Source organism: Mytilus californianus, unplaced genomic scaffold (assembly GCF_021869535.1).
Source record: "Mytilus californianus isolate M0D057914Y unplaced genomic scaffold, xbMytCali1.0.p SCAF_3, whole genome shotgun sequence".
NCBI lineage: Eukaryota > Metazoa > Mollusca > Bivalvia > Mytilida > Mytilidae > Mytilus > Mytilus californianus.
In genome coordinates, this window is record NW_026262679.1 from 57,559,696 (window position 1) to 57,703,874 (window position 144,179).

At 32.9% G+C, this 144,179-nt stretch overlaps 6 protein-coding genes and 1 long non-coding RNA gene across 8 annotated transcripts in view; 1 reads left to right on the top strand and 6 right to left on the bottom strand.

The window, feature by feature from the left end:
• Positions 1 to 714, bottom strand: part of LOC127733031 (uncharacterized) — a 3,257-nt gene extending 2,543 nt beyond the window's left edge. The window contains exon 1 of the mRNA XM_052242291.1: positions 152 to 714. Within this exon, the coding sequence (XP_052098251.1) occupies positions 152 to 350 (199 nt within the window). The 5' untranslated portion in view covers positions 351 to 714. The remainder of the gene's footprint in view (positions 1 to 151) is intronic.
• Positions 715 to 19,985: 19,271 nt separating this feature from the next.
• On the bottom strand, positions 19,986 to 46,411 carry LOC127733038 (fibrinogen C domain-containing protein 1-like). Of its 2 annotated transcripts, none has more exons than XM_052242310.1 (5): positions 46,323 to 46,411; positions 30,614 to 30,762; positions 29,393 to 29,489; positions 28,350 to 28,514; positions 19,986 to 20,264 (listed from the first exon to the last, which is right to left on the bottom strand). In XM_052242310.1, the coding sequence occupies exons 1-5, from the start codon at positions 46,354 to 46,356 to the stop codon at positions 20,017 to 20,019; spliced, it is 693 nt and encodes a 230-aa protein (XP_052098270.1). In that variant the 5' UTR covers positions 46,357 to 46,411; the 3' UTR covers positions 19,986 to 20,016. The 2 variants fall into 2 exon arrangements, with proteins under 2 accessions (XP_052098270.1, XP_052098269.1); XM_052242309.1 differs by lacking the exon at positions 46,323 to 46,411 and adding an exon at positions 33,096 to 33,252.
• A 21,098-nt stretch (positions 46,412 to 67,509) lies between these two features.
• LOC127733024 (multiple inositol polyphosphate phosphatase 1-like) lies at positions 67,510 to 72,893 on the bottom strand. Its single transcript, XM_052242277.1, has 4 exons — positions 72,007 to 72,893; positions 70,949 to 71,070; positions 69,353 to 69,468; positions 67,510 to 67,944 (listed from the first exon to the last, which is right to left on the bottom strand). The coding sequence occupies exons 1-4, from the start codon at positions 72,743 to 72,745 to the stop codon at positions 67,572 to 67,574; spliced, it is 1,350 nt and encodes a 449-aa protein (XP_052098237.1). The 5' UTR covers positions 72,746 to 72,893; the 3' UTR covers positions 67,510 to 67,571.
• Positions 72,894 to 92,801: 19,908 nt separating this feature from the next.
• LOC127733043 (uncharacterized) lies at positions 92,802 to 96,016 on the bottom strand. Its single transcript, XM_052242320.1, has 5 exons — positions 95,387 to 96,016; positions 94,809 to 95,036; positions 94,303 to 94,370; positions 93,668 to 93,749; positions 92,802 to 92,986 (listed from the first exon to the last, which is right to left on the bottom strand). Exons 1-5 carry the CDS (start codon positions 95,444 to 95,446, stop codon positions 92,912 to 92,914), a joined length of 513 nt encoding a protein of 170 aa, XP_052098280.1. The 5' UTR covers positions 95,447 to 96,016; the 3' UTR covers positions 92,802 to 92,911.
• A 3,252-nt stretch (positions 96,017 to 99,268) lies between these two features.
• On the bottom strand, positions 99,269 to 103,914 carry LOC127733059 (uncharacterized). Its single transcript, XR_007996690.1, has 3 exons — positions 103,705 to 103,914; positions 100,793 to 100,917; positions 99,269 to 99,834 (listed from the first exon to the last, which is right to left on the bottom strand). It is a non-coding gene; the product is annotated as an uncharacterized LOC127733059 (long non-coding RNA).
• A 17,328-nt stretch (positions 103,915 to 121,242) lies between these two features.
• Positions 121,243 to 124,534, top strand: LOC127733539 (uncharacterized). The gene is made up of 3 exons (XM_052242889.1): positions 121,243 to 121,294; positions 122,151 to 122,351; positions 124,330 to 124,534. Exons 1-3 carry the CDS (start codon positions 121,243 to 121,245, stop codon positions 124,512 to 124,514), a joined length of 438 nt encoding a protein of 145 aa, XP_052098849.1. The 3' UTR covers positions 124,515 to 124,534.
• An 8,558-nt stretch (positions 124,535 to 133,092) lies between these two features.
• Positions 133,093 to 140,692, bottom strand: LOC127733026 (uncharacterized). The gene is made up of 3 exons (XM_052242281.1): positions 140,341 to 140,692; positions 135,535 to 135,768; positions 133,093 to 134,492 (listed from the first exon to the last, which is right to left on the bottom strand). The coding sequence occupies exons 1-3, from the start codon at positions 140,651 to 140,653 to the stop codon at positions 133,789 to 133,791; spliced, it is 1,251 nt and encodes a 416-aa protein (XP_052098241.1). The 5' UTR covers positions 140,654 to 140,692; the 3' UTR covers positions 133,093 to 133,788.
• Positions 140,693 to 144,179: the final 3,487 nt, after the last annotated feature.

A 144,179-nucleotide genomic window follows, 5' to 3' on the forward strand; every position in this document is an offset into this window, starting at 1 on the left:
AAGGGTATTTGCCAAAAATACCAGTTATGAGGTAAACAAATGCCTAATGGCTCTGGAAATTTGTTTACTTCTCAACTGGTATTTTTTGGCAAACACCCCTTGTAAGCATGATATATTTGTTTATAAATCAATTATTAACTAAAAAAAATACCTTTTATCGCCTCTTCTGTCCAGCACTCATTTGTACTGCTGTTAGATAAAACATACTGAGAAACTACATCTCCAATTGTCTCAAAGAACCATTGTCGCTTTTCTTCAAAGTTATCAAAGGAAGGTGGTACATGTGCAGTAGGCTCAGATGAAACTGATTCCATTCCAAAATAATGCAGTATGCATTCAACAATATGCATATCAACTACAGAAATGAAAAAGTCTTTATCTGCATCATACTTGTTCTTCACATCCTCTCCCACATTAGATCTTGAAATCCTATCCTAGAAAGACTTCAAAGTTCCCAATTCTGCCCAACTTTCCTTTGAATATAGCATCTTAAATGTCATAGTTAAAAAGTTCATCAATAAGTGAAATAATTCAAAGGTTATTGGGGAAAGATGACTGAATTTATCTTTTGGGTCTACATGGTGAGCTCTTAAATTGTTTGCCCCAGAAAAGCGTTCTCTGGTCAGTAAATCTCCCCCAATGTGAATCTTACATCATCCATATTTTTTCCAACACTTGAACATACATTTTAATTCAACAACCTTTTCGTAGTAAATCAAGTATGCCAACTACATCTTGATAGCGCTGTTCATTTTTGTGCAATACAGTAAGCGGAATAACTCTGGATTTTTGTTTTAACTTATCTAATATTGGAGAACTAATTTCATTCGGAATAACATCTTTAAATTGTCTGAAGAAAGGAATGTGATTTTGTAGCACGCGAGCAATCAATATGGTGTAGTCATACTTGATATCATGAATATCATTGGGATTAGGTATATAATCCCTGAATTCATTAACCTGCATAGTGCAATGAAATGGTGACGGCATATGTAAATAAGAAAAATCAGTATCCTGTACAATTACTGCAGATGCAAAAGCATGTTCCATATGTGACTTATTATAGATTCTTTCGTCATGTACAGATGTTTTCCAATTTACATTATCTCAAATTATTCTAAATCTTTTTAATTGAAGATTGTCTATGAGGTGGTGGTTGAAACTACCACCAATAAGATCTACAACTGTCAGTGTTCTGCCATAGCATAAACATGCTCCCAAAGGCTGCAATCGATCATAAACCTAAAAATGAACCAAGTTGAACTGTGAGTTATTCATGACTCACAAAATATACGTATCCCACTATAAATATTTGGAAATCATCAAGTTGATGAACAATGAATGTGAAAACCAATCTAAAGATTAACATTCTCACATTTAGTTGATTCCAAATTTCCAAATTTCAGAAGGCTTAATAGTTTAATTCTGAGAAAAAATGAGACAAAAAATTTCATATATAAGGGTCTGGAATCCCTCTGGATGGAGTTTATATTATAGAATAGAGAATATTGGATCAAAAGATTAAAGAATCGAGAAAAATGGCTTTGAAAATTAAGGAACATAATAATAAACTACAGATATGGTTGAACTATATATTATAAAGGGGTATAAGTCAAGAACAACAAATCCATATTGCTGAACTAGTATTCATTGTTGTTAAAGTCATATGAAACGAGTGACTGGTGAATAATAATGTTTATCCAATTCTTGAACCAATGCATGTATATAACCAAGGCCGTAACTACATTGAGGCAAATGCCTCATGTTGGAAATTCCCAAAAAGAAAAATAATAAGTTGAAACAAAAGCTTGTCTTTATTTAAGAATTGAATACTTCTTTTTGTAATTTTATTGGGGTGTAAAAGTGTTGACCGAAGCACATTTTGTATGTGCGCACGATGAACACTTTTACAACCCTATAAAATTACTAAAAGAAGCATTCAATTCTTATAATTACATTTTTATGCTAGGGTCATGAAAAATCAATTTCTATCATTTATTTTTTTAATTAACCTGTGCACTTTATTGTGATGGCACGTGTCATCATGAATGTTACACTTCATTGGAATATGAAGGTTAATTTTAGTATGACGCGCAAGCGTTGTTATCCAATCAAAATAACGGATTCTTCTGAAACATACATGTAATATATTTATATCAAATTGTTTTCATGGGGATTGTCTTCCAAGAAGCAAGTTCGGTTCAACCTCTGACGTCACCCCTGTTTTTTCGGGATCCATATGTCTCTCATTTATTTTTAGTTTTCATTGTTGATTGTCTATTGTTTGTCGTTGTGTGTCTTATATCTGTTCCCAGGGTTGTCTTTTGTTCATTTCATTTGTAAATTAGTAATTTTGTTTCAAACTTGAGTTTTATTATATTTAATGACCTTTTGTCTAATTTTAAAAACTATAAATTGTAAAAATATTTGAAATAAGCTCTCGCCTTTTTGTTCCGAGGCGGCGTTACGCAAACACCAATCAATCAATCGATCTTTATGACTATGGCTTCAGTTGTCTAATATTCCTTGTTGTGAACGTTATTTCTCTGCTTTGCGTAGACTTAAGACTTGGGAAAGATCTACGATGACAAGTGAACGGTCATGTGTGGTTTGGCAATGTTACATGCCCACCGGTGTCCAGATATTGTTCGAGAAAATGTTTTGAGAAGATACGATGCTACCGGACATAGAAAAAATTGTCGTTTTTCATGGAAAATTAAAAAATACAAAACTGGCTCTCTTTTCTGTAAATAAAATTAAAAAGCTAACATGGGTTAAATTAAAGTGAGACAACCTAATCTCCCGGAATCAAATCTTTTAAAAAGAAAATAATGTATTGCCATATGACCTATTACATTGGAGGACTAAACTTGCATTGAGCCGTGTTCAGGCCCTAAAATAGAAAATAAAGGGATATGGAGTAAATGCGCATGGGAAAAATCGCACACAATACATAGAAAAAATAAAAATTATCAATGAACAGGGTTTTTATTCACGTTCTTCATCTTGAGAGTCGCTGGAGAGTCTTCAACAATGAACGAATCATTCATACTCTATACAACAAGGTCAAGACGACCCCTAGCGTCGACATAAGCGGTACTTAAAGTATTGTACTGTGAATAAATTTTAAAGTCCACAAAAATATTACACCAAAGTCTAAACACAATAGAACCAGAACAGACAGATCCTATATTAATCATCCGGTTAACATATCAAAACTGCACAAAAATGTAGCAATGAGGTCTAAGAACTGAGTCTACCCTGAGTGTACCTTTTTATCCCAGTTAGGAACTACATCAACTTGTAATTGAAATATGTTATAAAAACTGAATTCACATAGTTATATCAATGATAATCAGCCCCTCTTAACTTAATTTGAAAAGAACGTAATTGACAGGTATAATACGTTTTTCTGCAAGCCAAAACTCAATAACAAACAAAAAAAAACAGCAGCCACACACTTGACTATGTGAATTACGAATTTTGCTTTATCCTACATATCGGTCTTTTGATGTTGTCCCTAAAAACTAAAAAGTCTTACACTGAATCTATATATTTTGCTTTCAGGCCAGTATATTGTCGAAAAAATAATTAAACAAAACTTGCGTTTTAGTTTAAGAAAGAGTCCGGGAAACGCTCAGAATGCACGATTTTGCGTCATTTTTTCCAGAGCTTCCCAGACCCCTCGCTGAAACATTTTTCGCTTCGCTCCGCTCGGCGAATATATTTTGCCTCACTTTTAAAAGAGGCTAGTTACGGCCCTATAACATAAACTTAGTCTTCTGTGTACGATTTTATCTTTTTATACGCAAACATAGCGTATAATCGTCAATTTATTTTTCTCTCTGTCTGTTATGATGTGAAAATATGGCAGCTGATTAATTGTCGTGTTTTGAAGGCGTTGTTGACCGATTGTCACCTTTATAGTAACAATCAACGTATTAATTGCGATCACCGGATTTTTACTAGAAGGGTCACGCTAAGGTCACTTGCAGACGGAAAATTTGTCGGCGAATTTCTTCTTGGAAGCAAGCAATTAAAAAAAAGTAAACTTCTTGTAAATGTGGACAAATCAAAGAATTTTCTTCAGAAAAAAATATATGTACATAAGTTTTATATTGAAAACTATCCATTTAGTTATAAAAAACATATGCATCATTTTTTTTTTAATTTGAGGTTTCATATGACTCTGTGTCCAGGATTTTCTTGGTGCATTGAAGATCTTTTGGTGACATTGGACTGTTTACTGCTCTTTGGTCAGGGTTATTGTCTCTTTGATACATTCCCCGTCTCCATTCTCTATTAAATGTAATGCAAATATATTCATTTCTGAGTGCTATATTTTGACTGTGCAAATACAAGTTTCAGTCTATATACTTAGAGCTCATTTTTTGTATATATTTTGATTGTTCAAAAAAGGACAATTTCTGTTTATATACTTAAAACCAACTTTTTATGTATATTTTGACTGTGCAAAAAGAACAGTGGAAGTCTATATACTTTTTTATACCTTCTGATCACAAATGTTATTCATCAATAACATTGACACCATTCTCTGTACACGGCTCAATTCTATATTTCTGGATTGCATTAAAATGGCATAAACAAATGCAGCTTTCGGTATAACCCGTTCAATTTTGGTATAGCAGGATCGTTGTTGAGGCGGAAGCATGGTTGAGAAGAGCAATGTACAAAGTACTGGTAATTTTTCCATCATTTCTTTGATTATACTAGACCATTCTAGAGATTTTAAACTATTGACATCTTTTTTCATCAGTTCGCATACAAAAAGCAATATTTTCTGTTTCCCATAGTAGAAATTGATGAGTCTATTTCTAAACATAGTTCAGAAATAACTCCATTTCTAAAGTTATCTATCTTCAATAGTGCGCACCATATATATTCTTTTCATTGTCATTTTGAATCACATTGATAATAAGATGGATTTCTCTTCCTGGTTTAAATAGTTGTTATTTCTACTGGATGTAAAATTGAGAATGGAAATGGGGAATGTGTCAAAGAGACAACAACCCGACCATAGAACAGACAACAGCAGAAGGTCACCAACAGGTCTTCAATGCAGCGAGAAATTCCCGCACCCGGAGGCGTCCTTCAGCTGGCCCCTAAACAAATATATTATAGTATTCTTTAAGAATGTTGTAACGTCTGGTAGAACTGGACTATACAGTGTATTTCTGTTCATGAACACATAGTCATGGTCAGAAGCAATACATGCACTTACATTATTTTGGGGTTGTGCCAAAATTGGTGTAATGGTTTCTCCAGCATAACTATGGTCAGGAATTCCTGAAATGAATACAAATGCTTATATTTAACATTTTGATTATTACAGAGGAAAGAAATAAACCCTGAGAACAGAACCTTTTGACCACAAAAATAATATTGTTTGAGAAAGTATATACAATGTATAACAAACTATTTCATCATTTTATACTAAAAAGATATTTAAAAAAAGAAGCTCAAATACATGTATCATGTGTAACATCAAAATGCATAAATCAGGATTATCTCCCATGTAAATGTGCAATTAAAGTTTTATGTTGCTTATCTCCCTTTCTGTTATGTTTCATATTCTGTTTCTCATTTTGCAAAAGGAAATGGTTTGCTTTAAAATTACATTTATTGCCTGGATACATACAAATATGTTTTCAACTAAACATTTCTTTGCATTAATAATCTAAAAGGATAAACTTTATCTTTGCACATATTATTAACATGCACTTTATTTCATAATAAGATCTGTTAATAAGTTAACTTAATGCACATATCTGCAATAAAAGTTACTTTCAATGCCAAGAGTATCAGGACATTTATCTGGGTGTAATCGGTAAGTAAATACCTCTTACTTAAACCCAGTCCCCAATCATGTATAGCAAATAACTTGAATTGCCAAATGACAACATTAAATTATATGTTCAATGTTCTTTTCCTGTTGGTTTCCTGTTTTGTCAGATGAATTGCATTCTTTACATGTGTGCAGCAATGTGTCTTTTCTTTCTTCAGTTGATTGGATACCATAACATAAAATAACTGTATAACTGTAACATAAAATTGAACAACAAATTATAATAACAATTAACATACATTTCCATTATTATCAAGAAATTTTGCTAATTTGAATTAATACTACATTATAGTATTCAGAGAGACCTGTTGGATTAATGTGACAAGCAGGCCATCAATGAACAAGCAGTAAAAACTCCTTAACACTTTCTTGTAGTACATGTGTATTGAATAAATGTAATAAAGGATGTATGTAAAAGTAAGATAACTCATTTACTGATTGGCAGTATTAAAAAAAAATTGGGCTATTTATATAATTAGCTTATTGACATAACGTTTCCATTAAAACAAAGAATTTTTTTTATTGGTGATAGTTTGTCCAATCCGCGATTAAGACAAATACAGTAACAACAGCTAAATTGATTTTTATCTTCCCAAATAGAAAACCTATATATGGTTTTCAAACATGGTTCTGAGTTTCTCTTAACTTGTAAAAGTTAGCATGATATGACAGTATAAAATTGTTTTTTTTTACAGCAGTTTTTACATGTACATGTATGTTGTTTTTAATGAGGACAATCTTTTTTTGCTTGCAAGGAAGAGTTATTGTTGCAAGAGGCTACCATAGATATAGAATGTATGAGACCAAATAATTATGATGTGTAGTGACATAGATATGGATGTACCAAAACTACCATAGATAATAGATATTATCATGTACACTGTAAAAATGGTGTTTAGATCCTAAACACATTTCTAAGCACATCTTTTGTGCACTTTATTTTACATGTTTAGATCTAAACGTGTCTCATTACAATGTGTTTAGGATTGTGTTTAGAATAGTGTTTAGCTTAGAAAAAAGTGTTTAATTTCTAAACACTTTCATTTTTAAACACATTAAAAGTGTTTAAATTCAAGACATGTTTAGATATTATGTGCTTACTGAGAAATGTGTTTAGAAATTAAACACAATCCTAAACACGTTTAGATCTAAACATGTAATACAAGTGTTTAATTTCTAAGCACGACTTTTACAGTGTAGGGTGGCATATAAATATACCAAAGATTTATGGTGAATGGTTAAGTATAAATGTGCCATAGATACATTGAACATGTATATAGTGTGTATGTTGCAAAATAAATTTACCCAAGATATATGGTTTATATGTTTCCATACAAAAGTACATGTACCAAAGATCTATGGTGTATGGAGCCTTATAAATTTACCAAAGATTTATGGTGCTTAGCATGTCTGCCCAGTAAAAAATATGAAATCATACATGCACAGGTCAAATCACATAAATTTCAACAAATTAAATGAACAAATTGTCATGTTTTTGATACACACCTATATTGCTAGGCTCTACATTGGAAGATAAATCTTCAAACATATGCCCAGTACTTGCATGTTGACTTGGTTCCTCGGACGCATGGGTTAATGCATAGCTCATCCAGACAGAAAACCATGCGTCCAGGGTGACTATACGCGCCTTATCGAGAATATTGTTAGCATGGCAAACACAGGTTTAGTCTCCATATGACTAATCAACGGTGCAACAATAAAATCAGTTGTAACAGTGAAACGCCAAATCAAATATATAGTTGAATAGCATTGGAAACCAAAAGTTACAATAAGGGACAACCAATGACCAGATACTTTTATGTAAATACAATTAATTTATATAAACATTCAAGTTTTAAGTGTAGAACAACATTGTCATTTATTTATCTGATGTTGCAGGATCATTTTAATTGAGTGTGATCTCAGTCATTAAACCACTCCTGATCATATCCTTTACCTGGTCGTTCCTGTCAAGGTTTAAGGTGTATCTTAATCCAACTATTTTTTTTAAAAGTGAGTCTGGAGAACAGATGATAGGACAGGCAAATCTGTCTTACAGGATCCAATGTTCACAAAACTGTCTTACAGGATCCAATGTTCACAAGTACTGCACAAAAATCTAAAACCTTAGCCACACGTGCACCTACAATGTACCGCAAATAAACTGAAGGGTGATCGAATGTGCTAGAAAGGTAATAATTTATTGCATGGCCCACTAGTGACACCAGTTTATATAAATTTGAGAGAAAATACAAAACTGGCTGAACAGTTGAAACAAACCAGACTGAAATTAAACGAACAATTGCTTATCAAGGTATAAACCAAATAAAACAGCCATCACATATATAATGAAAGAAATATATTTAAATCATGGATGAACATCTCGGTTTGATATAACCTCATTATAACATGCCTAAATTCAATATCTTGATGATGAAAAAACCCAATACATTATAGAGCTTGGTGGTGAAAAACCCAATTTGATATTTGCTTGAAGGGTGAATTGGCGTTAATAATGCAATATTGAAAAAACTATTTCACTCAATTACATAAAAAATAATGGATAAAAACCCCAATTTGTGAATTCTTATGTGGAGCTCTGTACATGTAAGTCAATAATATTTGGTGTGTTGTTGTACATGTATCAGAATTACAACATCTCATCCATGGGGATTAGCTGGTCAATCCCCTTAGTCATGATTGTCATGGTCTATTGACATTAAATCTTGGGCATGTTACAGCTTAAAATTAAAAGCTCAAACCTCAGACAATTACAATAAGACCACCATCAACATCATCTTAAAAATTACATGTATATGTACATGCATATTAATATTTTGGTGTAAGAAGTTCATCCTCTCGATCTACTTTTGTCATATTTCTTTCATATTCATTTAAATAAATGCCACGAGGATTATTATTAATATACATGTACAACAATAAGAAAACAACCCACTGCCAAAGATAATTGAAAGACTTCTAGAGGTCAATACACAATCTCAAACAATAGACAAAATAAAAAACTAAAAGTACATGTACAAGCCAATTGCTGAAATGTATTATTACATGTATTTGCAAGATTTGAAATATTATATCTTTCACAACTTTTTTAGTATTAGGTTCAACCTAACATTTTATAAAACTTTGATTTCATTGTGGCTAGTCTGTAAAAATGACATCAATTAGAGAAGCCAATATTATTGGGACATTAATTTGAGAACAACAAAAAAGATGTCTATTTCAGGGATATATAATTGGTCATACATGTACTGTAGATTTGAAATCTTATTGTATTATGACGTCAAATTTGGATGTCGACTTCAGGAATGGGGGTTGGTTAGAAACTGGACATCAATCCAAGTCTAATATATGTATATATATATATTGATTCAATTGTGATGTAAAATAGACACTGATAGATAAGTCTGATAACATTTTATAGTTTTAATGTTTGTACACCTGTTTACAATGATTAGGTGGAAGTATGTTCTTATTTCAAAAAGAAGGACACTCAGCAAATATTATTAATTACATGTAGTGTATGAAATACTTGCTAGAAACTGAATGTTTTTACCAAAACTTTGTATGTTTTAACTGGAATACGTATACGTACATATAATATAAAAAAAATGATGTCTTTTTCAGGACTTCTGATCCATGTTTGGCATGTTTGTTAGATCATAGAGGTGGTAAATATGAAGGGTGGATGTTCATGACAGTCCTCTATTACAAAGTATATCACTGGATTGAGCTTTTTGTCCAAGTGTATTATCAAAGTGCTTTGCTTTGAGCTCAGTTCATTGTTATGCAAATGCATTATTTGTGAAATAAAGATTTGACAGACAACTCACATCTGCAATGATCTGCTGCAAGGTAAGATTATTAAAACTGTCAGCACAAGGAGTTGTACCATCCATTCAATGTAAGTATTTAAGGGGAGATCAAAGCATTTTATTTTCACTTGAACCAAACATTTTTTCTCCAGAAGCCAAATAAAAAAAGCACAAATTTGCTAAACAATGCTACTCGTGCTACAAACAATATCATTCTCTGTGGTTTTGTAACACTTTTTTTAAAACTCTGTGCTGCCTGCAGATGAGTCCTTAGTGTAAATGATCATTCACTTATATATACTGGTAATGTTAGTTAGTATAAATTATTTTTTTTAATTCTTTTGTCCGTCAATCCTGTTCATATCTAAAAGAATTTTAATCAGTTTGTAGGAGTTATGAGCATCTGTATTAGAATCTACCATATCTGGTATATTATCGTTACTTAAAACCATAATATATCTTCATAGAAACAATTTCCACATTTAAACAAAATCTTTTAGTAATGATACTAGGAAGATCCTGAACAAATTTTCATTTTTATGTGGACAAACCCAAGTAAGAAATGACCACCTCAAAGGAACATAAATAGAACCATACAAATATTACATGCATGCAGGTTCTCAGACACCATCTCGCATACTAAAATCACCTCATGCAAAAATGCACCTAATGTGGTCCTCTTCAAATTTTGAGTTTTTGCTGCTATCCAAAATCAAATTTTGGAACTTATTTTATCGGAATCATTTGGCAATCCTTCCAATCTTCCACTTCTTTACGTAAATCTCACCAGCGTTGGAGCACACTCAGCTAGCTGTGTTCCTTAACAGATCATTTTTTAAAAATGTTAATGTATTCACATAGAAGTTACTTCAAAGTTAAAATGTAGTTGTCTCATTGGCAATCATACCACATCTTTTTGTATTTAAAGAAACAACACTTACTCTTATTACATAATGCAAGTTTACCCTGAAAATTACGAGGCACCTTTTAAAAGAGGGACAGAAGATACCAGAGGGACAGTCAAACTCATAGATCGAAAACAAACTGACAACGCCATGGCCAAAAATAAAAAGACAAACAGACAAATAATAGTACAGATGACACAACATAGAAAACTAAAGACTAAGCAACACGAACCCCACCAAAAACTGGGAGTGATCTCAGGTGCTCCGGAAGGGTAAGCAGATCCTGCTCCACATGTGGCACCCGTCGAGTTGCTTATGTTATTACAAATCCGGTAAATAGTCTAATTCGGTAGTTCACATTCGTGAAAAGGGAAGGGTATTGTAGTTACGACATAAGGAACATATCCGATATCATCTGTGAAACAGTTATTCCATAACGGTCAACCAACTCGTGATGGCGTCCGTAAAATTTACGAAGGGATGATTTCAACTTCACCATTTGGAACTCTTGGTTTATTAGCTTCCTTGTGAGCAGCAATCCTCTATCAAGGAAATCATGATAGGAAATACAAGCCCAAAAATATCGTATCAATTGGGAGATATATACTACGTATGCAGGCGCTGCTGGAATGTTGCTACATAGAAATGGAAAGTTCACAATTGGGAAGCTGAAATCATCTCTTTTGTCGTAAAGTTTTGTTTTCAACCGACCCTCATTGTCAATTTCTAGATGTAAGTCAAGATATGAGACAGACTTAAGTGTATCTGTAGTATCCTTTATCTCTAGTTCGATGGGATAGATTTGTTCACCATAGTCACCAAATTTTGTATTATTTAGTGAGAGAACAGCATCTATATAGCGGAACGTAAAGTTAAAGGATATTGCTAACTTTTTATCTTTCTTCCTAAGAAAATCCTGTATGAAGTCAGCCTCATAATAATAAAGAAACAAGTCGGCAAGAAGAGGGACACAATTGGTTCCCATTGATATTCCGACAGTCTGTTGAAAAACGCTTCCTCCAAACGTAACAAATATGTTGTCAATCAAGAAATCAAGCATCTTGATAATGTCAGTTTCAGAGAATTTTTTGTTTGAATCAGAATGATTCTTTACAAAGCAGGATTTATCCCTCCCCAAGACAAGATACTTGTATCTACGTTCACCATTCTTTTTAATGAAACAAAGTAATACCAACTCTTTCAATTTGTCTTTTAGTTTGGAATGGGGAATACCTGTGTAAAATGTAGAAAAGTCAAATGTTTTAATACTATTGCAATTTTTAAGTGTGGCAAAGTCAGAAATTATATGTCATATCGAAACAGTTCATAAATGAATATGCGTTTGAGTCCTAAAACTATTTCTATAGATATGAATCGATTTACAGACACACTGAGTGGAGTTCTTTGTGGTACGTGACCCCCCCCCCCCCCCCCCAAAAAAAAAAAACAAAACAAAAACACACACACACACAAACACCAGACTAAAAGTTCAAATAGCAGGTGCACAACGCCATGTCCAGCCTAAAGAGGAATCTGTGCAACTTTCATCACATTTCGTCAATCTCCTCTCAAGGAGTTGAGGCAATCTGTATTCATAAGCAAATTTACAGGGTCTAGTTGACAGGCCTAGAGCTTTTTTTGTGACAAAATAGGACTTTTTCTCTACAAATAAGGCGATACAAAAAAGCAATCAAAGTACTGAAGTAATGAACATCGGATGACCGCAAGTTCTTGTGGATGGTCCGACAAGCACTTGTCTCAGAAAAAAAAATCGCATCTCTATACCTGAAAGTGAGGTTAATGTACAGATATAATTTTTTTCTGGGACAAGTTCGTGCGTGTATGATAAATTAATAAAGTATAAAGTTGAGGTTTCAAACTGTTTCTACCTTAAAAGCCTGATTGGAGTTTGTTGGTTAAAATAAATCGTTTTTTTACGGACCATGAGACCGAAAGGCTATTAACCATTACCAGGAACGCTTAAGGTAACATGTTAAAAATAAAAATACATTTGGTGCTCTGAGTGACCATGCGACCGAAGGACTATGAACCATCAAAGACGGTAAAGTTTATATTTAAAGATAGTCTCTCTTTCCCACTTCTCTTATGTTGCATAATACAACCTGATGTCATGCGACCGAAGGGCTATATTCCACCAAGTACGGTAATGTTTAGATGTAAAGATAGTCTCTCTTTCCCACTTCTCTCATGCTGCATAATACAACCTGATGTCATGCGACCGAAGGGCTATGGACCACCAAATACGGCAATGTTAAGAGGTAAAGATAGTCCCTCTTTCCCACTTCTCCCATGCTGTATAATAAAACCTGATATCATGCGACCGAAAGGATATTAACCATCAAGGGCAGTAATGTTTAGATGTAAAGATAGTCTCTCTCCCCCTCTTCCATGCTACATGATAAAACCTGATTGCATGCGACCGAAAGGCTATTAACCATCAAAGACGGTAATGTTTAGATGTAAATATAGTCTCTCTTTCCCCCTCGCCCATGCTGCATAAATAAAACCTGATGTCATGTATTGTTTTAGTTTGTTCATTCTTCTGTGCTCACATTAATAGGAAATTTTGTAATGTTTCCTGAAGGAATCGTGCCTATGGTACATTTTTTGTGATCTTTTGCGAATTTTGGTTTTTTTTTTACATCACAAAATATACTTTGCCACATATAAAGAAGTGAGAAGGTGGCAGGTCTTGCATTTGTAAGCTCTGCTCTGGTTAAATAAAGGAACATGTCGCAGAAGGAAAACCTGCGGAAATCTTTCGAATTTTATTGAATTAATATTGCTTATGTGGGTCATTATAAAAAAACATGCAAATTTCGATGAGGTAATATTTGGAAAAATGATGTCATTGTTTAAAACATTTAAATGTGTCCCTCTATTCTATAGTATGGTAGCAACTATATTCAGAAATATGCAATGGAAAAAATGAAGAGTTCCTTCAATTTTAACAATTTTAGGTCATCCTTTGATTGAATCGTGTCAATGGTGTTACCAATTTAAAACATGCATTTAGTTACTAAACATTGTTGTTAAATATCAAACAACTGTTCCAATTTGTTGTTAAGGTTAAAATTACTACTTATTGACAATATTCCTATAGCTATGCATTCTATTTAAACATAAATTTCAGAATAAATTGTTGTATAAAAGTTAGTTAGCTGTTCTAATTATTGCCGTTTTTTATATTAAAAAATACCCTTAAACTGAATATATATGTAAAATGTTGAAGACTGAATGATTAGATAATGCCTATCCTCCGTATACGACCTGAAAACACTTTCATTTCTTAATAAAAAATGAAAATTATTGCATTTTTATATAGTAACACCACTGACCCTTTAGTAACTCCAATGACACAAAAGTATCACCATTGACAACAAATTTCAAATTTTACTTTTATTAAGTACTGAACACAAAACAAAGAACACCGAGCAAAAGAAGAAGAAGAAAAAAAATTCTTAGGCTAAAAAATCTCAAATTATATAACATAACATCAATTACTAAAAATGTCAATAGTGTTACTAAATAGTGTCATTGGTGTTAACTAATTCATATGAAAAAAAAAAAAATTATTCGCTAAAAATTAAATTATGTAACATCATAAAGTTTAAACCGATACAGAGAGTAAACCAGAGACGGATGGTTTGTTTGATCTGGTTTTTCTTTCAGGTTTTGATCTGTTTTCTTTTGACGGCTTAGTGATATTTTTCTGTGTTGCTTGATTTTCTCTCTTCAGCTTGTTTTCAATTTTTTGTATCTTTTCTTTTAGTCTATTCTCTTTTCTAGCTATTACTTCTTGTCTTCTTTTTGCTGACTCCTTTGCCATTTTTATCGTGTTATCGTTTATGCATATAATTAGCATTTTTTTCTGTGCAATAAAATATCCAGTCAAAATACATAGATGAACTTGATAATCCGTGTAATTCTTCGCTACAAGTACGCGTGAAGATCTGGTATAGGATCGAAAAAAAAAATCTTATCGAGAAGACATAATTTAATGAATTATAATGATAAATATTGGAAAAATAAAACTGTCTGTCAAAATGGTTCAACATTATAATCAATATCCAAGAAAATCAAGATTTAAAATTACACCGCTTTTACAAAACTACAAAGCTGGCAATATTTTTGTTTATAGCTAATATGTTAGTACTGGTACTTTCAAATTTGTATCATATACATGATATAGTAATTAAATTTAACACAAAATAATTCTTACGTATGTCAATATTTAAATTTCTTATGATAAATAAATGGGGAATGTGACCATGGGACACAGATGTCCCCGCTTGCATATAATGTTATAAAAGGACATAACTCAATAACTGCAAAAGTGACGCTACCCAAATTTGTAGTTGATCTTAGTTTTGTGGTAATAAGCATTGTGTATAAGTTTCATACCATTTAGCTGAGGCAAACTTAAGTTGGACAACGGGAACGAATAAACTGCTTCGCTGAGCGCAGCTGGATACGCCCGCAGAGGTCCAACCCTGAATAGTTGGGGCAAAAATGGACACAATATTCAAGCTTGATACAGGTCTGAATTTGGATTGTAATTAAATATTTGATATATTATAGGTTTCTGAAAAAATGTAGTCAAAGAAATTAAAATTGGTTATATGAAAGATTTCTTGCTGTTGTACAATACACCGTGCTGTTGCGCAATACTTATTAAATCTGTTGTCAGACTATAAACAAATAAAATCTTATAACTCGGAAAAGTAAAATCGAAAATTTACAAAAATCAAAAGGGAGATTACAAAAATAGATATAAACAATTTACCAAAGTTTCATAAAAAATGCTAAAAGCATTTTTGAGTTATTGTCCGAAAACTGGAAAATCCCCCTTTTTGTAATGAATAAAACCACATAAGTCGGAAACGTATAGTGTGAAATTTATAAAAATCAAAAGGGAGCTCATGTCGATAGAAATAAACAATTCACCAAAGTTTCTTGCAAATTGGTGAAATTGTTTTTGAGTTATTGTCTGAAAACTGGAAAATCCCCCCTTTTTGAATGAATAAAACCCCAAAACTCGGAAACGGTAAATCCGAAACTTACTCACGTCAATAGATATAAACAATTCACCAAAGTTTCATGCATATTGGTTAAAGCGTTTATGAATTAATGTCCGACATGTTGACGACGGACGGACAGACGGTCAACGGTATACCATAATACGTCCCGTAAACGGGCGTATAAAAATTCAGCAATTTTTCCATTTGTAAAGGGGCATAACTCTAGAACGATAAAAGTGACGCCACCAAAATTCAAACTTGATCTGTGTTTTGTGGTGATAAGCATTGTGCATAAGTTTCATAACATTTGGTTGAGGCAAAAGTTAGAGAACGGAAAGGAAAAATCAGCATATTTTTCCATTTGTAAAGGGACATAACTCTAGAACGGTAAAAGTGACGCCACCAAAATTCAAACTTGATCTGTGTTTTGTGATAATAAGCATTGTGTATAAGTTTCATAACATTTGGTTGAGGCAAACTAAAGTTAGAGAACGGAAACCAATTTTGGGACGTACGTACGTACAGACGGACAAGGGTAAGATCATTTTCCTCATTTTGTGTGGTTATAGATGGTTGCATTGTAAAGCAAGTTCGTTATGCTTTGAAGTTTGTGACATTTGGGTATTTCCACTTTAATTGTGACGTCATGCACAAGTATCTATCATCAGCAACATGCTACTTCAAAAAAACTTAACCGGATATTATTCATTGCATTTTCAAAAATATTGGCATGAAAAAGAGAAAATGTGCATGTTCTTGCATATTTTTTGTTCAAACGTCTGTTTCCACTATTACTGTTTTATTCCTTTCCAAGAATAAATCCTTTCAGCAATGTTTTTGACATCTGAGTCAACAAAAATCATCATCTTATATTATGAATAGATGAACTGTGTCACCGGAACTTATAGAATAGAAAGACTTGACCAATTTTTATAAAACTTGGCATGACCAAAACGTAGCGAATTGTAAAACTGCAGACTAAGTTTCACGGCAATAAGATTTATTTTATAGACAATATTTTAACGTTCTACCATATTTTATCCAACAATCTATAATACTAAAATAACGAGGTCCAATTTGTTAGCCGGCATGGGGTAAAAACGACGAATCAAAGAATTCAACTTTATATATAACTAATATAGGACAATGGTGTTGATTAAAATTACACCATTCAAGGCCCTTTTGTTTTCCAAAGAATTAATATTACCAGTAATTATTGAGTTCCAGGTCGACGTGTTCAAACAGAAAAAAATTGAAAGCAGAGAATACCGTGCATCTTATAATCAGCATTACTTTATCAGATGACAGCACCAATACTAAGAATCCAGGCTAAAAATATGATTGTTGGTGTTTTAACGCCACTTTTAAGCGCCACATTTGAGCTATTTCGTGGCGGCCAGTTTTTATTGGTGGAGGAAGCCGGAGTGCCCGGAGAAAACCACCGACCTTCGATAGGAAAACTAACAATCCTAGTCAATTAAGATTGAAGTCGAGTGAACCTGCACGAGCGGGGTTCGAACTAACAACCTCAGTGTTGACTGGCTAGTGATTACAGTGGTAGAACAACTTAGACCACTTAGCCACCGAGGTCCCCAGGCTGAAAATAAGGCTTATACATAATTAGATACTTTAATTAAGTCACGTACCCGTGTGTTCTAGTTTTATCTATCAAAATGTGGGCATAAAAAAATAAATATTGAAAAATTTGCTTTCTAAATGCCTTAATATATCATGTTGATTTCGCATGCATTTAAAGCAAATGAACAATCAGTTGATGAATTAGAATTATCATTTTGTATTACAATAATTTAAAAGTGAAATTTATATGAACCGGTGTGTATGAAAATAGAGATTTTCAAATGAAGAGGGTGGGGGCAATAGTAATGTATAAGTAATTATTCCCACCAATGTAAAAAAAAATAATTAAAAAATGTTATAAATAATTCTTCCATACATATATTTAATGTACTTTGAATGGAAAGAAAAATTACAAATACCACACCACAGGAGTATAAGATGATCGATCCTTGGCCATGTACGGCTGAGAATTATATTTGGCGAATTTAAACTGTAAGACATATAAACATTTAAAATACATACAGAAGTTATAGGAAATAAAAATGTGTTACATTTTGCTCAGATGACCTGCGTCTCTGCTGCATTTTATGTACATGCGACAGCGTTAATTGGAAAAAATGGAATAAATATATGTACATATAGGTAGGCACGGATTCTTTTCTATTTTGCTCAATTTACCTTTCATAAACATGATACATGACAATGATCAGACCCAGACTGATATCCAGTCGAAATTAAACAAAAAAAATAAAATAAAACTCTTTATTAGAGAAGGTAAAAAAGTCCAAGTTGGTATATTTAAATTGTTTACATCTGTTTTTATGTGAAAACAACATAAATGGACTTGAAACAGTATCAACGCATTGTCAAGAACATATTGGACTATATTTACATTTTTTTTTATCTTATTCTATGCAGATGACACTATCATACTTGCTGAAACAGCGAGCGACATGCAAAATACATTAGATATGTTTGAATTATATTGTACACAATGGAAACTTTCTGTGAACACTGATAAGACAAAGATAATGGTATTTTCAAAAAGAAAAAGCAAAAGCAAAAGAAACCACTTACATGATTTCAAATTATATGGTTCTGATATAGAAATAGTAGATTTTTATCCTTATCTAGGCCTACAGTTTAATTATAAGGGTAGATTAACAAATGCCAGAAAAAAATTAATAGATCAAGCAGGAAAGGCACTCTATGCTCGTTACAGAAAAAAATAGGAATTTATATATCCCTATTGATTTGCAACTAAAATTGTTCGATTCTTTGGTTGAACCCATACTGATTTACTCTTGTGAAATATGGGGTTTCGAAAACATAGATGCTTTAGAAAGAGTTCATTTAAAATTTCTGAAAAAAAATCTTTCATTAAGAACCAGTACTCCTAATTTTATGATGTACGGTGAAACTGGCAGATATCTCTTGGAAAACAAAGTACGAGTACGAATGTTGTCATTCTGGTCAAAATAATTATTAAACAGCACAAAATTATCAGGATTGTTATACCAATTTTTGTATAACATGCATAATTCTAAAAATATTGGATCTAAGTGAATTAATTGTATAAAATCTACATTAGAAAACACAGGTTTGAGTTATGTTTGGAACAATCAATGTATTTTAAGAAATGTTGATATCAAAATATATGTAAAGCAAATTTTACACGATCAGTTTATTCAAAAGTGGTTTAGTGATGATGAAAACCCCTCAAGAGGTGGATATTATTTACTGATTAAGCACGATTTTTGCTTAGAAAATTACCTATTAAGATTGAAAAGAGAAAATAGAATATATATAACCAAACTTAGATGTTCAAATATCAAAATTCCCTTAGAAACTGGTGGATGGTATAACATTCCAAAAGAGGAAAGATTATGTACTTTGTGCAGAAATAATTGTAATTGGCAATCAGTTTCATTACTTATTTGTATGTTGCAATGACGAGGTTACAAAATTAACACGTGCATATATCTCAAATTACTATATTGTAAACCCTTCAGAATATAAAATGAAAGGTTTGATGTCTTTATGCAATGTAAAAGTCTTGAATAACTTGTCAATTTTAATAAAAAAAACTTATGAAATATCTCTGATTATGAATATATTATCATCATTTACATTTATTTGACTGGCGATCTTAAATCCCATTATTATAGCTCTGAATAATTTTCACGTTTTATTAATGTGACTGTATACTTGTGTACAGAGAATTAGGTATAATGAACTATGTATGTATATTTCTTTCTATCTTTTTCACCATTGTAAAATATTATTTGTATCATTTGTCTGCCTCTTGTTACAGTGTAAACTGTCTAGAGTGTTAATAAAAGTTCTAAGTTCTAAGTTTACATCTGTTTCATAAATCTATGGGCTTTAAAAGTTTGATGTAGGTGCATAATTTAGGATTTTATGCATCTTGTATATACGTGTTTTTACTTAAATCATAGTATGGAGCTTCGAGATATTTGTTAACTTTTAAATGTAAGAAAAAAATTCACAAACCAATCGATTGTGGTAGGTGTAAATACATGTGGACTTTTTTTGTGCATAAGCATAAATTCCGCCGATAAAAATTCCACAGAAAGATAAAAGATTGATCTTCTTAAAGCATTTTTTTCCTCTCTGCCCCCGGTTACAGATATTTTTGAAAAAAATCCAACAATGGACAATAATTTCATCGAAAAGGGAAAGCCGAGTACACCTTTTTATGTTCAGGCTTGTTCTGTTAAAAAAATTATCGACACAAATATCACGTTTCTCTTTTATTCATCAATTTTAATTCATTTTCTTCTTATCATCATAGTTGTTGATTCCAGTGAGTAATTGTAGCCTTTCCAAGCCTTCCAATTAATCCCAATAGTGCTGGCAGAGTCACTCCCAGCGAGATAAAGACCGTTTAAATTGGCAGTGTGACAGGCTCCGTACCACCATCCACCCTTATGCCATTTAGCACAGGGCCCTGAATGATCGTCATTATCCTGATCTTTAGTACTGAACTTTCTACCATTATGATGGGCAAGAGAGTCACCTTGAAAAGATTTTTAAACAATTGGTTACATTTTGTAAACTTATATTCAAGAAATCCTTACCATAATTGACAACGTGACCAGAATATCACTTCTTTGAACTTCGGATATCTCGGCAAACTTCTAAAACAGTGTTTCATTTGCACATTTTTGCGGAATTTCGAAAAAAATGTGTCTGATTTTCTGTATCATAGTGTTATCCATAATGCTACGATTTTCTTTATGATATGAATACCTTAAATAAATTACAGTTGTATTGTTGCATTAAAAATTGTCTATTAAATGTACAGTGTCTGTCATATTCAAACGGATTAAAAATTGATCTCGTAATCATGAATTCTAGCAGTGATGAGTAAAAAAAGAAGGCCCCTAAGAATTTCCCTCTATGTTTTCTAATGGTGCAAAAACGCAAGCTTGTGTAAAAACCGTCATTTAAGGCCAATAACTCCTATAAATAGTCATTTGATAATTATTGCGGAACTGAAAGTATGTGAATGAATTTTATTTCTCATTAACTACAAATTACATAGTTACAGAGAATATATATGTATAAACAATTACATTAAATATTAAAGCACATGTGAACAATACAGACATAAACATTAAATTACAAACTAACCAGGAGGAGTGACCTTCACATTTATAATTTTTATAAATCTACATAGTTTTTCAAGAACAATATAGTTACTAGAGCTCATTAATTGTTGATATTTATATACATTTGGACAAAAAGTACAATAGTGTGGTAACAACCTCTTTCTTTCTTGAGTTAGAGCATTACATGTCATAACATAATGATATTCATCACCTATGTCTCTTGATTCGCAAAGATGACACAACCTATCATTTCTTGATATGTTATTCCACCTTCCCGTCTCGATAGGTAATCGGTGACTTCCACATCTAAATTTACACAATAAAAACTGATTATATATTGACAATTTGGAAAAATAACTTTCTAATTTAATATCAGTTTTAAAAATTCTATAACATAAGCATTTAGGAGTAGTGTTAATTTCGCTTAGGCAATTCTGTAAAAACTGGTCTTTAAGTTTCAACTCAATACTTTTAATTACCCATTTATCTAACAGTTGGTTAAACCAGATATTTGACATTCCACATGTATCAAAAACATTTTTTACAAATGATATCCATTTACAATTAAGACCATAGTTGTGAAAATTAATATATAATAGTTTATATAAAAGACATGAAATTTTACTTTCTTTACCACACAGTAATCTACATAAGAAACTAACCATACGCACTTTGGCATTAAGAATAACAGGATATCTACCCAATTCTGCATAAACAATACAGCTAGGTGTACTCTGTTTTAAATGTAGAACAAGCTTACAAAATTTTAAATGTACACGTTCTATCAAATCAAAATTTTCAAATCCCCAAATTTCCGAACCATAAAGAAGGATAGGTAAAACTATCTTATCAAACATGTCTAACTAACATTCTATAGTTAAACTGTTTTGTCTACATTTTTTTAATATACCATACATTGCTTTAGTAGCTTGTTCACAAATATATTTTCGGGTCTGTAAAAATGAACCACTTCTAGCAAAAAATATACCGAGGTATTTATAATCAGTTACAATTTCTAATTCTCTATTCTGTATAAAAAATCTAATATTTTTGGGTTGTCTCCCTCTGGAGAATATAAGAACTTTTGTCTTATTAATATTTATTTTGAGTTGCCATTTTTCACAATAATCACAGAATTCATTTAACATGTTTTGTAGATCTTCACTACTCTCGGAAAACATTACAGTGTCATCCGCATATAATAACATAAATATTTTTAAAAATACTGTCAACTCGTGTTCAAGGTCATCACTAATAGAGTTAACACCAAGTACATCTTTGCCTTCAAAAAAATGCTGTAAATCATTTAAAAATATTGCAAAAAGAGCAGGAGAAAGATTTTCTCCCTGTCTTACACCCATTTCACAAGCAAATAACTCTGATTTTTCACCATTAAATATAATGCGTGATTTTACATTTTCGTACATATTTTGTATAATACGGAAAAATTTGCCATTTATATTATTCTCTAAAAGTTTAAATAATAAAAAATTTCTTTGTATAAAATCAAAGGCCTTTTCAAAGTCGACAAAGGCACAGTAAAGTTTTTTCTTCCTTAACCTAAGTAACTCAAATAGTGCATATAATGAAAATAAATGATCAGTAGTTGAATATCCATGTCTGAAACCGGCTTGATTTTCTAGTAAAATAGAATATTCATCAAGATAATCACATAATCTAGTGTTCAAAATAGAAGTAAAAATCTTACCAAGACATGACAAAAGAGTAATAGGACGGTAATTTTGTGGTTCGGTAGTACTACCTTTGTTCTTAAAGATTGGTATGACGTTACCTATAATCCATGCCTCGGGTAAAATACCCGAATCAAAAATAATATTAAATATATACACATAAATATCAATCATACAATCAATAGACGAAGAAATGTATTCATTTACAATCATATCGTCACCCGACGATTTGTTATTTTTAATATGTTTTATAGCTTTCAATATTTCTTCAGCTGTTATACTTTCATTTAACATAGAATTTGAAGATTCTTGGCTAACATCGTTATTAATATCATAAGTATCTCCTTTATAATTATTTTTGTTTATATCTTTAAAAAAGTTAAACAATGACTCAGTGGTGATATTACAATTGTTTTTATGCTTTACTTTGTTCCAAATTTTCCAAAATTCCCTTGGGTTTTTGAATCGCATATTTCTCATCTTAGTGCGCAAGTTTTCGTTATATAATTTGATATTCTCGTCCATGACTTTTTTGTACTGTTTTTCTGATTGTCGAAGTCTTTCTTTAAATAAATTAGATCCATAGTGTTTATAAAGTCTTCTGGTTTTTCGAAATTCTTGTCTAGCTTTTTTACAGTCTTTATTAAACCAATCTTTGTTTGAAAAGTTCCCTTTCCCGCCAGTGTTTTTAAAATTTTTAGTAAATACCCCAAATGTGTCTTTTGCAGCACTCAATAGTACAGTCGTAATATCACTTACAATACCATCTACAGTACCTTGATCAACTGAACTTATATCATCATATTTAGACATTACATTTAACAATAATTCGTTTATTTTATCAACATCAATGTTGTTTTTGTATTCAATTGTCTTTTCATGTTTCCATTTACCAATGTGTACATTACTGTCATTAATTACTTTACTTTCACCTTGTGTATTATTAAAACCATTTACAGTTAAAGACAAACACAAAGGAGAGTGTATATCTGAGAATAAATTACAAAAATCAGAAACTTCAAAATTATCTATTTTGCATAAAATATTAGCAGTACATAATATATAATCTACTACACTAATACTTCGGCTTGTAGGTTTACCAAGTACTCGGTCTTTACCGACTCTTCCATTTAAAATATACATGTGATTATTTTTACAAAATTGAATTAATTTTCTTCCATATGTATTAATAACAGTATCAGAACTATTACGTATTCTTGGTAAATTAAGATCGTCTAAGACATGAATGTCATTAAACTCATTTACATCTATAAAATCAGTTAAATGTTCTTCGAAATCAGATATATCGAAAAAATCTTGTTCATTTGCAGTACGACTATTGAAATCACCAAGAAGAAAAATACAGTTACTATTCTTTTGTAATTCAAGAAATTCTATTTCAATTTCTGACATCGCATTTTCAGACGTATAACGAGTATTTTCAGGCGGGATATACACTATACCCATTATTATATCATCTTCTGTTCTTAATAATGTACGATCTACTCTAAACCATAAAACAAATGGACAATCTGTTTCTATACAATGAATAAATTTTGCATATTGTGACCTATAGCCTAAAGCTATCCCACCTGATCTAAAGCTAGTAAATTTTTTCCTGTTTTTATAATGAAAGGTAAAATCTTCAAAACTAATTTCATCTAAATCGTCCAATTTTGTTTCAGTAAGACATAATAAATCATTACAGTTTAATAAATCCCTAAATTCTTGATACAATAGTTTTCGTTTTAATCCACAAACATTTAATGACAATAAATGAACGATATTTTTATTTACATGATTAGAATTAATACCAGTGTTAGTGTGAGAGCCAGTTCCATCTGAGTGATTTAAACTATAATTTAAATTGTCCGTTAAACCTCCACGGTTTACCTATCTTCGTCTTCCACGTCTGTGAGGGGCTCCACGGGTACGGTCGTTGTTCTGTTGAGGACCTCGGCGGGATGGTTCTTTCTGTCGTACACCTTCTGTTTCATGTCGTTGTTTGTCTGCTTCCATGTGACGATCAGTAGGGGGTCCAATTTCTTCGCCGTCAATAAACAATTTGTCTCGTTTAAAGTGCGTTTTCTGTCCTTGTTTTTTTGCCTCCTTGTAATATGGCCAAAGAAGTTTGCGGCGGTCATTAACCTCTTTTGGGAACTGTTCATTCACCCCAAATTTGGTACCTTTGAGCTGGCGAGCAAAAGATCTGACCAATTCGCGATCTTTGAAATTTTTAAATCTGCACACTATTGGCCTGGTCGTATAAGTGTCTCTGTCGTCGATTTTAATTTGTGATTTTTTTCCAAACCTATGTGCGCGCTGAAAGTCGACTATCATATCCATTTTCATTTCTGTTTTCATAAAGTCTTTTATAATGTCTTCAGTTTGCTCTGATTGTTCATTTTCAGAATGTTCTGGTATACCCGAAAACACAAGGTTTTCCCTCATAGACCTTATTTGTAAATCTACATGTCGCTCATGTAATTCGTCTATATCAGCCCTCAGACAATCGAAACTGTTAACCATTTAGATCTTGATATTTTGAACATTTTTGCTATCAATTCTGGTTTTTAAGATATAACACATGTAATTACTTGCTTTTTACACTTAAGTTTTATTTTAGTAATGGCAGCCATGTTGATTGTTTGGCAGGAATAAATTAAATCAAGCTGTAATTGGTAACTCTAATATCATTCAGCCCAAGTTTGGTTGAAATTGATTCAGCAGTCTCAGAGAAGACTTTTTTTAAAGTGTACGACAATGGCGCCAAGAACAAAAGCTAACATAGGCGAGATGAGCTAAAAAGTAAGGTATCGGTTACCTAGCGGACGAAATAGTTCAGAAAATAACCACAGGTGCTTGCTGCATGGGCCCCCTTTTATTATTATTAATTAATTAAATAGATATTTTTGAAATATTACTTCAGCTTTATCTACTTTCATTCTCATACCAACGCAATCTTATCGTTAAACCAGTTTATATTTGCATAATTTTGCATGGTGTGAGTGACCGTTTAAGAGTTATTATGAAAAATGTGTCTGCCAAATACTCCACACAAAATATTTCGATACCAGAAATAAATAGCCGGAGTTCAGCGTTACTGTTATATATTAAGCTCTTCTGGGATGGTGTTAATCAAATGCGGATACTAAAAAATTCTTAAGATATATCAAAGTACATACAATTAAAGTTATTCTCTTTTATACAAGTATAACTCCTTTAAACCTAAAGACAGAATAAAATTACCTCGGAGTAAAGAACATGTATTATTTGTGTGCTCAGTAAATACGTCCTTGTCTTGATGTCATAAAATATTGTCACTGAATGAACAAGTGAGCCTGTTATTCAGTGGTTGTTGTTTGTTGGTGTGGTTCATGGGTGTTTCTCGTTTCACGTTTTTTTTATATAGATTAGACCGTTGGTTTTCCTGTTTGAATAGTTTTACAATAGTCATGTTGTGGCCCTTTATAGCTTGCTGTTCGGTGTGAGCCAAGGCTCCGTGTTGAAGGCCGTACCTTAATTGACCTATAATTGTTAACTATTTATACATTGTGACTTGGATGCAGAGTTGTCTCATTGGCACTCATACCATATCTTCTTATTTATAAGTATCGTCTTTGGAGAATTGTCTTGAGTTATAAACGATCCCTGACACACATGATTTATTCACTTAAGTGACCTTATATGACATCTTATAAATTATAAAACAGCTCTGTCGACGAAACAAACAATGTAATGGAATCTTTTTCAGACAACAAGAGTTCGGACGTAGAAATGTCTCGCCTGCTTTACTCATTGTGATTGAATTTTATATTGAAAGTCTTTAAGATAAAGGTTTTACAACAGAATTCACATAAACTACGACGTATACCAAGGATCAATGATTGAAGATGAGGTCAATGTCTGAGAAACCCTGTCAGATATATATGTCAACCTTCCATTCATTCTATACCCACAAAATATAGTTGGTCCATGATGAAATGAGGTCAAGGTCAGATACTAGGTAACCCTTCCAGATGGACATGTACTCCTTACATTCATTTCATTTATCAAATATAATTGATCCATTGTTCATAGTATCTGAGAAGCAAATTTTATCAGAAAACCTTATCGTTGACTTTGGAACCATGAACATTTTATATTGAAAGTCTTTAAGATAAAGGACAACAGAATTCACATAAACTACGTATACCAAGGATCCATGATTGAAGATGAGTTCAATATCGGAGAAACTCTGTCAGATATATGTGTCAACCTTTCAATCATTCTATACACACAAAATATAGTTGACCTATTGCTGATAGTATTTGGAAACGGACCTTACCACGAACACGTTAGTTGTCAGTTGATGACTGGTCCATTCAAGGTCATGTCTGACAGACAAGTACACCATAAAATCATTCCTTACAAAAAGTACAGTTGACCTGTTGCTTATAGTATCCGGAAACGGATCTAATGGCAAAAACTTAACCCTGAACAATGAACCAAGTCAATGAGGTCTAGATCAGTTGAACCCTGCAAGACAGAAATATACATCTAACAATTGCAATTAATCCATAGACTTATCGTCATTGACCCATAATTGTTTAAGGTATCTGCGAAACCGATCTAAGCACGAAAACTCAACGTTGACCAATGAACCATGAATATCAGGTCAAGGTCAGAAGACGGACATGTACACCTTACAATCATTCTATACGGCAAATATAGTTATCATATTGTTTGTAGTGAATAAGAAACGCACTTAACATAGAAAACTCAACATTATAGTGTGTCTTTCTATGTTGTGATGTTACACTATTGTTTCAGATAAGGGTGAAGGTTTGGTACCATTAAAACGTTTAAACCCGCTGCAATTGTTTGCAACTATCCTAAGTCAGGAATCTGATGTTAAGTTGTTGTCGTTTGTTGATGTGGTTCATAAGTGTTTCTCGTTTCTCGTTTTTTATATAGATTAGACCGTTGGTTTTCCCGTTTGAATGGTTTTACACTAGTAATTTTTGGAGCCCTTTATAGCTTGCTGTTCGGTGTGAGCCAGGGCTCCGTGTTGAAGACCGTATTTTGACCTATAATGGTTTACTTTTATGAATTTTGACTTTGATGGAGAGTTGTCTCATTGGCACTCAAACCACATCTTCTTATATATATTGGTCAATGAACCATGAAAATGAAGTTAAGGTCAGATGAACCCTGTCAGAAGACAAATCCAAGTAACAATCATTCCTTACACCAAATATAGTTAATCCATTGCATGTGTTATATGAGAAATGAACCTAGCAATGGCAATAAAGTTGATCGTTGATCCATGATGAAATGAGATCAAGGTCAGTTACTAGGTAACCCTTCCGGACATGTACTCCTTACAATCATTCATTTATCAAATATAATTGATCCATTGTTCATAGTATCTGAGAAGCAAGTTTTATCACAAAACCTTATCGTTTAATTTGGAACTATGAAAATATGGTTAATGTCAAATAGACGTGATAAAATAACAGAAGTTTTTTCATCAAAATGAATTAATTGAGATAACGGACATATGCCAGACGGAAACTACAGAAAATTAGACATCTTAATTTCGATGACTGAGTTTTGAATACAAAATATTTAAGAAAGGTGCTACCTATGCAACCTTATGTTAATTATTGAATATTAATTAACATAAGTTTGCATAGGTAAATACTGACTATTAAAACATATTCACAAATAGTTTTTTCAATAAGATTGTGTGGGTATGCATAGTCTTTAAATTTACAACTAATATTAGTATTTTAAAACTTCAGGTAAAGTACTCACCAGCATCTCCCGTATACGTCACAAAAGTCATCTTAAATTTGGTTTTTTCATCGCCTATTTTAAAGTTGGTATATTTGGCATATCTATTTTCATTCGAAAAGTCCTCCATCGTGATTAGCAATTCATAATTTCCTTGAGAAGTTAGATTATGTAGTTTTTCATTACCTATAAATAGATATTGAATCATGTTTAGATTTAACTAGGGTTTCTCACATTGTCTGTGAATAGAAACTATACTGCTTGGAAGGATAATCCAGAAATGTTCATTGAAAGCAACCAAATATTACGTTTTCTTAGATTTGTAAAGCTTTACTGACGAGTCATCATTAAGTTTGCTTTACAAGAAGAAAAAACTTAATCTAGCAAGTTTGTAAAAATTGGAAATGGAGAACTATAAAGTTTGTATCCCTTTCATCTATTTATAACAGACAAAATTGTATCTTATAATATGCAAAAAAGAAAATAAAAAAAAATACACTTTTGTAAAACAAAGCGCTACTTACTTACGAATACAAACAAGATCGCATATACATTAATTGATTTTTTTTGCCTAATGTCTATGGGAAAATATTTCAAGCATATTCAGGACCAGACTAAATTAAAAATAGATCCACAATAGGTATGTTCTACAGAGAGGGCCGACCGGGATGAAAGGTGGATATTTCGACTGTCACCAAAAAATTTAAAGTTAGAGCCATTTTAAAACACTCTCCTTATACGAGGCATCGTGATAAACTTCCTACAAATCGTTTATCAATAAAACGGAAATTTAAGTGGCATTAATAGATACATCGTTCGACAAATGGCAATTTAAAGTCAAGTCATTGTTTTGCGATTGTTTCACGTTTTCTGTTCATTTGTACTTCTGTTTGTAGTGCTTTTAATTTGATATATCTGGGTAAGTATAAGTATCTTGACCCTAAAATGATATACAGAAAACTCCTCCAGAATCATGAAAATAAAAATTGTTATTATACAATGTTAAAGTAGTATATTTCTCTTTTACAAATTAGGTGTGTTTTAAAGAAAAAAAAGGACTTTACCAAGCCAGTGCTCCGATTTAAGAGTACCAAAACCATCTTTGTAGTCAGACCATCCTCTGTGAAAAGAAACCTTGCCATTTAATCTTCGTTGGAAAACCTGAATTAAAAACAAAATAGAATGAAAGTTACTGTCAACATATATTACATTCGTTAATTCGATTGATATGCAAAAATGCGGCGGGGTTAAACATGTTTTGTGAGATCCCAACCCTCCCCTATACCTCTAGCCAATGTAGAATAAACAAACACACAGCAATACACACAGTAAAACTCAGTTTAAAAGAAGTCCGAGTCCGATGTCAGAATAAGTTACAAAACAAACTACGCAAAATGACAATGATACATAAATTAACAAGGTATGTATGAAATAGAAATATGAATTATTTACTCAAAGGGCAATTAAATTGGGAGCAATAAATTACACGAAACAAAGATTAATACACCGAACAGCACATTACACAAAACACATAAAACCTTCATATTAACTAATCTAATGACACGGATTAATTAATTAAAAGTGTATATCAATAGAATATTTTTATATAACCGACTTTTGACTCCTGATTAAAAAAAAATCGGCAGGTTACCTACAGTATACTCTGTGGTAGGACATCCTGGTACTCGGTCAGGTAAGAGAAACCAAAAGAAGTAAAATCAAACATATAATTCATATAATTGGTGCAATTTGGGGGGGAAAGTGTACTGTTTTCTGATGATTTTAGTTCAAATAAAAAAAGTATAGCAGTTAATTCCAAGCCGTTGGATTCTTTTCACATTTTTCATGTCAACTGACTATAGCGTTACAGTATGGGATTTGCTCATTGTTGAAAGTCGTACAGTAACCATAGTTGCTAACATCCTCGTAATTTGGAGTCGGGGTTCTGGTGGATAGCTGCCTCAATATCAATCATGACGACGAGGAGGGTTTTAATGACCTTGGGGGTCTTGCACGATCGGTATGTCAATCATACCACTTCTCCATATTTACGTTCACGTATATATATGTTAGAGAGAAGTGCAGTAACTATCATTGTATAGGAATCAGCTGGAACATTTTTTATTACATCAATGTGGGTATCGGAAAGTCAGAAAACCTTACTACAAAAAATTAAAAGTCTTTTTAGCCATTCGAGAAATTTACATGAACATAATAATTATATTCCAATAGAGTTTATCTATTATACATTTTGTCATATCATTTTAGTAGGGATAGATATTTACAGTCCATCCTCCATCCACATCTTCTGTATCCATATCACAGTAAACATTAAAACCATATCTTGAATTTTCCGGGTAGATTTTATATACTCCACTGCCACGTTTGATGTCAATGTCACCGCAATCTAATGGACGTCTAATGAAATCCTCACCTGTTCAATATACCGGTATTAGAATCAATTACAAAAAAAAACCATAAAAAAGCGAAAGAACTAATTAAAGTGTGGTAGATTTCTAATTTTTTTCAAACTTTGACTACATATTGTTCAAACTAAGTATAGAGAAGCATATTCGACCTCTGTATCCGATAATCTAAACGAAAACTCTAAGTGCTATATATATATACAATGGTTAAAACCCTATGTACATCTATTAAGGTTAAATAAAGGCAACAGTAGTATACCGCTGTTCGAAATTCATAAATCGATTGAGAAAAAAACAAATCCAGGTTACAAACTAAAACTGAGGGAAACACATCAAATATAAGAGGAAAATTACGACACAACAGAAACACAACATTAAAATGTAACACACACAGAAACGAACTATTATATAACAATGGCGATTTTCCTGACTTGGTACAGGACATTTTAAGAAAAAAAAATGGTGGGTTGAACCTGGTTTTGTGGCTAGCCAAACCTCCCGCTTTTATGGCAATGTTAAATATAACATTAAAATGACAACATTACATGACAGGACTACAATACAAATAAATGGGAGAACATATAGGACAGAGAAACATATGAATAATAGCTAACAAAAGGTACCAGGTTTAAAACTTAATACGCAAGACGCGCGTTTCGTCCACACAAGACTAACCAGTGACGCTCAGATCTCAGCTCAAGCCAAAACAAGTACAAAGTTGAAGAGCATTGAGGACCAAAAGTTCCAAAAAGTTGTGCCTAATACGGCTAAGGTTTTCTGTCTGGGATAAGAACATCCTTATTATTTAGAATAATTCATACTTTTGCAAACAGTAAATTTATAAAAATTACTATATAATAGATATACATGATAACACCGAAGTGGTGACTAACTACAGAATAAAAACGGATACATAAAACAACATAAACCAGCACATAAAAATTCACAGCCGAGTTAGCCAAAGAGATCAACGCACAAAGTGACGTCACATTTGAATTTCTAAAATTTCCCCAAAATAGGATAGAATTAGGATAGAATTCAAGATTAGGTTTGTAATACGCATATAACATTTATTAATAACAATGAAAATTACAATACTTTTTAATATAAAATTGTGGTAGTAATTAGATAATTAATTGTATTATCTAGCTATGTCGGTGTTTCTTCTAAATCAAACTGTAAACCAAATATATCGTAAAAATTTAGTTGACCCAAACTAAAATCTAAATGAACTGGGTGATTAATTATCTTTACCATAACACACGAATACAACAGAAGAAAATAAGATTTACAACTACAAACGATAAGACATTTGACAAAATCAATTGAGAATAATTAACAAATATAACATCAAAACTAAATACATGAATTTTGGATAGAAAAGTACCGTGACACGTCTTATAGCAATGCGAATTCACACTCAGCAAAACAGTCACAATCGGGAATAAGTCACGTTCAGTAATTAAAAGATCAGACGACGTAATGTCAAACCACAATCTAACACGTGGTAAAAATGTCCTTAGTTAGTTTGGACAATGACACATCGTATGGATCAACCAATTCGTGATGGTGTCCGTAAAATTTACGGAGTGTCAATTATGATCTGTCTTCCTCATAACTTTGTTGGAGCAGTTTCTGCGTTAGGAGCACACTCCTGTATATGGAGTCCGTATAGTGTGAACATGCACGATCATAACGTATCAACTGAGATGTGTAAACACCATACGAAGGGGCAGAGGGTATGTTACTGCTGAGAAATGGGAAATTGATAATTGGGAAGTTGAAATCGTCCCGTTTATCATAGATTTTCGTGTGAAGTCGTCCATCTGTGTCAATATTGAGGAAAAGATCAAGGTATGAAGCAGTCCTTCTAGTATCAGTAGTGGGATATATGAGATGTAAGTATTGGCTGAAATATGGGTTATTAAATGATAGGACATCATCAATATATCGGAAAGTAAAATTAAAGAAGAACGCAAGGTGCTTTTTCTTTTTGTCTTTTAGAAGGTTCTGAATGAATTCTGCTTCTTACGAGTACAAAAACAAATCGGCCAGTAGGGGTGCACAATTAGTATCCATTGGAATACCGACTGTCTGTTAAAATATAAATCCTCCAAACTCAATATAACTCAAACAAATATATTGTCGATCAAAAAGTCCAGCATTTTGATAATATCATCTTCAGTATATTTTCTGGTAGATTCAGTGTGGTTCTTCACAAAATATGAATTATTGTAACCCAAAACAAAGATTGAGGCCGCAATACTACAATAAGCATAAGATCAAAAATTATAATTAAAAAAACATGTTTGTTGCAAAAAAAATTTTCAAATTCACTCACCTTCAATAGGAAAACTGTCAAATATTGACAAGAAAACCGTCAAATTGAGTACAACTGCAATAACCAAAGTAAATGTCATTTTAAGTGACTTTGAATGTCGACTTATGAAGAAATAAACACAACGAAAATGATGAGAAATTTAATGATGCATCAGAAAACTGCGATATAAGTAAGGAAACTGTGGTTGTTTGTTTAACACACTGTTTCCTGAAACCAAATTCATTTGCCAAATATCATTTACGTAATATCTTTATGTTTAAAAATATTTAGGGCGTCATTGGTTTATCGAGCCCACAGTCTGTTGACCAAAGTTTGTATGAAGGTATATTGGAGAAACGTTCGTTGATGGAGCCGGTTGCAGGTCTGTTGAAAAAAAAATATTAATAAATTGCTATGGAGTTGGAAAAAATTCTATATTTTCAAGAATTGATTGTTGTTTTCATGCATTGCAATGGATGAAAAAGGCGATTGTCAGTTCAATTGTAAGCATTTTAGTGAATAGTAATATTAAAATATAAACAGAATAAAATAACGTTATCATTTTCTCTTAACATAACAAACAAAGAAAACAGCAGGTTTTACAACTTTTCTATAAAACAAGCTAACAATTTTGTTAATGGACTACCGACATTTCTTTACTACGTCTACTCCGGGGCGTTGGCAAAATATACCTAGACCAGAGAGAATCTGTACTCTATGTCATGAAAGTGTTGGTGATGAATTTCATGTTTTATTTGTATGTCAACATGATTCTATAGCTAATTATAGAAAACAATACTTACCTTTATACTACATGTATACTATTAATCCACAATAAATTGAAATGTAAGGATTATTGTTCATATGTAGTATGGAAGTCTACAAACGACTTTCAAATTTGTAGTAAGAAAATCAAAACAATCAAAAAGGCCAAACAAAGCAAAAAGTTGAATATCATTGAAGACACAACAAGGCAATAAACCAGGTAGTGTCCTACAATAAAACCAGGTAGTGTTCTTCAATGCAATAAACCAGGTAGTGTCCTACAATGTAATAAACCAGGTAGTGTCCTACAATGTAATAAACTAAGTAGTGTCCTACAATGCAACAAACCAGGTAGTGTTCTACAATGCAATAAACCAGGTAGTGTCCTACAATGTAATAAACCAAGTAGTGTCCTACAATGAAATAAACCAGGTAGTGTTCTACAATGCAATTAACCAGGTAGTGTACTACAATGTAATAAACTAGGTAGTGTTCTACAATGCAATAAACCAAGTGGTGTTCTACAATGTAATAAACCAGGTAGTGTACTACAAAGTAATAAACCAGGTAGTGTTCTACAATGTAATACACCAGGTAGTGTTCTACAATGTAATACACCAGGTAGTGTTCTACAATGTAATAAACCAGGTAGTGTTCTACAATGTAATAAACCAGGTAGTGTACTACAATGTAATAAACCATGTAGTGTCGTACAATGTAATAAACCCGGTATTGTCGTACAATGTAATGAACCAGGTAGTGTTCTACAATGCAAAAAAAAAAACCAGGTAGTGTCAAAATGGAGGGTCTGGCAAGCCAACGTTTGGAGTTCTATCTTATATGTAGGTCCATAAGGGGGGCTGGGACCCACATAAATTCGCCTCTGCGTATTCTCATTTGGTCTATTACTGTAAGTTTAAACAATATCCCTCTTGTAATATTAGAGGAGTTATAAAGCACATGGACAGACAGACGGACAAGGTAATTTCTATATACCTTAAAGATATATAAAGAAAACGAATGATGGAGTTTCTGATTTGAACCGCATGCAGTGGGATAATAGATATAAGAAGATGTGGTATGAGTGCCAATGAGACAACTCTCCATCCAAGTCAAAATTTATAAAAGTAAACCATTATAGGTCACAGTACGGTCTTCAACACAAAGCCTTGGCTCACACCGAACAGTAAGCTATAAAGGGCCCAAAAAATTACTAGTGTAAAACCATTCAAACGGGAAAACCAACGGTCTAATCTATATAAAAAACGAGAAACGAGAAACACTTATGAACCACATCAACAAACGACAACTACTGAACATATGTTCATACATAAACTTGTTTTGTCAGCACTCAGTCCTCTCGTTTTTGCCTCATTCAAATAAGATGCATATAATTTTTGTTCTGACATACCACTGGCTAGTTGAGTGATTACTCAAACCTATATATATTTCTGCTTGCTTGCTGTCCAGTGGAAAATATTTCATGCAAATAAGATGTTAAACGGATTGCCAAAAAATACAATTGGTTGGTTCTACTGTATATTTATAATTTTATTGGAATGTTTTATCTATAGTATGAAAGGTGATGTGTATCACATTTTAAATTGATCCCATTGTATTATTAAGCAATTTAAATGTCTCTTATTTTTTCATTGATAAACCATTTCAACCATAAATGAACAGTCTGTCTGTGCAAGTCGTGTCCGATTCAGATAAATAGTACTTGTTATTTTCATTTCAGACTATTAGAGGGTGTGCTTAGAATAAGATTGCATGGAATGTCGGCATGAAATATCAAGGTCATTACTTCAGTTTGTATATTTTAAAGGGTGGTACATCACAATCATTCATCGGAGCAACAACTGCGACTAGAACATCCATGAGCCTGACTGTTCATCTCCAACATTAAAATCTCAAGCAACATGTGAAACCGTCGTTCACCACACTATGATTTGACTAGGATTGATCAAGATCAAACTGCAGGACATTTAAACACATGGTAAAGTCATTTAATATATTTTCTGACATTTTCTTGCTAGTCGTTATTGCTAATAACAGGCAAAGTTCTGTCTTTTAAAGTTTTCAAAGTAATAAACACATCGAGATATATTTTAGAATTCAAAACGTGGCAGGAAATAATGTATGTATAGGGCAAATAATTGGGGTAGACTTTGGAAGATGCAACATCACCAACACAGGCCCGGTCAAAAAGAACATAATGGAAAGCAGTATATATTCAAAACAAAATAGTTCCTACACATCGGTGTAAATATTAAACACTGTAGAATATATATGAGAGTCTGGATGGGGTTTACTGAATAGGGAATAATGGGAAAATATAAAGAATAATCTAAAAAAATAAAATAAAGAAAAATCTCCAAAAAAATAAGGAATAGAAAAAATGGACCAAAAAATAAAGAATAGAGAATAATAGGGTGCTAAAATTTAAAGAATAGAGAGTGATGGGTAAAAAGTTAAAGAATACAGAAAATGACCTAAAATTTAAAGAATACAGAAATGAAGGAACCCCATCCAGACCCTAATGTATTGGAAATTTAGGTATCAAATGAAAGGCGAAGGACTGGTGATCCTTGTAGAACACCTTTTGACTGATAACTTGAATAATACAAAAGTGCATGAATGAAATCTAAAAAGGAGGGCATGTATTGCTTGTTTCTCCGATATGAAGTTTGTCATATTTTTTTTTAATACACGAGATACAAAGTATTTATAAAAATAATCTAATATCATGCAGCTTGCAAATGAATATCAAGTTACATGCAATCCCATGAAAGAGTGTTATGGCAGTACTGCAACCGCGAATTGACACATAACGTTAAATCACAAATGACATAAAACGTCACCTTGGAAACATTAGTACGAGATCCGCTTGATACTATCAACCAAAAGGAAAATGGGAGCTACATTTGCCAAATTGGATTGCTTTGGGTGCTTCCGTAAAAATAAGATAGGGGTGGTAACAAATTCTCAGCACAGCATAACACACAGATTTGAAACACGTTCATCATCTGTAATTATACAAGAGTTACAGAGAATTGGAATTGCATCCGAACGTTCTGGCGGAGTTAGATTTTTTGTAGAGACATTACCAGAAAGTGACAAGCTAAATGAAAAGCCAAGGCGACTTCCTGCTATTCCTGGTTCTACTGGTTTAACAAGAGGAAGACTTACAGGAAAATCAAGGGCTACCACTTCAAAAGGTATATTTCAGATTAAAAATTTTGTTAGACTATTGTGAGAAGGCAAGAACATTTCAAGTAAGTGAATTTGGGAATTAACTGGAAAGTTGAATTTAAATTTTGTGGCACACTGTCTATTGAATCCCGTGACCTACATGTCGAGTTATATAGCTCATGAAGGCAATTATTTGAATTAAAGATAGTGAATAATAGTTAAAATCTTCCGTATTTTCTATTCTTCAAATGTATCTGTTTTTTTATTCAAGACTTTATGGAACAATGGTTATGTTGTACTTATCTAGAAAACGATTTTTGAACAATATTATGTTTTTTTCTCTTTTAGAGAACGATATATATGATAAAGAAGATAAGGGACTAATGGTCGAAATTCGACGTATTGGAATGCTTGCAGATATAGGTAATTCTAAAAGTTTCACATAATCAATCTTAATGTATACATCATAGTTTAGTGACTTGCAAGATTGATTATAAAGCATACGATGGGGCTGTCGGCCAAAATTTGCAAACACGATTTTTTTTTTATCATCAGTGTCATCTGATATGTGTAAAGCTGATTCACGCGTTTGATGCATATAATTGCCACGCATGTAGCGAAGAATTACACGGAGTGTGTCATCTATCTATGTATTTTGACCGGATATTAGTATTCTATTGAAACAGAAAAATAGTAAATATATGCATAAGCTAATCATAACAAGATAAACATGTATGATACTTTTGTTGTATTTAGGAAAAATGGCAAAGGAATCGGCAAAAAGAAGACAAGAATTAATAGCTAGAAAAGAAAATAGACTAAAAGAAAAGATAAGAAAAACAGAAAATAAATTGAAGAGAGAAAATCATGCCGCAGAGAAAAATATCAATAAGCCTAAAAAAGAAAAAAGAACAAAACCTGACAGAGAAACCAGACCAAACAAACCTGCCGTTTCCATTTTACCCTCGGTATTGGTATAAGCTTTAGGATATCAAATAAAATACATATCTTTTTATGTGAATACTTATTTAATATTGTATTTCCTTATTTTTTAACGAATAAATTACTTGCATACTTTAAAATTTTATTTCCTTTTTTTGAAATGGCTTATGTGTGTTTTACTATCCTTATGATATTTTTCAACTGGATATCCGAGGGTTTGTGCCAACGTGCTATGTGTGTGGCGATGTTTAGGTGTCAGTGTTTATTTACTTATAGCCATAAATAAGCAATACTAATTAAATAAAAGTCTTTAGATAAACTCGAAATTGTTTCCCAAAGCAGAACTTACAAATTCAAGACATGCAACCCTTTCACTAGTATATAAATGGTAAAGTGCATGTTTTGCTGTAAGAAACTCTATGACGTAGAGGGTTAGCATATAAGTCACCGTACGGCCATCAAAGGTCTGTTTGTAGATTTTCGGAACTTTTTTTCTTGTCAATATGTGTCTTTGGTATAACGTATACATATTCCGATACAAAAGAAATCCCCAAAAAATAAAGGATAGAGAAAAATGGACAAAAAAATAAAGGATAGAGAGTGCTAAAAGATAAAGATTAGAGAATGATGGGCAGAAAAATGAAAGAATAGAGAAAAATGACCTAAATTTTAAAGAATTTAGAATTGAATGAACCCCATCAAGACCCTCATGTATTGGTAATTTAGGTATTAAATTAAATGCGAAGGACTAGTAATCTTGTAGAACACCTTTTGACTGATAACTATGAATAGTACAAAAATGTGAAAATGAAATCTAAAAAGGAGGGCATATATTGCTTGTTTCTCAGATATGAAGATTGTCATTTTTGTTTTAATACACGAGATACAAACTATTTTAAATAATCAATCAAATAGCAAGAAGCTTGAAAATGAATATCTGTAATCAAGCTACGCGTAATCCTCATCAATGAATCGTATATAGCGGTACTGCACAGAACAGAATTGAAAAAAAGTAAAATCACAAAAATACTGAACTCCGAGGAAAATTCAAAAAGGAAAGTCCTTAATCAAATGGCAAAATCAAAAGCTCAAACACATCAAACGAATTGATAACAACTGTCATATTCCTGACTTGGTACAGGCATTTTCTTATGTAGAAAATGGTGGATTGAACCTGGTTTTATAGCTAGCTAAACCTCTCACTTATATGACAGTCGCATCAAATTCCATTATATTGACAACGATGCGTGAACAAAACAAACAGACACAATAGGTAAAAATCTCAAAAATAGGGGTACAGCAGTCAATATTGTGTTATCATCTTAATCACTATAAAAACAAACAAATGTAACAAAGAAGCACAAAAAAGGCATACATCAAATTTTTCTTTTATATTATACGATTTTATTTATCTATGTGAAATCCTCCCATAAAGGATGGAAGGTTTTAAGTACTGGCGTAGAATCGCGCGTTTGACGTCACACAGGTAGATATAAAATAATTTTGTCGTTTAAAGTATGACGGGATATATAAGTACAGAGTCACGTCAAATGGATAGCACAAAAAACAGACTTAACAGTAAAAGTAATATTGACGTTAAATCACTAACAATGACCTAAAACGTCACAGCTGCGCCTTGGAAACCCTAGTACGGGATCCGCTTGATACTATATAGCAAGAAGCTTTAAAATGAATATCTGTAATCAAGCTGCATGCAATTCTCATGAAAGAGTTTTATGTATGGCATTACTGCAACAGCGAATCGAAACATGACGTCGAATCACAAACAATGACATAAAACGTCACAACTGCGCTTTGGAAACCGTAGTACGAGATCCGCTTGATACTATCAACCAAAAGGAAAAATGGGAGCTACATTTGCAAAATTGGATTGCTCTGGATGCTTCCGTAAAAATAAGATAGGAGTGGTAACAAATTCTCAGCACAGCAGAACACACAGATTTGAAACACGTCCATCATCTGTAATTATACAAGAGTTACAGAGAATTTGGATTGTGTCCGAGCGTTCTGGCGGAGTTTGATTTTTTGTAGAGACATTAAAAGAAAGTGGCAAACCAAATGTAAAGCCACGGAGACTTCCTGCCCTTCCTGGTTCTACTGGTTTAACAAGAGGAAGACGCACTGGAAAATCATGGGCGACTACTTCAAAAGGTTTTTTTCAGATTAAAATTGTTGTTAGAATTTAGCCGGGAATTGCAAGACATTTGCAAAAAAGTAGATTTGGGAATTAACTGAACGGTAGAATGTGATTTCTTTTGCTCACTGTGTATGCATACCGGAACCTTTATGATAAGACATATAGCAATAGGATCATGAATTTGAATTAAAGTAAAATAGTAATTAAAATCTTCTTTATTTTCTATAGATTTTTAAGATATATCTGATTTCTACTTTAAAACTTTAGGGAACAACGGTTAGTTTTGTTCTTTTCTTAAAAACAAATTGAAAATATTGTTTTTTCTCTTTTAGAGAACGATATACATGTATATGACGAAGAGGAAAAGGGACTGATGGTCGAGATTCGACGTATTGGAGCGCTTGCCGATAACGGTAATTCTAAAAGTTTCGCATAATCCATTTTAATGTGAACATCATAGTTTAGTGACTTGCATGATTGATTATAAAGCATACGAACTAATTGCAAAAAGCCCAAAACTAGAAAAAAAACATAAAAAAAGCAACAACAAAAAACCAAACCATAAAAACAACAACAAGTAGATCTTCGTTTTATAGATATGATTGTGCATAGAAATTAATGGAAATCAGACGAAACAATCTTCACTTTTCATACGACATGAAACTTTGACGGACTTATATTGTAATGGGGCAACTAGTAGGTATGGTATTGTCGATAAATCAGATCCAATGACATTGAAGTAGCATAGCCCTATTCACAAACAAAAGTGAAGCGCAATAAGTCAAGCAAATCCAATCTTTTGCCATACCAATTACAAATAAATTACCATGTGTTTAAAGAATGATTTGTTAATTTTCGTGGATTTTTGCAATAATAACTGTATATACTGATCATAATATTGAACCATTTTGACAGACAGTTTTATTTTTCTAATATTTGTCATTATAATTCATTAAAATAGATTATTTCCTGATGTTGCATATGTCTTTCTCGATAACTTTTTTTCACGATCATTTACCAGATTTCATCAATGACACTGTGCTTAAACGGCTGTGGGTAAGTTACCCACAGCCCAAGATGGCGGTCTCTAAACTCGTTGATATATAATTGATACAAAATCTACTTTTTGCGACGTTTTTCATGCACTATGTAAATATTTATAGGATTCTTGAATAAAAAAATCACTTACCATTACCATAAATTTGTTAATTTTGAGTTCATTTTAGCGCAAGGCCAACTTTAATAAATGCATAAGATGTCCGTAACTTTATGGTCAAAACTAATCAGACTGTCCGTAACTTTATTTTCGAATGTGGGTAACTTTTGTTTTCAAAATTGTAAGATTGATAATTTCAACAATTAAAGGACAATAAACACTATCCAATCCCGTATTTATTACCTAGTTTTATACTATTACGATATGCGTCAAAATAACCAAGAGAAAAGAGAACATAGCTGTAAAAAATCAGACCCGAGTTTTACGGATTTACCGTTGTTTTTTTCAATTTATTCCCGATTTTCGGATAATATGTTGATAGATTAATCCAGTAAACCTGGTTAGCAGCATCCAAAGTATACTTTGCAGAGTGTTTACATAAAACAAGATCTGATGGTACGGCGAAATTTATCTTCTGGCTTTATAGATTGTTCACTGTTTGAGTTCTTTGCCCTTTAGCCTTGAAATAATTTCCGAATTGTTAGCCAAAAAAGTATGGTCTCCACTATACCTAGTGTTATGAAAAAAAAATGCCAACATCTTAAAGTAAATGGAAGGCTATGTTGTTGAACAGGTGTCTGTTTATAACAGCAATTAAGGTAAATTTAAAATCTTCTAAACGTTTCATTGACCTCAGGGATTCAATAACACTTGCTATCAAAGCGTAAGTATCTTCTTCAGGGGTCTGGACAGCTCCGTCTATGTATTTCCGCTCAGGATTGACATCTGAACTTGTTCTCTCAAAGGTGATTTTCGTATGTTCACTGTTAATGTATGGTTTAAAGCCTTGAGTAATTTGATCTGAACTTTGTGATATCTCCAGTGGGAAGTGGTGAGATTTATAAGCTGCATGTCCTGATTTTTCGTCCAAAACTTGTTTCCTTATGCTAAATTTTGAAGTTCCATTGTGTTGGCTGATTGAGTGATACACATGGTATCTATGTCACTAGATAAACTAACACATGTAATTTTAAAAAAAATTCTAGTTTATTAGCTGGGTACAATACCAGAAATCATGGAACTCACAAAAGAATTATATCATACTAGAAATCTACTTTATTTCTGATTATATATTCGATGCAATTTCTATAATAATTTAATATGTTTAATTATTACATCCATGAATATCGATTCTTTGAAAGTTTCAGCTGGGACTATTATACTATAATATATTATGTCCCAGGTTACGGACATCATGTTAAAGTTACGGACATCCCGTTAAAGTTACGGACATCCCTATTGGTATAATGAAAAAAGTTACGGACAAGTTGTTTTCAAGTTACGGACATCCTAAGTGTTTTCGAAAATCGTAATGTGATCGTTTATTTTGCAGTATTTAATCATTTTTATGTTTAGGTGTTTCCCTAAAAGATTGATACAACTTTTTAATTACTGAACATTTGTGTTGTTTTCATTGTATTGTTATTATATAGGAGAGAAGTTTCTTACCGAAGCCAGGCGGCTCATTCTTGGGCTGTGGGTAACTTAAGTTACCTACAGCCGTTTAAGCACAGTGAATGACATATATGTAGAAAGCTGAGAAGAATTCCACGGACTATTTCATCTACGTATTTTGATCTGCTATTCTATTGGACAGAAAAATAGTAATCATATATGCATAGGCAATAACAAGATAAACATGTATTGCTGTATTTAAGAAAAATGGCAAAGGAGTCAGCAAAAAGAAGACAAGAAGTAATAGCTAGAAAAGAGAATAGACTAAAAGAAAAGATACAAAAAATTGAAAACAAGCTGAAGAGAGAAAACCAAGCAGCACAGAAAAATATCACTAAGCCGTCAAAAGAAAACAGATCAAAACCTGAAAGAAAATCCAGGTCAAACAAACCCTCCGTCTCTGGTTTACCCTCTATATCGGTTTAAACTTTTTTTTTAATTATGAAAATTTTTAACGAATAAACATTTTTCTTTATTTGAATTAGTTAACATTTTATTTCCTATTTTAGATTATGTGTGTTTTACTATCATTATGATATTTTAACTGTGTTTCGATAATTTATACTTATATGTTATATGTATCAGTTCAATGGTCATAAATGGTCACTCACAGCTGCAAATGTACCCTGACATGTTACTAAACTCGTCAATCCACGCGTCAATCAACGTAGAATTTCGGGAAAGGAATACATATTGTTTAAAGCTATCTCTGAACTCTCCTATTATTTAAGGCCAACATTTTTTTGAAAATTTTCCTTTTTCATTATTGACTAAGGCCTAAATCAAAATATAGAGAAATATTTAACCTTGTCATTGATTGATTATAAATATGGGAAAATGATACAATTTCGGAAAGCCAATCGATGTTCCGTAAACACGTGATTTATGCCACGGAATTCTTTACTTTATATGTATACACTGTATTTTAAAGAATGTATATGTTAATACTTTTAATAATTGACTACTTTTTTACTGAGCTTTTCCGTGGAAATTCAGTAACTAATAACAGGGATACTCGGGCTAACGCTGTAATCCGAGTAAGTTGTTAAAACAGCAGATATGGAATAAAAGATATTAACTTTCAAAAAAAAAAAAAAGAAATATTTAACCTTAAAATAAAGTAATTTTATTTTTTTTTAAATTAGAAGATACGATTTTCAATGAGAAAACTACCCACCAGAAGATATGATTGTCAATGAGACAACTGTCCACCAGAAGATATTATTGTCAATGAGACAATTGCCCACCAGAGCCCAAATGATGTAAACAACTATAGATCACTGTACAGCCTTCAACAATGAACCAAACCCATGCAATATAGTAAGCCAGCCCAGACATGAAAAAATATCAAATAAGAAAACTAACAGCCTGATTTACTGTAAATTAAGAAATGTTTGCATGCATTTACCATTGCAAAAGTTGAACTATTTTTGCAATAATAAAAACATATCAAGAATTTATGAGTTTACAGCATATATATATATTCAAAACATAAAGGAAAATTAAAACAAATAAAAATATGATAGACAACAACCACTGAATGAGAGATTCTGACTTGTGACAGGCACATGCAGAATATTGTCTTGCTGCATGATGATAATCGTGGAATCAAGATTTCGGCGCCCACAAAAAGTTTAACCCTGCATCATTCTATTTGTGCCTGTCGTTTGTTGCTGTATTTCTAATCAAATTTTATACGACCGCAAATGTTTGCGGTCGTATAATGTTATGACATTGTCGGCGTCGTCGTCCGATGACATTTGGTTTCCAGACAATATAGCTTGAGTAGAAGTGTATGGATCTCTATGAAATTGTAGCGCAAGGTTCCATACCACTAAAGAAAGGTTGGGATTGATTTTGGGGGTTATTGTCCTAGCTGTTAAGGAATTAAGGGCCAAAAACAAGCATTTTCTTGTTTCGTGACATTATACAATTATGGCCCGTAGAGAGGGTGAATATCAAAAATTGCAGTTAACACGAAAAGGTTATTTCACTGAGAGCGCAGCCCGAAGTGAAATAATTTTTCAGGGTTGACAGTTTTGGATATTCAAGTTTTATTATACCGAACTAGCAGTGGAAAGGCCTTTTTAAACATTGAAAAAACACGTAACCTACTGTATCGTAACAAACACAAGTAAACGTTCGAAAATAAATTTGTGTCTTATACCCCGTTCACACTATGCTTTTTTAAACCGGGATCGACCCGAATTAGTTAATCCGGGTTGAATTTAGGTAGTGTGAACTGGTTAACCCGGGGCGAACCCGGATTAAAATTCCCCCTCATTTTAGGTGGAGTTAAAAGAGGGGCGAAAGATACTAGAGGGACAGTCAAACTCATAGATTGAAAATAAACTGACAACGCCATGGCTACAAAATAAAAAGACAAACAGACAAATAATAGTACACAAGACACAACATGGAAAACTAAAGACCAAGCAACACGAACCCCACCAAAAACTGGGGGTGATCTCAGTTGCTCCGGAAGGGTAAGCAGATCCTTCTCCACATGTGGCACCCATCGTGTTGCTTATGTTATTACAAATCCGGTAAATAGTCTAATTCGGTAGGTCACATTCGTGAAAAGGGAAGGGTATTATAGTTACGACATAAGGAACGACATAAGGAACATATCCGATATCATCTGTGAAACGGTTATTCCATAACGGTCTGACAACCAACTCGTGATGGCGTCCGTAATGAGGGGCCTGATGGGTTATTTTCGTTCTTCGTGATCGGCGCATTTTCGCTATCGTGATCCGTTTTTCTACAGATTTATTACTCTTTTTATATTTTCGTGATTCGTGATCATGGAAATTTATTTTCTGTGAATCGTGATTGACAAAAAATCAACTCGTGAATCGTGATGAGACCCCCCCCCCATCAGGCCCCTCCGTAATGTGGGGCGAACCCGGGTTAATTACCTTGCCTTCTATATGTGAACGCAAAGTGAAGTTAATCTGAGGTTGTTGCTATGGTGACATTTGACGTTTGTTTAAATAGGTCTTCAAAGTAACGTAATTATTGCTTGACGTCACATATCGAATGACGTCATATTCTGAAATGTGACGTGACAAACGTCAAGCTTCCATATTTACTGCAATACTGGGTCACGAATGATAACCATATCAAATTAGCGTCATTAAGACTAAGAGGAATATAAGTGTATTTAGCTATGCTGAACGACTTGCATAACAAATGAAGAAACCTATAAGATTTCCGTCGCCTTTTTGGGGACAAAATTGGTGAAATTTGGATAAAGTGACGTTATTTGAAAACACGGAAAGTGGTTGATGTGGGCAGGAGTGCGGTAAAAAAAATAATGCATCTGTGATGAAAAAAAAAATTGTAAATATGTAGAGTGGACAAATGCGGGTTACAATTTTGGCGCATAATTCGGATTAATTATCCCGGGTTCGACCCGGATCAGATTTCATAGTGTGAACACGGTATTAGAATTTCTCATATGTACAACAAAGGTAGAATCGTTTTGTGAAATATTGATGGCACTGAAAAGGACCGTTTATAAGAGATATCCTCGGCACTAGATGCATTTCCAAAGCCTAGTTTCCTCGTCACTTGATGGGCTTCCTGTAACTTGAAGTTGAACGTTGCCATTTTGTTTACTTACGTCTGTGACGTCATTTTCATGGGAGATAACTCGTGTGCAAATCAAGAAACTCTATACATTTATTTCCCGTGCCGGAGGGAGATATGAAGATTTGTTCACCCAAGAATATTCATATTTCACGAGGGCTCTGCCCGAGGGAAATATGATTTTTCGAGGGTGAGCAAATCTTCATATCTCCCGAGGCAAAGGGAAATGAATGTTTTATTCCACTGCCTATGCTTTGTTTACTGGGGGTCTCATTTGGGGGTTCTGATCCCGGATCCCGCTTACTGTTTTGTCAGATTCCCGTATCCCGCTTACACTATGTACGTAGGCAATTCTCATTTTTTTGTAATTTCCCGTGTCCCGCTAGACTTCATTTTCCGTTTTCACGGCACAATAATTTGACTTTCACGTGTCACGCTTACAAAAAATCGGCAATCCCGGGTCACGCTTAGACCCCAATGAGACCCACTTTACTATCAATACATTAAATATTATTTTGCATACATTTTTTTTTATCCGCTTGTTTTTGTAAGTCAAACTTAACACGACATACCCATTGATAAACAGTAAGGATCAAAATTTAATTATAAGTCTGTTTGTTTTATCGTCTAAAATAAATTTAAACATGATAATAATTTTTGCTATCGCTATTTTAAGAAGAATAAGAAGTTCAAAACGTTATGTACATTAACCGCGCGTAACGTCGCACGAAGTTATCCCGACATTTCAGAGGGGAATATGATCCTCAGAATGGAATATGAAGATTTGTTCAATGAAACGTGGGATAGTCTCAACCAATCAAATACTGATTAAACTATCAATATGTTTAAAAAGTGGAATAAAAAAGGTTATTCATCGGTGAATAATAGGGTTATTCACCGCTGGTGTAAATTTTTAGGGTTAATCATCCCTCCTTGCAATTAAATTAAAATTAATTGAATTATTCCATGTCACGTGATAACGTGTTACCCAATAGAATTGTTTATAATGTATGTAAGGTATAATAATAACTTGTGTATATATATATGAGGGGGGGTCGGACCTTTATCGGGACTCCGGGATCGGGTGTTTTTAAGCTCGGGATTTCGGGATTGATCCTTTCGGGATCCGGGAATTCTTTTTTCGAATTTCGGGATGTCGGGATTTAAATTTCTTTAAATTCGGGACCTCGGGATTTCATGTTTTTAAGCCCGGGATTTCGGGATAAGGACCCCCTCCGACGACTCCAACCCCCCCCCCCCCCCCATATATATTTTCGTGCAACGTGTTTTGCCATTTTTATTTCACGTGCAGCCGTGAAAAAGGTTTGTTATTCACCGTGATTCGTGAAATCGGTAAAAAGATCAACATGCAAGAAATTTTTAATTGTTCGTTCATCGTGAAATGGCAATTTTATTTCGCGTTCTTCCGTGCAGATACCCCCCCCCCCCCCCCCTCCCCCCCACCACCACCCTTTACACCCCTCATATGAGTGTTTTCTGATTTTTGGTCTCTTTGACACATTCCACATTTCCATTCTCAATTTTATGGATCTCTATGAAATTTTACCACAAGGTTTCATAATTCAAAAGGAAGGTTTGGATTGCTTTTGGGGGTCATGGCCCAAACTGTGTAGGAATTAGGGCCGAAAAGGGGCAAAAAAACTTGGATTTTCTAGTTTAAGGACAATAACTTGAGTATAAGTCTATGGATCTCAATGAAATTGTACGACAATGACCCATACCATAACGGGAAGGTTGGGATTGATTTTTGGGGTTATGCCTCTTCGTAATGTTTAGGAAAAAAGGGGCCAAAAACAATACTTTTCTAATACTTTGTATAAATTGCTTATTTCTTGACCAATTTCAATGGGGTTAAATTCAAAGTCTGGAATTCTTGGGGTTTTAATATGCTGAATCTAACTGTGTGTTTACATTTTTGATTTTTGGCCCCATTGTTAAATTGGTTCACATTGAGGTCCAAAGGGTCCAAAATTAAACTTTGTTTGATTTAAAAAAAAAAGAAATGCTTGGGGTTCTTTGATGATCTTTGATATGCTGAATATAACCGTGTATTTCGATTTTTTTTTAATTTTTGGACTGGTTTTCAAATTGTTCCACATTAAAAGGTCCAAAGTGTCCAAAATCAAGAATCTAAATACATGTTTAGATTCAGCATATCAAAGAACCCCAATAATTCAATTTTTGTTAAAATCAAACTAAGATATATCTTAAGAATCTATAGAAAATACAGAAGATTTTTAATGTTATTAGACCACATTCATTCTTGTCAGAAACCTATGCTATGTCAAATATTTAACCACAATCCAAATTCAGGCATGTATTGCACAATTAATAAAAATTGAAAGTAGATTCATAATTAAATATAGATACAGCATCATATTCTAATTTTAGATATTATGTATAAATACAGTTGAAATTTACTGTTCATTAATAGATAATTTGAAGAATAAAGGTAACTTTTTATAGATTTTTTTAAAGACATTATATTAATGATGAATGATATTTTGGAAATTGGTTTTTCTTTCATTTTTTATTCCCCTACCGACGAAGTCGAATGGGACTTTAGGTTTGCACTCTGTCCGTCTGTCTGTCCGTCCGTCCGTCTGTCCATCCGTCAGTCCGGCAAATCAGTTTTCCACACTTTTTTCTTCGTTCTTGAAGAAATTGATTTGATATTTGGTACATAGTTTTGCCATGACTAGTTAAAGATCAAGTTCGAATTTTGTTCCGGTCTGATGATTTAGTCCAGAGTTATGGACCATAACTCTGGACCATATCTAATGTTAGAGTACTATGTTAAACCATATTTTCTGTACAAAGGGAGATAACTCATTTTTTAAAAGACATTCTTTGGTAAATTATTTGAAGAATTTTTTGGCAGGTTTGTTTGTTAATTTATATAAACTAATTTTCTGAATGCTATATATATATATAAAAAAATTATGAAGTGAAAGCCTTTAATTAGATAATAATCTATTTTTATTAATGTATATATTAAAAAAAGAAATAGCTGAAATACATAAACCGTGTCTGATTTGCAATATGAGGCTACAAAAAACAATTTAATATTCTACGGTATTGTGGATATGCCAGGTGAGGATGTCCAAAATCTGTTGAGTGGTTCGTTCGCGATGAATTGGAGGTTAAAAGAAATGTCAATTTCCGCAGCGTTCGTCGTATGAATAGCAAATACAAGCCAAGGCCGATAATTGAAACTTTTGACAATTTTAAACAGCGTGAGGTAGTGAAGTCATCCGCTTACAAATTGAGGGCTCTCCGTTCGGTCTCAGTGTACAGTATACGCCAGATGTGCTCGCTAAAAGGAAACAATTGCTCCCAATTCAAAGAGAAGCTCGTACCCAAAAAGCTAAAACAGTGATGATGAGAGACAAACTATATATAAATAACGAGCTTTTCGATCAGATTAAGCACAAGCAATACATACCGAAATTGGAAACTCAAATACCGAATGAGAATATCGATGTAGATCTCTGTACTGACAAGACAACTCATCAAACTGACGAGAAGCAGGTTACTACCAAAGAAGACTAGGATAGTGTTGAAGGCTCAGCTGTGTCTAATTCAATAAACTGTGACAACTTAAAAGTAATTGCTTGGAATGTGAATGGTGGTATTCAAAATAAACTTGATAACATTGCATTTTTGAATTTTATTTGCACATATGATATAGTTTTTCTTACAGAATGTTGGTTTAAAAATGATTTTAGTATTATTATTCCTGGTTATGATTGTTTTTTGTATGCTAGACGAAAGTCTAAATCTACTCAAGGCGGAGGTATTGTAATTTTAATAAAAGAGTGTTTTTCTAATAAAATTTCTATTGAAAAATGTATTCATGACACAATTATATGGTTGAATATTGAAAAGGATATTGTTACAAATGATAAAAACTTATTTATTGCCTGCGTTTATATACCCCCTGTTAGATCGAATTTTTATAAACTTTATTATTGCGATTTATTTGTTGATTTAGAAAATAGTATTGAACTTTACTCTTCACTTGGTGATGTTATACTTCTGGGCGGTACAAATAGTCGAACTGGGGCAATATATGATTTTGTTAGTAACGATAGTATTCATACTACTATAAGGAATAGACTTGATGATATTTTTGATTATTCTGCTGACATAGAACGCATGACCAATGTTAGAAATAATCCTGACAACAATACAAGCTGCTATGGTCCAAAACTTATCTCCTTATTTAAAGCCTCAGGTTTGAGAATATTGAATGGCCGGCATAAAAATGGTCTTGCGAATGATTTTACATTTAGTGGTTCGAATGGAATGAGTGTTATAGACTACCTAGTGTCACTTTTCCCGATAGTGCGTCAACTTATTGTGTCTAATTTTACAACTTTTTCCGACCACGCATTTCTACATATTCAACTTTCATTACTGTGTAACGAACGAAATTCGAAACGGTTTCCGGATGGTGAAAACGGAAAGAAACTGTCGCAGGATAATTTAAATGTAATGATGAATTAAAGAACAATGTAGAGATTGTTTACTTAATAATATGGACAAGATAAATTTGTGTCGTGAACGGATTGACTTTGATGGTCAGCAATTACTCGACAATTCGTTGGCCGAATTTACTAGTACGTTAAATGACATTATGGCGCCATTTTTTAAAAAGAGGACAAACAATTATAAATCTTGCAGATCTAACATTTGTGATGATAAACCTTGGTTCACCGCCCAGTGTAAAGACCTTTATCGCCGCTATATAAACTGTTTGAATATATTTCATAGATTAAAATCGCAACTAAATCATAGTAATTTAATCCGATTATAAAACACTAGAACGTCGCTTGAAACGTGAATATATGCGTACTGAAGGAAACATGTTGAACATGATGAGACTTACAAACCCTAAATTATTTTACAAGAAATTTAAAAGGAAAGCGTCTTCTAAACATGCTATACCATTAAAGTTGTTCCATGAACATTTTAAGTCATCAGTGGCGGATCCAGAACTTTTCATAAGGGGGGGGGGAGGGGGGCGCTGACTGACCTAAGGGGGGGGGGGGCCGCTCCAGTCATGCTTCAGTGATTCCCTATATAATCAACCAAATGTTTCCCACATTGATATTGTGACCGATGCCCAGTTCGGCTTTGGGTACAGTAGATGCTATTTTTGCTCTTACATCATTAATTTTCAAGTCTTTATCAGCCAAAAATCGTTTTTACTGTTGTTTTGTAGAATACACGAAAGCTTTTGACACTGTTCAAAGATATATGTTATGGTATAAACTAGCAACAATTGGTATTCAAGGTAAATTTTTAATGGTAATCAAAGCAATGTATTCTAATGTCAGCACTTGTGTAAGTGTTGATGGGTTCAATTCTGATTATTTTACTAATGAAGTAGGTCTGATGCAAGGTGAAGTATTATCACCTATATTTTTTTCAATGTATGTCAACGATTGTGAAATGGCCTTTATAAATAGTGACTCTATTCCTTATGAGGTGAAGGAACTAAATTTATTTTTATTAATGTACGCTGACGATATGGTAATTTTTTTTCAGAAACTGTATCTGGTTTACAAACGTTACTTAATACTTTGTATGATTATACCTCCAAATGGTCACTAAGTGTTAATATAGCAAAAACGAAAATTGTTGTTTTTAGAAAGGGTGGAAAAATACATGACAATGAAAAATGGTATTATAATAACCAGGAAATAGAAGTTGTAGATAAGTTTAGTTATCTTGGTATTTTGTTAAATTTTAATGGTAAATATAATCTGTTACAGCAGAAACTACCAGAACAGGGTAGAAAAGCTGTTTTTGCCTTAAGGAGAAATATAAAAGATATTTATTTGAAATTTTTAACTTTACTTTCACCTTTTGATACTTATATTAACAGTGTACTTTGTTATGGTTGTGAAATTTGGGGTGCTCATAAGGCACTAGCTATAGAGAGGATACATCTGGGCTATTGTAAAAATATTATGAAAGTGAAAAGCTCTACTAGTAATATCATGGTGTACTCTGAGCTAGGTAGATTGCCATTATTGCACACCAGAAAATGTAGAATTTTTAAATACTGGTTTAAGCTGTTATGTACCACAAACTGTATTTTGAAAAACTGTTACTGTTTTTTATATGATGATTTACAAAAATGTCCAAATAATAAGACAAATTGGTTGTATTTTATTAAAAATGAGTTGCTTAGTATAGGTTTAGGTGGTATTTGGTATAATCAAGGTTTATATTTTGATAGTAAGCTCTCCAGTACTTTTTACTTGATAAATAAGCAACGCCTGTTTGATTGTCTGAAGCAAGATTTTGACAGCCAATTGAATAATTTAGTTAAATGTTCAAGTTATAGATATATGGTTCAAAATTTTTGTTTACAATATTACTTATGTAAACCAATACCAGTTATTTATACGGAGTGTCTATTTGTCCGGCTAGCCGGAAGAATAGTTAAAAATCTCTATTTGTCCGGCCATCCGTTTGAGCATGCGTAAATATTCAATATCAACAACAGCGTCATGTGATGCGGAAATTGACCCGGATGAGGTGTCGGATTGCAACCGCGCGTATGCAATGGACGTTTTGAGAATATGATGATCGGAATATATCATAGTATATCTTATGATGTCCTAAAGAAAGTTAGAGAGAATGTGATTGCTTTAGAAACAAACTTCTATAGGGCAGACTCCAAAACAATGGCGTGTGCACGTAAACTGAGAGGAATATAGCGTGAAATCAAACGCATTTTCTGAAATTGCTGTTTTACTTCCGTCAGTACCTTTACTTGTATCAATGGAGGAAATACGAATAAAAACAATTCACAGGAAAACGACTAAATACTTGGATGCATTATTTCTAAGTTCTACTACAACAGAGATCAGTGGCGTAGCTAGGCCATTTTTAAGTGTACGCCCGAACCCCGACCTCCTGGTTGGGGGCGAAACCCCCCGGATGTTCACGCGTTATTGAGAAAGAGATACCAATATCTGTCATTAAAAACTCATCAATAGCAACATACTTGGTCGGTTAAGAACAAAACTTTACGACAAAGGAGATGATTTCAGCCTCCAATTGTAAACTTTTCTTTTCTATGTAGCAACATTCCAGAGGCACCTGCATATGGAGTATATACATGCCAGTTGATAAGATATTCCAGAGCTTGCATTTCCTATCATCATTTCAAGTGGTGAAGTTGAAATCATCACTTCGTAAATTTTACGAACGCAATCACGAGTAAGTTGACGGTTATGGAATATCCGTTATACAGATGATATCGGATATGTTCCTTATGTCGTAACTACAATCCCGTTCCCTTTTAACGAATGTGACCTACCGAATTACACTATTTACCGGCTTTGTAATAACATGAACACGACGGGTGCCACATGTGGAGCAGGACCTGCTTGCCCTTCCGGAGCACCTGAAATCAACCCCAGTTTTTGGTGAAGTTCGTGTTGTTGTTGTACCCCTATTTGTGACATATTGTTCACGCATCGTTGTCAATATAATGGAATTTGATGCGACTGTCGTACAAGTGAGAGGTTTAGCGCTATAAAACCAGGTTCAATCCACCATTTTCTACATAAGAAAATGCCTGTACCAAGTCAGGAATATGACAGTTGTTGTCTATTCGTTTGATGTGTTTGTGCTTTTAATTTTGCCAGTTGATTAGGGACTTTCCGTTTTGAATTTTCCTTGGAGTTCAGTATTTTTGTGATTTAACTTTTTCCTTGATAGATAGTGGATGCTTACAAGGAAGCTACTGAACTAATGCTGCGTTCACACGTAATTCGAATTCGATTCGCATTAACTAATTCGAATTAGTTTAATTCGCATTTGGACGTTAATTCTAATTCGAATTGCAATACGCGTCAAATTTGCTTTACTGTCCGAACGACGTTAACTTTTAATTCGTATCAACAAAAACGGATTTCTAATGCGAATTGGTTAATGCGAATTAGCCAATTCGAATTTAAAAAGTAAGAGTGTGTGAACGCGATTAGCGAATTCGATTCGCATTCGATTCGAATTCAATTCGAATTAAATGTACATGTGAACTAGGCACAAGAGTTCCAAGTGGTGAAGTTGAAATCATCCCTTCGAAAATTTTACGTTCGACATAACGAGTAGATTAATGACGACGGATATGTTCCAATTGTTGATATTACCACAATCCCGTCCTCTTTTCCTCTAATGTGATATACCGAATTAGACTTATCACTGGGTTTGCACACGTGGAGTAGAATTTGCTTACCCTTCCGAAGCACCTGAGATCACCCCAGGTTTTGGTGGGGTCCATGTTGTCAAGTCTTATGTTTCTATGTTGTATTTTGTATACTGTTGTTTGCCTTTTCATAGTTTTTCGTTTTTTGACATGGTATTTTCAGTTTGTTTTCAACTGATGAGTTTGAATATCCCTTTCGCGTCTCTTTTATAGTCTAATTTGTTTTTTACAGTTAAATGTACTGATTTGGAATATAATGGTAATGTATTTAAGAGAAAAAATGCCCAAAACAGTTGCTTAAAAATATGTTTAGAAGCAATCTAAAATTTATATCTATATTTACTCGTATGCTCGTATCTTATGAGTATAACGAAATCAGAGATATATATTTTAATTAGATTGGTTTAAGGGAGATGTGGGGTAAACAATCAATCGACAAAAAATCAAAACTTTATATAGACATAGTCAAAAAGCAAGTCTCCATTTTAATGTTGTCGTTCTATTAATTTTTTTGACCTTATAGATCTAGTTTACTCACCTTTTTACACTCAAATGTTGTTAATGGACATATCTTCTAATTAATTTTCATAGATGGTCAGGTGTAACGTAAAAATAAATATTGAACTGTAACATAAAAATGCAAGCCACATCGTATCTGACCAGATAATGAATTGCTTTAAACAATAGTAAACTGCACAGTAGATTGAGACTTTGACAGAAAATGAAAAAAATATAAAATATAAAATATGAAAACAACAATTATTAATTTCATGAGTTTGAAGCGCTTTTCTGGATTTACCTTCATCAGGAACGCTCAAAGCCGAATATTTTAAAGCCGATGATGTATAAGAACCGAAACAGTTACAGAGCTACATGTATATGACCTAAAAGTACCTAATAAATCATATGATACCATTTGATTAAAAAGTATATTTCGTCACTTTGTCGTTATCTCCAATTACAAGTCATTGAAGAAAAAAATACAAGGCTCGTTGCTTTTTAATCAGTTCTTATAATTTATTTGGGTTCAAATATTTTTTTCTTCAAAATTTATGTGTACGCCCGGGCGTTTTGACGTAAACGTAGCTACGCGCATGGAGATATATGAAGATTCTACGATATGCCTGGACTGGGAATAGTATACCTGGGTTGGGGTTTAATCCCCCTTTTTATTCATTATGTTTTATTACTTTTCTCAATAAACATTTTTTACTATCATAAACACAGCCTTTCTTTGGGGACAATTTAACATGTGCCTACTCCTTTCTCTTATTTCTTCAAACTTCAAGGAAAATGATAAATTCAGGATCAAATAATCAAATAATCATGAAATATTTGGTCTGGTAATCAAATAATCACTATAAAAACGGCCAAGTAATCACATAATCAAAAACCCCATGAGGAGGCTCTAAAATGAAAAATAAATCACTATGAAGAAGATTTATTTGCATGTTTATTTGTTTTGGTGAATGGAAACTTTTTTGTTCAATTAATAGTAAAGTGACTTTAATTCAGAAGTGTATTTGTTGCATATCAATCGATGTTGATATTCTTCTTTTGGTCTCGGCATTTGACAAGCTTTTTATATTAACGGGGAATCAGTGTGCTCCATAGAACAGTCAATAGAAAAATCAATCAAAGTTGGTCCTTGAGGAGTTTATTCCCATGATAATTCTTTTATTATCTTTTTTTTCATTATTACTATTTTCCATAATGTTTTATCTTGAGTTTATAATCAGTAACGTGCGCGCTGAGAATGTGCAACAAATGAATTATAGTTCCAACGTTTGCATTGAAGGACATTGTTTGCCACTATATTCTCCATTGAATGCTACAATAACCACTTACCCAACGCATATTCATTATTCTTGGTCATGAATGGCCTGAAGAATAGCATAATAGCAGAGAAAAGCTATTCTTCCGAATGGCCGGACGAATAGACATTATTTTCTATTCGTCCGGCTAGCCGGACGAATAGCCACTGCCTTATTTATAAGACATGTATTCCCAAAATAAGACTTAGTAGTCATGATTTAGCTATAGAATGTGGACGCTATTCTGCAATTCCAAGAAGAAATAGACTATGTAGTTTTTGTAAAAATGACATTGAAGATGAGATGCATTTCATTTTAAAATGCCCCACTTATCAAGGTCTTAGATCTATATCTTATTTTATCAAACCTTATTATTGGAGAAAACCTTCTATGTATAAATATATTCTATTGATGAGTTCTAATAATCTTAGAGAATTATGTAATTTGGGTAAATTCATATTTCTTGCACAAAAATTAAGATCTAACATGTTGTAATATGTTTCACACTACTTCTGCTATCTATGTATACTGTGTGTAGTTTATATGTTGTATGCCTATAGTTGTTATGACTTTGGTAAATAAAGATTAATTAATGATATTACATTACATTGTGTAGATAAAAATTGTTGACATTTTATAGATAAGTTACAAATCTATATTAGTTTGTGACAAATAAAAGAAACTATTAATTATATTTGATTATAATTTGAAAATGGATATACACTGTATTACATCATATCTAATTTTAGAGAACTATTAATCATATATAATGTTAAAGTGTTTTCCACACTTTTTTTCATCATGCTTGAAGATATTGATTGATAATTGGTATATAGTTTTATCATGACAAGTTATACAGATCAAGTTCGAAATTTTATTTCGGTCTGATAATTTTGTGCAGAGTTATGGTCCTTGGACTTGAAAAATTCACTCATTTAATAAGTTTTCCACACTGTTTTTAGTCATGCTTGAAGATATTGACTTGATATTTTCTTTTTGTTTACACCATGACAAGTTATAGAACAAGTTAGCTTTTTGTTCCAGTATAATGAACTTTTTACCCGGTAGGGGACTATGTATTGCCATGCAATACTCTCAGAATTGTTTTTTGTAAATTTTTTGAAGAACTTTGTGGTAGGTTTGTTTGTTATTTGTTTGTTATTCTGTATAAATTAACTTGCAGAATGCTATATATATTTTTTTTTATTATGAAGCGAACCTCTCCGAAAACTTAGCTTATTTTGTCCATCAATAGATAAATAAATCAATTAAATTCTTGATGTACTTGGATCTGCTGAATCTAGGCGTGTCTTTAGATTTTGGATATTGGACCATAATAGGTAAAAGTCCAATTTCAGTTATTTGACCACATTCGTTCTGTGTCAGAAACTTATGCTGTGCCAAAAATTTAATCATAATCCGAATTCAGAGCTATATCAAGCTTGAATATAGTGTCCATACTTGTTGCCCCAACTGTTCAGGGTTCGACATCTGCAGTCGTTCCAAGTTGCACGCGGCGAAGTATATTATTTGTTTATTGTTTTGTACATAAATCAGGACGTTAGTTTTCTCGTTTGAATTGTTTTTCATGTCCTTTTATAGCTTACTATGCGGTATGAGTTTTGCTCATTGTTGAAGGCCGTGTGGTGACCTAAATTTGCTAACTTCTACATCATCTTGTCTCTGGTGAAGGGTTGTCTCATTGGCAATCATACCACATCTTCTTATTTTTATATCAAGCATGTGGTTTCCAGTGTATGCAAACCGCCTCGGTGGTCTCGTGGTAGCGTGTTCGCCTCGAGTGTGGGAGGTCATGGGTTCGAACACCGGCCGGGTCAAACCAAAGACTTTGAAATTGGTATTTGCTGCTTCTCCGCTAAGCACGCAACTTTAAAGAGTAAGAGCAAAAACTGGTCGGCTCGGAGTTAGAATAATGTGTCCGGGTAAGGTGACATGTCTTCCTGCGGACTGTTACCTTGTGAACTAGCACGTTAAAAATTCGTGTAGGTCTAGTACACAGCAGGTTAATATTCATATTACATTAACATGTTCTCGTCCTGAATATGCAAATTAATTTGTCGCTGGACGTTTATTAGACATCAATCATCCTCACCATCCAGTGTATGAAGCATCAACATTAGTTTCAAGTTTCTGATTTTATTTTTACATAGGAGGACCACATCTCTCCTGTTTACAGTTTATTGTGTATATCCTCGTTGCTTTTGAAATATTGAAGGGATCCCAATGTTATGATTGTATTGTTGAAGTCTGTTTTTCAAACGTTGAATGAGCATTATTTCATAAAGAATTGAATGCTTCTTTTTGTAACTTCATAGGGCTGTAAAATCGTTGACCGTGCGCACATTTTAGAATGAAGCGCTTTCGCGCTTCATACAAAATGTACTTCGGTCAACGCTTTTACACCCCAATGAAGTTACAAAAAGAAGCATTCAATTCTTAAGTAAAAAAATCCATCGGTCTTTAACAGAAAAAAAAAAAAACGGACCAGAAAACCGGCCTTTAACGAACTTTTACATGTTAATGAACAGTGGGGCGTGGTTTCTCTGTTTAGAGTGATTTCGTTAATTATAAAATTATAGAAAACTTTATATTGTATTCATATACTGAAAAATTGCACTTAAATGAATGGCTGTGACTTGTAGGAAGTACACCACTAATTCATGGCCCCATTGCTTTATATGTTAAATTCATCAATTTCATGCAGGCACAGCTCTTTTACTTTAAGTTCAAATAAAGTGACAATCATTGCATGTCAAAGCAACACTTTATGGTGTCTTGTACTGAAAAAATCAACATACCTTTAATGGCATATAAGAAAAAACTGGTTCCCGGAACTTCGGATGTACCAAAACAGGTACTTCAGATCTGACAAACAGGCAAAATGTACCCTCATTTTCAAATTTGGTGCAGTTTTTTTAATATTCAAAATTATAAGTCAAAAAGTGTTCTACAATGATCACCAGTCATTCAGCTTTCATTTGATACCAAAAATACCTAAATATTCTACATATTTTGAAAGTTACACTCATGCGTAGGAACTATTTTGTGTTAAATATGTACTACTTTCTGGTATGTGCTTTCTGGCCAGGCCCGAATTAGTGGTGTTACACCTGTAGTTATCACTATGACTGGTCCTTACTCTTTCCTATATAAATTGTACTATAACTAGAGTTTGCTTTGAACAATTTGAATTTATGAAACTTTTTAAAAACATGGTTCCTCAATGAAATAAACATAATAGTTATAGAAGAACTGGTCATTATCGTGATACATGATGGACTGACCGTAGGACAGTGGTATTGACTAAGACCGTAGGACAGTGGTATTGGCTGTCGCAGTCAATACCACTGTCCTGTGAGCAGTCCATATATCAAGATAATGACCAGTTTTGCAATAACTATTATGTAGTTATCATGGTTTGGTCGATCATTATGGAATATTTATGTCATCAATGAGAATGGATATGTTCTATTGTTCAATGCAATCGTTTCCTCCTATTCTTGTTTATGACATCACCGAATGCAATTTGTAATAGAAAAACAAAGGATATAGGGTATCCATCCATGAGACAAAAACAGTACATGCACAGCAAAAAACACACAAAAAGCAAAGGAACAGCGCTTTTATTGCTGTTCCTCATTTCAAAGTCACAGAGGCCTTCAACACGAAGCAAAAAACAAAAAACAAAACATACCTAATTTTAGCTTGCCATAATGAGCATGATGGGTAACACTAGTGAAGCAGTAACTGCTTACCCTTCTGAAGCACCTGAATTAACCGAGGTTATTGGTTGTGTATGTGTTTCCTAATCTTGAGCTTTCTGTGTAGTGTTTGTGGACTACTTTTCTTTTCTTCTTCCGGTAGTAATGTCTTCTTTCATTGACATGGTTTTTGATTGCCCATTTGTTATTTTGTTGCAAGGTTACCATCAAAGATAATATTTTCTTACTTTTTTATGCCCCGCCGTCACCGGAGGGTACATAAAGTGTTATTCTTGTTCATCCGTACGTCCCAAAATTGGTTTCTGTTTTTTAACTGTAGTGTGCCTCAACCAAATGTTATGAAACTTGTACACAATGCTTATTACCACAAAACACAAATCAATGTGGGTAGCGTCACTTCTACCGTTCTAGAGTTATGCCCCTTTATATATGGAAAAATTGCTGCATTTTTCGTTTCCGTTCTCTAACTTTAGTTTTCCTCAGCCAAATGTTACGAAACTTTTACCGAATGCTTATTACCTTAAATCTCAAATCAAGTTCGAATTTGGATGGTGTCACTTTACCGATCTCGAGTTATCCCACCTTATAAAGATATATATGCAAGAGGGGGCATCATCTGTGTCCCATGGACACATTCTCCATTTATTTCTACTTATTGAACTACTATATTTAGATATAACATGTAACTGAATCAATGCAAATTTTGAAATTGTATGCATTTACTATGAATAAAAGAGATTTTTGTATAACATAGATGAGACAGCAATCCAACAACGAAGAAATAAAAGACATTTTGAATCAAAATATTGTCTTCAACAATAGACAATTGTTGTAGAATATGTCAAAATCCTAAATTACCCTTTAGACCGAAAAAGTGAACAAATTTTACAAAATATCTGCTAACAGTATCAAAGGACCTTTTTAAAGTTGCTTATAAAAAATAGAAGATTTCCTGAAACATTCACTTTTTCTGGGTTTTTTTACCTTAAATTCCCAAAACCTAACAGCAAGCAAAGTGACGAAAAACAAACTAAACCACAACTTTAGCATACTTTTAAATTCTCATATCAGATACTTATTGTTTAAATATCAACGCATTCATAAATATCCATTTAAAAAAAAAACATGCATGCCTAAATTTTGCACGAAGTTCTATTATGGAATTGTGCCTGTCGTAGTTGGTGCTTTGGTACAGACATGATTTATAACATACTGTTCGTAAAACTCCCCGTTAAAAAATTTAGAAAACCATAAGTAAAATTAGGTTCCAACCTCCTCAGACAAAATTGGTCTTAGGTGGACTATGGTAATCTTTTAAGATCCCCTTTTGTCATAAAGTTCCTCATTTATTCACTTTTGATACATCCATGTCTTCTTTTTGGGGGATTTGAGCGATCTTGGTGAAGGTAAATCTAGAAAAGCGTTTCCAACGCAACACATTTCAAAAGTGTTATTTTCATTGTCATATTTTCTTTTTATTAACACGAGATAAAAACTATCTTAAATAATTTATTTTATAGCAAGAAGCTTTAAAATGAATATCTGTAATCAAGCTGCATGCAATTCTCATGAAAGAGTTTTATGTATGGCATTACTGCAACAGCGAATCGAAACATGACGTCGAATCACAAACAATGACATAAAACGTCACAACTGCGCTTTGGAAACCGTAGTACGAGATCCGCTTGATACTATCAACCAAAAGGAAAAATGGGAGCTACATTTGTCAAACTCGATTGCTCTGGATGCTTCCGTAAAAATAAGATAGGGGTGGTATCAAATTCTCAGCACAGCATAACACACAGATTTGAAACACGTCCATCATCTGTAATTATACAAGAGTTACAGAGAATTGGGATTGTGTCCGAACGTTCTGGCGGAGTTAGATTTTTTGTAGAGACATTAACAGAAGGTGACAAGCCAAATGTAAAGCCAAGGCGACTTCCTGCTATTCCTGGTTCTACTGGTTTAACAAGAGGAAAACTCACTGGAAAATCAAGGGCTACCATTTCAAAAGGTATCTTTCAGATAAAAATTTTTGTTAGAATTAAGCCTGGAATTGCAAGACAATTGCAGAAAAGTAGATTTGAGAATTAATCAAAAAGTGGAATTTGATTTTTTTTGCTCACTGTGTATTGTATTTGAATAAAAGTAAAATAGTAATTAAAATCTTCTGTATTTTCTATAGATTCTTTAGATATATCTGGTTTCTAATTTAAAACTAGGGAACAACGGTTAGTTTTGTTCTTTAGAAAATAAATTGAAAACAATATTATTTTTTTTTTGTCTTTTAGAGAACGATATATATGACAAAGAAGAAAGAGGAATAATGGTCGAAATTCGACGTATTGGAGCGCTCGCAGATAAAGGTAATTCTAAAAGTTTTGCATAATCCATTTTAATGTATACATCATAGTTTAGTGACTTGCAAGATTGATTTCCTCTTTATAAACGTATATTGAACACGGAGTTTTGGAAGCCAAAGATATTCAAAGTACAGATTATAAAGCAAATCAATTGCAAAAATCTCAAAACTAGAAAAAAAACATGAAAAAAGCAAGAACAACAAAAAAAAAAAAACAAACAAACAAACAATAAAAACAACAACAAGGATCTTCGTTTTATAGATATGGTTGTACATATAAATTGAAGAAAATCAGACGAAACAATCTTTTTACTTTTCATACGACATAAAACTAAAACTTATGCGGACAGACAGACGAGCTTATATAGTAATAGGCAACTGGTCGGTGTGGAATATCAAATAATGATTAGATCCAATGACATTGAAGTAGCATAGCCCTATTCACAAACAAAAGTGAAGCGCAATAAGTCAAGTGAATCCAGTCTTTTTACGATTACAAATATAAATTATCATGTTTTTGAAGAATGATTCGATCATTTTCGTGGATTTTTGCAGTAACAACGACTAAGTGGCAACAGATCTTTCACGATCCAAAATGTAAAATTTAATGAGTACAAATATTCCCAATTTTTGCAAGGTTTCTGATAAAACTAAAACAAAATAACTTTAAGAACAATTTTCAACAGTAATATGGAACGATATTTTTAAGAGAAAAGTAGTTTATGCATTCAAATATGCATGTTTGTTTACATGTTTATTTCTTTGAAATTTCGAGGAGCAATCTGCCTTTTGTAGTTTTGTAAAAACGGTGTACTTTTAAATCTTGATTTTTCTAGGATACTGATCATAATGTTGAACCATTTCGACAGACAGTTTTATTTTTCCAATATTTGTTATTATAATTCATTAAGTTCGATTATTTACTGACGTTGCACATGTATTCTCGATAAGATGTTTTGCACGATTCTACACCAGATCTCATCAATGACATATGTGGAAAGAAGAATTACACGGATTATTTCATCTACGTATTTTGACTTGCTATTCTATTGGACAGGAAAAATAGTAATTACATGTATATGCATAAACAATAATTAGATAAACATGCAGCAATCTGATGTTCAGTAGTTGTCGTTTGTTGATGTGGTTCATAAGTGTTTCTCGTTTCTCGTTTTTTATATAGATAAGACCGTTGGTTTTCCCGTTTGAATGGTTTTACACAAGTAATTTTTGGAGCCCTTTATAGCTTGCTGTTCGGTGTGAGCCAAGGCTCCGTGTTGAAGACCGTACTTTGACCTATACTGGTTTACTTTTATAAATTTTGACTTGGATGGAGAGTTGTCTCATTGGCACTCATACTACATCTTCTTATATCTATTGTTGTATTTAGGAAAAATGGCAAAGGAGTCCGCAAAAAGAAGACAAGAAGTAATTGCTAGAAAAGAGGCAAGACTAAAAGAAAAGATACAAAAAATTGAAAACAAGCTGAAGAGAGAAAATCAAACAGCACAGAAAAATATCACTCAGCCGTCAGAAGAAAACAGATCAAAACCTGACAGTAAACCAAGACCAAACAAACCATCCGTTTCTGGTTTACCCTCTGTATCGGTTTAAACCTTATGGTATTAAATAATTTAATTTTTAACGAAAAAAAAAAACATTTTTTTTTATTTGAATTAGTTAACATTTTATTTGCTATTTTTGAAAAAGATTATGTGTGTTTTACTATCATTATGATATTTTTTAACTGTGATTCGATGACTTGTGCCTTATTTTGTATGTGTGGCGACGTTTAGTATTCGATGTTTATTTATTTGTTATAGCCCTACATAAGCAATACTAATTCAATAAAATTCAATAAATTTCCGCATGTTTTCCTTCTCTAACATGTTCACTTATTAAACCAGTCGAGAGCAGAGCTTACAAATGCAAGACATGCCACCTTCTCACTTGTTTATATGTGGCAAAGTATCTTTTGTGCTGTAAAAAAAAAAACCTCAGAAATCGTTTGGATCGCAAAAAAGTACCAGATGTACGATTCCTTCAGGATACATTAAGAAATTTCCATTATCATTGAAAGGATATACGAATGAGCAAAATAATGCAATACAAGACATAGCGTTTTATTATGCAGCATGGGTGATGGGGCGCGGCGGAAGAGAGACTTTCTATATCAAAACATAATTGTCCTTCATTGTTAATATAGCTCTTCGGTCACATGGTCACACATAGCACCAAATGTATTTTAACATATTAGCATCCTTGATATAAAAATAAGGAGATGTGGTATGATTGCCGATGAGACAACTATTCACCAAAGTTCAAATGGAGTGGATGTAAGCAATTATAGGCAAACCAACGAAAACCACTGAACCACAGGCTCCTGACTTGGGACAGGCACATAAAGAATGTGGTGGGGTTTTGAGACCAAAAGAGGAGGTACTTTATTATTCAAATATAATATACATTCATCTCAAAACATCACTGAAGCAGCACATATATTACTGCTAATCATTGATCATTGGAAATCTTATTGAAGCTGGTTTCAGAATCTCAGTGCATTCTAGCGAGATTTTATTAGAAAAAAATAATTTTGCCACATGTTTTATGCAGATTTCACACATTTTTGTAAAAAATTTCCTGTCTGTTTGAAGATTTTCAGAACATTTTGTTTCCAGTCAATATGCATATGTGTCTTTTATATATATATATATATATGTCTAAGCCATAGCGATGTATACTGCACATATTACCCTACATACAACAATGCATTTGAACAATAACTAATCAAATCAAATTTCCTTTTTATGAATAACTTTCCCCGGTTAGGTAGGGTTATTCGGAGAAAACGCGTCATAAGATATTGTGGCGTCAATCTATTTGCTTTGTGGCGGCATTTTTTCCCCGGGAAATACATCAGCTCCTTTCTTCCATTCCTGGCCGTCAGTATACTGTTGTCTTTTGACCCTGAGGCTCAGAACTAAGTACGTAACAACTTTTACTTAGAAAAGTGTGTATCATAACGGAAACAAACATAATTTTGTGATGTGATCAACGCGAGGGTACCCGATTTTCACCTATTTTACAGTTTTTTTTTTCATTTTCATTTATTTAAGAAACAGACAAAAGTTTCCATTTTGTGTTTATTTTGTAGATGTATCCTTATTTAGTTTTGCAAAATCCATACTGATTTACTTGTTTTTGTTTACATGTCTTTTTGGTCGAGTTAAGCCATTTCAATTGATATTTTATTGTGTGTCTTTTTATGTTGTAATGTTACACTACTGTTTCTGGTTAGGGTGAAGGTTGGCGCCCGTTAAAACCCGCTGCATTTGTATGCACCTGTCCTAAGTCAGGAGCCTGTTGTTCAGTGGTTGTCGTTTGTTGGTGTGGTTCATAAGTGTTTCTCGTTTTTTATATAGATTAGACCGTTGGTTTTCCTGTTTGAATGGTTTTACACTAGTCATTTTGGGTCCCTTTATAGCTTGCTGTTCGGTGTGAGCCAAGGTTCCGTATTGAAGGACGTACTTTGACCTATAATTGTTTACTTTTTATACATTGTGACTTGGATGGAGAGTTGTCTCATTGGCACTCATACCACATCTTCTTATTTATATGAATCATAGAAAAATGGGTTTGAACCTACCTCCAAACGATCCAATATTCTCTAATTAGGAGTACCTACATTGCACTTATGCTTAACTACACACCCGTAACAATAGTCCATGCTTTGTTATGCATTTTGTATGAAATGGATGTCTGTAACATATTTAATTTCTCATTTTTAAAGTCGACTTTTTGTAGACGTCGCATGCAACGTTTCCCTTAATTTTACTGTCTTCACCATGTTCACTGGAGGCTTCATTTGTTGATATATAATGTTGGCGTTTTGTTTATCTTTAAGAATATCTAGATATGTTTAAAGACGCGCATAATGATAAATGATAAAAATACGATTTGTTTGAGTCTCTAAGAAAACCTATAACATATCCGTTATTTTTTATGCAAAATGGGTGACTGTTACGTTAGGGATAACGGAGATAAACAAGCGATTAGGAAGCTACCATTTGATTTTTAGGAGGGGGGGGGGGGGCTAGGATGAAAAATTTTGTCCTGCATAATATAATCAAAGATACTAGTAGGCTTAAAATATTGTAAGCCAGGCGCGCGTTTCGTCTACACAAGACTCATTAGTCACGCTAGAATAAATGTGCAATCATACCACATCTTCTTATTTTTATATGTATTAATAAAATGAATTTGAAAAAAAGATATTCAACATTGATAAGTGGTTTTAGTAGTGATGTTTTACTGTTGATCGAGAGGAAAGGAAAAAAGATGAAAGCACACACACAAATAGTTTACTCTTGTCATGCGTTTCGTGCTAAGTCGAATTAAGAATTTCCCTTTGTTACAGAGGTAAGGCCAATTTCTTCTGAATTTATTTCACAACTGGGCCATTTTCAAAAATCTTTCAATATTTACTAAATAAAATCTGTTTTCAAGAATGGAAATAATGTTCTAAAATAAAAATTACATAGAAGAGTGTACAACATAACTATCGAAAGTTCAACAAATGATAACAGATCAACGCAAGTTAAAGTATAATTTGCCATTGATAATAAAATTAAACAAGTTCTATTTAACTAATAAACGTTCCTTCGAATTCGGTTACACTAGGCTCTGTCAGTAAGTTACGGACAATAAAAACTAGGTCTGAAAATCTAACCAGGCGAACCAAGGGTTGATGATAAACGATAGATAAGGGAATTTCAATGGCATTTTCAACGCGGAGTATTCACTATGGTTAACTAGTGTTGTCGGCCTGTGGTCTCATTTTATTTCTATTCGTCCATTAACGCACTCATCTTTTAACTCCCCTGGAAATTCGTGCCTACAGTAGCCATGGTAGCGTTGTAAATAAAAAAAAATGACAATACATAAAAGAAAGTTTATTAGAAATAGTAAAAAAATATTCAAATATAAACACTGAATTTGATCATCCAACAATTTGTGAAATTGTTTTAACGCTACACAATTCTCGCCACTTACAGTTTTCAATGTAACTTCTATATATACCTCTGACCTTAAGGTAAGGACAGAAGTCACTGTCACATCCGGGTATTGTTACAGGCTGATTATTTACCATCATTTTCAAGAGATAATTTTCTGCACCAGAACCTCCACAATTATAAAGGATAAAGGCGATATTAGCAGAAAACGGCGTAACTTTGCTTTCATAAAACTTGCGATTTTTCATTGTGTCAAAGTTATCTGCACGAAGTGGTTGGCTATCCCGATAAAGTCCGAGAGCTGAATAAAACGTGTCAATGGTGTCAGAATGTCCAAATCGGAAGTTTCCAAGAACATACCTAGTAAAGAAAAATACAATAATCAGTAATCCTTCTTTGGTGTAAATCGTTGAAATAATTATTCCAATGTTGTATGTTAAGTTTTATTATGATAAGTGAACGTCAAGGCAATATTAAAAAGTGTATACATGTATAAACCCGTTTCCTGATGTCATAAATATGAATTTTTACATTGACGACAAATCACCGACTGCATGGAAATCTCATCTCTGAGGTTTCCAGTCTCGTTATTTTAACTGTCCTCGTATGATGTTTAGAACAAACAATTTTTTTAATGGTATATAATTTTGTTTGAAACTTACATTTGTTATAGATACATAAAGTACCGGTACTTTATCACGGCCTCGTTAACGTTAGTATATATCATATCAGTGATAAGGTTAAGGTTAGCACTTGTTAGTTCACAATATACAGTTCGGCTAATAAATAATAGATTAAATAGAGAGTATGATATAATTATAAATTTTAGTTTAAGAAGATAAATTATTTTTTTTCTGCAAACAAATTGTGGAAGTTTTCACATTTGCCTTCTTAATTTGTCTTTTTCTTTTTCTTTTTTTTAAGTGAATAATAGCTTTTATTTTAAATCACCTTGGATACATAAACCCTAAGCAGAACAAACAATCTTAATCACTAGTAAAAGAGAGGTAGAAGATTCCTAAGGGATATTCAAACTTATAAGTCGAAGACAAACTGACAACGCCATGGCAAAAATGACCGAAGACAAACTGACAACGCCATGGCAAAAAATTACCGAAGACAAACTGACAACGCCATGGAAAAAATGACCGAAGACAAACAACAGTCTACAAAATACAACATAGAAAATAAAGACTGAGTAATACGAATCCCATCAAAAACCGGAGTGATCTCAGGTTATCCGGAAGGGATTTTCGAAAACATTTACAGGTATGTTGTTTAGACCGAACAATTTCAATCCCTAGTAACTATCCCAAAGATAAATAACAAAAAGGCGAGAAAGGAAAACTTGTCCTAAATTCTCTGATAAATTCTACCACTCAAATGGGTAAGATGAGTTAACCACTGTCTCATCATAACCCGGAGAATTTGCGAATTTTTTAGTTTTTTATTGTTAACTGTCCGGGGCAGAATATCAAATTGCACGAAACCATTAGTTGGAGTGTTTATAACTATCCTTTTGTGTCGATTGACCTTTACATTTTCTTCTTAGTCCTGCATGCTACATTGTCATATAGTTACTGAAAAATTCGTTTGAATTTTTGTTCCCTCAAATAAATTTAAGTATCGAGAACAAATTTTAACATAGTTTAATACTAAATACATGTATAGTACTTACGGTTCTCTTGATTTATGTTTGACTAAATACGTGTATAGTACTTACGGTTGTCTTGATTTCTGTATGACTAAACACATGACTAGTACTTACGGTTCTCCGGATTTATGCTTGCTAATGGCATCATCCATGGATGAAAATAAGTCCTGCCAAAGTGGGCACGTCATTTCTCTTATCAATGAATGACCATATAATAATGAATAATAGTCCTGAAAATATATTTAATTTAAAATGATATAGTCATTACTCTTGATTCCAACGTTATCTTTTGAACAGATATGTAATGTTATGGAGGGGTTTTTGCGAAAAATACCAGTCAAGGGACTGTGAAATTTCCCGAGCCGCTAGGCGAGGGAAATTTGGTCCCAAGACTGGTATTTTTCGCAAAAAACCCTCCATAACATGATATATCTGTTTAATTACACCGAATAGATTTTGATTGAAACTCTCTGTACAGGTAAAGGGAAATCTTTTTTTTTTTACTAATAAGCTGTAACCCATAAACTTGTTTATGCATAATTTTGAGGATAAGTAGAGACTGTCATAGTATCGCGCGAATTAAACATGTACTTATACGCGTTAGCGCTGTCTTTATGTAACGTCATGGTATCTATGTGTAAACGTCATTGTCATTCCATCATTAAATCGTTCATTTGTAGTGACGTCTTTTTCCATTTTTTATACACAATGCATTCTTCGATATACGATCACGATTGGTGCCGTGCATTTTTGTTTACAGTTTTCGGATTACCTCTATCAATCAATATTGCTTAATCATGTTGTCTTAATAATCGCGATAAGGGGAGAAAGGTTCCGAATAATTTTGGCGGGAAGAGGCTCGCGAGGATAAAAAAGGAATATCAAAAATGGCAAATACCACGGCATAGAGGGGAATTTGAGGCATATTCACCGGTAGGTGTAATTAACATCGAAATATTTGGTTTAGACGACGTTTGTACGGTTTAACATCTACAATGCGTTTAGCAAAGGAATGCATATCTTAATTTGGATAATTTGTTTCGTTGGTTGATATAGCCTAACGTTTGATTTTGTCAAGTTTTATGGACTTCCTTCTTCTTGAATTTACTTTGGAGCTCCGCATTTTTGTAAATACTATTGATTTGTTCCATAACACAGCAAAAATAAATGTGATAAATGGTAACATTAATGTATCTCTGTAGGTATGGTTGAATAATGGACATAAGAATAATGACGGATGCATGAAAAATGTCAAACGAGCAAAGCGGATGCAGGGATCCAATTTCCCCATGAAACATTTTTAAAAATGACATCAGAAATCAGCATATAGTAAAAGATTTTTATCTGGTAATGGAAATAATATGAACAAAGCGTATTCAGCGTTTGTTTTATTTCTAGGCTGATATGACTCCATGAGATTGAGACAAAAGGTTTTGAACGAGACTATATATATAACAATAAAATTAAGAATGAATATTCCTAAGGCTTTAAGACGTGGTTAATTGGACGAATGCAATACAAAAGATACGGGCGGTGCTTCTAGAAGAAGTTCTACAGAAATGAAAGACAATCGTTGCTTGTTGAAACCCCGACGACGAAAGACGATAAATTTATATTTACTCTAGCATTATTAAAAGATAGAGAGACAGTGTGCATGTGTGTAAGATGCATATATTTTGGATGCTCTATCTCTTCAGTTAGCGGTTTTACCTCTAAATCACCTTCATAGTTGATTATCTCCCTTTCTGTTTCCGTCTGTAAACTGCACCAGTCTGTATTGTTCCGAACAGCAAGATCAGTTGCACAAATCATAAACATTGCTTTAATATCATCTGTTAAAATAATGTTATGCATTTATTTCAACCACACTAATATGTATGTCGAAATACATTTTATATCCTCTGCTGAGAGAAAATAAAAAAAAATCTATATATAAATTTAGTAATGAGTGTTATACGTATAAAGAAGGAAACAAAGAAAGAAAAACATCGAGCGTTACTCGAACAGGATAGGAGCTTAAACCATCCTATATTTGTTCTACAAACAGCCGTTGATATCCTTGTATATGGGCTTTTGCTAACTGTTGTGTAGACAATTATCTTTTTGTCTTCAGTGTAAAGTTGTTCCATTGATAGTCACCTGTTTATTTTTATATTCAATACAGTGTCCAATTCTGTAAGGCAATTTTTTGTATTTCTTTAGAAACAAGTAACGCAAAGTATTGAAATACCTGAGGAGCGCAAATTTTATATCTGTTGTATGGATTGAGAAAACTAGAGTATCCGACGTTAGTCTTGTACAATCAAACATCGTAATCTGCTAGACTCTCATTGTTTGATTTTGTTTTCTTAATTTCAGCATATTCAAAAATATTTCTTCATTTCCATATGATAATAGAGCATAGTCTAAATTGAGTTAATATATGCTTTAGCTTACCAGTGATGAATTCAATTTAGCATATTAAAGCTATATTATAGTTTATAGTTATAGTTACAGCTTAATCTAAATTATAGTAAGTATGCTAAATTCAACAATGATTTACCTTGATTCCGCGCAATAGAAGCCCTCATTGACTGAAGAACAGATATGGGAAACGATTGACCTACACCATGTGACTACCAAGTAATATCGTGCGCAAATGGATTATTCTGCACAACCTCTTAATGACCAATAGCTCGTCTCGGAAGATAGTGTGATCTTGATTATTCAAATTTAACGAATGGTTTATACGGACAAAAGGCTGCGAATGTAATAAAAAACAGACTTACCAGGCGTTAAGGATACGTTCATTCCAAGTTTTCTTGTCACAGATTTTATAACATTTTGGAAATAAGAAGAGTTCTGAAAGGCATACTGTTGTTGCATCTGTGTTCTGTTCTTCAGGATAGTTAAGTCGTAGTTCGGACAGTTGTCCCAATATCGTAACATTGTATTGTTTACAACTGGATGTATGTCGTTCAGTGCTTTTCCAGTTACACGTTTGGACAAAGCTTTATAAAATTCTATAGAGCTTGTTTGTGTTCTTTGCCTTTCTGTCGCCGTCAGCTTCATAGTTGCAGGCGAGATATTTCCATGGAACAAATTGTAAAGACCACTTCCAAAAAAATTACCTAGAAAATGCAATTCCCACCGACCTAGATCTTCAACATGGGCATGCGTACTTTGGCGATAATTTTGCCACCTTTGAATGAATGGGTAGCGCAGAAGATTAGACGAATGTTCAATTATTTTCGTTTTCAGCTGACCAAAGCTGGCATAGTCATCGGTTTCAGGCATCCTAGCTCCATGTCGACTTATATAGTTGAACTGCATTGCATTGCAAATATTTCCATCCATCTGTACGTATTGCATAAGGTAATTAGTCTTTATTGTGGTATTAGCGAATCTCCAGAAATAAGAACACTTGTGCCCAAACAGATTATTTCCTTGTCCCGTTAGCATGTCAGCATTACATGTTTGTGCGATATAAAGTATCGCCATGGTCACAGGAAGCAGAAAATACGCCATGTTGGTGAGAAGTAACACACTATTTCTGTAATTTGATAGATATTTTATTAAGACTGAGAAATGCAAGTCAAAGTGGCCGTTTCAAAATCTGAAGGACTATCGTGGATTTTATTGTTTGTACCTCGAAATGAAATTTACTGAAAAAAGTGCCATTGTCGGTATGTAAACAAACTCATTCTCTAAATTAAATAGTGTATATTTGACACATGTTCACGTTATTGTGTATTTTTTTTTTTTTATCCTACTAAAATACTTATTTTCGTTGGTTAGAAAAAAACACGTTATAAATTCCATGCGTCCGAAGCGCTTTTCTGGATTTAACTTCATTAGGAACGCTCAAAGTCGAATATTTGAAAGCCAAGGATGAATAAAACCGAAACAGGTGAAGAGCTATGTAACTAAAAAGGACCTAATAAAATAGCCAAATGTTCCGTTTCAATTCTATCTATCGAGTAATAGATTCAAATGTTTACTCTCAATAGGTACATTGCTGTAGTTATGTTTTTTTCTCTCTATTTTCAAGGCTTTATAGAGATTCAAAATTAAAGAAACTTCCTATCTTTTTTCACACAAATTATCATTTGAGAGGAACGTGCGCATCATATGTCCCTCCCCCTTTGCATTAAAAGACCAAAATTACTTTAGGACCTTATCATTCTTGGTTAAAACTATAATAAAAACTCATTTCTTTCATCCGTAGTGTCAATTTCAAATTTAGTTTAATTTCAAAATCAAATATTAAAAAAGACTTAACGACAGTAAACAAGACAATACTTCTATTTTTCAATCCTTACAAAACAAAATACTTTATTTCTGATGTAAAAGTAGGTCTCCTAAAATGGTCTAATAATTTTTGAAGAAATTCAAAGATTAATCTTCGACAAAAGATTATTAGTAATGACAAAATACTAACTCCCGAACAAACCTTACTGCAATTGAAGTCTCTGAAGAAGTTCAAAACTGAGGAAATGTTGCTTCGTTTATATGCATATGTCCATGCCATTGATTCGTGCCCATACAATAAGACAAAGTTCAGGTATATAAACTTAGGTCAAAGTGTCTTTGATGACAATTTAAAAATATCAAGGTTTAAGGTCGATGGAAAAATACTTTATCACAGGTTTGAAGGAGATTTCTATATTGTTATGTCTCGTATTGCATAACTGTCCTTGCTTACACGAAGATATGAATTAGTTTCTAGTCATCATACGTGACTTAATTCAAATATTTACTTTAAACTGGTTACGACAAAAAAAAACTTCAAAACTATTCTCGACCACTCTCTGAATTATCTTTCTGTATTTGAGGTAAGAGGAAACTACGACACACGTGTGCTATAAGTGCTATCTGACAAACTTTGATATGGTTGTTTGTTTGGTGTATTGTTATTTCGGTTCAATGTGTATAGACACAAATGACAAAAGCAAAACTAAAAGTTTTCAATGTTTTTGTTTGGTTGTAAAATTCTGAAACACTTTAATTTCCGTTTTCAAATCAAATTTCCTGAATTTTTGCCAGAACTGCACAGAAGTCCCTAAAGTTTTGTAATCACGTATTGTTTTTTTTTAGAGTTTGGCAGCAATAGTTTTGATTATTTTTAAAAACACCACTCACTTACAATGACGCCTTTTTATCTTAAGATATCAATAATAGGAACGTTTATTAGTTTCATAAAATGATTAAGTTTCAAGAAAACATTTGACAGAAAGCCATAACTTACACTTGGATCCTTCATTAAAAAGTTTTCAAAAAGGTAACTAGATTTTTAAAGGAATGATAAATAAAAATAATTTAGATACAGCTTTTTTTGGGGCTGTTTCATATAATATTCCTAGAAGAAATGGGAATCGTTTAAAAGAACACAACCGAAAATTCGTCATCTGATAACAGTTGAGAGCATGCGATTGCCATGTTGCCATGGTATCAATGGAACAGCTTGAATTTATGTAAATCGATCAAATATTTATCGCTAATTTATCGAAAAGGGGGAACATGACCAACGTTAACATGAAAACGAACGAGTCAGAAAGAAAAACAATCTAGTTTCGATGAACATTGATCAAATAATGAGTTTTCAATGGTATTTCAAAAAGGAGGAGCACATTACATAACCAAGAAGGCAATAAAAAATCCAGAAGTCGAAAAAAAAACCAAACACAGACAACACCATGGCCAAAAGAAAAAAAATACTAACATATTAACTAAAGTCTATAAAATACTACATAGAAAACTTAAAGATTTAGCATCAAAACCCGGAAGTGAAAGGTGAGCAGTTCTGATAATCATACAATCATATCCTGTAACAAGGCAGCATATATAAAGTATACGTAAATCTCTTTTCTAACCCTAACCGCCAAATTCATAATCCATTTGTCTCGTCTGCTTTACACACAAACTTGACAGAATACGAAAGTTTGATATACAAAAATTGTTTCTCAGAAAGGATATAGGCACTATAATTATCAGGAGATACGTATGCTATACTGTAAGAAGAAGTAAATCAATGATATTGAAAATAAAATAACACAAAATACAACCGAGTAAAAACCTCAAAGATGATGATGATGATGATGATGATGATGGATGGCTGCTTAACGTCCAGCGGCAATTTAATATGCATATTCAGGACGAGAACATGTTATTGTAATATGAATATTAACCCTGCTTTGTAGTAGACTGTTACGCCAAACCTGAATTTTAACGTGCTAGTTCACAAGGTAACAGTCCGCAGGAAGACATGTCACCTTACTCGGACACATTATTCTGATTCCGAGCCGACCAGTCTTTGCTCTTACTCCTCAATGCAGCGTGCTTAGCGGAGAAGCAGCAAATACCAATTTTACAGTCTTTGGTTTGACCAGGCCGGGGTTCGAACCCACGACCTCCCGCACTCGAAGTGAACACGTTACCACGAGACCACAGAGGCGGTCTAATCAAAGATATCACGCTTATAATTTGCCAGACGCACGTTTCATCTACATCAGAGTCATCAGTGGCACTCAAATTAAATACGAAGTTGAAGAGCATTAAAAACTGAAAATTTCGAAAACAAATTGTCCAAAATACGACTAAGGAGTTTATGCCTGAAGGTGAAAGAGCCTTACTGTTTCGAATAATTCAACATTTTACACATTGTAAATTTTTACAGGAAATGAACATATCAATGATATTTAATAGATACAAGAAGATGTGGTATGAGTGCCAATGAGACAAACTCTCCGTCCAAGTCACAATTTGTAAAAGTAAACCATTATAGGTCAACAATGACATATTCAAAACAAAACTAGAATGAAACCAGGTGCTCCGAAAGGGTTAGAATTTTCTGCTGTACAAGTGGCAACCGCTGTGTTGATCCTGATAAGTAGACATATTATGAGCAATTAAGGCGACAATAATTTACCGATGTTCAAATCTCGTAAATCGACCAGGAAGAGACAAATCAGGGTAACAAACAGAAACTGAAGGAATCGCTTGAACTTCAAAAGGAGCAAGACCGGGTGCGTTGACAGGACAAGAGTCTCTTGATATGCATGCATCACCCGCTATGCGAGTTCATACTCAGACCAAAGGTCATAATCGGGAATAGGATTACTGACTGATAAGTCATATACGGTAATGTCATAATCGAGGAAAAGAACGGACTATATTCGTGGTTAACTTTGACACAGACACAGATAAACTATAATGTTCAATAATATCATGATGTCGTCCGTAAACCTTTGAAAGTTATCAATGAGAATCCTTAATTCATTAGCTTCCCTGTAAGCGGCAAACCTCAACATGATAAAGAAGACGCATTACTTTGAATGCTGTACCAGCTTGAAGATATATATATATACTCCACATGCAAGTGCTGCTAGAATGTTGCAACATAAAAATGGGAAGTTCAACTTGATTAAATTTATAATATCTTTTGCCGTACAGTTTAGTTCTCAACCGGCCTTCGCTATCAATTCTAAGATATAAGTCATAATATGCTGCAATCTTAACTGTGGTATCGTTTTTTAAAGTTCAGTGGGATAGATGCAATCAGCAAAGTAAACAAACTTAGACTGAGAGACTCAGAGGACATCATCTATATCGTGGTGTTAAGCAAACATCAATCAATCATCAAAAGCGGTGTACTAAAAGTACAATATAGCCTACCACTGACAATAACTCCAAATACTTTAAATGAATTATTTACAAATCATAGCGTCGGATGGCAATTTTTAATTAATCAGGATGTAAAACAGGAATCTTTCAATTTGAATCGTAAAAATACATAGGAAACAATTTGTAATCAAATATTATAATATTTTTCAACGAACAAGTCGGATTTCTACAGGAGTAATACCACCATTGATTTTCCCATACTAGTCTTTGTTAAATTGGTACTTTTCAAAAAATTGTGCAGAATTTATCTTTGTTTCAAATAAAGAAATACTTGGCATAGGTAAAGTTTTATCCTGCCCAGTACTACAGTGAAAATTTAGCATAACATTTCATTCCATATAAGATAATAACCATCACTGGAAGTTAATCAATCAAATTTTCAGCCCTTTTTTTTCCTGTTAACAAACTTCAATAATCATGTACATGAAGTTTCCAAAATATTTTATAGAAATAGCAAATAAAAAAAGAGAGGTGCTTTTAAACACCCAAGATATATTTTTATGACTTAGACATTTTTTTTTCTGCAATGAAATGCAGGGTTAATTTCCTACAACTGTCAAAATCTAGAATATTTTTTTTCGACCCTTTTTCGTATGAAACCGGATGTATAAATGAGAAATTAAATTGAGTGTACAGTATAAAGTTTTACTAAGGGAAAATAGACAAATCAAGTAATTTGATTGATTACCTTGACAAGGGGTATGCACCTTATGAAAATTATATTCAAATTTCTTATCGTTGTAACAGGAGATGCTGGGTAAACGAGACAGAAACCCAACAACACGCAACAAACAAAACATGGTAAACCATCTATAATAATAAAGTTAGATTTAAAGCCTAACACCTTTGATTTAAAAAAAAAACAACTTGCATACATTCTATTAATAACTGATCCTGCCTTATATGGTCAGAAAATAGTTTAGTTAGGAAATGTAATAATACATAAAAGGGAAATCAAAAATCCTAACAATACCGGACAGTTCAACAGACACTTACAAGTGTCAGTTATGTAATCGTTATTTGGAAAATCATTCAACGGACATGTACGAAGACATCATTGAATGACCCTTCTTTCCGATAAGTTGTTAGTTTAGATTAGAATGGATCTCCAGCAATAAATCAGATATTTATTCAATTTTGCTGTGTTTACAAAAAATTGTGAAACAATTCTTCATTGAGGATTGCAGCGTACGGAGTAGATAAGTATGGAACGCCTGCACTTAAAGTTTCAGACAAGCAATTATCATGGAACATTCCCCTATATTGAATTGACTGATATGACATGACTGGTATAATGGCTAAAAGATTATGTAAGTGGAACATTTATATGGTCACTAGATTAAGGACGTTGAACACGCAACACACTGTTTGTAACTATCTGTTTCTAGAGAATTAAAATGTGCATAAATAAATGTTTCTGCATAATTAAAAAAAAAAAAAACGAACACGAGGAGCTAATAGTCTTAAATCGAGTTTGTTAAGCTTAAGAATAAAAAATAAATTATTTAAGGTCTTTCACCTGTTTTCTTAGTCATCAACTGGACTGTTTACCAATTTCATATAATATTGATTGATTGATTGATTGATTGGCGTTTACCGCCACTTTCAGCACTATTGGCTATTTCGTAGCGGTCAGATTTTGGTTTTTTGTTTGTTCAATAAGACAAATAATAATTGAATTTGAATAAACAAGCATCTACTTTCTGTCTGTCAGCAAAAATTTTACGGGCTTTGAAAATTATAAAAAAAAAAAATTAAAAAAAAATTCGAAGTAATATATTTCTCTGGTAGATGACCCTTTGGTAAAGTACAATAGTACAAAATGATTTAAACATATTTATGAAAAAGATCTATAGTGAACAGCGATCATAGCATGTAGCATTTCTACGTATCGCTATCTTGAATATCTTTAAAAATACGTCAATTTCGTTTGAATAAAGCATGAGGTCAGATGTAATTCTTGCTTTTCATATTTTACTTACATGAGCAACACGACGGGTGCCACGTAAGTAGCAGGATCTGCTTATCCTGCCGGAGCGCCTGAGATCACCAACGGTTTTTAGTAGGGTTCGTGTTGCTCAGTCTTTAGTTTTCTATGTTGTGTTTTGTATACTGTTGTTTGTCTTTTGTTCTTTTTCGATTTTGCCATGGCGTTGTCAGTTTATTTTCGCCTTATGGGTTTGAATGTCCCTTTGGTATCTTCCGCATCTCTTTTAAAAATACCATATTTTTGCTTGTTTATATAACACTGTTGTTAATGAATTATGAAGACATCAATCAGGAAAATAACAAATGATACAATGAAGAAATGAAAACAACACGTTATAAATTTCATGCGTCCGAAGCGCTTTTCTGGATTTACCTTCATCAGGAACGCTCAAAGCCGAATATTTGAAAGCAAAGGATGTATAAGATCCGAAACAGTTGAAGCTATATTACCAAAAAGGACCTATAAAAATAGCTAAACCCATCTAAGGTCAACTTTGCCTGAGGGAGTTGAAAGCAATACGAAATGAAATAACTTTTTTCTACAACAGAAATGTTTTTCTACTTTGAATCCTGAACACAATTCGAGTTAGTAGGATCGATTTTCTCTTCATTCCGTGAGATTTAAAATAAAAGCTTATCCAATATTTCAATGTTACTAAATATTTTTATTATAATTCATAATATAATCTAAAAGTTACTTTATAAATAAATGAGAGTTAAGACTTTTTGGAGTTTAAGGTAATAATATCGATTAAAGTGCATTTACATATTCTGAAATTTCATGAGATTGTCTCCTTCAAAACAATATTTCATGATATTGTCTCGTGTGTCATCCCATATCCCTTCTTATCCACATTGTTCTAATAGAGCATTTTTATTTAGCCAAACAAACTAATGTTTCCAATAAAATAAAAGTGAATTACGTAATAACAAACCTGAATTGTAAGAAAACGAGAGGCAGATGATACCTTAAGGATATTCACAATCATATATGTCGACGTCAAACTGACAACACCATGGCAAAAATCGAAAAACGACTTAAACACAAATAACATAATGATTATAAAAACACAACACAGAAAAATGAAGAGAGAGCAACACAGCAGATCCTATTCCACATGAAGGACCCGTCGTGTTGCCCATGTATATACAAAATTGATGATATGTCTAATTCGGTGATGTCACTTTCTAGGAAAAGAGAAAAGGGATTGTGGTAACGGTAATTGGAACACACCCGTCGTCATCTATGAAATACATATTGCATAACTAATCTTGATTGCGTCCGTAGAACTTTCGAAGGGATAGTTTAACTTCGTCACTTGGAACCCTAAGAAATGACCAAATGTAATTAAGATTCAAATCAAATAAGATAAATAAAAAACATAACAAAATAATCAAATAAACATTTCATATTAAAGTTTTGTTAGTTGATTTCCGTGTACCTCAATAAGTCAGAGACATTAAGTGACTTGGAACCTTAGTTTCTTAACATTTTCTAATTTTATCAACGGAGGATTTTAGAAATGTTATAAATCATATCAGTTCCTAAAAACTGACTATGAGTTGACGATAATCTCCGGGACTAGCAGCAGTATCGCCCCCCCCCCCCTCCCCCCCCCCCCCCCCCAGCGTTAGACAATGAAAACAACACTTTTAAAATTTGATTAAAGAAATTGTTGATTCATTTTACCAGCTGTTAACCATAGGTCATACAGATAAACTGCGGGGATGAACTATTTTTGAATTACCGAGAACTGTCCGGGATTTAGATCATATATTTCTTTATTTGGAATAAAGACGTAATAAGTACTGTCGTTCTAAATATCTTGAAGACTATTGGCGGTGGAAGATAATTTTGAAAATGTGGGAGTGAGGATAGTTTTCAACTAAACGTCTTATGAAAACAGAAAAAAGATGTTTCCATTAAAAACATTTTACCAACATTGTTATGTTGTCTTTTTATTGCAAAGAATTCTTCTAATGATATCTTAAAAACCCATATTTTGTATCTTGACCCTTTTCGCTACTTTTTTTTTAAATAAAATAAAATTGGAACTGAAAACGAAGATTTGCTCCCTCCTTCTCGTCCCGCGTATTACAAAATGTAATGTAAGGTACACGGAAGACAACTAACATAACTTTATTATAACATTGTTATTTGCATATTAGGTTATATTTTATGTTTATTTACTTCTCTTATTTGGTTTAAATCTTATTTGCATATTTGGTAATTTCCTGACTAAGTAGCAAAGCAGTGGAAAAAGGATTTGATGACATTTTGTTATGCATTTTATTAGAGATACTAGGGGTTTGTTGAAATAAATAAAGTACTAATTTATCTTGTAGAGTAATATGGATATGAAGCCTTAGGGATATGGACAAATGGTCAATGAGTTACGAGATCTCGCGAAATACTGTAAACTAATATTTTAACAAGGGAGACAATCTAAAACAAAATATTATCTTAGACAACTTAAGAAAACGATCTCATGAAATATCATGATCTGTACATGCACTGTAATCTATATTAGTTCTTAAACTCCAAAATGATTTCGAAAGTCCTAACTCTCAACTTATCAAGTAACCGTAAAATGTACATATTATATAATTTGTACTAGATTTCTTAAATGTACTATCTTTTTTACATCAGCAAGGTCTTTGAACTAAAAAAAAAAAAAAAATTTAGTTTCAAACATAATATTAAAAAAAAAAGAAAAAAAAGAGAGACGTATTTAGGAAAAAATCGTGTAATAGTAAAGACTATATTTTATAACCGTGCATGTTAAAACACAGTATAATTGTTATTGAATACATAGTTTCTTAGAATAATATGTCGTAAATGCTAAACCAATAGAGTGAGAACGGCTATGCAGTAAACAAGTAACAGTGAAAATAGAAGAATAAAGATGGTTGCATATTCTTTTTCTTGTTTCAAGCTCATTTTTTTTTTATTGCACCTTTATTAGTTTGTTAACAAGTTCAAGAACATAACCCGTATCATGCCAACAACTGGTTTTAGAATAAATGTGTTTATTTCCGATGCAAAGATCCTATGAGTGAGTCAATATTAATACCAAAATATGCAATCCTTAATGACTTGACAACAGTATCGTAATTATATCCCTTCCGAATAAGTCTGTTTAAAGGTTTGGTTAGCTTTTGAGGTAAATGCCGACATTTTTGTGCTTTGTAAAGAATATTACCATAAAAGATTGGATGTGAAATACCTGAACGTATAAGATGTCTGCATGTTAATTTATATTTACGAATGGTGTCCTTGTACCGATGATAAAATTTAGTAAATGTTTTGACTAGTTTGTGATATCGAAAACCCTGGTGTAATAATTTTTCAGTAATACAGAGATTTCTTTCGTTAAAATCAAATACGTTGTTACATACACGAGCGTATCGAACAAGTTGAGATATATAAACACCATAAGATGGTGACAAGGGAAGGTCACCATCTAAAAATGGATAATTAACTATAGGAAATGAAAAATCATCTCTTTTGTCATAAATTTTGGTATTAAGCTTCCCGTTAAAGATATAGATATCAAGTTCCAGTAAAGGGCAGTGTTCATTGTTAGTATTAGCTTTATTTAAGGTCAGTTCGGCAGGATAAATCTCTTTAGTGTACATACTGAAGTCGTCATTATTGAGAGCCAAAATATCATCTAAATATCTAAAAGTGTTATTAAATTTTTGAATCAGATGTTGCTTCGATGGATCTTTGCTGATTTTAGTCAGAAATTGTAACTCATAACAATACAGAAACAGGTCTGCAATAAGTGGTGCACAGTTAGTCCCCATGGGAATTCCAATAACTTGACGATATACGGAATCTCTATAGCGAACAAAAATGCTATTTAGTAAAAATCCAAGGGCAGTTATAGTATCAAAGCAGGTCCAATTGACATAGTTCTTTTGTTTGTTGTTACTAAAAATGACCTAAAAGAGTTTGAACATATATATTCGCATTTTGACTTTTTAAATGCCCATTTAATCAGGTGTGTGAATTTTTTCATAATAAGATTATGAGGCAAAGTGGTTTATAGGGTAGAAAAATCAAACTTTGAGCAGATTCGAAATCACCAATATAAGCGTGCAATTTATCAAGTACTACCAACAAATTTTTGAAATTCCAAAAGTAATTAATTCCACTATTTTCAAAGGCGTTTTTGATTGTACCAAGTGTACTAGTAAGTAGAATAGATAGTTTAGTAGTGGAACAATGGCTTGAAGACGAAATAAATCTATATTTGTAAGGATTTTTGTGCAGCTTCGGAAGCCAGTACATAGTTGGAACTTTCATTGTATTTGGTTCTGCTTGTAAAGAGGTAGCTAAAAGTTTATGCTTGTTACAGATGTCATTTTCCGAAAATGGAGTCAGTTGGAATGTTGGTGAACTCGTGATTTCCTTCTTCAGAACCTCAATGTAAAATTTACGTCAAACAATAATGATATTGTTAACAGCCTTATCAGCCGGGACAAAAACAAATTCCTTGGCGAGTTTTTTTAGCTTATGTTTGATACGAGAAAGAGGACTATTATGGTTTTTTTTAGGAGTAAAATGCTCTTTAAAATGTTGAATACGTATATCAACTATGTCCATTATCGAATTAAGAAAAGAATCTAATGATTTCTTGTCAGCTGGTGGATGACGGTTCAGTCAAAGAATGAAACTGTTCTCTACTAGCATTGTCAATTAGATATGGACGCTTAAAAAATACAAGAGATGGCTAGAATGTCTTCAATCGGAGTCGCTGAAATTTAAAAAAAATATCAAACACTTAAGTTTTTTAATGTCCAAGTTTAAATTACCATTAAGCATAACATTTAAGAATTATTTCTTATTTCATATGTCAACCAAACTACAGCCAGCAACTTTGTAAATGTTTAACATAATCGTGCCAATATACCAGACATAATAGTTAAATCAAATATATGGGACAGTTCTATCAGAATAGCTTGTCCCACATTTAGAACAGTTTTTCATTATTTTGAATATGGGTGTCATTAATACTAACCTTTCGAATTATCTTCATTATAGTATATATTGCAATGGTTTAAAAAAAAAATGCTAAAAGTATATTTGATTTTAAAAAGACTAAAGAATAATTACTTTGTTAAGAACCATACTAATTAAAACAGAAGTACTCATCAGAAGGAAGGTTTAATCGAAGATATTGGAATTACCGAGAACTGTCCGACATTTAGATCATTTGTTTCTCTATTTGGAATGCCTCGAAGACGTACGTGGTATAAACATTTCATATGATTTGCAGATTGCTTCAAATATAACTCATGCCGGCTTTGTCCCTTCGGAATTATGGCGAATGTAATGATATGCTAGCTTTCAAAATCACAAAGGAGTAGTTTTAAATGTTCGATATTTCGTTTCTTGTTTTTCTGTACAACTCTCGTCTCGTAGCGTCTGGTTTGTCTGACTCGTGTATTGTCCTAGAATGTGTATCGTTTTAAAACTTACGGTAGTAAATCTCGTATATTGCGTCGATTTTAATATTGTTGGGTCTTTTAAGTCAACAACTTTTCACGTAATATCATTCCGTAAGAAAGTAGTCCTAATCAATTTCGTTCTATTTGTACTTCTTTTTTCAGATATGTAATTGAAAACCTCCGTTTTGGACATACTGATACTGTGGACACGTTTTATTCCGCTCTCGGGCTTTAACGCTTTATCGTGATAGCCAACCTCTCCGAGGAGATAAGTTTGGCGCTATGAAAACCCGGCGCTATGAAAACCCGAATGTTTTATGGAAGCAAAGTTATACCATAGTTTGCTAACATTGCCTTCATCCTTTATAATTGTGGAAGTTCTTGAGAAGAAAATTATGGTTAATAACCAGTCTGTAACAATATCCGATTATGACAATGAGTTTTTTCCTGACCTCAAGGTCATAAGTTACAATGACAACCGTAAGTGGCGAGAATTATGTAGCGTTGGAATAATACCACTAGCTGTTGGGTGATCAAATTTAAATTTTATCTTTGTACTTAATTTTTACCTTTTCTGCAATAAACTATTTTTTTTATCTAGTGTCAGATTTTTATTTGCTTATTACTCTATGGTAGGAATGAATTGCATGAGAATTTTAAGGCGAATGCTTAAAATGCAATAAACTGTTAAGACGAGAAAAACACATGTTGACCAATTGATAAACCGCGTGGAAAATACCATTATAATTTCATTAACTGGGTGACTAGATTTTACCCTGGTCGCTCGTTTATAAGATTGAACGAGTTTTATTGTCCGTAAATGATTGACAGAGCCCTAGGCAATCGTGAGAGCCAGTGGCGAATAGTACATTGATCTTTAATCAGACATTGACATTTACATGGTAATATTTAAAACAAGGTGTATATAGAACGTTGTCATTACCTGTTCCATTATAAGTGTGTGAAATGTCTGCTTTCATAGATATGCAATATGGTAAATCCTAAATCGTCCCAAATAAATAAAGGACACATGTTGAATGCATTGAACAAACGATGGACATTTCTAAATTCGAATAAGCACAGAACAGTGAGGTTTCAATCCCTCGCTTTAACCTCGGTCAGGGAGGAAAATTGATAATGTAAAATAGAGCAATTATAAAAATCACCAGCAAAACCGCTAATCAATTGCAGACGACGAAAATGTATCTGTATGAAAAACAATTTGAACCAAATGAGACGAAGGGTGTACGATAAAAATAACAAAAAAACATCTTGAGGGCAACATTCAGTCTAAAATAAAATAAAATGTCAATACAAGCTCGAATCGCCTCGATTCAACAAAACTTGTAAATAAGGTTAGCGAGACAAGCACATGTGAATGTGACAAGGTTAAACTTTGTCTTGTTTTTTCTTAGATCTCCCTCTTTTTCAATGTCGATCAGTAAATTGACTGTTAAGGAGCACACAATAAAAACCAGTACAGGAAACGCACTTTACTCTTAACCAAAAGATTACAAGACGCAAGGATTGAACAACAGTATCATCATAACCATTATCAAAACCAGCAGAAGTCCATGGACTTCTGATACCAATTAATACCTTATTATAAAGGAAATTCAATGCTTGCAGTTTCTGAGAGCAAAAAAGCTAAATATATAATAAAAAGTCAAGTTTACCATTTAACTCTAAACGTTTGCTTGTGGTATTATATTTTTTTTTGCGGGAAAAAAACTATCATCTGACCATCAGTACCTTTTTGTATTACAAAAAAAAAATTATAAACGCATCCAAAATATATTCATCTGACTTTTGTTTGAAAAAAAATATGACTCAGAAGAGAAAGAAACTGTTTTTCATTTGCATGACCGCCTTTGACCGGTACCCTTCAAATCACAAGCACGTACGTATGTTACCGTAGGTCGAACGCTTTAAACTTCTGTTATCAAAACATTGGAAGGTCACAGTGGTTGAATACGTGAAATCTGTCTGTTATCTAGTTCAAAATAAAGATAATGACGACATCTATTTGATTTCATTGTTATGTTAAAAATAAGTTTACAGTTCAAGCTAGCTTGAACAAAGTGATCGTTTTAGTTTTGATTATTTTGCATAGAAGTTTATTTCACAGTATTACCTTATTTTTAACAAGTACTTGTCTACCCTTAAAAAGATTTCCGACGCCTTCAAATTGGAGCATATTTTTAAAACATCAATTTTTAATGTTTTATTGATCATGTTTAACGTAATTTGACGTAAAAAGACTGACAATTTTGAAAATTGAGCACACGCACTTGTCTCTTACAAATATACATATACAGGTGTATAGAGTATTTTCTCATAGACGAGTGCATGCGGAATTAAGATAAAATAAAATTTATACAATGTAATACATAAGAACTTGAACAAAACAGGGTTTAGAACAGTTAAGAAATTTCAATGGTAACTTTAACAATTACGCAAACTATTTCGGCGCGTATAACGGACTTACGGCCAATGGAGATCTTTTGACAATTAATCAATTTTGCTATACATATTTTGACACTCTTTATTTCAAGTATTTTATTTTGTACCATAAATATTCATATATCGATTCTTAATATGTCTATCAATTTTTAACTCCACTCACATGTACACAACATTGTGTTAATGTGGAAACTGAAATTTCCCATTTACCGAACCTGATTTTAAAACCAATATTACAGTCGTTATTTATTTAATGGGCGTAAATGATTTTAATAGAGCGCGCGAAGGCAGTGAACTGAAATTCTGCTAGTTTGGAAATAATTTTGCATTGGTGATAATGACCATTTTTCATTTATAAAATATGTGAGATTTTCTGACCGGTCAGGCGCGTAGCTACGTTTACGTCAAAACGCCCGGGCGTACAAATGAATTTTGGAGAAAAAATATTTTAATCTAAATAAATTAAAAGATCTGGCCAAAAGCACATGAGCCTTGTAGTTCTTTCTCCACTGACTTGTAATTGAAGATAACAGTCGGAAGAAATTTACTTTTTAATCAAATTGTATCATATTATTTATTTGTTCGTTTTCTGTCAAAATCTGAATCTACTGTGAATTATCCTCCCTTTCCTATAGTTTAAAGCAATTCATTATCTGCTGAGATACGATATGCAGTTTTGTCGAGCCTGCGAGACATTCCGTAATCGGCGTTGGCGTCGTCAATATTTATGTTCAGCCTGTGGTTAAATTTTTTTTTTAAACATCAATAAATTTGTTAAACCTTTATGAAATTTTACAGAATATAGGCAGAAATGTTTTTATGATCAAAAGAGTATCCAGAGCATAATTATGAAAATTTACTTTTAATTTTTCCGCAATTTACTGAAAAGAACATTGTTTTTATTAGTTAACAAGTAGATACTGTTTGTTACGCATCAATTACTTTGTCAAAACTTCATCGAATTTTATGTAAAAATGTTAACACCAACTCTACGAATTTTTTTTTTTTTGCACCAGATGCACATTTCGACAATGAATGTCTCATCAGTGATGCTCGAGGCCGAAATATTTGAAAATCCAAAACCTAATAAAAACATTGGAAGAGCTGATCAAAATAAAACGTACCTAAAGTATAGCCAATTCCGGACATAGAATCAGAGCTTTGCATGGGGGAGATATATTCCTTTATTTTTAAATGATTTCAAAACTTTAACAACAGTCAGCAAATTTCAGTCTAAAATTTTTTTTTGGGGAGCAATTAGCAGACGGTCTTGAATTAAATATTTTGCACCTGCTACATTTGTAAACTTTCATAGATTGTTATGAAACTTGAACAGAAGCTTATCTTCCAAGATCAAGAAAAACATTTAAAGAAAACGTTTGATTTCTTTTAAATCCTGTATTTGACTGATAAATGGATTCACTTTTTATAGTTTAACCGACAGCAGCAATCCCAGGCGGCGAAACACAGGATTCCACGGAACCCTTTGAGTATGTTTATATTACACATAACCATCTATGAGAATTTATTATTGCATGTACTTGTCCATTAACGAAATTTGCGCATAAAAGGGGAGAAAACTAGATTAAGTCATAATAATCAAAAGAACGACACCATTGAAAATGTAGACTTGCTTTTTTTTATATTTCGAAAGGTTTGGATCTTTAGTCGATTGATTGTTTTACCCCACATCTCCTTTTAAACATATTTCATAGTAACAACTATTGGCCATTAGATTCCAAATCAACACACTGAATAAATTCAATCTAATTAGAATATAGATCTCGGATTTCGTTATTATACATGAAAAAATCAAGAAATTAAACTTTAAAGTATGTTGCTATTGATGAGTTTTAATGACAGAAATAGTATCTCTCTCTCAATATATCGTTAGCTTCCGTCGGACCCCTGCTGGGAGGTCCCTTGCCCTGTACCCGCTGGGGACCCTCAAACCCTTCGCCGAGGTTCGGGCGTACATTTAAAAATGGCTTAGCTACGCCACTGCCGGTTTTATGTAGCGTGCGCATATCTTATTGAGTGGTCTGAATGTTCACGTTCTCTATAACCCCGTGATAAAAACAGCATAGATGGATTCGTTCTAGTATAATAATTTGTATTGGAAATAAAAACTTTCCACCACTAAACATTTTCTATTGTACAAAAAAGCTATTTATCAAAAACACAGTAACTGTGCCATTGTTTTAAGATAGTTTTTATCTCAAATATATATATATACATATATTTTACAACTATCACCTGCTGTACATCACAAAATATAATATTCAACAAACGTATATTCGAACATCAACAATGACATTTTCGTCCAATCAGAGAACACATCAGCGACAACGCCCACGCGGTTACCATAGTTAAGAATCATTAAGGTCAAAGGATACCAATTCGAAACTTTACCGACTGCGTCGGAAGAAAATCAGACAGTTTGTCGTCATCCAAATATCTTAAGGAAAGCAAGGTCGGCGAACGGTCTTAAAATAAATATGAATTTCAAACATACTTACTTTAGAAACGATACAATATATAGCATTCTGTACTGACGAGATTGTTCTTATTACTTATCTAGCCCATATGCATCTATTCCGAAATATCCTAATGGTAAAATGAAAGGAGAATTTAGAAATGATCTGAACCGTGTAGAAAGTTTAAAAAAGTACAAAAACATTAAAAAAAAAAAAGCCCAGAAATATGCAAAAGCAAAAAATATAAAATACAAAAAAAAGTTGTATTCGTCGCCTTGAATGCGTTTAAATTCAGTGATCGAAATGATCAATCGCGTTATAAAAGCTGAGCGAAATTTTTCACTTCGTCAAATTGAGTCTCAATTTACTGATTTTTATTCTGCAAGTTGTGAACAGTGCGCCGTATTTTGATTCCAATTAACTTTGTGAAGTTATTATGTCTGTCTAGTACAATAGCCTTATCTTCGAGATATGCACTGTGTTACAGGTTGTACATGTACGTAAATCCTACGTACCTGTAAATCTATGAACGGAATAGGCTCTTTGTTTTTAAACACTAAAGATTGCTCTCATTTATAGTAATTTTACTTTTAATATACTGCCAAGTCAAGATGGGAATACCTGCTTTATAATCACAGGATTTTTTTTAACAATGTATATTCGTTACCAGGTCCCGCTGGAATCCAATGTCAATGCGGTCGACCTCGACTGACTCATTCCCAAAATTGCTGTTTCTCAGTCAAGTATGAGGTGTTTGTGGTTTAGAGTACACTGATTGGCTCAGAATCAGAATAATGTGTCTAAGTAGGATAGTTTGTCTCCTAGGGGGACTGTTACAATGTAAGCTAGCCTGCTTTAAATCCGACTTTACTCGTCGGTCCAGTCCAAAGCATGATATATTCAATATACAAATGTATCATCCTGAATATGCATGTAAAATTTTCAATTAGACGTTGATTAGCCGTCAATAAATCAATCTATTGGCAGTCAACATTTATCCTTTATCCCGGCCGACTTCACTTCGCAGAATCTATCTTTTATTGTCCTGAATAATCTTGAAAAAAACTTGCCACTGAACATAAGGCAATCAACAATAAATAGATAAACCAATCAACTGTACAACAAGAAAGCATCATGCGAATCACAAATTAAACTTCTACGGGAGCTGCAGGATTGTCACCATAGAAATAAGGAGATGTGGTATGAGTGCCAATGAGACAACTCTCCATCCAAGTCTCAATTTGTAAAAGTAAACCATTATAGGTCAAAGTACGGCCTTCAACACGGAACCTTGGCTCACACCGAACAGCAAGCTATAAAGGGCCCCAAAAAATTACTAGTGTAAAACCATTCAAACAGCAAAACCAACGGTCTAATCTATATAAAAAACGAGAAACAAAAAACACTTATGAACCACATCAACAAACGACAACCACTGAACATCAGGTTCCTGACTTATGCATAGTAAACTTAAAAGATTAAATATAACAACAGTATAATTTGATAGTTGAATGGACATTTTTTCGAGAAAAATATTTTCAAAATTTATGTTTTGGAAATTATACAATTTACACACAATAAAAACCATATATATAAAGTGCCTAGAAAATCAACCTAACGATGTTAGAGTAGATCTGTTTCTTTACTTCCTCATATATATATATATATATAATATTTTTATAAGCATATATATTTGAACTTACTATTGTTTCGAGAAACGGATAATCAATACAAACTATATCTATATTGGCATACATACATGTATTATAATATGGAGATGTGGTATGATTGCCAAAGAGGCAACTATCCACTAGAGTCCAAATGACTTAATGTAAGCAACTGTAGGCCACCGTATGGACAAACCTATACCGTATACTGTGGATTCACTTTTTTCGTTGGATACCAATTTTCGTGGATTTCGTGAACCACGAACTTAAATGTTCAACGAATTACAAATTTTCTATAGGCTTTGTATATGCACAGATTGGCAAAACCACGAAATCAAATATTCACGAAAATACAAGTTTTCCTCAATCCGCGAAAATTGATACCCACGAAAATAAATGAATCCACAGTAGTCAGATATAAAAGGCACCAAAATTACAAAATGTGAAGCAATTTAAACGAAAAAAATCAACAGACTGATTTTTAACAAACCAATAAACGAAAAACAAATATGACAGACACCAACCAACGACAACCACTGAATTATAGCTTAAGAATAAGTTTTATTGCGTCTTTTTCCGTCTGCCGAATATTTATGTATTGATATTATGACTCTTTCATGTGCAAGTCTTGTTTTAAAATCTGGTTTCTAAATGTTCCTAGACGACGTAAACAGATACAATGTTAGAGTCATTTTAGCTTGAGTCAGTTGATCGCAAATGACCAAATTTTGAAAAGTATATATACTCTTGTATGCACCATGGTTTCCCCATACTTTTTAAAGGGGTGTTGGTTCCTTTTGATTAAGTTTACTGTGTTGAATTTTGTGATATGTTATTTTTCAGTGTCAGTTCTGTTTTGTGATACAGTGAAACCTGTTTAAACAGAATCTTGCATAAACCAAAAACCTGTCTGAACCATACATGTTCTTAAGTCCAGTCATATCAAATTGTATGTGTTGTGAACCTAATTAAACCGAACATTTTCTAAAACCTAACAAAATCTTGAATCCCGAAGAGGTTCGGTTTAGACAGGTTTCACTGTACAGTGATCTTTTCCATCCGGTGGTATGAAAAAAAACTGTTTCATTTGAAACTTGTCATATGGTCATCTATAAGAGTTAGATAATTTACAAGTACCGATGGTTTTTGTAATTTAGATTACTCTAAAGGTTAAAACAAAACCCATTTAGTAAAAGGATTTTATACCCCAAAAAAATACAAGATGTTGCAAGAGGAATAATATCTACTGATCCTTTCGAGCACCATAGTGTGCCACAAGTTGCTTAATGTTTTGTTTCTGTGTCATGTTTTTTGGATTTTCTTTGTCTTCTCGACTTTTTTCTTTTTGACCATAGTTTCGTCTGTCTCTCTTCAACTGTTGTCATTTGGTTCCTCCTTTAGTATCTACTACTTTTTTCTATTTGATTTAACGTGTATGCGAAATGTTTTTATTATTGAACACAGCTGTCTCTCCTGTTGAAGTTATAAAAACATAGCTCCATGTTCACAAAATCATTGGAACAGTCTACCGTGTGAAAAGAGTCACTAATACGGCGGTCATGGTTGCCAGTTGATCAACTTTTAATATGGATTAACTGAAGAGGCTAAAAGATATAAATTTCATTATGCAGTTTTTGAGGAGTAAATTTTTGAAGATTGGCCGATCTGATTGACCCTGACGGCAGATTTGAACAAAATTAAGGCTTCAAAGGACAAAAAAGAATTCATTTGGTTGTGATAAAATGCTGTCTTTAGTGACTACGAAAAATTAAATCGACGTGAGTGATTCAGGTCTTTTCTTCCGATTAGCTGGGAATTAACGTATAAATGTGAAATGAAAAATGAAAAAAATATATTATAATTTATTCAGTACAAAAATAAAATAAATAAAACACACGAAAAGTCATTTACAAAAATGTATGTTGTATGTTATGCTCTTCGACTCAATATCACAGTCTTTATCTACGGAATTCACGTTTGATTAATTCAAAATCTGGCAACCTTGCATAGAATCCATTCTTTTCATTAAACTCCTGAAAAATATTTAAAAAAAGTAAATTAAAAAAAATAAAAGACAGAATAAAAACTTGAGTATTTTATTAAATAAAATCTGATATTTATTTTTTTACTTATTTGAATTGTGCTTCACTGTCAATATTTCATTTTAATTCAGAGAAATATTTTTTTCTTATAAATTTTTGCTAAAAATATTGTTTTAAAATTAAATTAACTCCTTGCAACTACTGTTTGTAGGTGGCCTGTTGCAAGGTAAAAATTCTGTTTCTATCCAACACACCGGTTTTTTTTTATTGTCGGTCCATAATTCTTTTAGAGACTACCTATTGTACTAATTTTTAATATTTTCTAGTCGTGAATATGCATGAAATGTTTTCCGCTAGACAGTTAGGAAGCAACAATTTACAAATTTGGCAAGTTGTCAATTCCATGTATGTTGTCATGGAAGCTTATAATTAAATGTCACCCTTTCAAATCATCTGAAACATCTTGAATCGGGTAATTTGATTACTAATTTATTCAAATTTTGACTCAGATATCAACAGTCAACATTTTTCTAAAAGCTCTTGTAACAATCTTTATAGAAGTGACCACTTGACAATACATTGGTTAACACACAAGTAATTTGTGTTTTAAACTGCACAATAAATTATCCCAGTCACATGACATATGCTCATGAATATAATAAATGAACTAACCTGAGGCATGGTAAACTGGTATTTGCTACTCATTCTTTGCACAAGAGTTTGTATCGGTATGATTGTGTGTATCCTACTATTACTGAAATGAAATAAAAATATTGTAGTGCGTACTTGATTGTTACATTGTAAAGCATGTTGACTTTTCATCTACCAACACATTTTGTGCGAATTTTCCATAAATTTTCCAAAATTTTATTCCCATGCACCGACTGTTGTATATATTCCTTTAAATCGCCCTTTAAATAATCGAATCTTTATTCTTTTTTTTTGGCTTTAACATGATCTCTTTTATCCATTTTCTCTCTTATGTTGTTAATCATAAGCATTTGTTAATTTTGTGATACACATGTGCTTTTGTAGTTAGATAGTTGACACATTTAGTACTTGCACTTGAGATGATTTTTTCTATTATCGTATATTGTTTGTTTGCTGAAAAAGACATTTGTTATCTATATCTTGAAAACTTTCTGTGCTTTTGTCAGTGTTGCGTATTGTTACATGGGAAAAAAGAGATGTGGGAAAGTATCCAGCGATGGTAAAGCAACAAGACAATTAAAGGTCAACATACTTTCTTCAAAGATAATTAACAGATGAATATTTGGCTGGCTTCAGTTCGTATGCAAATTACTTACACGGGTATTGAAGTTCGTGTCCTATCATTCACTTGGAATTCAATCATTTTGACTATGTCCTGTTCCAGCTAAACAAATAGAATGACAAAGGTTAATCAAAAAAGAACTATTGTGGATGAAATTTTATGTACTCTGTGCAAAATAATTTACCAAACCTTGAACTATTACACTATTAGTTCTAGATCTTATCCTGTACTCTGCAAGGAAATAGTTATTTCACTTCCTTTGCGTGTACCCAGCACCAAAACCAGTCATACATTTTTTCAGTGTTTGTTCAGCAAAAAAAAACATTGGGCGCCAAACGTGCCTTTCTAGGTTGTTGAATTAAAGGCTAATATTAATCTACTTTTATTTGTGTCTATATATGTGTTAGAGACTATCGTTGGTGTTTCATCCAATATTTTTCGACAATTAAGTGCTAAATATATTTTTTTTATAATCCCTAATTGTTTAGTCGAATACATTGATGGTTTTGTCTGCTTTGTATTATAATGTTGCATATTTACCTTTTTGACAGATGATCTTATCCTGGACTCCTGTTCCAGAAGATTTTTGTGCTTTTGTTCCGTCCTTTTCGCTTGCTTTAATGTTTCTTGAAGATGTTTCTGAACCTTTTTTATCGCTTTTTGTGTTGTGCGTTCTCCATGCGCACTTACATTTTCTTCTATGTAATCATTAATCTTCTTTGAAGTATCCAATTTGTATGCAACTTTTCTGTTGGCAAGCCAACACACCTGAAATGTTATTTTTATTCAAATTTTAGAAATAAGGTTTCTTAGAACTGACTCAAATAATAGTCATACTTAAAGCATTTGTTGTCATTTTACATACAATTTTACAAGAATATTTGTCAGAAGTCCTGTTATTTGATGAATGTTGAGGTTCTTATCTTAGTAACAATAACTTCTGTCCTAAGTAAAAATTCAGGGGGGTCGTATCTTTCAATTCGCTCTTTTCATAGTAATTCTTTAAAGGGTTGCGTTGGTCAATCCCTTTTTGTCTGACAATAACCTTTTTCTGTTTTATTTTATCTCACATTATTTTTTTGTTCGTTTAGGGGGCTGATGTGAATTATAATTATTACCTTTTGTTGATCCTGCAATTTCTTGTAAATTTGATTGTGTTTTTTAATCCCCTTTTCCATTTCTTTGATCTTCTTTTCACATTGTTTGACAATCTGCTTGTCAAACCTACAACATACAATTTGTATAACATGATTTGACGGAATTGATTATTTCTTTTCGTTTTGTAATTGTTTTTTTTTATTGAATTCCCTAACCATTATTACCAATTAATATTGTGTTGTCGAATGATTTCACAAATCCCCAACCCCATCGCGAAATCAAAGCATTTATAGCTCACATAATACATTTTTTTCTTTACTGAATTCTTAGAATACTTACATTCCATCAAAAATATAACCTATTCCGTACATCCTTGGAATATATATGGTCATAGCGACATCTGTGGCCTCCATTTCGATCATTTTTCTGCGAAAAGTTGCTGAATCTTTGCGTGTATTTCTTTTCACGTCGTTGTGAAGGAAAGAGGAGATTGATGGGAAAGGCCGACGTCACAATAAAGACGTCTTCCAGTTGGACGTTAAAAGAACAATACGAACAACGTCGAAAGCTGTTTTCGCCCAACGGAATACTGACACTGAGAGTGATTGACTGGGTACAGTTCTAGTAACTCAAACTAACGTTTAACTGACAGTTATAACCGTTGTAAACATTTTTGTTTTTAAGATGAAACGCGCATAGTTATCAATGCTAACTAACAATGATGTTCAACACCGCAACTTACGATCTGTCTCTAATAAGGATCTATCTCTTATAAGGATCTATTCGTTCCAAATACTAATTTTTATAAAAAGTCTTTTCATTATTCTGCAATCAAGGTATGGAATGATTTACCCTTCACAAAAAAAAAATGTCGTAATGTGGAATTATTCAAGAAACATTGTTACAATCATTTTCTTTAAAATTCTATGCAAGCTTTAAGTTAAATATTTTTTCTTTTATGGTTAAAATATAAACACTGTATTAATTGTTGCCATTTAAATGTCTGAATGATTTATATCTATGTTGTATTTTGATGTATGAATGTTAACTGTATAAATGTATTTTGTTTAAGACAAGTTCTAATTGAGTTACCCTCTTTAAATAAAAAAAAATATTATTATTATTATTATTATTATTATTATTATTATTATTATTATTATCTCAATACAAAGGCTTTATAATATCTAGCTTGATGACGCACGTAGAGTTACATGGTAGCTAAACTCACGAATATTGAGAAATTATATGTTGAAATTCGATCAGAAACGTGTACGGAACGAAGAAAAAATCATAAATTGAAACTGTGTCACACATTTTTTTATGTCAAAATATATGGTTTAACGAATACCAGGTTTTGTAGGAAGTAAGAATAACTATATTCAAGGCAAAGGCAAATATTCTGTAAATTTCTTCTCTGCAACAGTGGAATTATGGAATAAGATACTAGTACTTTACATATTATAAGTCAATGCGACTCGCACTCTAAATTTAATAAAAACCAACATATTTTTGAATAAAATAAGAATTGGGCAAGTCTCAATGCACGCTAACGAATGCACTCCAGCGCTCTGAACTCCTTTTATATGTACCTCATACAGTTGAATCCCCTAATTTTCGTTGTAGTGTTGTAGAAACAAGCTTTATTCTTTTGTTACCATGACCTTCTTATATATCTTAGGGCTGATTTTAAAGAATGGGGTTTGCTCATCGTTGAAGTGATCAATCGTTGCTTAAAGCTGACTTTGCCGTTTGTGGTTTGCTCATTGTTGAAGGCCGTACAGCGACCTATAGTTGCTGAAAGCTGACTTTAAAGTTTGTGGTTTGTTCATTGTTGAAGGCCGTACGGTGACCTATAGTTGCTTAAGGCTAATTTTAAAGTATGGGGTTTGTTCATCGTTGAAGGCCGTACGGTGATCAATAGTTGCTTAAAGCTGACTTTACCGTTTGTGGTTTGCTCATTGTTGAAGGCCGTACAGTGACCTATAGTTGCTTACAGCTGACTTTAAAGTTTGGGGTTTGCTCATTGTTGAAGGCCGTACTATGGCCTATAGTTGCTTAAAGCTGATTTTAAAGTATGGGGTTTGCTCATCGTTGAAGGCCGTACGGTGATCTATAGTTGTTTAAAGCTGACTTTACCGTTTGTGGTTTGCTCATTGTTGAATACGAATACGAATACGAAAGTTTTATTTTGATTCGGTTCACATATAACAATACAAACATAAGCTCTTAAGAGCTTTTTACCGAATATAAGGCCGTACAGTGACCTATAGTTGCTTACAGCTGACTTTAAAGTTTGGGGTTTGCTCATTGTTGAAGGCCGTACGGTACAATGACCTGTAGTTGCTTACAGCCTCGTCATTTGGACTTTGTTGGGTATTTGGCTCATTGGAAATCATACCACATCTCCTTGTTTTTTATTGAAGTAGTATTCATGAATTTGTTTGACATTAATTTCAGAGACAGATAAACATACTCAATGTTGCTTGTTTTTGGAATCATATTTGTCTGATATTGCATGATTTAATTCATTCAATTTATTTGTTTAAACGAACTGCAGGAATTTGATAAACAGTGGTATTACACTTCAAACCTTTTCCATTAGTATCATTTATGAAGCTAGCAAGTAAGAAAGTGTCATGTAAATCTTTTTTTTTTTTGTTTGATTTTAGACTTATTGATTAAAGTGACTATAATTCTTTTGTTGTTCAAAAATTACACCTGGTCTGGTTGTTTTGGTTAGGGAACGCACAAGAATGATATGCACACGTTAAATGTTTGAAGCTAGACTTAAATGTATCGTTTAATTGTTGTTTTATGTATTGAAGTTCTGTACAGGTTGTTCTGTGCATTGCACACGTTCAAAGGATCCCGTTCTTCCTGTTCTTCTTTTGATTAGCTAGCAAATGCCGAGACAAGTTCAAAGGATCCCGTTCTTCCTGTTCTTCTTTTGATTAGCTAGCAAATGCCGAGACAAGTTCAAAGGATCCCGTTCTTCCTGTTCTACGTTTGATTAGCTAGCAAATGCCGAGACAAGTTCAAAGGATCCCGTTCTTCCTGTTCTACGTTTGATTAGCTAGCAAATGCCGAGACAAGTTCAAAGGATCCCGTTCTTCCTGTTCTACGTTTGATTAGCTAGCAAATGCCGAGACAAGTTCAAAGGATCCCGTTCTTCCTGTTCTACGTTTGATTAGCTAGCAAATGCCGAGACAAGTTCAAAGGATCCCGTTCTTCCTGTTCTTCTTTTGATTAGCTAGCAAATGCCGAGACAAGTTCAAAGGATCCCGTTCTTCCTGTTCTTCTTTTGATTAGCTAGCAAATGCCGAGACAAGTTCAAAGGATCCCGTTCTTCCTGTTCTTCTTTTGATTAGCTAGCAAATGCCGAGACAAGTTCAAAGGATCCCGTTCTTCCTGTTCTACGTTTGATTAGCTAGCAAATGCCGAGACAAGTTCAAAGGATCCCGTTCTTCCTGTTCTTCTTTTGATTAGCTAGCAAATGCCGAGACAAGTTCAAAGGATCCCGTTCTTCCTGTTCTACGTTTGATTAGCTAGCAAATGCCGAGACAAGTTCAAAGGATCCCGTTCTTCCTGTTCTTCTTTTGATTAGCTAGCAAATGCCGAGACAAGTTCAAAGGATCCCGTTCTTCCTGTTCTACGTTTGATTAGCTAGCAAATGCCGAGACAAGTTCAAAGGATCCCGTTCTTCCTGTTCTACGTTTGATTAGCTAGCAAATGCCGAGACAAGTTCAAAGGATCCCGTTCTTCCTGTTCTTCTTTTGATTAGCTAGCAAATGCCGAGACAAGTTCAAAGGATCCCGTTCTTCCTGTTCTTCTTTTGATAAGCTAGCAAATGCCGAGAATTGGCGTCTCAAGAAATGTGATAGACGACCAGAGACAACAACATGTCCATGGGTCTAAATTTAATAAACAGATAAATCTTATTTCAAGATGAAATTAGCCAAAGCAAATCTTCCTGATCTTACAATAAATGAAACTCGTATGTTTTTGTGGTTTCGAAACTCGATGTCTCTGACAATTTACCACCAAAAATTTCTAAATAAACAAGTTATCCTATCAGTTCAATAATAGATATAATGAAAAAACTCCTGACAACAAATTACTCCAAATGTTGAGTAGTTACGTAAATTACTCTAAATGTTTAAAATAAAGTAGTTACGTTTGTCCATTAACTATCGCAATGTTCACACATTAATTGGACGACATATTGTCTCTTTAGTTGCACAACCTTGTGTGATGTCGCAATGTCTCCCAGGAGTTACAGTGATGCATTTTAGCCATAAACTGTTCTGTTCTGTGATAGATGAGGAGATTCTTTTTAAAAGTTCTGCGTTGAAATTTGCTGTGATATTTTTCTGTCTTTCTAATTCTGTTTGAACTCGCTCCAGTTTGGATGTAAGTTCGCATATTTTATTTTTATTTTCCCTATTTTGGTTTCTACAGTAATAATATGCTGAAAAAGAAATTAAAGATTTAAATTTATTTGTTCCTGCAGACTAAGAGCACAAGGATGTCTGTTGACTTAAAAAGGAAAAAAAAGTTAAATAAATTCTATGCCGTTAGTCCTTCAACAAGTGAGTGCCTTTAAGGTGTTTACATAAAAATTAAGGAAACTGTGTTTTGTTATTTTGACAATATTAAGTAGAATGAAGCAGTTAGCAGCCTATTTCGTCCAAGAAGTGAAGAAATAAACAGAAAAATGCAAAAGGAGTAGGGCCAATTTCTCTTGAATTTATTTCACATTAAAGTCCTTTTCAAACATTTTCTTTCAATTTTTCTTATAAATTCCTATTATCACAGCCTAATATGTGTACTCTAAGGTATATACAATATTATAGCTTATTGCTAAACAGGTAATCAAATTATAAACGCCTAAAGATAGCACAAAACGGTAATTTTGAAAGATGCTGATAAATTTTGAATATTTATCTCAAATTTGTATAAGAATAACATCGTTAACCGGAACAAAAATTATGTTGGAAGCAAACCTGACTGTGTATTTTCTTTCGGATACTAATTAATTCATTTTGGTTAGCTATGTACTTCTATGCATAATTTGAAAAAAAACACGTAAAATTTGCAATTTTGTTTCAAAATGTCTTTAACGATAACTTGTAGCGACGAATATTTTTTTTACTTTATGGGATATATGTATGTTTGTGATTAAAATATTTCAAGCATATGATATATTCAGACACTTGAATGTTCAATTTCCAGCTAGGATTTGACTACTTTTAGATTTTGATCCTGTGAGTGAAAAAATACAGGGGAAATTGACCCTTCTCCTTTCCTCCCTTGAACAATATGACTACAGCTGTGTCTGGTCGTATCCGTCGTGTTTTAAATAAAATGATATTGTTCGGTTGTATGGTGTGATATCATTGTAAAAAATAATTAGATATCTACGATACCTCTACTCCAAGCCCAAGGGACACACACTGAGTAATAGTATGGAATATTGTTCGTCGCAATCCCTGGAGCAAGTACATAAAGCACGGTAAGTATAACGAATAAAGGTCCCTGAAGACTATGCATTCTGAAAAAAAACCCACATTGTTAGAATTTACGTAAACATGTGCTCTCGAAGTAAATGTGTAGTGCTTTAGAATAAACATAAGTTCTTACATATGTATATATGTAAACTTTTTTATACTGAAGCTAGAACACTTCCTGTTGCCTTTATCTACCAACTATAGTAACAAAGCGATATTTCGTGCAATGTCGATTTCATGTCACGTTAATTTTCTTCACAACCTGGGGTTCGTTTAGTGATGGAAATACATTTAAATTTTGTGTGAACATTTCCATGACGATAAGTGTAGCCATTATCAGCTGCAGTATAAAAACAATATTAGGTCAATGTAAGAAAAATATCAGCTTTTTTGCATTCGGAAGAAAACCGTTGAAGGGCGAGATTTAACATTCAATTTGTATATTTAGTTGCATGTGTATAATGGACCTACATCTTCATCATTTGGATTCTGAGCACAACACATTTTCTATATTCATTTGTTTAGGATCAGATAATCAGAGATGTCATTTTACGGGATATAGCTGGTATCTGCCTATATAAAATTTAAGGTAAAGTGTCAAAAAAGTTTCAAATTGCAGAACTCGGCTCAAGAATCTCGTCGGTTTACCCATGCAGTGCATACTCTATGCATTATCTGTTCATCGACGCACCGTACGTTTCTGACATTCAGACTAAGATGAAATAACTGTATTACTTATATATGACGAATGCCGATTGAAGCTTGGAACAATGTGAAGGTTTTGGTGCACTCATTCTCGTTTTACTGTCTGAAACGTTTTAATATTGCCGTCTCAGTGGTGACGGTTTTCTTTGTAATGTATAATGTGTTATCGATGTTTCCTATGGCTGTAACTCTTCTGAACTGATCATGAAATTGCATATCACGGCTTTTTGACGTTAATATAAATAAGAAGATGTGGTATGAGTGCCAATGAGACAACTATCCATCCAAGTCACAATGCGTCAAAAGTAAACAATAACAGGTCAAAGTACGGCCTTCAACACGGAGCCTTGGCTCACACCGAACAGCAAGCTATAAAGGACCCCAAAAAGACTAGTGTAAAACAATTCTATTAGGAAAACCAACGGTCTAATCTATATAAAAAACGAGAAACGAGAAACACTTATGAACCACACCAACAAACGACAACCACTGAACAACAGGCTCCTGACTAAGGACAGGTGCACAAAAATGCAGCGGGTTTAAACGTTTTAACAGGCGCCAACATTCACCCTAACCTGAAACAGTGGTATAACATTACAACATAATAAAACACACAATAAAATATCAATCGAAATGGCTTAACTCGATCAAAAAGACAATACACAAAAACAATTAAATTTACACTGAACGAATAAGTTTGATCTATGACACATATAAATAAAAAAGGTGTTTCAATGTCAAAAAGACAACTTTAACCTAGGACAAAATGGCGTTAAATAAAGTAACGTACACAGGTAAATTTAAATATAATAATTTTGTTGTTAGTACAGAAACATTGTTTACAAAATAAACTTGTTATTCATAGTACGAGTACAGAAGTGAAATTTTTTCGTCATACTAAATACTTTTCAAAGGTGGTACATACTAAAAATAGTAAGACGAGCTATAACACAAAATAAGTAAACATTGAAAAACAGAAATGCATTACAAATTGTGTCAACAGGTCAAATTAACACGCAAGTACGATTTGAGAGTACTCGCATTTACTGAAAGCTAGTTAAAAGCCAAAAACAATTAATAATAAAAAATCATGCATCAGAGACTAAAATATGTTTGACCTGAACAAAACAAATTTGACAAGGACTTGTCGACAACATCATAATATTTGACCCGACGTTGATAAGTCAGACCCAAACTTATCAAGTCATCTTTCGGTTTGCTGGTAAAACAGAGAAAAAGTGTTGTTTCTATCATGAAAAGCACCCAAATACAATACGATAAATCGATACCAGATTTTCATTACAACTATATTGCAAAATATCATTTGCTCGACACCATATGAATCTTTTTTTTAAATTCTTTGCTGCTCTCACTCAACAAAAAGCTTCATGTTGTGATTTGTAGCAGAAGTTAAACAGTATCAATAAAGTTGCGCACAAAACCTAAAAATCGTTACATATTTCTATGGAGGCAATGCTTGGTTTGGAAATGCCCATGTGCTGCTGGTGTTATGTACATGTATTTACAAAACCTACAACAGTTGAATTTGTTTTACGTTTTTCACAAGAAGTCGACAAGTATCGATTCAAAGTCATCATCTGATCATCATGAAAACTTGTGATATCTTCTTCGATCAAGGTACATTATAATAGCTGAAGTAGATAACAGGGATACCAGGTAATGTTTTGACATCTTGTCTTTCTGCCGTTGAATTTCCAGGGTATGAAAAAATAACCATATCAAAGATACCAGGCTCATAATCTGGTACGCCTGACGCGCGTTACGTCTACATAAGACTCTTCAGTGGCGCTCTAATAAAAACATTTGCAAAGCCAAATCAAAGATTACAAAGTTGAAGGGCATTCATAACCGAAGATTAAAATAAAAGGTGCAAATTACGGCTACGGCAATCTTTACCTGCAGGTAGAAAAACCTTACCGTTTTGAATATTTCAACATTTTATCAACAGTAAATTTACAGAAAATGAACATATCAATGATATTTCATGTCAACACAAAAGTTACATTAGTTGAATTCTTTGGTGTAACATTAATAAATCAGATGAAATGACAAATATACATAACGCCCAGGTTTTTACATGTAAACAGTACTGACCCGTATATTACCTTGCTCTGCGATCTTTTCCAAGTCACTGTTTTAAAAAATTATGTGTGAAATTATAAAATCCAAATGATATGTGAAACGTGAAACATGTCCATATACATTGCACAGATACTTCCAAAGCTTACTTATATACACCATACGAAGGAATAACCAATGTAGTATAAGACTTTGAGGGAAATCCCAATCTCAAAATCACGAGTAGATGAAACACGGAGAAATGAATAAGTAAAACAATACTATGAGGGTGTGGATGGTGTTTACAGAATAGCTAATAATTTGCAAAAGATGCAGAATAAATGGCCAAAAACATAAAGAATAAGAAAAATAGACAAAAAAATAAAGAATAGAGAACAAAAGGGTGCTAAAATATATAGAATAGAGAGCAAAATAAAGAATAATAAAGGTAAATAATGAATAGAGAAAAATGGTCTAAAAAATAAAGAATAAAGAAATGAGGGTCCCCATCGAGACCCTCTACTATACACACAATCATCAGAAGCTTACTAATGAATTTAATTTACCCTTTGTTCTGTAATTGCTTATCAAGTTTATTTCTGTGGTACGACGGATGATATCGTTGTAGATACATTATATCAGCAGACATTGTACAAAGTGGTTTTGTTTAAGATTTTTAATTACAATATCTGTGGATGGGTTTACAGAATAGAGAATAATGGGCAAGATATGCAGAATAAAGGAAAAAACAGTAAAGAGTAGAGAAAAAAGACCAAAAGATAAAGAATAGAGAATAATGGGGTGATAAAATGTAAAGAATAGAGAACAACAGGCAAAATTTATAAAGAATAGAGAAAAATGGCCTAAAACATTAAAGAATACAGAAATGAAGAACCACCCATCCAGTCCCTCATGCTATTTAGCTTTTGAATGAAAGGGGCGTATTTAACAGGTCGCTACGCTTGTTGTTTTATAATTTTGCAGCGTGAATCAACAGTAAAACACCTATCAATGCCTTATGTTTTTAAAGATTGTACCATTGGAAAGTATTTCAAATTTTATTTCCAAGGTTATAGTTTAATCCGTTCAGCAGATAGTAATGAGCACCTGTTAGAATCATATAAGTCATAAGCTCTTCGACTGTATTGGTTGTTATTTCAAATATTCGGCTTTCAAATCCAGAGAAGCGCTTCGGACGCATGGAATATATAACGTGTTGTTTTCAATTTTTATTCTACAAAGAATACAATTATTTAAGGAATGACTGTAATATCTTTTCTGTCTATGAAGAAATAACATCAAAATTGTGGTGCATACTGAATAACCCGCGTAGCGGTTTATTTTAAAGTGTGCACCACATTTTTTATGTTATTTCGAATAGACAGAAAAAATATTACAGTCATTTCTTATAATTTAATTCTAAATTCCATTTTAAACCGGAGTAAACCATGAAAAAACCTTGATGACGTCACGGTCACATGACAAAATTATGTCTATGAGCTGATAAACAAAACAACGTCAGCCAATCAGAAGAAGCGTTACATCCAAAATTAAATTATTGCGAAAGAAATGATACTTTTCCACAGATTCACTTGAAGGTTACCTGTCGATTTAAACTTTTGTAAGTTCTTTTATCCCATCTAATAAATACAATTATAGCTATTGTTCTCTGTGGAGTTTATTCAATGGGACCTTTTAAAAATTTCTTCTAAGAGAAATCCATCACTCATTGATTAATTTACCTGAACAAAAAAAAATAGCTTTCAATGATGAAAATACATGTACCAATACTAAATAAGGACACACAAAACTGCATGTGATGTTGTATTTTTTCAATATCATCAATACATTTTCAATTTGTTCAATATAAACACTGATACAAAAATTAAAAGTTGATTTCTGACAAAATTTTCAATATTGTACTATTGAAATTTGGTTTTTTTTGTGTGTGTGTATTTGACAAATAAAAATTGGAAAATGATGATGTTTAAATTAAGGCCTTCTTAAATGTATTCTATAACTGAACAACCACCAAAAAAAAATGCAAATTCAATTGGAACAATACCAATAAATTTGTCAGAAATAAACTTTTCATAATTTAATCAGTGTTTATATTGAACAGATTGAAAATATATTATTGATATTGAATAATATTCAACATCACATGCAGTTTTGTAGTTTATACATCTATTTTAATCAACTAAGAAGATAATTTTTTTGGTCAGGTAATCTAATCAATGAATGAAAGATTTCTCTTAGAAGAAATTTAAAGGTCCCATTGAATAAACTCCACAGAGAACAATAGCTATTGTATTTATTCAATGGGACAAGGGAACTGACAACAGTTTAACTACCTTGACCAAGTGGAGATGACTCTGTCGAAAACTTTCATTTGGTTCGCAAAATAAGTAAGAATTGATCATAGTTTAATTAAGAAAATATGTAGGTTAGTACTGAGAACGGTATGAAAGAAGTCGGTAATAATCGCCAATATCGGTTTTTGAACATAAGTTATTAGTTTTTGTATAACTTACGTATAATGGTAACTTAAAATCTTACAGATCGATAGAAAATATAATGTAAAAAAATGTTCACACTAATTATAATCTGTCCTATGCCCATAATTTAATTTAGAGTGAACTTTGGTAAAATAGTTCTTTATCAACTATAATAAAAAGAGGAAGACTATATCAAGTGGGCATTCAAACATCATATGTAGAAAAAACAGGTCAAATAGAAAAACAACGAAAAGACAAACAAGTCCAAAAAGACTATTAGTCTCAGCCTACTTGGACCCTTAATGATTTCATCTTTAGAATTTATCCAAATCGGTTAAATGGTGAATGTTTGTCTCATCGGAAGTCATATCACATCACATTTTTCATAGTGATATCACACGAGTTCGGCGCAAACGTATTTGAGGAAAAAAACATTTCTGCTTTTAGTCTTAGATATATGACTTTTTATTGGTTTTTATTGGCTTTGAACTAGCTGTCAGTAACTGCGAGTACTCTCAGATCTGTACATTGTGTCTTTTGTGTTGTTATGGATGTATGCATATCCTGCCACGTCCGGTCTGTTTTTTGTTAAATGTTTTTCTGCTATGTATCGATCTGATGAGTTAAGCCCTTTTCAGCTGATTTTTATAGTTTGTTCTTATGTTGTACTGTGACACCACTGTCCAAGGTTTGGGGAGGGTTGGAACCTTCAAACATGATTAACCCCGCCACATTCTATATGTGCTTGTTCCGTCTGAAGCCTGTAATTAAAGTGTTTGTAGTATATGTAATATAGATACAATGGATAAGCGTAGATTCTTGAAAAAGAAACCATGAGCCCGGAGGGCGAATGGTTTGTTATTCATGAATCTACGCTTATCCATTGTATCTATTACTTAAACTATTGTGTTGATTTCTTTTCAAAATTAAAGCCTTTTCTTAATTAGAAGGTATTGTAAGTGAATATAAATAGACATGTTATCATGTGCAACGATGCATTAACAAGGTTCACAATTAATTAGTTAAGGAAATACAAATATAACATAACACGTCCGTCTTTGAATTATTATGCATCTGAATATCATCCTTAATTTACAAAATAAGACATGTTCGAATTTATTTTTAAGTATATATAATAAGTATGTTACCAAAATTTATAGCAAGAACCCTTATTATTGGCACATCACAATTTACTCGCATAGGTATTTGCGGTTAAGCATTTGTAAAGACGTGTAGTAAAACAGATGAAATCATATTATATAAATATAAAACAAAAATGGATAAATTGAATGTAATCATTTTTTATCAAATACCCGAATTGGCCAATAATAATCCAAAAACATAAACGGGAAAACCAGCTATTAAATAAATATTCACACTAACATACAAAATAAGAAAAACGGATAAACTAAAGAAAAGATACATCAAAAAGAATACAGGGATTCGAACCTAAACCGACAAGTCTCTCTCTACCTTTAACTTGAATCTTCAACTCATTGATCTTAACCACGTTAACCTGGCGGCTACTGATTTATACTATACGGTTGCCTATTATGTATATATAAAGGTACAAGCCCTGTGTGTCCGTTGTAGCGATGAGTATCCTATGTTCATTTATATATATAAAATAGACATCTAACTTGCAACCCATTGGTAGCCGAGAGGTTTCATGGATGTGTTGATGTCAGTCACATATAACAGATTTCAAGGAGGGGTTCGATTCCCAGTGATGGCATATAAAAGTTACAAAAACTGAAGGTAAGTTTTGAAATTAATTCCATTAGTGAACAGAAATCAGTAAATTAGCTAATTCAAACTTAATGAAATTAGGCACACAAAGGAAACAATTGAATATAATTTGGTGAGTCCATTTCAGCGACAGATTTAGGAAGCGTTGATTCTAGAAAAAGAATCCACGGCAAATGAATAGGCTGACGTCACGACAATGGTTTAATGCTTTTTCTCGTATATGTTTTCGTTTATTGTTTATTGTTTCGTATAGTTTGTTTTTGTTGTGTGTCATTGAACCATTGTCCATGGTTAGTAGGGGGATTGGTGCCTTCAAACATGTTTAACCCCAACACATACTTTATGTGCCTGTCCCAAGTCAGGATCCCGTAGTTCAGTGGTTGCCGTTGGTTCATATCTGTCATATTTGTTTTTCGTAAATTGTTCTGTTATAAATTAGGCCGTTAGTTTTTCTCAATTGAATTGTTTCATATTTTTCATTTCGGGGCCTTTTAAAACTGACGATACAGTATGAGTTTTTCTCATTGTTGAAGGCCGTACGGTTGCCTATAGAACTTTTGTGGATAGTGGTCTCATTGGGAATCATACCACATCTCCTTATTTTTACATTGAATATATATGTAGGACTCCAATCTATGGTGGGTTCCAGATCTATGGCAGATTCCGAATCTATGGTAAATATGACGTCATGCAATCCCAAATCTATGGCAGATTTTTAAAAATCCTAATCTATGGCAAGTTTTGTAATTTCCTAATCTATGGCGGAAATATCCTACGTTCAAATATTAAGTAATAGCGAAAAGGTGTATGATGTGCCCCGAAAAAATAAGCATTTCCTAATCTGCGCATGGTACCTGTTTAATCCATTTATTAAACCAACTAGTAAAAATGGAAGTCCCTTAAAAAACAAGAAATCAGTTTTTTTATAAAAAGAATTAAACAGTTCGACTTTTCACATAATATTTATTTGAGCGTTAATCAATCTTTTTTAACTGATGACGATTTAAGTCAAAGTGGTATCCTGTAATTTCATCACTCACTTTATATACTTTGCCAGCCGTAGACGCTAAAATATTTACTATAACTCCTTTCCTAAAATATCCACTACTAAAAACAGCGGTGCCTTTCTTCATCGCGGGATTCGGACGGTACAGCACTATAAATGGTGTTCAAATCTATGGGTTCCGCCATCGTTAGCGGCGGCGACGACGTAATATGGCGTTATTTAATTGTAACGTTATATGTTACTCTATTTTCTGGAAAATTACGCAATTTCAAGATACCATAGATTTGGAGAAAACAAAAAAAACTGCCATGCATTTGATTTGTTTGGCTTTTGTAACGTCATATTTGCCATAGATTAGGAATCTGCCATAGATTTGGAACCCGCCATAGATTTGAGTCCTACATATATATAAAATAAGTATGCACCTAGTGGATCTTGAGTTGATTACCAGTCTCCGATAGCCTATGATATATTCATTCTCAATTTTTCTAGACTCTTCACTTCTTGAAGTAAATATGTTGTTATTTCAATTTTCAATGCATTATCCATACACGCCAACATTTCAAAATGCCCATGGGGGTTTAATGTGCCAGATGTTTTTTTTTCCTTTTTCATACTTTTACAATCCTACAGCCATTATATAATTAATTGTTTTGTTGCGTGAACCCCCTGAGGGGGGTTCACGCTTATATATTGTCGAGTTTTGGAAGCTTCTATGGGCCATTCGATATCCTCGGAAACAAGATTCTCGGAACGTCTCGAAAAGTTTCGATCATTTATATAGCCTGGCATCCTGACCCAATCTAATACTTCGTCGATACAGGTAGTTGTTTATGTCTTTGATACGGTCCCTCTATGGATAGGCTACCACGCGACATTGTCTAGTTCAACAATAGAAGTTCATTTGAAGATCGGAAAATTAAAGACTCGATTGCAATACAAAATCATTTATATATTGCCACCTACTTGCCTTTTGGTAGAACATATGCCTTTTAATAAATGCGACAAGTATAATGATAACGCAATTATATGATTCATGCTTTGAGACGGCCCCTGTGTGCGTTGTGTGTGTAGTATTTAATACAACGTGCTATTGTGCATTGTGACAATAAATCTGGGAATAGTATACTAATATATTATGTCTCAGAATAAACTAATTATTTCTTAACGTTTACCACGTGACATTATTTACTTCAATCACAGCCTGGGCAAATGTCGGAAAGCAAGAAGAAAATTAACAAAACGATATATCTGTTAACATATAAATATGTGTCTTAGGTCGGAAAGCATAATTATAATTAAACAAAACAATATTTCTGTCAAAATATTTAATTTCATTAAAATACACTAACAGACCAAGAAAATATTTATTAGCATTATTAAGTTTAAACTGAAACTAAATTTGTCATTAATAGAATATATTAACAGTGAATACATTTATGAAAATTATATGCAACATATTAGCACCAACTATCAGGGATGCGTACACATAAGTTAGTTAAATTTAAACTGTAGTGAATCTAAAAAATACTTCACAACGATTTTAAATCCTTGCATCTCACAAAAAACGTATTTAATATTTTACAATAATCATTTAATTACTACGTTAATTATTTAATTTCGTTTTAGTATATATGGTTTTTTAAATATCTGCTTATATTTTGTATAGCAATATATTCATATAATGGAAAGTCAGACTTGAAGAAGAGATTGATTTAATAAATAAATTGTCCATCAGTAAATACTTGATGTTTGTTTTTATTGATACAATATTTTTAATTTTCGGAAATGATTCATTAACAGGAATGTATGTTAATTAAATTTCAATTCTTTTTTGTTTTGTTTTCAATAGTTTAACCTCATAACATCTTAATCTTTTCAATATGGTGCGATTTCGAAAATTGTGTATTCAGTGGCGGATCCGATGGTTGGAACCCCCTTTTTTGACGATCAATGCGTTTGAATGGGGACATATGGTTGGACCCCCCCTTTTAAAAATGGCTGGATCCGCCCCTAGTATTCATTATGTTGACCAGCTATCATACACCCGTCTTGATTTATTTTCATTATATTACACCCTGTTCACACGACACGACATCGGTTTGCGTTTACACAAATTTCGGATTAAATGGCCATGAATCCGGAGTCAAAACACTTGAGGTAGGTTTTTTGACATTCGAATTCAACTAGCGTTAGATTTGAGCCTAGAATGAATATACGTGATGACGCAAATGCGTATTGTAATCAAGAGTATCAGTGCGTATGCTTTCCACTCACTATTTCTTGCGCTGCGCAAGAAAACCACTTGCATGCATAGATATTAATTTCACTCGTGGACCGTGAATTTTCGAATTTCTTATCTAAATTCAGGACACGGCAGTTAGAGCTGGACATGTGACGTTGAATCATGGTCATCATAAGTTAAGGTATTCTGACCTCTAGCTATTTCTCTTTTCTTTTTCTATTAGTTTGAGTGACTGTCCTATTATAAACTTTGAAATTTTCAAAATACAAAGGACTTTCTTCCAAAGGAATAAATAGATTACCTTAGATGTATTTGGCAAAACCTTTGTTTCGAAATTTTGGGTCTTCAATGCTCTTCAACTTTGTACTTTATTCGGCCTTTTTAACATTTTTTTATTCAAGTGTCACTGCTGAGTCTTTGTAGACGAAATGCGAGTCTGGCATACAACATATTAATCCTGGTATCTATACATTTTTATATATCTACATAGGAAACATATCTTTTTTTTATATTAATTGGTTCTTTTGAGAGCATATTCAGGTATTTATAAATCTTCTTCAGAACTAAGTTTTTCCCATAGAATATTTGGATCGATTAAAGTAACTTCAGGAAATCCTTAATATTTGAGATGTTTTTATAGACCGAAAAAATTATCAGTTTATAAGAGGCCCCAATGTAGCTGGTGTGTTACACTAAAAGCTAAAATACGAAACATTTTACAAGTTGCATGCCACAGAGTTACACTTCACATGGAAATTGGACTTTCAATTTCTCTACGATAGAGCATCTACCGTGAGTACAGACGACAGCTTCAATAATGAGTATAAGAAATATTTGAAGCTATCAAGGAATCAAAATATGAAGATATGACAGACGAAATAAATGCATCCAGATTATTTTAGCAAACTGAGTGCTTAAATTTATATTGCGATTGGTCTGTGCAATTTGCAATATGCTTTAGACATTCGGTTTGCAGAAACTAAGAATTGCAATAGGATTGGGACTTTGTATGTATATTAAACACAAAGAAAAACTGATGTACACTCTCAAGTAATAAATAAAATAGTCAAGCCTTAAAAGGTGAATTCATATAGTAGCTGTATACATTTTTCTATTTCCAACTAAAATACAACATCGCTTTTAATTGACTTGTGTAAGAATCCACACACAATTACATATTTTCAATAAAGGTGTTTTAACATCATCGGTTTATTATTCTATTCAGTCAATTATATCAAATCTAAAGCCAAAAAAAAAATCAGCAACATTTTTTTTGGTTATCAGTCAGCGGTCTCGGGTTCACGTGTTGCTTTTCTTTTTTTAAAGAAAGCAACTTGGTTTTAATTGTGGACAAAATAGCTCTTTCAAAATTTCCATTTGGGAGCTTTCATGGGGGAAATCCCCCGCAAATAGTGACAGTTGGCAGGTATGATTATCACATTATAAAAATAACATCAACATATATAATTTATGATGAAATATTTTCCCCCATGTTTCATACAGTTTAATTTATCCTGTGTTTAACTGAACATCTGTTTATTTACTATACTAACAATCGCAGTGGAGTTTTATTGACCATTAAATTTATAATAGTAAAGAAATATAATCCACAAACAATATAACCCTTTTTCAAGACTCAAATTGAAGCAATAACGCCTAGAGAATGTATTACGATAAACCACTTCATGACAAAGATTCTCCGCGGAATCGACGATACATGATGTTTCCTAGATCTCCGTAAGCATTATACATTAACCGACGCTGCTAGACTTGTCCATTCAGTCCAGAAATACGAAACAAAGTAACAACCAGTTCAATAAATTTGCATTGAAAGAAAAGATCAATAAAGAATATTATATGGTTTTTATAATATCACACTCATATCAACCCGATTCACCAATATAATCCAAAGAATTCTGCTCGGGTTATATTGGTAGAGGGATGATACGGTGTCTGATATTGAAAGTGCGATATTATATATACTTTCTTGAAATGTTCAAAGGGTTAGACGTAATACAGATTTATGGGTTTGATAAAGCATGTGCAAACGAAAATGACATTTTATAAATTGTGTGTTTGCAGCGCTTTTCTGGATTGATCTTCAGGCGGAACACCTAAACTCGAACATTCAGTGAAAGCCTATGATGCATAAATAACTGAAAAATCTAAATGACCAAAAGGAACTTAAAAAGAATAGCTTACATTGTCTATGGTTTACTTTCCCAGAGGGAGTTGGAACCGTATTTTCTTAATTATTTCTCAATTTATCAACGAAAAATTTAGGAAAAGAATGCTATAATAAATCTACCATGGCTAATAATTTATATCATTACGGGTAAATGATACAGAACGACTGTTGTCATTTATTGTATTACACATAAAATTTAAATATATAAAATCAAACGAAATACTCACTCGAATAATTCAGCGCCCTCTTACGGTCAGTGTCCTCCAGAGTGGAGTGATCGTAGTGATCGGAATACAACGACTGGATAATTCGGGTTTAATACTCACGGACTTCTTGACACGTACTTCAAGTAAACAGGATATTCACAAACGCTACTGGCATACTGTTAAACATTGTTTAGTACGATGGAATGGTACATGATATGGTATGGTGGTATGGTACACATACCGCCGTATCTTGGTATACATGAATTGTACGATGATACGGTGTTGGTGATATGGTACAAATTATAACACAATTGTATAATTTGATGGTTTGAAACATGGCATTTTTTGAAGTATGATACTTTTTTCCAATTGAATTTAGATAATCGGAAACATAATTTATAATTGCTCTTAAATTAGATATTGTAAGAATTCTAAAATGTGAAAAATGTCTGTACAAATAGGTGGTGACAGCACAGATAGACTTTTATTTACTTCCAATTGTAAACAGCGAACATTTAGTTCGCATTTCACATCCCCAATTAAAATATCTGAGATATCAAAAAGATAAGACAATACGAAAAATGTTATGTCCATGCATGAGCGGCAAAAATGTCAATTATTCCTAAATATCTGATTGAAAAAGCAAATATCTAAAGCTTACAATCTAGATAATGTAATCAAGTTTTATTGTATTCAGTCCTATGTCCTTGACCAACTTTCCGTTTGCTTTCATATAAGATACTTGTAACAGTAATATATTAACTCTAGTTAGCATTAACGCGTTATCATTTATAAACAAGAGATGATAGTTGTGCCACAGTGTGTCACTTACTTCATAAAGGCATTATCTAATGAGCAATAATTCTTACATACAATCAGGTTTGATAAAAGGTGATGATCTCCATCATTTTCAAGATATTTGAACAATTTCAAATGACAGGGAGTGGGATGACCCCAGTGGACTCACCATATATATCATTAAATTCATATTGTAATGTCAAACAAGAAAATATATAGTTTAAGGATGGAGCATTTACAAGATATTTGAACATTCTAAAATGGTAGGGGTTACGGATGATCTCTCGAGACTCAACCATTATATCATTCAATAAATCCTGAAATTGCAAAGGAGGAAAAAGTATGGTTTACAAGATATTTGAACATTCTTAAATGACATGAAGTGGAGTTGACACATGGGAACTTAACCTATACATCATTCAATTCATCTTCACCACAAAAAACTACTTGATTTGAGGGATGGGGATCTCAATCTTCTTCGGGATATTTGAACATTCTCAAATGGAAAGCAATAGGGATTTTCCCTGGGAACTTATCCTTTATTTTATTTTTGTTTCTTTGTGTCTTTGTCATGAAGAACTCTTCCATATATCTTTTACGGTTTTTGTGTGATTTAAAAATAATCTTAAAGACAGGTGAAAGAAAAAGCAAAAGGTGACGATCGACCTTTTGACCCATAAGTAGGTCATATGTCCCCATGATAATTACTGAAGAACCCGTGTCTAAATCACTTACTGTTCTTAAGTAATAACCATTTAAAATGAAAAAAATGAAAAATGTTCTAATACGGTTCAGTAGCATGTTCATTGCGGTAACTTGACAAGAAGAATAAGAGAAAGAAAAAAAAAAGAATAACCAGTAATTTGTGTTAGAATGCTATAGGTCGCCCAAACAGAACTTTGTCTCTTATCTGTCAGACAAAAAAATTAATCTTAAATTCAATTTAAAATTCAATAACTTCTATAGTTTTTTTAGTTTTAACCAAAAAGTATTTAAATGTTCCACTTTAGAACCCACCAAATTGTTCAAGTTTGCCACATGATGAGGTTTTTGGCAACTTATTGATAAGAACCGATCGAGCATACACTAGAAGTCTCCAAACTTCGTTTTGGAGACTTGATTAGTAAAAGCAGTACCGTAGTCATTATATGCTATTTTCAATCTGAGTTCAAAATCTGGGATGCAGCCGTCAACGCTTTGTTTTAAATATATTCATATACTAACTGTTTTAAAAATATTAAGTTGTCTTCTATTTCTTCCAAAGAGTTTATGTTTTCATTAGTTCATTTGAGGCTTTTTTTTTTAATTTTTCCTCAATATGAACGAACTTTTAAAGCTCTATGAAGGACCATCCAAGTTTCTTAATTTGAATGGTTTCTAGTAATTAGTATATCGAACATAATAATAAATAGGCGAAGGGGCGGTTAACGATGGTACATGTTTCATGCAAGCAACCTCTTCTATACATTTAAAATCTATAGAATCTGTGCTTATTCATTAAAGATGTGCACTTTTCTTATGATACATAACTTGATTTCTGTAGATTTTGCAGACTTTGAAACAGTCTTTTAAGACGATGACTTTTCTATGTTTTCCATGTATTGTGTGCGATTTTGTCCCATGTACATTTACTCCATATCCTTTCATTTTCTAAGAAAAACTTTCAGTTTATTCTAGATTGAGTGTGCCTGTTTTGTGATATTCAACTTCTCCTACCAGTTTATTCTAGATTGAGTGTGCCTGTTTTGTGATATTCAACTTCTCCTACCAGTTTATTCTAGATTGAGTGTGCCTGTTTTGTGATATTCAACTTCTCCTACCAGTTTATTCTAGATTGAATGTGCCTGTTTTGTGATATTCAACTTCTCCTACCAGTTTATTCTAGATTGAGTGTGTCTGTTTTGTGATATTCAACTTCTCCTACCAGTTTATTCTAGATTGAATGTGCCTGTTTTGTGATATTCAACTTCTCCTACCAGTTTATTCTAGATTGAGTGTGCCTGTTTTGTGATATTCAACTTCTCCTACCAGTTTATTCTAGATTGAGTGTGCCTGTTTTGTGATATTCAACTTCTCCTACCAGTTTATTCTAGATTGAGTGTGCCTGTTTTGTGATATTCAACTTCTCCTACCAGTTTATTCTAGATTGAGTGTGTCTGTTTTGTGATATTCAACATCTCCTACATTTTCAACATAATGCCCTCAAACCTCTCAGAATGTTTGAACATACATTATCACTGAACTAGTATATATATTTGTTTAGGGGCCAGCTGAAGGACGCCTCCGGGTGCGGGAATTTCTCGCTGCATTGAAGACCTGTTGGTGGCCTTCTGCTGTTGTCTGTTCTGTGGTCGGGTTGTTGTCTCTTTGACACATTCCCCATTTCCATTCTCAATTTTATGTATATTGAAGATGAACACCGGGGACAAAGAGAACTTGTATTATGTAATTATGAATACAAAATTGAAGAATTGCTTGTATCCCTGAGACTACAGTATTCTCAAGTTCTGCTAGTTTGTAGAGAATACCCTCTATATTGCACCGGACAAAATCACAATAAATAGTTAATACGGATCATAAACTAAACCGTTTATCATTTTCTCTTCAATTTCGAGCATCAATAGGTAATTGCGTTGTTTTATAATGCCTTTTATGTGTCATATCTAATGACCCTTTAATGCTTAAAACAACATTATAAGAATAAGAAAATTGTGATCAAGCTATACAGGGGCGGATCCAGCCATTTTAAAAAATGGGTTCCAACCATATGTTCCCATTCAAAAGCATTGATCGTAAAAAAAAAGGGAGGGGGTTATAACCCCCAGAACTCCCCCCTCCTCATCCGCCACTGCTATATCGATTTCCCCAAAATAGGTACACAAGATGAGATGTGTATATTTAATATACATACAATAAACTCATCATAGATATCAAGATTGAAATTGTGTACGCCAGACGCGCGTTTCGTTTACAAAAGTCTCATCAGTGACGCTCGAATTGAAAAAGTTAAAAAGGCCAAATAAAAAAGAAAGTTGAAGAGCATTGAGGACCCAAAATTCCAAAAAATTTTGCCAAATACAAATGTTCTTTCAGGTTTGAAGGCTCTTGATTGAAAACACTGTAAGCTTATACAAAATATGTAACTCTCGTCATTGATGTTGTGAAGTTTAATATCTTTAAAACAAAGTATTAACAAACACACCGAACTTCAAAGTAAATTTAAAAAGGGGGAAGTCCATAAAAACTGACAAAATCTAAATATGCAGTATTATCCAAATAATTTCATTGTTCAGGTACACACCTTTAATGTAGTTGCACATATGGTAAAAAGTTTAAACTATATGGGAAGAGTTCGACACATTTATGTTACACTTGTTATCGTAATCCCGTCCTCTTTCATCGATTGTGAAAGAACCCCCCCCCCCCCCCCCCCGGGAGCACATGTGTTCACCCCCAGTTTGAGAAGGGGTTCGTGTTTCTTAATCTTAAGTTATCATACTTATCAATGGAGTGTTTTTTGTTATTTTTGTTTGTCTTTTTTTTTCTTTTTGACAATAATGTTGTCTGTATTCATGGACATATATACTTTCTGATTGCCACCTTGGTTTTCTCTCTCCTTAATGTTTACACGAATCTGGTACCTGCTTTCCCGCACGTTCACCAATCTGTCCACAATGCGCCATAATACATATATATATAGAAAGATGCGGAAGGCACTGAAGGGACATTCAAAATTCATAAGTCGAGAGAAACTAACAACAACGTGGCAAAAAAATAATGAAAAACGACAAAAACAAACACGTTTATAAAACACTACATATAATTCCAAAGATTGAGCAACACGAACCCTACCAAGATTCAAGTATAACGACCTGTTTAGGATGTTAAAATACACAGCTGCAAATAATGTACATAAGTTTACCATTTTACTATATAGTTTAAATATAGTAAAATACCTAATTTGAAATAAGTTATCTTCACGTTTCCTTGGAGTTCGGTATTTTTGTAATTTTACTTTTCACAGAAGGAAAAAACAAAACTTATTAAAGGAGCAATATATTTACGACCAAAACCTGACTTTAACACAACTCTTTGTAAATACAGATAAAACCTTTCGTTGAATTACTTTCAGACATCCGATTGACTTGATTGGATGATTGTTTACAATTATAATCATAAAGTAAATGTCTGGTGTTATATTAAATATAATGTCAATTTGTCATTTTGCCTGTTATCAATGTCATAAATATCGATATTATTGAGTCATAGTACAACTGGGCATACTGTTAAACAAGGTACAGTATAGTATAGTTTTATATAGTACAAAATGCAACGGTACACAGGTATACATGCATAAATGGTATGATGGCGTGACAAGGTAGTATGGTACATATTTCTATACTATGGTATAATTTGAGGGTATCAAGCATGGCAGGTTTTTGAAAACTGAACTTTTTTCCAATTGATTTAGATAGTCTGAAACATGATTTGTGATTAGTTTGCTTAAATTAAAGCTATTTCCCTAATGCTTGTAGTTAAAAGGTTTGGTTGGGTTTGCTTGCTTTGTTTTTATAAATGTTTGCTCAAGCATTGTAATTAAGATTGACGTCTGCAATCAATTATAGATAGGTGGGACTTCAGCTTTTATATATTATCTTAGTACAGGTGAATTTTGTCAGGCCACTGTTGATTATTTAGGGCATACAGTTGGCCAAGGTCAAGTGAAACCTATCATGGCTAAAGTGGATGCAATTACCAAATTTCCTCCTCCTACAAATAAAAAAACAACTTATGAGATATTTAGGCATGATTGAATTTTACAGGAAATTCTGTTCACATTTTCCTACTGTTGTTCAACCACCGACTCATCTTTTACTTAAAGATTCTAAATGCATATGGAGTGATAATTGTCAAAACGCTTTTGAAAATAGCAAATCACTTTTAGTTAATAATCCAGTGCTGATCACTCCAGACTTTTGAATAAAATTCAAACTTGCCGTTGACACAAGTGATGTAGTAGTTGGAGCCGTTTTATATCAAGAAACAGATGATAATGTTGAAACACCTATTTCATATTTTTCTAAGAAATTAGATAAACATCAGAAAATAATTCAACTATTGAAAAAGAGTGTTTTGCACTGTTGTCTGCACTTCCACATTTTGATATATATCTAAATCCCACTATGCATCCTATTCTTGTGTATACTGATCATAATCCTCTCACCTTCATACAAAAAATGAGAAACAAGAACCAGAGGTTGACTAGGTGGATTTTATTGTTACACGAATATGATGTTATTGTAAAACATATTAAAGGTAAAGATAATGAAATAGCAGATGCTTTATCTAGATCTTATAAAAACAATGCATACATACTATATTTTTTGTATATATTGTTCATGAAAAGTTATCATCAATTTTACAACTTTTGTCACAATGTATTTGCGTGGATTCTTTTAAGTTGAAGTTTTGCATTGTATTGTTATAACTTCTGATTTATGAAAAATATAGACACTTTTAGCTTTCAGCGGAGATAACTAAGATAATTTATTTCTTATAGAATGTATTTCAAATTATTCATCGTGCTGTGCAGAAATTAAATAAGTGCAATGATCCAATTTTTGCTCTTCATTTTCAAAAAGAATGTTAAGAGTTTTCTTGTCTGCGTATTTAATATTCACGACACATTTGCTACTGGAAGGAGGTATAGCAGGCAACACCCAATTAATCGATCAATCAATCCTTCTGCACACGTATTCTTGCAATATCGTGTACGATATAACGTGGGAATTTTGCACAACTTTTAGGTAAAACAAGCCCGATGTCCTATCCTTTGTATCATTAGTTTGGAAATAGCACGATGCAAACTACATTTAAAATACGCAGGAAAGTATTGTTTACACTTACACGTTACATTAACAGATACATTATAGAACATCAACAGGAATTTTTTTCGCCTGGTATCTATGATGAGTTAATTTACAAAAACTAGGTTTATATATATCCCGTTTTATTAAAAATAATATGTTGTCTCCAGTGTTGCAGAACATAAAAAGGTAACAATTAATGCGATCTTTCTCTGTTGTTCCTTTTTTATAATTTTGTCTTATTACTAATAACGAATAATGGTAAACAATCTTGCCAAATGACGTTAACGGTAATTTTTGGTGCATGACGATAAAATGTACATTTTCTTTATGACGATAAAAAAAATCGACTGATTTTTAGGAATCACGTTAAATTTTTTCCAAAAATAACGGTAACGGATAATTATTTGAGACCTCTGACGAATCACGATACGGATATTTTGACGAATCACGATAAAATTTAAACCAATTTGACGCTAACGGTAGCCGAAAATGACCGTTTGACGCCTGACGGTAAAGGGCATTCCTGTCCTCCTTCAAAGGTATAGGTTTGAGCGTTCCTGGTGCAGCTAAATCCAGAAAAGAGTAATTTCAGAAAAAGAGGACAAAAGTAACAAACTCTTTACGATCCCCGAAAGTCATTGAAAGATCGTAACTGTTTTAAATTAAAAAAAAACAACAAATAATGAAGCTAAAGAGAAGATTTTTTCCATCAATCTTCATAATTGTAAGGTAGAAAAGCTTTCACCACGGCAGTATTACCGTTAATGAAAAAAAGAGAAGTCAATTTTGACGGAAAATGTTTACTTTTTTAAGCGGTAAGAACTAAACCATATTAGATATAAACAAAATAAGATTTCCACATGTATTAGAATAATTTGTTACTGACGGAATCATCCGATTGAATCATGAACAGTTTCTAAAAAAGGTTTATCCTTAGTTACTGTTATAACTGATCGATCTTAAACCTTTTTTTAATAAGAGACAGCACTTTCATGATGTACAAATACTTTATCAATTTAATGTCAATGGCTAAAGGGGAAGACAAATACCTTAACAATTTACTGTCAATGGCAATAGGTGAACACAAATACCTTAACAATTTACTAGCAATGGCAAAAGGGGGAGACAAATACCTTAACAATTTACTGGCAATGGCAAAGGGGGAAGACAAATACCTTAACAATTTACTTGCAATGGCAAAAGGGGAAGACAAATACCTTAACAATTTACTTGCAATGGCAAAGGGGAAGACAAATACCTTAACAATTTACTGGCAATGGCAATAGGGGAAGACAAATACCTTAACAATTTACTGGCAATGGCAAAAGGGGAAGACAAATACCTTAACAATTTACTGGCAATGGTAAAGGGGGAAGACAAATACCTTGACAATTTACTGGCAATGGCAAAGGGGGAAGACAAATATCTTAACAATTTACTTGCAATGGCAAAAGGGGAAGACAAATACCTTAACAATTTACTGGCAATGGCAAAGGGGGAAGACAAATACCTTAACAATTTACTGGCAATGGCAAAGGGGGAAGACAAATACCTTAACAATTTACTTGCAATGGCAAAAGGGGGGGACAAATACCTTAACAATTTCCTGGCAATGGTAAAGGGGGAAGACAAATACCTTAACAATTTACTGGCAATGACAAAGGGGATAGAAAGAAGCTCATTCATCAAAACAAATGAAAATATAATTACGAATATCATTTCATGTACCAAAATTAATAAGCAGGATGTCATGTCATGTCGCAAGAAAATAAAAGCTTACAATAACTACTAGTACTAAAGACAAAGATTAAATTTAAGTATCGCAAGTATTATTCGACTTGAAAACATTTTACCATCGAGAAAAAAATAATTTGAGATTAATAATATTTGCTGGGAATGATTGTTTTTAATAAACTAAGTTTGTATTTCACAGGATTCTCATGTATTCTCGGTGATAAATGTGTTGTGTATAAAGAAGGTGAAACCATACCAAGTCTTCCTAATGGTGCTAGATATGGCAGAACGTGTCATAATATTTTTAGAGACAGAAATAATTACTGTGTTGAATGGGATTGCCCTAAAACAGACTGTTCTGATCCAATTGTGCCAGAAACTGGTTGTCCTTTTTGTGGAGGTGAGTAAGAGGTGGAACATATTTATTAGACAAGGTACCTGCATGCCATGCCGAGGGTGTGCCTTTATAATCAAGTTTACAATACCAAAATACGGTGTTTGAAGGAGACTGAAAAAAGCATTCCCACTTCAACAGAAAAAAACTGTTTTTTTTTCAATTTTAACATTTACATGCTTGCATACGTCTTTTTTCAAAATTATTCGTTGCTCTTTATAAAGTTTATTATTTACATGTATTGGTTTAGTGGAGCGGAAATATGGCAAAATAGTTCATTTGAAGATACAAGCACCAAATTTAGTATGTAGCTCCATAATAGTCAAGAAATCGCTGGCCATCGGAATTTTTGCATTTATCAAAATGGACGTTTAAAAAAATGCGTAATTTTGGTTATAAAAAAATTGTAAAAAACGAAAACAATCAAGAGATCTACCTTATTCGATTTATTATAATGGATTTACTGTCATCAAAGTCTCTTACTGTTAGAACAAATGCATGTTGACAATTTTAAAGAATACACTTATAGATAAATCGTTTGAATGGACGAGTTATGATCCATAACAAAAATAACTTTTAAGATAAAATTAAAACATTTAGTATTTGGATATAAAATTTCTGACTACTTTTTAACAATTGTTAGTTTTTCTATTAACAAAGCGTATTACATAATCAAAAGACAAAAAATGTCAATGTTTTTTTTTCAATTTTCATTAATGAATTCAATAGAAGAGTAAGTGTGACAATTCAAAATAATATTAAAGTAACCATTAGAAAACATTTGAACAATCTTTATGAGTGATATTACTGAATATATATCTGATGTAATATGAATTTTACAACTAATTACTGCCCTGAGTAATTAGTGGAATGTAACAGGGAACATCAGGAGGAGCTTGGACTCCTGAAGTATATTGTAACAAGCCAGTAATTGAAATACATATTTAATTATGTTGAAGTTTTAAAAAAACTATGTATGATTTACTATAGGTGTAAATTAAAAAAAATTATGTGTGATTTTATTTTGGCTGGCCTGTTGGTTTTAGGAAATTTTTACTTGAATTAATTAAATGAAAAAAAAAAATAGCCTTATGTATTTAAAAGTGTCTTCCCCAGAAATGTTTAGTGCCCTATAACATTTTGATTTCATGGTTAGACATATAAAATTTTGAAAAAAGCCGTAACGAATATTTAGTCGGACTAGATAGTATATTGCACTAGCAAATGTTACTTACAATAAATAGTTCTAGTTTCTAATCCAGTAGGGTAAAAATTGGTGTTCTTGAATAATAATAAGCTTGTTTTCCTCCTTGGAACTCGTCTTATTGGGATCTTTGGAAAATTATTTCATGATCCTGCAGTTTGATACATAAAACATAATACTAGATTCCACTTTCTTGCATTCCTTGCATAGAATACGTTCTTGCGGATTATTTTGCCATTGAAAATCAAGCAAATAAAAACCTTCGCGAATTATCAGAAAATTTCTGATGATTGTTTGCTAACTAGATAAAATAGGCAAAATATACCAAGGGGCAATCAAAAGACATTATACATTTGGAGAAAGATATAAACAATATCATGGCCAAACGAAAAAAGATGGACAAATAAGCAACAGTCCGCAAAACACTACACACAAAAATAAAGATTTCCCGCTTAAAACCGAGAGCAAACTCAGATACTACGCAAGAGTAAGCATATCAAGTTCCTCAAATGGAACAAAAGAACGTATATGACCTAGACTACATAAGAAAATCTCATTCTTACTGAGAAATAACAAAATATTACATCAGTTTATATTAAACTTTTATCCTATTGTTCTCATTTTTGGTAGGATTTGAGAACATACCATGTAGTTAACGGTATTAAAATCCATTTGGATTTCAAATTTACAATTATAACTGATGTGAACAGTTGGACTTGTTTTACCCGCAGTGTAGTTTAATTGTTACTACATGAGACAAACATAGTTATTTTGTTTCAGGTACATGTGTCAATGGAGGAAGAGTTTTCAGAGAAGACGAACATTTCACATGCGATGATGGATGTAATGGATGTACCTGCCACTCTACCACACTTATGATGTGCTATATGCAAGAACCTCCAGAAGTGTGCAAAGGCTATGAGGAAGAAAAACGAAACACTTTGAGAAAAATACTCGAAGAATAAATATCTCATTAATCCTGTTATCATCTGTATTGTTTTAATTTCATTTAAATGTAGCAGTCTTTGTTTTGTCTAAGGGGCATATATAACGTAAAATTGGAATTGATGGTCATATAAAGTGTGTGTGGGGTTCATGGGGGTGGAAAAAGAGGGGTGTTACTAAGATTGAGTTTCGCCTTATACTCATTTTACACAAATGTTTCCGATATGTCTCAGAGCGCTATTCAGTACACTCCTTGCCTTTTAATCGTTTACAGCTATTTCCATGTCTAACAACAAACGTACCATTTGGAAAAATAAAAAGTGAACGGAACGTGTCTTTAACATAATTTTCTAATGCAATTTCTTTTCCGATTTAATTTTTAAGTTCTGTGCAAAAGTCTGAAAACGTATAAATGATTTTCATGGTTGGTCGCGTAATGCAAGTGAAAAATTTTTCACAACTGATATTCGATTTTTACGTCATCAAAACCAAATTCCCGCGGATTTCAGTGTCAAAAAGCAGAAGGCGACTCCAAATCTCAAAATGCAGCGAATGAATCGTGGAGGTGGCCTTGTGTTCCACGTCTTCTATCAAAAATGTATGCACATCGAAGTTTTTTGTCATAGGTTGGTATGACCGTTTAATGCAGAATGTCCACTAGAGAAGCAGATTGCACATGAAAACATAATTCTGCAATCTGCACGAAAACAAGAATTGTGTGTCTTCCCCTACCCTTGAATGCTCCAACCGACGCTTCTGAAAACGATTGCGATGTAAGGCTTCACGTTTTGTATCAGACCATGTCGACACATCCGTTCTCGCTCCTTTAAGAGTTTATACGATCCCACAGTTTTTGTTTGTTACCTTGACTTGTATCTTCTTAATCGAATTATGAGATTTGAATATCGATAAACTACTGTTATCTGAATTTATCACAAGCTGATAGTTGCGCAAAGCCTGGCGATAAGTTTCCTATTGGAAAAAATCCTCAGTTTGTTTTTGATCATATATTCTTAAAAGCGAATACCATACATTTCTGGCTGCTAAACGGGAAATGATTGCTGTATAGTTAAGTTAACCTTTTTTTTTTTATTTTAACGCTTTTGCATAACCAGTTACTGAATAATTATAATGTTTGCATAACACCATTCCTCAATAATATTTTTATCCAAGGTTTTCTTCTTCATAAAACGAAACACAACCTTGCCTTCCAGAGTAAAAGTTTGAAAGTGTGAAACAGTTTCATGGCCAATAATTTGTAATGTAGTTTGATCGGTGATAGATTGTTTGTGGACTCAAGTGTGATATTAGAACGTGGTAGTGAGGTCTGTTGTCCCACTTGGATATCCAAAGCCTATGTATTTAATGTCCGTAAATTTGCCTTTTCTGTTTCAACTTCTTGGCATAAATATGCCCATTCTTTTTAATTTGAAGATCTTTTAATTGGTTTTTTTCAAGCGCATTCAATGCCGCCATATCATCGTCGTGTACAGAATGAAATGCCAGTGTGAGTGTCAATTGTACCAAACTTTTCCTTTCTGAACTCTTCGAGTGATTCACGAAATTCCTCGTCAAATGATAACAAGAGCAACCGAATCTTTAAAAAAGCCTACGCTAGAGTTCATAATTTTTGGGTGATGCAGAGTCTTCAGAGCTATATTATCCAGGTCATTTATACAAATTTGGAAAAGAATCGGAGTAATGAACCCCTCTGCCCTAAGCTTAAGATATACATAAGTGTGCATTGCTTTTTTTCCTAAAATATAACTGAAACTATGCCATTAACTTTTATTTTACATCTATATTATCTGACCATACATTTTGTGTGTTTATGACTTTTGTATGTGTGTGTTTATGACTTTTGTATGTGTGTGTATATGTTGTTATTTAGTCGATTTGAAAAAGACACACTACACCTTGTGTTTATGTAGTCTGTTTACAGAATATCAACTTTAAATAAAACTTCGCAAGCCTCGAAAGATTTCAAAGAAAGATTGTTCCATTTTAAAGCTAACTTAATTTTCGTTCACTTCGATTTTTGATCAACGTCTTTGATATAAAGAGACTATCTGTTGTTTTTGTTTTCTCCAAGTTGAAAGTTTGAATTTTTTAATTCTACTGCCCAAAAATGACCTTTATCATGTACGCTCGGGAGTAAACTTTAGTGAAGCCAAACAGGACAGCCAATTTCATCTAAGGTAGTTGGAACCTTAGCTTCTTAACAAATTCCTTATTCATAAACGGGGAAGTACTAGTATATATTATAAAGGTTCAAAACTAGCTTTGGACGGACAAGCAATAGGAATTCCTGTCATTTAATGTTTGTGTTAGATGTTTAAAGATTTCTTTTCAAGAATCCAAGACTTTTGTTTCCGTTTGTATGTTGTGTCCATTTTAAATCAGCTTGAAGAGTGATGCCATTGTACATTGCAGAAGAACATACTAGTATTCTAAAGTGGCATTGAGGAGAATACATTTGTGTTTTATTGGATTTTTCTTGTTTGTGGTAGTGAGTACTGTACATTTGTCTGGACGGAAAGCCAGCAGGCATTCATCTTCCTACTTTGCTACAGCATCTATGTCTTCTTGGAGCTCAAACTATCACAATGTTTTGAGATTTGATAATTTTGTAGACAATGATGTCATCAGCAAAACGTCGGAGTTACTGGAATTAAAATATTTTGGTAAGTCGTTACAAAATAACACTACCTAGGACTATTCACTGTGGGACATTAGATGTGACTGGAGCAACATCTACTGACACCCCATCTAGAACTACTGTGTGTGTGCGGTTTGATGAAAAGGCAGATATCCAGTACAATGGTTTGTTTCTTACTCCGTAAAAGATAAGTTTGTATAAGAGTCTGGTGTGGAACTTTATCAAATGATTTGGCAAAGTCCATGAAGATGAGGTCAGTTTGAATGTAATTGTTTGAGTTAGGTTATTTTACAAAAGACTATATATTTATGCAGCAGAAGTTTACCGATGTTCAAACCTCGATTAAGGAGATACAAATCAAGGAGACGAACAAAAACTGACAGAATCACAAATTCAAAAAGGAGCGAGACAGGTGCGTCGACAGCGTAAGCATTTCCTGTTATGCATGCATCACCCGTAATGCAAATCTACACTCGGTGGAAATTTCACATTGGGAATGAGAAACAATCAATAAAATTAATAATGAGACGACTATTCTTGTGTCTATACATCCGAGACAGCGAAAAGATGTCGCTAGTGAGTTGAGACACAGACACGTTGAACACAAATTCGCGATGATGACCATTTATCCCCGCCTTAGTATATTTCTCGGGTTTTGATTGGCTAATGTACGTCGTTAAAAAACCCATTTCCTTAGTTCCGTGGTTGTTCCCGGTGAAAAATTGAATTCTGTAGATTATACATGATGTCTGTATTTAAATATGTAATCCACTAACGTCGTCAATCAGGACTACTGGTCTTGTTATGCAAATGATACAGGTTGACGTCACGCCGTCTATGACATAACGCTTGCGACATTGACTGCCAAATTTGATTCATTCCAGTTTCTCTGTCTCTGGATTAAAAACGTCTTATATTTGACTACCTGTAGGGTTCTACTAAAGGTAGAACCCTACACCCCGTAAAAAATGTCAAATTTCAAAATTTCAATAAAACTTTTTTAAATAACAAAAAAACGTTGCTTTCACGTTACACTTTGTGCCCGAATTTCTCTTTCCGAATCGGACTAAGATCGGGGATAAATTCGTTATCTACGTTTATATCCGTAGATATGGGTATTTTAGCACCCTTCAGTACCTTGTACACCCTTTGGCTTCATACTTCCTCATTACTCTGTTGCACCAATGTTTGTAGACAGAGCACACCCCCTGTTAATGAAGTATGTATAGTGTGAACTTGCACTACCGTTACATGCTAATTGAAATAAACGTCATACGATTGGGCAGAAGGTATGTTACTGCTGAGAAATTAAGAGTTGACAATTTTAAAACAGCACGATTATCATAGACTTTAGTTTGGAGTCGTCCATCTGTTTCCATATCGAGGAAAAAGATATGAAGCAAACCTTTCATTTTCCGTAGTATCGTTAGTCTCAAGTTCACTGGGATATATGAGCTGCAAGCACTCACTAATTACTGTTGGTTAGTGAGTAAGAGGACATAATCAATACATCTGAAGGTGAAATTAAAGAACCATGCACGGATGCTTTTTTTGTCTTTGAGAAGGTTCTACTAGTATATGAATACTTCTTCACATGAGTACAAAAACAAGTCGGCCGGTAGGGGTGCACACCTAGACCTAATTGTGATACCGACTGTCTGTTATCAATCCAACAAACTCAATAAATAAATTGTCACATCTTTGGTAAAATTTTTGTTGTAATCATAGGGGTACGGTTCTTCACAAAGTAAGAATTTTATGATCTAAAACAAGTGATTGTGAACTACGATTTCAATTTTTGTAGAATAAGACGAGGATACTACATTTTTCAATTGAGCATGGGGAGTTATGTTAATACAAAAATGTGAAAAGCATTATGATTTTTTAAAATCTCCTCTTGCGTGAATGATGGACAGGTATATGTGGAATTCCCAGTTTTGCTGTGAATTACAAGTTCTACAGTAGACATTCCAAATAATGATTTTTGCAATTAAAAACAATTTTGTTTGAGGCTTTGTCTGCTGGAACAATATTTCTCGTGAAGAAAGGATGAGGCGTTTACAACCTCTGGGTTCTTTAAACGGTTTGAAGCCCGTGTGCTCATTGTATATCGTAAATTTTGAATGCGCTTCTGGATACATGACCGAACAGCTTTGTTCCATTAAGATAGTGTCCATTTTTTTCATCTGGCTCGCGTTTTACCAATTTCTGGCAAAGTCATCAATTGCATCCATCAGTACCCTGAAGGTCTTCCAGTTGATGGGCTTTGGAAATCGGTATTCCTAGACTTTTGCTAACAACTCTCTGTGTTTCCCATTTCTTACGATGCCAATGTATATAGTTAATAACATTATCACTAGGAGTAATAAGTGTAAGAGGACGATGAACAAGGGCAACTGGCAGGTTTCTTTCATATCCATGGGAGTAAAGATTTATAATACCCTCGCTGTTGAAAATCTTGGATGCAATAGGTTTGGTGTACAGGGTATGTTTGAGAAATGATAGTTGTAGTTTTATCTTTGAAGCAATTTTTGGAAACCTCCAGACGGGCATGTACACCTCACAATCATTCTATAAACCAAATATAATTGACCTATTGGTTATAGTTTCCAAGATACAGACTTGACTATGAAACTTTAACCGTGATCACTGATCCATGAACTGATGTCAAGGTAAGGTAAAAACTATCTGACGAACTATCAGCGGTCAAGGTCTGATGAAACCTACATGACAGATATTTTCACCTTACAATCATTCTATACATAAAATATAATTGGTAATAGTATCCTAAATACGGACTTGATCATGAATATTTTACCTTGATCACTGATCCATAAAATGAGGTCAAGGTCAGGTAAAAACGTTCTTACGAACATGCAGACCTTCCAGGAATAACATATACCAAATATAAGTATCCTAAAACTCATAATAAGAGCGACAAATACAAACTGTAACATTGCACAAGGTAATATTTTTTTTCTCAGACTGTCTATGAGACGTGACACTAAATCCATTTGATGTGTATTGATTGATTTTAGTCTGGGAGACATGATTTATTTATTAGTTGCACTGTGTGTACTCTTAGATCGGTACTTAGTGTCTTTATTATTCTTGTTAGATGGGTGTTTTGTGCTTTGTGTCGATCTGAGGAGTCACACCTTTTTAGACGGTTTTTATTGTTGTTTAATCCCGCCACATTCTGTATATGCCTGTCACAAGTCGAGGGGCCTGTAGTTCAGCGGTTGTCGTTAGTCACTGTCAATCATATTTGTTTTTCATTCGTTATTTACATAAATTAACTAGGCAGTTGTTTTTTCGTTTGAATTGTTTTACTGTGTAATTTGTGGGCCTCTTAGCCCATAAATTAGAAAATACTATTGGTTTTCATTGCTGAAGGCCGAGTCATGACCCATATTTGCTTACATCTTAGTTATTTGGTCTCTGATGAATAGTTGTCTCATTGGCAATCATATCACATCTTACAGTTTTACAGCACTCGCTGAGACATGAAAATGAGCTGAAGAAGAATGGACATATGACAGAGGAAACTTCGTAAAATAAGGAATATGTATACAAGGTATGAAGCATTCAGGTCTTTTAGCTTTTGAAATATAAGGCTTTATACAAACTGTTTTTGTTCATGAGAAGGAAAAAGAGAGGTGAAAAATACAAAATTGACATTCAAACTCATTAGTAGAACAAATAGATGCTCATAAGGGTAAGCAGATCCTGCTCCACATGTGACACCTGTCGTGTTACTCCTATAAAATATGTTGATGCATTATAATACTGTGTTTGCTCCACAAAATTTACATTATAATACTGTGTTTGCTCCACAAAATTTACTTTAAAGTACTGACAAACCTGTGCTCTTGTAAAATTTTAAGGCATTGTTTGAACTAGGTAAATAGGACTTTAACTATAAAAGATTTAGCAACTTTAAAACATTTTCTTGGAATTTGAGATTTCTTATTTTTCAAGCCTGTAGAATATGGTAAAATAAACAAACACCTGAATTTCGTCTGATACCGTCCTCTAGTTTTCACAGTTAAAATCACATATAAAAAAAAGGAATCTCAAATTGTAGGAAACAAGCGCTGATCCAGCCATTTTATAAAGAGGAGATCCCCCCCCCCCCGGAACACCATGCAATGTTCACATAATTAAATAAATACGGAATGTGCCAAAGGGACACAGCTGATTCCCCCGCTTGCATATGATATAAAGTTATAAAGGGACATAACTGAAGAGTGGTAAAAGTGACGCTACCCAAATTTGTACTTGATCTAAATTTTGTGGTAATAAGTATTGTGTATAAGTTTCATATTATTTGGTTGAGGCAAACTCAAGTTAGAAAACAGAAATGAAAAATTCAGCAATTTTTCCATTTGTAAAGGGCATAACTCTAGAACGGTTAAATTGACACCACCAAAATTCAAACTTGATCTGTATTTGGTGGTAATAAGCATTGTGTATAAGTTTCATAACATTTGGTTAAGGCAAACTAAAGTTAAAGAATGGAAACGAAAAATTCAGCAAGTTTTCCATTTGTAAAGGGGCATAACTCTAGAACGGTTTAAGTGACACCACAAAAATTCAAATTTGATCTGTGTTTTGTGGTAATAAGCATTGTGTATAAGTTTCATAACATTTGGTAGAGACAAACTAAAGTTAGAGAACAGAAACGAAAAATTCAGCAATTTTTCCATTTGTAAAGGGGCTTAACTCTAGAACGGTTTAAGTGACGCCACCAAAATTCAAATTTGATCTGTATTTTGTGGTAATAAGCATTGTGTATAGGTTTCAAAACATTTGGTTGAGGCAAACTAAAGTTAGAGAATGGAAACGAAAAATTCAGCAATTTTTCCATTTGTAAAGGGCATAACTCTAGAACGGTTAATGTGACACCACCAAAATTCAAACTTGATCTGTATTTGGTGGTAATAAGCATTGTGTAAAAGTTTCATAACATTTGGTTAAGGCAAACTAAAGTTAAAGAATGGAAACGAAAAATTCAGCAATTTTTCCATTTGTAAAGGGGCATAACTCTAGAACGGTTTAAGTGACACCACAAAAATTCAAATTTGATCTGTGTTTTGTGGTAATAAGCATTATGTATAAGTTTCATAACATTTGGTTGAGACAAACTAAAGTTAGAGAACAGAAACGAAAAATTCAGCAATTTTTCCATTTGTAAAGGGGCATAATTCTAGAACGGTTTAAGTGACGCCACCCAAATTCAAATTTGATCTGTATTTTGTGGTAATAAGCATTGTGTATAGGTTTCATAACATTTGGTTGAGGCTAACTTCAGTTAAGAGAATGGAAACGAAAAATTCAGCAATTTTTCCATTTGTAAGGGGGATAACTCTAGAACAGTTGAATTGACACCACCAAAATTCAAACTTGATCTGTATTTTGTGGTAATAAGCATTGTGTATAAGTTTCATAACATTTGGTTGAGGCAAACTAAAGTTTAGAATGGAAACGAAAAATTCAGCAATTTTTCCATTTGTAAAGGGGCATAACTCTAGAACGGTTTAAGTGATGCCACCAAAATTCAAACTTGATCTGTGTTTTGTGATAATAAGCATTATGTATAAGTTTCATAACATTTGGTTGAGGCAAACTAAAGTTAGAGAACGGAAACCAACTTTGGGACGTACGGACGGACAAGGTTAAAACTTAATGCCCCCTCCGCTATGGTGGGGGCATAAAAATTCAAATCATTAAGAAAAAGAAAAATCGGAAAAAAGGGGGGTGTCCAACCCCCAGAACACCCCCATATCCGCCGATGGGAAAGGTTTTAATCTGTTAAAACAAAAAAATCATTTATTTTCTTTACTAAGTTTCTGTCAAGCCTTACAACTTTTGCAGATCCAAAGGTTTGTCTATACTCAATAAATTTTGTAACCACTGTTCTAAGTGTACAAGTCTAATTCACAATTTTAGTTTATTTCTTGTATTTCATAACAATTAACAAGATATATATATAAAGTATAATGACAAATTATACTATACGAAGGAAATATCTTCTTTCTAAGCTAAATAATAGAAATTAGATGAATATGTCTTTCAAAAAGAAATACTTCAAATTAACAGCCCTACTCACATTTGTCTCTAAAATGTAAACTGAATTTATGTAATTTGATTACATCTATGTTTTTTGTTCTCACTGTAATTGATTAAATGTAATTTGAAATGGCAAAATGACTCATTACTGATTACATACAATTAATCAACAAACAGTTAGTCAAATGAGACTTTCCAGATATGTCTGAATAAGGATAAATCTGTCAAGATTCATGTTTAAGTCACTGCAAATTTCAACATATATAATAACTTAATGTAGAGCAAATGCTGAAAATTTGTGGTCAATATCATTTATAAACTGCTGAAAACTGACAAATAAGTGGATGAACAATTCAGTAATGTGATTAAATGATGTGTTTACAGAGTCACATTTTTCTATTCTTTCAACCACTGGTTTGGTCACAATGATTTTCATTTTGCAGGAATACAGCCTTTAGAACTAACTGGTCAATGATGTCACAAAGAATCGTTTTCCAGCTGTGAAGGACAAATCTAAAAATTTGGTGGACCACAAGTATGATTGTATAAACTGATACTTAGCTTTATCTTTCCAAATTTGCTTTCTTTTTAAACTCTTTTAGTATTTCAAAAGTTTTCTCTATGTTAATATAGTAATCTGTTTCTCCAGAAGTTGTCATAGGTTTCTGTGCAGAAATAAACTCTGATTCAACCTCGTTTTCATACTTATCAAGGACACCTAATTCAGTAAGGCATTTTCTAAGACCAGATTTCTTATAATCCTCATCTATAGAACCAACAGTTAGCTTTTCATAGTTTAATGCCATCCATAGGGCAATGATAGTGTCAAAATTGATTTTACCTTTCTGGAAAAAAAGCAAAGGCTTGCTCTGTGCAAGTAAAATATCCTTACTTACATTGTAAAAATTGATAAACAAACAATGGGTGGTAACAAAAAATGAAGGTATGAGATGATTCTCTAATTGTTTGTTCTTTTTTACAGCAACAAATGCATTGACAATTGTCTGAGTTATGGCTTCCATGTACTCCCTTTCAAATAGAAGTTGATGGACTGCTTTATCCTGTATATATGATGGTTCCACTTCTGCAAAACTATTTGAATCTAAGAGATCTTCAACATCTTGATCAAGCCTGGCCTTTTTCAAAGCAGGTTCACATTGTCCTTCTTCTATATTTTCTATCCAATCAGATGCCACCTTAACTACATTTCTGCATTCTCTGTTTTTAATAACTATATCTGCTCTGCCATGCCACAATCTTTTGCATCCTATAAAAGAACAAGACATGAATAACCCAACTTATCAGAAATTGATTAATGAATTTGACACTTAATCTGGAATATAGCATCAACTACTTTTGTAGCAATGTGACATCAGGCACATGCAACATTTTTTACGATTCAGTTTTAGAGCAACGTGTCATCAGTCACATGCAACAAATGATTTTAAATAACACTGAGTTAGTCAATTACAATGAGAAACAAAAATAGATGTACAATGTAATCAAACTACATAAATTCAGATAATTATTTATGATTGGGAAAAAAGGGGGTGGTTATAGGAAGTAGATTTTATAAGAGGTTCATTTATGTTATTAATTTAAAGCTAAAAAAAATGAAATAATATGAATGCCAGATCATCGGTTTATCATATGGGACCGTATGACATCAATACATGTAAAAACAAAATATCATTGAAGCTGCATCAGAGGGTCCTTGTGGCTGATTAGTTTTCAAAATCGACTAAAATCTTTATATTCCATTATATTTTCCTTAAATTTTTGTAAAAAATTGCTGAGAAGTTAAATAAAAAAATATTCAACTGAGCCATGTGGCTGATTAGTTTTCAAAATCGTCTAAAATCTTTATATTCCATTATATTTTCCTTAAATTTTTGTAAAAAATTGCTGAGAAGTTAAATAAAAAAATATTCAACTGAGCCACTTATCTGCTGTTACTTATTCATGTTCACTAAAATAACTGATTCAAGTTTCAATAAATCATTTCTTACAAAGTTACCTACGTAAGTAATAGAAATTGTTGCCTGTTTTAGTAATGCCCCTGCCGGGTGTCATTGGGAGAGTCTGCTGGTAGAATGGGTCATCGGATATAATTTTGAAACTAGACCCTTAAGGACATTTTTTTCCAAGTTTGGTTAAGAGTTGCCTAAATGGTTTCATAGATTTTTTTTAATTGTTCATGGAGATTAGACAATTGATTCCAAATAACTGCAACAGCTTAAAAAAACCCTAAGGCCAGCTGAGTTGAAAACAAGTTTAAATAGACAGCTGAAAACAGCTGCTAGACTTACCGAAATTTGTGTTGCCTGTTTTAACATGTTGGATACAAAATGGACATTCAGGTTCAGGATTTTGATTCTTCTTTGAAGATGTTTCACTATTGTAAGACAAACTATCAGCAATAACTTCTCCTTCAAATAACAGAGGAGTGAAAAGATGAACTGCTAAAACAGCCTGAATTTCTTCCTTTTTCAGTTTTTCTGATTTCGTTGTCATTTCTTGAAGACATTTTGAGTGAAATGTTACTGTAAATAAAAATAATCATTACAACCTTTATCTCATGCCAAAACAGAATTTTAAGACGTCCTCAGAATGCTGCATTGTTCAACTTGAATCAATCATATATAATTCAGTAGAAAAAAACAACTATATTTTTGTGTCTGTAAGACAATAATACCCCACCCCTGTATCATTATACAAAAAAAGGCTATGCCGGCACAGGATGATAAAACTGCAACATGCCATCAATTACAAAAGTAAGTGTGGACACATTATAATGCTTTGCTTGACACAGTATTTGCTTTATGCACTAATGTGCTGGAAACATGAGCAGTAATTTGCTGAATCTATTCTATTTTGGGCCTGTACAATGTACAAAATGTACCATGCAAAAGTGTAGTCTTTGGAGTGTTTGGTCCCTTGTAGCTGAAAACCCATAACAATTATGAATAATCAATAATATACAGCAAAAAGCTCTCAACAAAACGGGCAAAATCTTACGATTTGACATATGATCGACCTAAGATTATTGTAGGAATTTTTATGAAACAATGTCCTGGATTGGTTTATTGCTCAACAATGTACCATAATACAAATGGCAGAACAGAAACTCACATATATTTTAGATTACAAGAGTGAAATTATCCACAATGCAATTACATGTACCATATTGGGGTTCCTGATTTGCAAAAGATTACAAAAACAGACACTTTAATGGCTCCAGGCATAAAATCACAAAAGAAATTAAAGGAATATGTGGAACAGTAGCTCAAAAAATGACAAGAGATATATATTTCAATAGATTACAGGTACATTGTACATATAGCCATTAATTCCAGTTGCCAATATGACCATTAATTGGAGTTGCCTGTCTCTTGTACATGTATCAAATGTCTCTGATATGACTTAGTAAGCCTTACTTAAAAGGCACTGGCTACGATTACCCGCAAAAAGTAACAATAAGAAATAATAATTGTTAATTAAGAGACTAATTACAGAAATGTATTTCTGGATAGGGACCTGATTTCATGCGGATATTGCAGGTTCATTTTTGTATATGTACAAAAAATTTGTATCAATAATATCCTTTTTTATTTTTACCTGCAATAATTTACATTTGCAAATTGTCTTTTTTGTGTGTAGCAACAGACTGGCCCAGGTTTGTTTTAATCCCTAGGACTTTCCAGACAATAGAATGTAGATAAGAGGAATATAGTTTCCATTTTTAATCCACTAATGGTATAAAGCTGCTTAAAATAGTTTAATAATACACTGTACTGACTGTAGGGCAAAATTTTGAATGTGCCATCCATCATGTCCATAATAATTTTGTTTTATCTATGTTTTACTTGAATAAAATTTTTGTGATTTTATGGTCTTTATGGGTCATTTTTAAAAAAAATGTGTGAATATCATCCCTCAACTTTAGTAAATTTTGTTAAGATTATAACTAAACTTTCATGGGTAAAAAGCGCAAAGATCCGGTCAATTTGGTTCAGGTGTATAAAAATTTAAAGCGCAAATGTCTATATTGTTTGAGCGCAAGTGTCCTTTTGTGTTACAGGTAAAAATAAAAAGTGCAAATGTCCTGCACCGGGCAAACAAGAACGACATATTGGTCAATACATTTGGGAGATTAATCATGTTAATGTTTTTACATCATAATTTAGTTGTTAAAATTTATCTGACAGTTTGCTCACAAACCTACCATTTTTTAGATCAGTGGCTGTCTGAATATATTTTGTGGGTAACAATAAAAATATTATTGTTACCTGCAAATTTCCACATGAAATCGGACCCCTTTCCGGTAATACATTTCGACAATTGGTCTTGGAAGTAACAATAATTATTTCTTATTGTTACTTTTTGCAGGTAATCATGGTAATTGTAACCAGTGCTTAATTAAAAATGCCCCCCAAAAATTAGTATATGGACTCAAAATTAGGGTCAATCTCGGAGTGTTTTTCTCTTCCTATATAATTTCAATGAAACCTGAACAACACATATTATCGGTCTCACTAGTTAGCGACAAGAAGAATTTTAGCGACAAGAAGCTACAAGAAGCGTCAAGAAGCGACAAGAAGATTAAATTTAGCGACAAGAAGCGACAAGAAGACTTTTTAGAGACAAGAAAACTTAATAAAAATATTATTAAAATAAATATATTAAAAAATATATGCATTGACATTTTTATTTTAATATACGGAAAGTATAGTGATTTTCATTTTTTTTAAATATATCAGAGACATATAAATACATTTAGTATATGTTTCTGAATATATTGATAGATATTGACAGAGACATATAATACAATTATATGTCTCTGATATTGATAACTTGATATAGAAATTTCCCTGTCATAGTATGATATTAATTTTTACATGTTCTTGTGTTTTAGAACAATAATATATTTATTTTATAAATTTTTTAACACTCTCTTTGTCTAAAATATAATAAACTGACTGCATGCAAAATGCATTATACGTGAATCAGTGTCCAGAAAAGATAATGTTACTAAAACGTGAATATTTTATTTGGGTATTGACTTATCAAACAATATGCATGATGTTTATGCATAGTTTAAAGAGGGTGGTAATAGGGGGGTTGTGCTTGCACGGAAAAAACGTGAAATAAGACATAATTTCACGTTGAACGTGAAATAATTTCTGTCATGAACGTTGCACGAAAAATAAAGACTTTGATGTGAACCTTTTGTGACTGAGTCACTGTCTTCTTGTATATATGAACTCTCTGTTTTACTTCATATTCCCGATTTGGTATACACATTTATAATATAAATGGTTTGCGGCTTTTAAAAAAGTATATAACGATCTTCTTAACTTTTAAAATGCAAATATCCCGCAGACACGAAAGTGTATTCTTGATCTATTTCATTGTCTTTATTAACAAGAATAAACACGTTGTCATGTTATCGATGCCACCAGCTACCACGACTCGTGGTTAAAAGTATCAGAAATTGGAAGTTTGAACTGACAGATGATGGGAGGTGCAAACACGTTAAAGCTCATCACTGTTAAGATGTCGATCCTATTTAAAGTCATTCTTTTCATTTTACCAAAAAATTCAAAGAATCGCCAATGAGGAAGCATGTACATGTATCTAGGAGATTCGAAAAGTGTTCACATGTTAAAAACATATCAGATTTGAACTTAATTAGTATGAAGTCATTATGTAAAGTTGTTTCTTAGAAAAATCTAACGGAAATATTTGTTGGATTGACGAACAGAAGCACAAGTTGATTGTAATATATCCTAATCCTACAGCTTTCCCTAGTAATTCATACCATGCAGGTCTCATTGGTCCTTTTATTTTTTTATGTTTTCTAACATTACAATCATGAACTAGAGACATATATGGCAATACAGCAATCCATCAACATATTCATACCAGAGGACTATAGTATATGGTACAACGATTTTGAACTTATCGCAAACTGATTCAAATCGAAAGAATACGACAAAAATAAATATGTATGGCCCGTTACAAATTTGTTTAGACAATAAAATGTCAGTGTGATGTAGTTACTTAATATTTAATGAGCAATGTGTTAGGCCAAACCAGTAAATATATCTTGGAAGCTCCAAAATCGATAAGGAACAACATCAAAGGCCTTTCCGCTTTATCAAAAAACAAAATTGAGTCCATTTTTTTCTTGAAGATCCCTGCCAAGTGTTTGAATTTTATTTGAAAAATACCGAACACGCAAAATAAGCATTTCAAAATCACCATGCACGTAAAATTAAATAAGCAGAACATGTTGAACGAGGCACCTGTCTTGCACGACTGAATGTCAAATAAAAAAGTAAAAACACGTTGAACGTGAAATAAAAAACGGTGATCACGTTGCACGAAAATAACCCTTTACCACCCTCTTTAAAGTTAATTGAAGATCAAAGGTAATTAAAGACAATGTTGAGTGTTCAACAGTTGCTCACTATTTACAATTATTGTATTTTCTGGCGCGTGTAGTTGTATAGTCTGACGCGTGTACACAGTTATAGGTGTTAATTGAATGTCATTGTAGCAATACAATAAGGGACACACGTCCTTTACTCCAACCATGAATCTAATTTGTTTATCCTTAAGCGTCATTATGCTTCTATGAAAAGAAGTAATTCTTACAAGAAAATAATCAGCTGGTTCGAAAAAAATGCCTGGCCATTCTCTTGAAACCATGAATAAAGCAATAGCAGAATACATAGGTACATATCCTATTAAACAAACAAAATACTGCTGATGATATATGCAGGCTGTCATCAATATTAATTCTTTGAGAGAAATTGTTCAGATCACAGGCAAACCTCCAAATGTTATCTTGACTCATAAATTTCTTCATCTATCAATATAATAAAAAAAAATAAAAATCTCTTTATTGCTGTCAATGCATATTTTTTTTAATATATTTATTCTAATAATATTTTTTTTTAAGTTTTCTTGTCGCTAAATAGTCTTCTTGTCGCTAAATTTATTCTTCTTGTCGCTTCTTGTCGCTAAATTTATTCTTCTTGTCGCTTCTTGACGCTTCTTGTCGCTAATTAGTGAGACCCCATATTATTTTGTTTTTGATCTAAGATTACCTTCATCCCCAGCCTTCAAAAAGTCTTCAAGACACTGAATGGTCTTTTGTTTTATATTGTCAACACCTTCTTGTTTCTGTGTTTCTACTAGTAAATCGATGAATGCTCCTCTGAACAATTCACAAAGAGACTTTCCGACAACTTTGGGTTCTTTGTTATTGGCAAAGTCTACCCATGTGTCTGCTAAAAAATTGCGAAACTCATGAGCATTGCAGCCTTGAATATCTAAGTAAATGAATGCCGTCGACCACAAGTTACTCTTAAGATCTCTTAAGAAATCATTTTCAATAAATCTTTGCAACGACTTTGCCATCGCCTTTCGTTTGTTTTGGTTTTGACAGGGGAATACAAGTAGCAGGGAAGGAAATCAATGCTATGTATATGTATGTATGTACTGGTAGATTCCTCCGTTATTCGGAGCACCCCGAGAGCTGCGAGAGTACAGTGGAATCTGTGAACAATCCCTATCCAGAGTTATAAATTAATTGATGTCTTCTATTCATTGCCCCCCCCCCCCCCCCCAAAAAAAAAGGAGGGTAAAGGTTGGACGATAAATAAACTCATCATATATACCAGGATTTAAATTGTGTACGCCAGACGCGCGTTTCGTCTACAAAACCGGACTCACCAGTGACGTTCGTATAAAAAAAGTTATAAAGGCCAAATAAAGCTAGATAACAGTAAAGACTACATATCGTTTTACTTATACTGAGACTAAATTGGATTCAAAAGTAGGTGTACTTTCCAAATAATTTCATATGTTTTGCAGATTATACTTGATCAGAATATAAAGGGGTATCAGAATTAAGTAATATGTAAAAAGGATACCATAACTACCAAAAACAATTTGTTCATAATGCATTGTTAGAAATATTTTCAGCATAAAATACTGTTGATAACTATATGTTTATTATTGAACACTCAAACTCAACAAATAATTAACGTTAAAAAATGAATGATCTTGTTTTCTCCCATTTACATATCTCTCACCTTGAAAAACCCTTTGATCAATTATGATCAATTAGCCCAGACGTATGTACAATACATGTCATACAGATAAATTCACTACTGGAATGTCCTATTTTTGACATAGAAATAATTGTCCAAAATTTAGAACAAATTTTCTTCATTTGAAACAAACACGTGAATATCGGTAAATTTCCAGAGCTTTCGACTATTCCAGTGTCTTTTAGAACTAGGACCGCGAAAGCATGTTTGTCGTGAATTAAAAAAAACAGACACATCGGATCGTTGACGTATTTGTGATTATGACCGTAAAACTTATACAATGTCGATTTCTGTCGTTATTTATCATAACCCTCCAGAAGAAAATTTTCTTTTAATAAAGCCGGTATTATCTTAACATACACGCTGGACATATAAACTAAGGAATGTAAATTTGACTATTGAAAACTATTCTAGCCACGTTTGTCAAAGTTCCTAGTTTAAAGTCAGTCAGTTCTGTCAATTTCAAGAAAAAGACCCAGACCTGAAGCACATTTTCTATGTTCGTGGGTATCCTTAGTGTTATATGCACTATACTTCTTTCATAAGAAAACTTAAACAAGTCGGCCAGTAAGTAACCATGCATATGTCATACCAACTAGATCATGTAGCTGAAGGAGCATCTTCTAATCAATTAATTACCTATATGCATCGTATAATTGACATATCGAGATAAAAAATTATACGACAATCCACGTATTCATGGAATCGAAATCGGCCCGGTTTTTATTTAAAAAAAACTTTCAAACCGTCGTTACTCTTTGTACCGAAAGGGTTGATAACTATTGCTAACTTTTTATGAATGTACTTTTAATAAAAACAAAACACCTAAATGACCATGATGACCGAAGAATTCAAAATAAGGTAAACAAAATTCCTTGCTGGTTTTAGTTTTAAAACTACAATTTAGAACCAGTTCATTTATAGTACGCATGTTTCTAACGGCAATGTCCTTAAACCAAAGTCAAATCCAGTTTTAGCTAGCGACGTAACCATTAATCTTTGTGTCAATTTACCGTCCAGACAGGTCATACTGGTGAATCATGGCCACTATGGGAAGATTATATAAGAACTGCCTGTCCAACATTTGGAACAGATTTTACTACATTTTGATCACAGACGACACCATTATTAACGTTTTAACGTTTCTATATTTCACACTGCAATATTATACAATTATAGCCTTTGTATGAGGTCGATACAAGGATATATTGACCTGAAAGAAGTATATTGACTGAGGACGAAGTCCGAGGTCGATATACTTCTTTGGGTCGATATATCCTGTATTGACCTCATACAAAGTCTATAATTGTTATATTATTAATTTCCGACCATTTTTGTATTAAAATTGTCAATGTAATTTATTCGATCATTTGAATTTGTTGGAATTTTATGGATATCATATTGTCTCCTAGACAATAGCAACATATTAATTGTTATTTCATATATTTTTTATGTTGTTTTTTTGTTTATCTTATGTATTTAATTTTTTTTCTTCAAATAATCGATCATAAATATACACTTTTTATAAACTTTTAACAATATCATGAAATTCATTACATGACGTCACAAAGTATATCGGTTTTTAGATATTCTAAAAATAACCGTGCAATATGCTTTTTGCTATCCGCCGTTTTCTACCTACCTTCGAAAATATAGTTTAACATGTGACTATCCCTGAACGAATCAAATTAGTTAAAATATACGAATTAATAATATTAGCTGATATAAGTATCTGAGGGGCGTCAGCCCCGAAGATATGCGAGGATTACATCTGATTTACATAGAAGTAATAAAATAAATATTTTATCTTTTCTCTTGTTCTAAAAAGAGCAATTAGTTTTGATAAAACAGGAAAGGTGTCATTATCTCAAATTTTCCTGATGAAGTAACACTTTCAGAAGCTGTTTTGTAGTTATAGATTTGGAATGAAATCTCGATTGCGTCTATTTTTCTGTCATCAAGGTAATTGCTACCTTATCACTGCTTTTGTATGGTAATATGAATCTCTGTATTATCGTGTCTTTTTCTGGTTTAAAAGCCAAAATCTGAACTTTTTGCTGATAACTGATAACATTTCTGTGTAAATTAAAGAAAAGTTTCAAGTGTTCAAGAACAAACGTCACTGATTTTATAAAACAATGCGATAATTTCTTTTTCGCATACCTGGTTTAAGAAAAGTAAAAGAACAACTTGTTGGAATCTACACTGAATCAAACAAAGAGAACTCTAAAGACGGTCGAGTTTTGTTGAATTCCGAATTTTCAATTGACGATTTGTTTTTCGATGAGCACAAATTGTGCACGGCTTTTAAAAAAAAATAAAATCTTTCACTCGTACAAAGCATTTTTATTAAAAAGAAGTAATCTTTATATACCCCCCCAAAAAAACAAAAACTAAAAGATAGTAGTCTTTAGTATCAGCTACATTGACTACACTGAGAACAATGGGGGAAATATAGATTCCACCACTGCACAAGTGTATTACGATATTTCTCCATTCGAGACAGTTAAATTTTAATATTTAAAGCGCGAGGCTTGCCGAGCTTTTTGAATAATTAAAATTTAACTGTTGAGAGTGGAGAAATATCGTAATACACGAGTTATAGTGGTGGAATCTGTTTCTCTAATGATTTTTATCCTTCCTTTTTCAAAGATTTGCAGAAAGTTGTGTTCTTTATATGTGACGTCATCAGGCATGGTCACCTTTTTTCATGACGTCACAATAGAAAAATCAGAAGAAACCAAGAAAATTTGACGTCATAATTAAAACATTTCTACCAATCATTTGCCGAGAACACACATTTCACTAGTGAGGAGAACAATTTTTTCACA

Excerpts from the sequence above, each read along its gene's own strand:
- LOC127733038 (XM_052242309.1), bottom strand. The coding sequence starts at position 33,174 with ATGACATTTACTTTGGTTATTGCAGTTGTACTCAATTTGACGGTTTTC. Across the intron at positions 28,515-29,392 it reads TAAATCGGAGCACTGGCTTG|GTAATGAAAAACTACATAAT; the intron begins GTAAAGTCCTTT and ends ATCTATTTATAG. Across the intron at positions 20,265-28,349 it reads GACGTATACGGGAGATGCTG|GTGACTCTCTTGCCCATCAT; the intron begins GTGAGTACTTTA and ends AATCTTTTCAAG.
- LOC127733024 (XM_052242277.1), bottom strand. The coding sequence starts at position 72,745 with ATGGCGTATTTTCTGCTTCCTGTGACCATGGCGATACTTTATATCGCA. Across the intron at positions 69,469-70,948 it reads ACTATGAAGGTGATTTAGAG|GACTATTATTCATTATTATA; the intron begins GTAAAACCGCTA and ends ATATATTTTCAG. Across the intron at positions 67,945-69,352 it reads AAGCATAAATCCGGAGAACC|GTATGTTCTTGGAAACTTCC; the intron begins GTAAGTACTAGT and ends TTTCTTTACTAG.
- LOC127733043 (XM_052242320.1), bottom strand. The coding sequence starts at position 95,446 with ATGGAAAAGGGGATTAAAAAACACAATCAAATTTACAAGAAATTGCAG. Across the intron at positions 93,750-94,302 it reads ACACGAACTTCAATACCCGT|TAATAGTAGGATACACACAA; the intron begins GTAAGTAATTTG and ends ATTTCATTTCAG. Across the intron at positions 92,987-93,667 it reads ACCAGTTTACCATGCCTCAG|GAGTTTAATGAAAAGAATGG; the intron begins GTTAGTTCATTT and ends AATATTTTTCAG.
- LOC127733539 (XM_052242889.1), top strand. The coding sequence starts at position 121,243 with ATGGCTAAAGGGGAAGACAAATACCTTAACAATTTACTGTCAATGGCA. Across the intron at positions 121,295-122,150 it reads TTTACTGTCAATGGCAATAG|GATTCTCATGTATTCTCGGT; the intron begins GTGAACACAAAT and ends TGTATTTCACAG. Across the intron at positions 122,352-124,329 it reads TGGTTGTCCTTTTTGTGGAG|GTACATGTGTCAATGGAGGA; the intron begins GTGAGTAAGAGG and ends ATTTTGTTTCAG.
- LOC127733026 (XM_052242281.1), bottom strand. The coding sequence starts at position 140,653 with ATGGCAAAGTCGTTGCAAAGATTTATTGAAAATGATTTCTTAAGAGAT. Across the intron at positions 135,769-140,340 it reads TTTGAAGGCTGGGGATGAAG|TAACATTTCACTCAAAATGT; the intron begins GTAATCTTAGAT and ends TTTTATTTACAG. Across the intron at positions 134,493-135,534 it reads AACAGGCAACACAAATTTCG|GATGCAAAAGATTGTGGCAT; the intron begins GTAAGTCTAGCA and ends GTTCTTTTATAG.